The sequence below is a fragment of the Nomascus leucogenys genome, chromosome 21 (assembly GCF_006542625.1).
Source record: "Nomascus leucogenys isolate Asia chromosome 21, Asia_NLE_v1, whole genome shotgun sequence".
NCBI classification, from domain to species: domain Eukaryota; kingdom Metazoa; phylum Chordata; class Mammalia; order Primates; family Hylobatidae; genus Nomascus; species Nomascus leucogenys.
In genome coordinates, this window is record NC_044401.1 from 10,777,178 (window position 1) to 10,921,356 (window position 144,179).

The 144,179-nt window shown below is 35.8% G+C and overlaps 1 pseudogene; it reads left to right on the forward strand.

Moving 5' to 3' along the window:
* Positions 1-18,231: 18,231 nt before the first annotated feature.
* LOC115832206 lies at positions 18,232-18,341 on the forward strand (annotated as a pseudogene).
* Positions 18,342-144,179: the final 125,838 nt, after the last annotated feature.

Here is a 144,179-nt window from a genome sequence, read left to right on the forward strand (position 1 = left end):
GCTTGAATGATAGTATTTACATACTAAGAAGTTCTTGGACGTCAAATTTTAGTATTAAAACATACATTTTTGAAGGAAAATGTCCTCATCGTGCTCTGGAGAATTCCCTTCCAGTTTTAGCATGGTACCCACAGATTCACCTCCTGGTGGTGATGCTTGTCAGCTACAAAGGCAGGTGTGGTTTGGGCAGGGAGTAGGCTCTGAGCCCTTCTTCCTGGACTTTAATGAATTATGAAGATCCAGTTGCCTTAGATTTTCTTTCAACTACATAGCCTTAAATCTGGGCAGTCACTTCAGAGGTGTTTTTGTTGGTTTTAATTCTGTAGTATCGTGTGGACTTGCAAGCTCCCAAGATTTCCAGTGCCCATAAATATAAGCCATAGAAAATTTTTCATCCATGGAGCTTAATTTTAATTTCAAGTCATCTTAATCCTCACAACAATAAGTGGTTTAATTTTAATGAAGTAATTCATGACAGACAAGACATCACCACAAGGAACCAGCTGAAAAGTGATTCCTTTTTCCCTCAGACTGTGTTTTTGTCAGGATTCTGGAGAAATTAGGTAAATGGAATCAGAGCTGGCCAATCGTTGCTTATGTAGCATTGTAAAACTCTTAGGCATCCTATCTAACATATTTATCTTAAACTTTGTATCCCAGTGCTTAATGAAAGTACATCTTTTCCAGAGCACTCTTATATTTTGATATCAGAAATCTCATGTTTAAGAAACTTGCTGCTTGGAATATTAAAATTCAGTACCCAATTGTGAAGTGTGATATAGCAAATCATCTTTAAGTATAGATTTTTGTCTACCTTTATATAAAATAAGGCACAAAAATTGAATGGTGAAAAGTCAAATTATATATACTAAAGAGGACAATTATAAAATGTTAAAAAATCAAAAGGTTACCTTCTTCTTTAGTAAAATTTTCTCCATCTAAGGAGAGGTCATCACCACTTATCTATTTGCTCAAGTGATTTGTATTGGTATCATCCTTTTTTTCATTCTTTTCCTTTACCGCTAGTCCAGCAAATCTTGTAGATCTGTTTCCAAAATATAGCTCTTCACCTATTTATTTACAGGGCTACCATCCTATTCCAAACATCTCTCATGTACACTGTGATAATATTCTCCTCCTACCCTTTCTTCCTGTGTCCATTTTGTCCCCATTTATATACATAATTTACCCAGCTGCCAGAATAATCTTAAAACATAAATGAGAAAACATCACTCTACATTTATATTATAGTCTAAATAAAATCCAAATGCTTTCACAAATCAAGTACTCTTTTTTTTCAGAGACCTGGGAACTTGAAACAAATTGTCCATCCTGAACTTTGTCTCCTCTTTTGATCATGGCTTAACTCTCTCTATTCTTTTCCTTTTCCTATCTTTCCTCTATAAATATTTCTGAAGTTTTTACATCGATTAGATGCTGTGCTAAGTAGTGCAGTCACTACAATGGGTGTAGGGGCCAAAGGGGACACAAAACTTTTTTTTTTTTCCCTTCTGAGGTTTATTGAAAAATCAGCTCACAAAAGGAGATTAACTGAAAAAAAAAAAGCATAAATATGTGAGAATGTGTACATGGAGGAGAGCCACAGAATAATTCCCTCAACCTTCCCATGGGGTTCAGAAGCTTATTTATCATCTTGAGGTTATAGAAAGAATAGGGGCTTGGACTGTGACCAAATAGGTTCTGCTGGTAGACAGGTTATGGGAGTTGGGGAAAGATGAGGCCTGGCAGGCAAAGACAGCCTTGTCCTGTAGATGAAACCTCACAGGTAGCAGCCCTCAGAGAGAATAGATGGTAAATATTTCTTTTTATTGTATTTTATTTTTTAAATTATACACTATGTTCTGGGCTACATGTGCAGAACTTGCAGTTTTGTTACACAGGCATACATGCGCCATGGTGGTTTTTGCACCCATCAACCCGCCGCCTACATTAGGTATTTCTCCTAAAGCTATCCCTCCCCTAGTCCCCCACCCCCCACAGGCCCTGGTGTGTGATGTTCCCCTCCCTGTGTGCATGTATTCTGATTGTTCAACTCCCACTTATGAGTGAGAACATGCAGTGTTTGGTTTTCTGATCTTGTGTTAGTTTGCTGAGAATGATGGTTTCCAGCGTCATCCATGTCCCTGCAAAGGACATGAACTCATCTTTTTTTATGGCTGCATAGTATTCCGTGGTGTACATGTGCCACATTTTCTTAATCCAGTCTATCATTGATGGACATTTGGGTTGGTTCCAAGTCTTTGCTATTGTGAATATTTCTTTCAGACTTTTAAAGGTGTCAAACTCTCTGTTAATTTTCCCTAGATTCAGGCAAGGGAAGGTCTCAGAGAAATCCTGGCTGCCTCAATGCCGATTTGTGCTAGAGATGCAAATCTCACCCACAAAAGACAGCTTTCCAGGTTACTTCTGTTTGCAGGCCCTCTGAACCGCAATCGCAAAATATGCCAAAGAAGTATATTTTGGTGTGAAATATTTTGATTTTCTTTCTTGGAATTTCTTTTACCTATGAGAGCACAATAAAAATTTTATCCATCATTGAAGCCTTATCTTCTACATCAACTGTGAATGAAAACTCTCTTGACCCTCTGAGCAAGGTGTAATCTCTCATATTCTTTTAAAAATACTGCCTACATATAATAAAATTCATACATTTTAAGGCTATGCTTATATTTTTTCTCAATTAATTACTTTGGACCTTTGTCAAAAATCAGTTTACTACATATGTGTGGTTTATTCCTGGTTTCTCCAATCTGTCACATTGATCAATTAATCCACTCTTATACCAAGACCATATTGCTTGATTATTTTTAGAATAAGTTTTTAAATTAGTTGATGTAAGTGCTCAACATTTGCTCTTATTTTCTAAAATTATTTTGAATGATCTTGGTCTTTTGCATTTTCATATGAAGTTTAAAATAAGCTTATAAGTTTCTTCACAAAGTCCAGTAGTGTTCTGATTGTGATTGCATTGTACCTACAATTTAATTTGAAGAAGATTGTCATGTTACCATTACAGAATCTTCCATTCATAAATATAGTACATATCTTTGTATATTAAGGTCTTCTTTAACTTCATTTTTTTTTTGAAATTTTACACTTTCAACTTATGTTCTTGCATATTTTGGTCAAATTTAGCCCTAATTATTTTATATTTTCAGCTGCTATTGTAAATAATGTTGCTTTTTAAAAATTTTGTTTTCTAATCATTTTTACTATTATATAAAAAAACTAATTTTGTATATTGATCTCGCATCCCAAAACAGTGTAACATTCACTTATTTATATTAGTAAAGTTTTTATGCATTTCTTAGCTTATTTCTACATATACAATCATGTCATGTGAAAATGAGAAAAGTTTTATAATTCCTTTATAATCCCTATATATGGTTTTTATTTCTTTTCCTTCCTTTAATGTGTTAGTTGAACATTCAGTAAAATATTAAATAGAAGTGTTGAGAATTAACCTTCTTTGTTTTAACCTTGAGTAGGAATCACTCATCTTTTCAGCTTTGAGGATAATGTTGTTGATATTTCAGATTTTCTTAATCAGGTTGAGAAAGTTTTCTTTTATTCTCAGTTTTCTGAGAATTGTTATCAATGAAAAGGTTTAAATATTTTTCAAATAATTTTCTTGCATGCATTGAAGGGGTCATATGGTTTTATCCTTTATTTTATTAAAATGTTGAATTAAGTTGATTGATTTTTCACATATAAACCAACCTTAAATTCCAAGGATAAACTTCCACATAGCCATAATGTATTATTCTTTTTATATTTCATTGGATTTTATTTGCTAATATATTATTAGTTTTTGTGTCTATGTTCATGAGGACTATTAGTCTGTCATTCTCATTTCCTGTTATATCTCAACAAAATAAGTTGAGAATTTTTCAGACCTCTATTTTCTGAAAGTGTAGAATTGGAATTGTTTCTTTCTTAAATGTTTGAAAAAAGAATAATCAATGGAGCCTTATGAGCTGGAAGAAATATTTTAAAATAATGAGGAGGAAGTAGATTAATTATGAATTCAATTTCTTTAATTTGTGTACATCAATATACATTTTCTATTTTTTCCTACATTAGTTTTGGTAGTTTATTTCTTTCAAGAAATGTGTTAATCTCATATAGATTGTCAAATGTATTGCCATAAAGTTGTTCATAATATTTCATTACTATCCTTTTGAACTCTTAAGTCTCTGTAATGATGTTACTTCTTTCATTTGTTATTAATAATTTGTGCCTTAACTCTGCTTCTCTCCTTCCTTCCTTCCTTTCATCCTTCCTTCTTTCCTTTTTTCTTTTGTTCCTCATTCCCTCTGGCTAAACATTTCTTCATTATATTGACTGTTTTTCAAAAAGAAGTTTTAATCTCATTGGTTTTTGTTGGTTTTTTTTGTATTTCATTGATGATTGCTCTAATTTTTTGCCTGCTTTGGACTTAATTTGCTCTTTTTTAAAATTTTTTTTTAGTTTCTTAGAGTAGAAAATTAGATCATACATTTCAGACACCCTTATATTCTAATATAAACTTTTAGTGCTATACATTTTCCTTTAATCATTGTTCTAGTAAAACCCCAGAAATTTTGATACTTTATATATATATTTTTATTTTTTTATTTTTTTTTGAGACGGAGTCTCACTCTGTCGCCCAGGCTGGAGTGCAGTGGCGCAATCTTGGCTCACTGCAAGCTCCGCCTCCCGGGTTCACGCCATTTTCCTGCCTCAGCCTCTCCGAGTAGCTGGGACTACAGGCGCCCGCCACCACGCCCAGCTAATTTTTTGTATTTTTAGTAGAGACGGGGTTTCACCGTGGTCTTGATCTCCTGACCTCGTGATCCGCCCACCTCAGCCCCCCAAAGTGCTGGGATTACAAGCGTGAGCCACCGCGCCCAGCCCGATACTTTATATTTTTATTATCACCAATTTTATAATTTCTTCTTAGCCAAATATTTATTGAGAAATATATTGTGTAATTTCCAAACACCAGAGATTTTCCTGGCAATATTGTTATGAAATTTTAATTTAATTCCATTGGGATTAGAGAACATACTGTATGATTTCAAACTTTTTACATTTATTAAGGCATTTTTAATTCCTCAAAATATAATTTACTCTGAAAAATGAACAATATACATTTTAAAAATATGTATTCTTCTATTTTGAGGTGTAGTGTTTTATATCAATCAGGTAAAGATATTTGATAGTGCTGTTCAGATCCATGTCTGCTAATTTTTGTCTAGATATTTAATAAATTACTTAGAGAAATGTGTATAAGTCTTCACATAAAATCATTGAAGTGTATGAGTATCTGTACATCTGCTATTATTGTTTTCTGATGAACTGACACTTTTACAGTTATGAATTTTTTTGTTTTAATATCTGGTTTCTCTCATAGTTGTATAGTCATTCTAGCCTCTATGCTCAGTGTTCACATTTATTCATTTATTTCTAACTAATCTTTATATATTAAAGCACATCTCTTGTAAGAGGTCTGTAAATGTTTGGCTTAAAATTTTTTTTGGCAAACTCTGTTTTTTATCAGAATATTTAATTAAGTAACTTTTAATGAACAATTGATATATTTACATTTGAGCCTACTATTTAGCTTTTTATTTTTTGCTTATCTTTTTTTGTTTTCTGTTCCTCTGTTCTTCCTTTTCTGCTTTTAAAAAATAATTTGGGCTGGGCGCAGTGGCTCACACCTGTAATCCCAGCACTTTGGGAGGCCGAGGCAGGCGGATCATGAGGTCAAGAGTTGGAGACCAGCCTGACCAACATAGTGAAACCCTGTCTCTACTAAAAATATAAAAATTAGCTGGGCGTAGTGGCACGCACCTGTAATCCCAGTTACTTGGGAGGCTGTGGCAGGAAAATCTCTTGAGCCTGGGAGGTGGAGGTTGCAGTGAGTTGAGATCACACCACCGCATTCCAGCCTGGGTAACAGGGCGAGACTCCATCTCAAAAAAAAAAAATAAATAAAAAATAAAAAATAATTTGGATGATTCTTTGAATTTTATTTAAAATTTTTGATAAACAGTTTTGTGGCACTTTTGCGTTTTTAAGTGGTTGTTTTTTATACAACATACATCATTAACTTTTCACAGTGCACTTACGGTTAATACCATACTACTTAAAATCAATTATAGAAATCTTGAAAACATGTAGATCCATTTTAGCTTCCTTTTGATTATAAGAGGTAATTGTTATATATAATATATAAGTACATCTTAAAGTACTGCAAGAAAATGTTTTAAGTTTGTTTTAAACATTGACATGGTATATGAAGAACCAAAGGAAAAAAGTAAAATAAAAAAAACCTTGCCGTTTTCCAGGTATTTACTATTTTCTGTGTTCTTTAATGTTTTCTTGGAATCTGAGTTTCTATCTGGTATCACTTCTCTTCAGTTTGCACAATTTGCTTTAGTGTATCTTATAGTGCAGGTTTGCTGGTGTTGAGTTTCTGAAAATATCTTTATTTTGCCCTCATTCTTAAATAATATTTTTACTGGTTATAGAATTCTGGGTTAGCAGGTTTTCCTCCCTTCTTTTATTTTCTTTTTTTTTTTTTGAAACATTCATCACAAAGGTGTTGTTTCAGTCTTTTGTAGTCACCTCTATTTATGGTGAGAAGTCATCTATTAATGGGTTTGTTGTCACCCTGTATATAATATGTCATATTCTATTAGCTGCTTTCAAGTTTTGTTCTTTATATTTGTCCTTCAACAGTTTCACTCTGATGTACCTCAGCATAGACTTTTTTGTTTGGTTGTTTTTTTTCTATTTGGGGTACCTTTAGCACCTTATATCTCCAAATTCCTGTCACTTTTAGAAAAATTTTCACTATTATTTTTTTAAATACTAGTTTTCTGATTTGTTTCCTTTCTATTATTTTGGTATTATAATAACATGTATGTTTGACAGTTTTGTATAATCTAACAAGTCCCTGTGGCTTTATTATTTTCTCTATATTCTTCACCTTTGATGATTTTCATCATCTGTCTGAAAGTCCCCTTAATCTTTCTTTTGTCTTGTCCTTTTAGCTCCTAAGTTAATCCAGTAAATTTTTATTTCAGAATTTTATTCTGGAATTTCCATTTTGTTTATTTTCATTGTTTTTATTTTTTGGCTGATGTTTTATACCACTTTGCTTATATTTTTATTTATAAAAACATCATGTTTTGTTTTATTTCACTGAGAATAGATATAACAGGTAGCTTAAAATTCATGCCAGTTAGTTTCAATATTTTCTTTTCTCTTGAGAAAGTGTTCCATTTTCTTAGTTTTTATTTTACATCATCTTGGATCGCATATTAGACACTCTGAATGTTAAGTCGTGGAGGATCTGTATGTGTTATTTTCTCCAATGAGTGTTTCCTTTGTTGTATAAAGTAACTTTTTTTCAGTTGGGATCGAGTTGCAAACTGCTTCTTGGACAGCTCTCTGGTCTCAATTTAGGCCTGTGGTCTTTAAGCGAGTTGTTTTTAGTCTGTTCTGTAAATGCATGATTCAGGAATTAGTCAGAGACGAGAGAAAACTTTAGGGATTCCCTCTATGACTCTTTCCTTTCAGCTATTCCCCCACTCTCTGCAGCATTTATAGTTTCTCTGCTTCCGTATTCTAGTTCCCCAGGCCAGAAAGACTGTGGGCTTTTGGTACATGTGTCTTTGTTACCACTGTGTGAGAGGTGTGGACTGAAATTAGTTCAAGGTTAAAAGTTGTGGAGACTGTTACTTCCCTGTCCAGCTTCTGCCTTTCTTCCTCAGGTTAGTCTGTGCGGAATCTGCTTCTGCTCAATCTCCAGCACCTTCAGGGAGTTGCTGTTTGCAGTATGTCCAGATCTTACAGTAGTTTTCTTCAGCATGTTTATCCAGTAAGGTCTTAGATTTTTGTACCTACAAGAGGAAGAGGCTTCCTCTTGATGAATTGCCATAGTTTTTGAATCTGATTTGAAGTATCCCTTGAATATATAATATTTAATGGCCTGCTAAATATTAAGTATTTTTGAAGCAAAGGCAATGTCATGTTCATCTTTGTGGCTGTAGCACACAGTGATTATTCAATATGCTTCTATAGGATTTAGCTGAAATTAAACCACACTGACATAAAAGTATGCAATACCCACTAGAGGGGTGACAAACAGAGAAAGCTTCAAAGATGCTAATTGAGGCATAAAACTTATGCTGTACTCATTTAATAGCATAAAGCTATATACAAGTCACATAAGTACAAAACCATTTCAGATGACCAGCTTGTAAATTTTAAATCCCTTAGTGGCTGCCCTTTTTGTTTAACATGATTAAACTATTTTGTTTATCATGTTGCCCATTTTGTTCATCATGATTAAACTATACTAGTAGAGAATGAAGCATAGTGTATAATTTTTTTCAGGAATTCCAGAGCCTTTACACATAAGAGTAGATCGGAGAGGATAAAGGTAGCAGAGAAAAGGTAAAGAAGGAAAGACAGTACATCCAAGATCACCACAAATTTTGACAGAAAAATGCTCTCTTCATTAACATATTCCATCTTAATCACTGTGGATGCAAAGGAAACATAAAATTTGAGGTCATTATGAAAGGCAGTAGCTTTCTATATCAAGAGAATCAATACACTGTAGCAGAGTTTAAATATTCTGCACTCTGGATTATAGGACTTCATTTTAAATAAAAATGTTATGTATGCTGAGACAGTTAAAAACATTTTATTGCTCTTAGTATTGTGATATCCAGACATACATTCTGGCTTTCCATTTTCTCTTCACTGATTAACTTTGTAGAAAAGTCACAGGCCTTGAATATTTTATAAATTAAATTATTGATCTATCAATAAAATTTTAATATTTATTTTGTGATCAATGTAATGTTTCTACATTTTTAAGATGTTAGAAGGTTTTTCCAAAGTCAATTGGGGTTTAACTTTCAGTTTGAAATAAATTAAGGTGAAGTTTTAGTACCAGATTTTAAAAAAGAAAGGAAAAAAAACCTGTAAAGTGCTTTTGCCCACAGCAGTAGTAATCAAAAGGCTAAAATTATCCAGGTATTCAATCCTGATATGTGAGAATAAAAGTGCTTTCTGAGTACAGAAAAACTAAGTATGAAAATATTCCTTAAACTTTGGAGAAGATTAAGGAGTAAAGACCAGAGAGTTTGCTCTTAATCTGATGCCCAGAAATAATGGACAATTCTTTCTAAGTAGAAAGTTTTATTGACTATTTTATAAAATTGCCACATAGGCTAACTCTCAACTAAACTTCATTTATAATACTAACTTATGCCCAACACAGCTATTTCCTCTTCTCACACTACCTATGTAACTAAGTAAACATATGGTGCTGTCAATTTGAGTTACATTATGGAGATAATGCAAGCAAGAAGACAATGGTATTTGTATTCTCTATATCTGAGTATTCTGATTAATATAAAGTCTTAATGAATTATTTCACTTGTTGGAAAATTATAACAAAAAGATGTAAGTAAACAATTTACTTAACAAATAAGAATAATTATCTGATAATTGGAGAAGGGTATTTCTGTCTTGTTTAGAATTTTCAGAATAATACTTTTGATTATCTTGAATACAGACAAACAGCAATGTTATATTTTAATATTTTATTGGAGATTATTTCTTGTGAACACTAACTACTACTGGAATTTAATTATTCAGTTTTAAATTAAAAGATGGCTTTCCAATTTAAGTTACATAATGACCTTTCCTATGATCTTTAAGAAAAAAAGTCACCATTAAACTTACACTTTAGAAGAAGGTTCACCATAACTATATCAAATCAAAGAGGATTAAAGTATTAAAGAAGGAAAATATGAGTATATTTTTCCAAATAATGGTCAACCTTTTTGCTTCTCAATAAATAAATAAATAAATATTTTCTTGTTTATAAATATATTTGATCTTGAGAAAATCATTTAAAATGCATCTTAAATTTTTTATACACTGCTTTCATGATACCGTAGTGAAATCTTAAAGATGGATATCAATTTTATTTGATAATATAATGTACTTTATTTAAAATTCTGAAATTAGATTGTATAGTAGCATTTAGTTCTGCTATACAAAGAGAAGTTGAGATTAATTAATCAGAAAAAATATATTTATTGATCTTCCTCGGTGTTCAAATTAACACTTGTCTAAGGATTGTTAAATAATGAAAAAATAAATTTTATTTTGCTCTTATGTAGGCTAAAATAATACAAAGCTTGAGCTAAGCAATTTTACTCACATGTATCGCAGCAACGTGTGAATATATTACATTTAAGAGATTTCAACTTAGATTTTCTGAATATTCACTTCAGTTATGAATGGAATAGGTAGTTTTATATAGATAAAAACAATGAACTTATGTTAAGTAGCAGATTTATAAATTCACAAATGAACATCAAGGTGTCTTACTTTTGAATATTGTGTAGAAGAATATGAAAGGCGTTTATTCTGGCTGAAAGAGCAAAAAAAGTAAAAGGATTAACCAAAAAATCATACAGTTAAAAATTTCCCTGAAGACCTATGTACACAAATAAATCTAAAATATCTAAACTCCACAGGGACAAACTTTTCCAGTTGAACAAGTAACAGAAGATGCTTTCATAGTTGAACCCACCTGTTGGTGTTGGGGAAAGGGGAACTACAGCTTACAGATCAGGACTGTCTTTGTCCAGAGAAGAAGAAACCAGCCAAACTTTTGATGAACTTTTGTGCTGGAATGTTGAATTTGAGTCTATAACATTGCCCAGCACCAAAAGAATTCTATTCCTGAAGTAATTGTTTCATATGAGAATTTTGCTGAGTAAGTAGAAGCTGAAAGCAGCACTAGAAATTGGAAAGAGATCTCATGATCTCTGAATCTCACAATTTCCAAGTCTCATGGCCCTGCAGTCCTAAGGTTTTCAGCCCCATGGTCTCATGGTATCAATGTCTGCCATTTTCAAACTCTCCACAATTTGGAGGTCTGGAAGTCTAATGGTGTTTGGTTCCAAGGTCCTATCTTAGGAAGAGACTTGAACTCACCTTCAAAATGTTTGAATCCAGAGGCAAAATAATGAAAGCTACAACTCATTTTAATCTCTGGTGAGATCAAATGTATCAGCACCTTGTGACCATGTAGAAAGTTGGAAGCCAGGTGGAAAAACAAAGAGATATTTCTTTAATCTCCTGGTACTTAAATTCTTCTGCCCTGCTAGAAAGACTAAAGTTTCAGTCTCTCTCTGAACTTTTTCAAAATCTTATTGAAATAAACTAATCATAATTTTACTGTAGCTTCCTCACAAAGTAAAGACCTCTCATTAGTTATTTATTGCTGCACAACAAATTGCCACAAAAACATAATTGCACAGGTTCTGTGGCTTAGCTTCTCCCTTTGCTTTACAATTTCCCCCAGTTTATAACCAAGGCCCAGGATCTTCCTATCTTATCTAAAGTGTCATCTGGTAAGGATCTTTTCCAAGCTTATTCAATGATTGTTGACAACTTAGTTTTTTTTTAATGTTGTTGACCTGAGGAACACAGTTCCTCATTGCCTGTTGGCCAGAGGCCACTTTTAGTTCCTTGTCACATGGGCCTTTCTCAAATGGTGGCTTGCTTCATCAAAGTGTGCAAGACAAGAAGGTAATAGGGAGAGTCAGCTATCAAGATGGAAGTCACACTCCTTTGTCAACTAATCATGGAAGTGCTATCTCATCACCTTCACATATTTTGTTGGTTAGAAACAAGTCACTAAGTCTAGCTCACACTCAAGGGGAGGCCATTACAGAAGGTCAGCGACGCCAAAAATTAGAGTTAATTAGGGGCCATCTCAGAAGTCTCCTTATCATAGCCCTCTGTTGTTTTTTCAAACACACTTCTCAGAATTCAATAAAAAATACAAAAACTGCAAAAATTAAAAAAAGTCAATGGAAGCAGGGACAGATAATCAAGATGTTGAAAATATCAGTGAAGAGATTTAAACTAACTGTGATCAATATGTTAATGAAACTACAGGAAAATAATCAAGTAAAGTTAGGGGAAATTCCAGGAAGGATTTAGAAAAAAAAAATCACATATAATCAACAATATTAATATCTGATTGAACACAGCCAATAAAATATCAATAAATTTAAAGACAGGATAGTGTAGTTATTTAATTATTTCTAAACATGCTTGATACAGACATGCTAAAAACTAAATATAAAACTCAAAAAAGCATGAGCACAATCTCTGCCAAATGGGAGTAGGGATTTACATAAATGTAAAGTGATTCCCACTGTGTCAGTAGTCATGTCAATTGAAACAACAAGTGCTTCTTTGTGGACCTTCTTTTTGTTAATCTCTTCCAATGGGGGAGCAAGTGAATATGGATCTAAATCTTTGCTATTTATGATCGTAGAAATCTGGAGTATCAAAAGCACAAATGTTAACCTCCTGTATTATCTGAATGGGAATCTCTCCAGGCATTATCTCCTATTCTTCTTGCCTACTCTCTTGTGCTCAGGTCTAGTAGACCTATCTGTTTTTTTTTTTTTTTTTTGAGATAGAGTCTTGCTCTGTCGCCCAGGCTGGAGTGCAGTGGCACAATCTCGGCTCACTGCAAGCTCCGCCTCCCGGGTTCACACCATTCTCCTGCCTCAGCCTCACAAGTAGCTGGGACTACAGGCACCTGCCACCACGCCCCACTAATTTTTTGTATTTTTAGTAGAGACGGGGTTTCACTGTGTTAGCCAGGATGGTCTCGATCTCCTGACCTCGTGATCCTCCTGCCTTAGCCTCCCAAAGTGCTGGGATTACAGGCGTGGGCCACCATGCCCAGCCCCCTATCATTTACAATGTATTAAAATTGGATTTTTGGAGGCAAAGCATGATGACTGAATAGAAGCCTCCACTGATCATCTCCTCTCCTAAGATCACCAAATTGAACACAAAAACGGTACCTTAAAGGAACCAAAAATTAGGTTTTAAACAGATATTTAAAAAGAGACACTGCAAAGAGTAGGAAAAATGGTCTTGAATTGCTGACACCACTCCTCCCCCATTCCCTGGCACTGGCTGCCTGGCATGGAAAAGCTGTACACTTGGGGGAAGGAGAATGCAGTGATTGTGGGACTTTGCTTTGGAATTCAGTACTGCTGTGTCACAGCAGAAAACAACACCAAGCACGACTCAGCCAGTGCCCACAGAAGGAGCACTTAGACCAGCCCTAGTCAGAGGGGAAGCGTCTATCCCACCAGTTGGAAACTGAGTTTTGGTAAGCCTTGCCACCATGGACTAAAGGGCTCTGAGATCCTAAATAAACATGAAAGGCAGTCAAGGCCATAATAATTGCAATTCCTGGACACGTCTTGGTGCTGTTCTGGGCCCAGAGTCAGTAGACTTGCGGGGCATGCAACTTATTGTTGTTTTATATTTTACCTACACAACACTTTCATCAGGTAATGTTGTTAGTTTGTTTATGCAATAAATGTTTATGCATAAATAAAACAGTGGGTTTTAAGATAGTATTTGCAAATTTCATAGTAACTGCAAATTTTTTAAAAACCTACAAAAGATACACAAAAAACAAAAGGCAAGAAATGAAAATATACCACCAGAGAAAATATTCTTTACTAAAAGGAAGAGAAGAAGGGAGAGAGCACAAAACAATCAGAAAACACATAACAAAATGACAGGAGTAAGTCCTTACTTATCAATAATATTACTGAGTGTAAATGGGTTAAACTCTCCAATTAAAACACAAAGAGTGGCTGAGTCAATAAGAAAACAAGGCCTAAAGCTCTGTTACCCAAACAGAAACATACCTCACCTATAAAGACACACAGAGACTGAAAAAATGAAGGGTTGGAAGACATTCCATGCAAATGGAAATTTTAAAAAAGCAAGAGAATCTATACTTATATCAGACAAAATAGATTTCAAGACAAAAACTATGAAAAGAGACAAAGAAGGTCATTATATAATAATAAAGGGTTGAATTCAGCAAGAAGATACAACAACTTTAAAGATATATGGAACCAACACTGGAGCACCCAGGCATATAAAGCAGATATTAGAGCTAAGAAGAGAGGTAGGTCCCAATACAATAATAACTGGAGACATAAACACCTTACTTTCAGCATTGGACAAATTACATAGACATAAATTCAATAAATGTTGGATGTAAGCTGCACTATAGAACAAATCAACTTAATATTTATTTACAGAACCTTTTATCCAATTATAGAAGAATGCATATTCTTCTCCTCAGCATGTAGATTCTCAAGCATAGATCATATGTTAGCCTGCAGAACAAGTTTTAAAAAATTCAAAAAAACTCAAATTATTTCAAGTATCTTCTTTGACCACAATGGAATAAAACTACAAATCAATAACAAGAAAAATGTTGGAAACTATACAAACACTTGAAAACTAAAGAATATGTTTCCAAATAACCAGTGGGTTAATGAAGAAATTAAGAAGGAAATTGAAAATTTTCGTGAAGCAAATGCTAATGGAACACAACACGCAAAAACCTATGGGACACAGGGAAAGCTCTACTAAGAGGAAAGTTCATGGCAATAAGTGTCTACATCAAAAAAGTAGAAAAATTCCAAATCAACAGCCTAATGATGAATTTTAAAGGTTAGAAAAGCAAGAATAAACTATACCCAAAATCAGTAGGAGAAAAAATAATAAAAGAAAAAATAAAATTTTATTTATCAGAAATAAATGAAATTTAAATGAAGAAAACAACACAAAAGATCAACAGAATGAAAAATTGGATTTTTAAAGTGATAAACAAACTCTACAAACCTTTAGCCAGACTAAGAAAATAAGAGAGAAGATCCAAATAAATAAAATCAGAGATGAAAAAGGAGACAATATGACTGATAATGCACAAATTCAAAGGATCCTTAGAGATAGCTAGGAACAACCATATGCCAGTAAATTGGGAAGTATAGAAGAAATGAATAAATTTCTAGACACATACAGCCCACCTAGATTGAACCATGAAGAAATCCGAAACCTAAACACTAGTAACAAGTAATGAAACTGGAGCTGTAAAGAAACATCTGCCAGCAAAGAAAAACCCAGAACCCCATGACTTTACTGTTAATTTTTACAAACATTTTAAGAAGAACTAATATCAATGCTACTGAAACTATTCTCCCCACCCCACCCCCCGAAAAAAAAGTGGAGGAGAAAATACTTCCAAACTCATTCTATGAGGCCAGTATTATCATGATACCAAAAGCAGACCAAAAAAAAAAAAAAAAAAAAAAAACCAAAAACAAAACAAAAGCTACTGGCCAATATCCCTGAAGAACATTGATGCAAAATCCTCCACAAATTTCTAGCAAGCCACGTTCAACAACACATTACATTAACCATAATTATTACCAAGCAGAATTTATCTAGGGATGCAAGGATACTTCAATATATGCAAAAAAATCAATGTGATACATCATGTCAATGGAATGAAGGACAAAAACCATATGGTCATTTCAATTGATGCTGAAAACCTAATTAATGGAATTCAACATCCCATCATGATACAAAACCATAAAAAAACTGGGTATAGAAGGAACATACCTAAACACAATAAAAACCATATATGACAGACCCATATCTTGTATCAGTGAATGGGGAAATACTGAAAGCCTTCCCCTTAAGATCTGGAATAAGAGAAGAATGCCCACTTTTACCAATGTTATTCAACATAGTACTGGAAATCCTAGCTACAGTAATCAGACAAGAAATAAAGGGCATCCAAATAGGAAGAAAAGAAGTCATATTATTCTTCTCTCCGGATGAGACAATCTTATGTTTGGAAAAACCTAAAGACTCCACCAAAAAAAATGTTAGAACTCTAAAAAAATTCAGTAAAATTGCAGGACACAAAATCAACATACAAAAATCAGTAGCATTTCCATATGCCAACAGCAAACAATCTGAAAAAGAAATTAAGGAATGTGGGAGTCCGAGACCAGCAGATCACCTGAGGCCAGGAGTTCAAGACCAGCCTTGTCAACATAGTGAAGCCCCATCTCTACCAAAAATACAAAAAAAAAAAAAAAAATTAGCCGGGCATGGTGGTGCTTGCCTGTAATCACAGCTCCTCAGGAGACTGAAGCAGGAGAATCCCTGGAACTGGTATCACCACGTGACATAAAATAGTCTGCTCGAAACATTTCAACGTCTCCCCTCTCTCCCACAGAAGAATCCCAAGCTCTTAAGAAGGCCTTCAGAGCCCTCATGATAGGCTCCAGCTCCATTTCCTCTCTAATTCCATCTCTTTCCCTTATTCCAGAGTGATTTTAATCTAGGAAAGATGAGAAGAGGTTTGGAAAGAGTTTCGTGCCATGACTTGGGCTTAAAAGAATCTCTCTGGTCACTGGGTTGAGAACAAATTTGTAAGGGGTGGAAGGACTGTGGCCAAGATTGGAGCAGGGGAACTAGTAACAAGGCTACAGATTTAATCCAGGTGAAAGATGACGATGCTTTGGAACTGGGCAGTATCAGCACCTGGGAAGTGAAGAAAAGAGTCAGTTCTGGACCTATTTTGAAAATAGAATCAACAGGATTTGATGAGATTGAATTTGGGACTTGAGAGGACAAGAAGAACCATCACTGATTCTAGTGGTCCTGTCTCAGCAACCAGAAAGATAGCATCACACTTACCAAATGGAGAAGATTGTAGAATGTAGGTTGGGACTGAGATACAGGAGTACAGTTTGGGACATGTTGCATTTGAGTTACCTATTTGATATTAAAGTGAAGATCCTGAAGAGAGAGTTGGAAATAGAAGATTACAGTTTGAGAGAAAAGTGGGCAGGAGGTCTAAATTTCGAGTGTTTGGCATAGTTAGTATTTACATTTTTAGACTGAATAAGATCACCAAGAGAGGGAGTGTAGATAAAGCAAAGATCAGTGGACTCATCCTTGGTGCTCTTTGATGGTTGGAGGTCAAAGGGATGAAAAATAGCTGGGAAAAGGCAAAGGAGAATTCAGTGATGTGGAGGGGGAAATGATAAGTGTGGTGTCCTGGAAGCCAAGACAGAAGCGTTTCAATGAATAAGAAGTGATTAAGTGTGTCAAATACTCCTGATAAGTCAAGTGAGATACATTAGCTAGAATATATTACCTAGCTCACTAGAAATATGTTTGAGAAAATGTCAGGGGGATGAATTAAACTGCTGCTATCTTTTAGCCGCATGAAAAGGCAGGGAGAAAAGTGTAGGTCAATTTTCAGTGGACACAAAATTTAGTCACAGTTTCATCCCAAATAGATAAACAATCACCCACACATAAATATGCACTCATACTTTCTTTTATATCATGATTACTGTTGATAGATACCCAGCTCTCTTATAGGTTCACAGTACAATTGAAGGTGATATTTCTGTGGACACAATTCAGGGTATTTCATAGGACCTATCATGAGGAGGGACAAGGCATGGCAAAAAGATGTTTTATATTTTACCTACACAACACTTTCATCAGGTAATTTCCAAGTTATGATCTACTCATTGCTGCATCACATTGCCCCACACTGAATACCATTGTAGGATTATAGGATATTTTGTCATATGGTATATTTTGTATTACATTGAGAAGTGCATCTCATGAAAATTTGTAATTCTCAGAATGACTTGTGTGAGAACTCCTAAATAAAAATCTTGATAAGGGAATGTCCTTGGACTAAAAGTTCTACTGAGTTTCTTTCTTGATTAGCTTAACCACTGATAACCACTTGTGAACACATTTTCTCACACTCTGGAAGATTCTATTACTGTTACTCTAATACTGTATTAACTTATAATTTTTTTCCAACCCACTACTTCCTAAGCTATTTTTATAGTACTTATTAAAATCACTGCCTATTTATTTGTTCACAGTGAACACAATTTATTATTAACTTTGCTACATTTAACAAGACATTATTGCACCTGTTTGACATATAAAATATGAACCTAAAATCAAGCACAGGTGTAACTTGTCTAAACATTTTTATTGTTATTGAATTTTGGAAATTTAAATAATTTTAACAGGTCCTTTTTTTTCCTTTGTCATTCTGTTTCTTTCAAGAGTCATCAAATGACTCTATCCTTAAGCATTTCTTCCTGCCGATAACTATACGTTTTCCAATTTGACTTAGTTATCAAGAATTTAATAGTATTGGATATTCCTCAAATATAGAAAATACTCTCTCTCTTTTCTTGGTGAGAATTATCTCTTCCCAAGGACATTTTTTTTGTGTTCTATGAAAGGAGAGAAGGGTAGCACTCCCCTTGACAAGAATGGAGGGGACCCTTGGGCCTGGCAACTATTAACGCATTGCCACCTACTTCCAAGGACATTTTATTAAGTACCTTCTAATGCGTTTGTTTGTATTCTTTAATTATTTTGTCTATTGTGGATCCCCAACTAGGCTTTAAACTCTTGAGAATAGGGATTATAAAACAAAATAGTAAAACAATAGCAACAAGAATCAATTTTCCAAACATGCAGAGAATTTCATACTTCACAAGAAAATTGTCACCTTGAGAGTGTCTTAAATTTATTTCAATGACAGAGCTTTAAAAAAAAAGTCTTTGCAACTATTTTTGGAATTCTCTGTACAGCTCTTTGGAGTAAAATGAGTAAATAAATCTTTTATTTCGGAGTTACATTTTTTTCTGAAATACACCCCTAAAATGATATTATCCAAGTGAACTCCCTTTTTCCCATCACATTGGCCTCTGGAAGACATTTGAGAATCTCCTTAAAATAAATATATCCTCAAATAATATTTTTGCTAAAGTTGAACCTAAATCTGCTGGAACCTGTAAAACTATCAATTTGGAGAAAACCAAAGGGACAGAGAAACATATCAAATGTGGCCATGGAAATGCAATCTATAAAATCAAGGCTGAAAAAAAAAATATCAGGATAAAAAAATCTAAATTTTTCAAAAAATAATCTCTTGTTCTAACTTCTCTGTTTGGCCATTGTCTTTCATAAAGTTGTGTTACTACAAGTGTTAAGATTTATCAGAGTATAAGCCAAGTGCAAATAGCTAACTAAAATTAGAGAATTGTAAAGAGCTCAATTACGTTCGAGTGGGAGGTGGAATTATTTAATCCAGGCCCCTTTGCTGTCATTCACTTCAAGTCTATCTATACCAGGGTCTCCTCGTGTGCTCCATGTTTGCTGCTTTGAACTGAATTGACTTTGTGGTCTTAGTCCCAGGGGCATATTGAGCTCACTTCCTCCATCTATTTTCTTGTCCTTTTGCAGGGATGTAAATAACAGCTGACTGTTCTAAACTTTATAATTGTTCTTCTTTAGTATCATAGATTGCTCTCCTTAACTTTTTGGTTTTTCATTTTACAAACTTTCCTTCTTATTTCTATGCAAAATATTGGAGTGCATACCATGTGATTGGAGCTAGAGATAGAGAGTTGAATGAAGTTACATGGTTTCTACCTTCAAAGGGCCCTCTATCTGTTATACTGTCCATTGCAGATTCTGAGAAATTTACTACTGCTTATCTTCATTCACTTGTCACTTTACTCTCTGGAAGAGTTGCGTGCTTCTGAACTGTGAAATTTTACTCTGCGCTTCTGCTTCAGATCATTTATAAGATGTTAGATAAAAATGACCCCAGAATTATTCATGAAAAATCCCACTCTTTGCCCTTTGCCATAAATAGAAGTAATCGATTCTCTCTACCAGCAATTTGCTTTTTAAAAGACACTTATTATCTGATCAAATGACTTTTTCTTTTCCCCAGTCTCTTTTTGACTCATTGTTTAAAACAACCTTTAATGCAATTTAGCCCAAACATTTTCAATCTACCTTTATTCATATGTACCTGAGCTTAGATATGCCACTCCACTCTCGACAGCCATAGCAAAATATTTAATTTTCTTTACAATGGCAAACATAATACATAAAAATTGTGAAAAGTTAGGAAAATAAAGATTTAAAATAGAGAACTATAGTAACCCATAACCCCAGATGTTTATTCTTTTATCCACAATCCCTCAAAGGACTAAGTGGATCATCCCATTGTGATCCTACCAAACTCCTATTTGTTTGGTTGCTTCAAGACTGTTTTTCTTTGTGATTGATCTTACCAGCTTGCTTAGTGTGGAAGTGTAGGCGAGACCTACAGTTCTACGGTTCATAAAAATCCTTCAGGAATTGTTTTCATATACAACACGAGAAAATATTCACTCTTCAAGTCAGGGAAGTGAGGGAATTTTCCACATTTGTGCTTCAGAATTAACTGGGCTATATATTTAAATTATAAAGATGTTTATAATTGATTTGTGAGCTGGATTTGGGGATATGAAATTCCAAATAGGCAGAGTAGTAAACAACATGCCTTTGGAAGTAAACTGCTTTCGTCTCTGTTAAAAGACCATTTTTAAATTTTTAAATCTTTTTTTCCTTTTGCTTTTGCTATTGCTTCAGAAAGTCGTGAGTGTGACCTCGTATTCACCTCTGCATTGCATACTCCTTTCTAATATCTCTCTATGCTGATTATCTTCTTGGGAAAATGTCTTTGGAATTGTGAGGGCAAATGCAAGCTAATGTCAAACAAGCCCCTTTATAACCTCTGGGCAATAAAACAGTTGATACTTACTAGACAATGGTGACATGTTAAATAAACTATTGGAGAATAGCTGGTGTTTGTGAACCAAAAAAATGCTCATAATAAAATCCCAGTTTTGGGTGTCTGATTTCTTTCCTACATACCATGAATCAGGGGCAGGTCTTTAAAATTCTTTCTAAATTAGGAATTGGTCACAAGCGCTATTAATGATCACGTTCTGCTGGGAAACAATTGTAATTTCACAGTTTATAATGGATTTTACTATTGAGAGTATTTAAATATGAGATAAGACACCAGACCTGGTTGCTTTTGTGATTCTGATTATTACTATTATCATTTAATTCTTTCTGGTCAACATTTATCAGGGGTTAGTTGATAGATTTTTTTTTTTCACAAAATTTCCTTTGTTTTCCCAAATGCTAATATTCAAAGACTGTGTCTATTAATTCAGAAAATATACTTTGCTTTAGAATGTTAAAATCAATAACTTATTTTGTAGGAGTTTAAATTCTGATAATAACTTTCATGATTTTAATTAATTAAATATGAATTAAAAATAGGATTTCTGCAGAATAAAAAGCATCTGGACAAATATTGGTAACAGGAAACTGAAGTACAGGAAAAATAAGAGAGGCTTTGAGACCTTTGAGTAAATTCAAGGTTGTAAACTTAGCTGAATTACATACTGGGGGCTCAGAAGTCTCACATGTTAATTCTAAATGCCTGTCTAAAAATTTGGAAACGCTCTTTAGAGGATGGAAATATTCCAGAAGGTTGCAAACAGGCAGATGAAATTACCCAATCCATAAACTCCAGGCTACTGGTGACTTTGATGTTCACTATGGACAATATATTGATTGATTAATTTTTTTATTCAGCCATTTAGTCATTCAGTAATCATTTGTACCATTTATACCAATGTGCCAGATATGGTATTAGGTGTTAGGAATGCAGTAGTAAACAGAAAACTAACCTGAACTTTAATAAGTTTATGATCCAGAGATTACATACAAGTAAATAGTCAGTTTAGGTGTTAGGAATGCAATAGTAAACAGAAAACTAACCTGAACTTTAATGAGTTTATGATCCAGAGATTACATACAAGTAGTCAGTTAATGCAGAAGCAAATAGTACAAAATGGGATTCCAAAGAGTATAAAGTAAAAGATTTTAATTTCTTACCAGAAGGTCCACTAAAAAATGAAAATTAAGATGTCAAGGTATATGTGTGGGGGAAGGCAGGACAGAAGTGTGGAGGGGACAGGGAGCTGAGAGAGCTTTTCAGAAGAAAAAGATGGCATAGGTCCAGATCTGAAGGCAAAAAAGAGCATGACGTAGTTGGGAGGCATATTTGGGATTCAGAAAAGATTGTAGAACAGCTTATTGAAGGGGATCAGCATGAGTTTACAAAAAATATATCAAATCAAATTATCACATTTTTTTCCTTCTTTACTTTCTCACTTTCCTCTCTTCCTACCCTCCTACCTTCCTTCTTTCCTTCCTTTCTCTCTCTCTTGATCTTCCTTTCTTTCTTTATTTTTTAAAAATATTTTATAACTACTACTCTAAATGGATAAGGACAAGGCAATTGATATATCATTTGGGGAACTCAATAAGGCAATTTACACTAAATCTTTATTGACACTCGTGTGAATCATATAGTTGATTAACTTTACTAAAAGGGTATTGGCTAGTAAAGGGATTTTCTAGTGACTTAGCTTAAGGTTCTTTCTTTAGTCCTGTATAGTTGAGTCTATTCAAAATTTGAGTCAAGATTTTCAGACTCTTTTTCAGGTTTAGGAATGATGCAAAAATACATCAAATGATTGAACTGGGATGTAGAAGATCTTAGGGTGGAATTATGAATCAAACATGACAGGATAAATTATGAGATTTTTTTGTGATTATAACAGTAATAAGTATTTATTGTAAAAAACTAGGAGCCATATTTAAAAAAGTTATATGCCAGGCCTAATACACATACATTAAAAACCTAACTTATTGTTTTCTAGTACCTTGAAACAATAAATTTTAAAACTATATATATATTTTTTGTGTATTGTTATACACACACTTTGTAACGTATTAGAATATTATTTTATTGCACTGTTTTCTTAATTATTATCTTTGCAGGTTAATAAATTTATGTGTCATTCAACATCATGGTGGCTACAAAGTATTCCACTAGGTAGATACACTATAATTAACAATGGACTCTGGACAAACATTTAGTAGTTTGATACATGTTATCATGATCAAGAATGTTTTGATAATACCTGCGTGTATTCATCTCTATACACTTGCCTGTATATATATTCAGTTTCTAGAAATGGACATGCAGGGTCAAATGGCAAACTTTTTCAAAATCTGGTATACATTGCTAAATCAGCAAGATAAAATTTAACAACCATGCCTACAAAACTCTGAGAACAAGCAAAGCAGGTTGAGAAACACAACTTTTGAAAAATCTTAAAGGAATTTAGGTGATATTATTATAATGCAATGTGACTGCATTGGTATCTTTTTGCACTTCATAACTGTAGCAGAACCTACCTCAAGAGACATTTGGAAACATGAAGGGACATTTTTGGTCGTCAAAATGACTGGGGGATATTGCAAACATTTAGGAGTAGGCAGTGTAGAGTATTGACAACGTAGCAGTAGCCAATGCAGAGTCCAGCACAATGAATTTGTCCACATAAATGCCAATAATACATACTATTTTTGACAAACACTGAGCACTTGTGCTTATAGGCTGTATTAATACAATAGTGTTTAGATATGGAGGAATAACACGAATATATTAATTTATTTACAATATATGTTTTTAATTTTATGTCCTCCAGTTTAAGATATGAATCAGCCATGCAAATAAGTTTCTTTTTTATGTACCAATTCTTATCAATTATTAGCAACAGCCAAGAAGGCAGGAGTGCAAAGCACTCAGAAACCATGTCCAGGCTTGGAATGTACTAATCAGTTAATGCCAGTCAGATTTGTTAAACAGGGGACACATAATATTTCTGCTAAATATTTGTTGTTACCAATTTGTTTAACTATATTCTGTAAGAAAGAATGACCAGAATTTAAAACTATGTCATGATTCCATGCATATACTCTGTTTTGTCAAAATTCCTTTTAAAGCGAAGCATTCAAAATGGAGTGCGAGATTTTCAGGTTGCTTATGGGCTGAATTGTGTTCCTCCTAAATTCATCTAGTGAAGCTCTAGCCCCTAGTATCACAGAATGTGAATGCATTTGAAGATAAAGCCTTAAAGTGGTGATTAAGTTCAAACGAGGTGATTAGGTTAGGCTCAAATCTAATCTCATTGGTATCCTTATAAGAGGAAATTTGTATACACAAAGACCAGGGATTTATGTACACAAAGGAAAGGTCATGGGAGGACATGGTGAGGAAGGGGCCATCTGCAAGCCAAGAAGAGAGGCCTCAGGAGACACCAAACTTACCACATCTTGATCATGGACTTCCAGCCTCCAGAACTGTGGGAATATAAGTTTCTGTTATTTAAGCCACCAAGTCTGTGGTATTTTGTTATGGTAGCCCTAGCAAACCAGCACAATGTCTTTATTAATACTTCACTAGATGAACTTAATTACACATTTTTATTATGATACAATAAAGGGATAATGCATTTTGAATTATATCATTATTGGGATCATCATTACATATGCTATAGTAAAAGAAATTAAAGAAATAACACTTAGAGTGTCTTCAAAATGCCACTTTTTTTTTTTTTGTACTACCGACCCACTCTTTCACTGTTTTTCTCTTCCTTCTAGCTTGAACTTTCCAATTAAAATCATCTTTGTTGGACAACAGGAAAGAAATAAGCAAAGAAACCTCTAAAATGTATGTCATTAGTGATTATCTCCTTTCCTATGGCATAGAAGCATCGATGAGCTTATCAAGTGAGTGAATTGCTGCTCTGGGAGGTTCACAGGACATGAGATCCAGGAAGGAGCATGTACAAGTAGACTAGTGGTAGATATATAGGGAAGAAATAAGGGATAGAAAAATAACTTTTTAAAGGAAAACCAGCTATACATTGTCATTTATTGAGAGATCAAATGAAGTCCCAAACCTAAGGAGAAAAACACAAATTATTAATCAAACCCTGAGCCTTATACTTGAGTAGGGTGAGATCCAAGAGAGGTAAAGGAATCAAACTTTTTTCCTGATGATTAAGATTAGAATATGTCCTTATACGAATTGCTTAGACATCTCATACAATATTTTTAAAGAGTTAGTTTCATAATTATGCTTTTGAAACCCATATTATCCTAGAATTGCCATTACACATTGTAGTCAAATTGGCTATTTATTTTCTCATCAGTGCCTTTCTGTAATGCTGCTAGTGGGAGAAGCTTCACAAAGCATCACTTTGGAATGCCCTGGGATATTCAATGTTTGCTGCTCTGTCATGAGAGGCTGTAAAAACCAAAAGCCACCTGCTGGGAAGTATGGCCCCCGTGTGTGGAGAGTAAGGTGTTTGTGTTGGTACTTCAACAAACAAATGTACAACGAAGCTATTGAGAATTTCCTAGTATTTTGACTTGAACACAGTGGCTATGCATTTTCATTTCTAACTCAGTAATCTGGCAAGCAAAGGGGTCATGGTCTGTTTGACTTTGTAAGTCTTTCTCCAAGATATGGCGTATATTTGGGAGCACTGCAAGGTTGAGTAGACAAAGAAAACATATTTAAAATTGCAGATGTTATTTCTAAATTGTTCATAAGTAACAGGAAACTACAGGATGATATTTAACTACTCGGTAGGTAGCAGGCAATTTGCATTTGTAATATCAGCATAATGAGTTTAAGATGTGCACTGATCCAATTTCAGTTTATATGGAATGCAACAAAGCATGTTAATGGGTAACCTAAAAGCATATAAATCAGGGAAAAATATAAAATGTCAAAAAATGCAGAGCTGCCATAGTAATTGCTCTTGCTTGAAACATTTCATCCTATATATCCACAATGTCTATGGCATTTAATACCAAAGGTAATGACAGTGAATGGAGAAAATAAGATTTTCTATTTTTAAATTTCCGTGAGATACAATAGTGGATGACTTGCTCTAAAAAGATGCCCCACAGTAAAATCTTATATGATTGATAGTTCTTTAATTAAAAATAAAAAGGTATTCCATAGTCATGTTAGTTTTTCTCTGTCAGAAATAGCTGATAGACTTTGGCCATGCTGGCCTTTCTTTGTATTTTAGTTGTTGCTCATTAATTAAATTTATCATATCTTCCTAACTCACTTAAATATTCAAAGGGTCATTTTATCCCAGAGAGGCATGTGAGAGTTTTCTTATTCATCACAATTTTGAGAGAAATATACTTCATTATTTCAAATTATTTTTATGTTTTTGTTTTTCTCTTTGGTTGACAATTATTTTAATAAGTACATAAGAATTGTGATGATGAATGCTGTAATACAAAGGCAACAGAGTCAATGTAAGCTATTACACACATATTTATATGTGTTTATAACAGAAATATATATTTATATTATTTATATATAATTATACATGTATATTATATATAATCATATATAATATACATGTATATAATATATAATTATATATAATTACATATAAAATTATATACAATTATATACGTATATATAATATATAAATATATATTTATAACATTTATAATATTTTATATTTACATTATAAATGCAATATCCAGGCAACCATTAGGCAGGAGCCACTTGTTTTTGTAACTTACTGGTTGGACTCTTGTGTTTGTTCTCCATCTCGCTCACTTCCTAGGCCCTTAATAAGACCAACAAAAAGATGTAAAGGTAATAATAAGGGAACTATTAAAAGATGCTTTATTCTTTTAGTAATTAGAGCAAAACAAATTAAAAATACATAATTATATACCATTTTATACACTATCAATTTGTAAAATTTAAGAGTGTGATACTATGGTAAAGATAAGAGAAACAGCCTTTTGTAAGAGTATGAATTGCTACCAAAACTTTGGAAAGCACTTTGTCAGAATCTTGTAGGGCTAAAGATACCCATTGATTCTACTATGTATCTAAAACAGTAGACCTCTGGATATCTACTTATAAAATTTTTCCAAAACTTGCAGAAGAAGGGTAATTATTGTATTTTTAAAATAGAAGAAAAATGACAACAACCTACCTAACCATCTCTTAATAGAATAATAAGTGTATGTCTTTAATTAGTAAAGTGGAATGCTGCATAACAGTTAAAATGAATTAGTCAGAGCTTCATGTATCACAATGCATATAACTAAAAAGATCAATAGATTGAGTGATAAAATGATATTTGAGTGTGATAATATGTGTGTAAATTAGAAAATATACAAATGATAGTATATGCATTTTTAAAAATGTGCTTGAAACTGATAAATATTAACATCAGAGTGGTGGTTACCTCTGGAAAAGAAGGAAGAAGAAATAAGGAGTGGGGTCTTAGCTGTATTTATAATGTTTTCTTTCTTTTACAAAGCATGATCTAGAACAAATGTAGCAATATGTTAACATTTAATAAATCTGAGTTTTCTACACATAATATCTTAGTCTGTTTTCTGTTGCTATAATGGAATACCACAAACTGGGTAATTTATAATAAAAATAAGCTTATTTCTTACAGTTCTGGAGACTGGGAAGCATGACACTGGCATCTGGTAAATGCCTTCTGGCTGCATGCATAGCATTTGCGAGTCTTGCTTCCCTGTGTTCAACAGAACTCATGATTTCTGGCCTGAAGATAAGACACAAAGTCCAGCTCCCTCTGAGCACAGTCAGCATGGCTCTCAGAAAGCACAGTACACAATATCCGTCTCTTTTCTGTGAATGAAGTTCGGAATTAACCAGGAGTCAATTATTCTGGTATTAAATTGAAGTTGAAGTCACTGGGAATTGCAGGGCAATTTAAAGAAAATGTGTTAGTGAGATTGGGTAATAGCAGATTTGAGTCTCTCACACACACACAAGCTCCATGTGGTATTCCATATGAATACAAAATGGGCAAAACCTTATAAAAATGTGGTAGGATAACTACATTGAAATAACTGAGGTATGGAGTCACTGCCAGGATTTTTAACATTCTGCTATCAATTGTTCTTTTAATTTTTAGCCTCTATCCTACAAGTGACCTTAAACTTTCACTTTTTTAATGTAATTTTTACTTCTTTAACTTCTTCTGTCCCTTTGTCTTATTTCCTGCATCTTTACTAAGGTATTAAAATGGCAAATTCTAAAATACTGATTCTTTAGTTTTCATTTGGAGTTTTCAAAACCCTATGGTGATATTTGCCACACAATAGTTTTCAAAATTTAAAGCCCGTCCATTTTTTGTAGAAACTACCTCATCTTACAAATCAAGCGTGGTTATCCCTGTTTAACAGGGTTCATGATGTAAAACAGAAATGTAGGAGAGTAACTCTCATAATGCCAGAGGAAATCATGACCCTGAGGCAAGGTAGCTGAAATGTGAATCTATTACAGTAGCACCTACTTGGTAAATAAGAACTACAAAAGGATGTAAATAAAGTTACGGTTATTAGGAAAGATAATTATATAATACTATATATAAATATAATATATATAAATATAAATATTGCATATCTATAATATTATAATTAGAGGTAAACCTGGGATGTGGTCATTGAGATTGAGATAAAAGTGGATAAAATTTTATTATAGCAGATAAAATTTGAGCCACAGTTCAAGGGACTTTGAGGAGGTCAATTTGCACATGGAGTCCAGGGGATAAGGTAGTGTTTCAAACAGAAGAGTGCCTTGCTTTCTCTGGATGTCTGGAGGGACAGTTCAGCCTGAGACTAAGAAAATAAGTCTTAAGCATAGAGGTGGGTCTAGAAGAGAGAAAAGTGCTAACTTTTTGTCAACTACAATACACATAATTGTGTATTTACATCTTAGAAAAAATGCATGTAGTTCTTCTCCTAAACTGATCTAATAAAAATTACTATTCATCTTCGAATGCATTATAGCATATTCTAGACTCTGAAATAATTTTTGAGTATTTGTTTCTGGTGATATTCCATGTAAAAAATCTGAACTGCATACCTGCTTATGCATATTCTGTAGTGCAGAGATATTCCAAACTGATTACTAGTATTACCCCAGGAGTTAACAAAAATAGATAGACAGGAGGATGGTTGGATGGATGGATGGATGGATAAATAGATACATTTTTGTTCTCTTACCAGATTTACCATTGGAAGCCTTAGGAGTGAGACAAAGCAGGAATGCCCTCTTGAGGACCTGTGTCCTCTGTACCAAAAGCATGGAAATAACGTAAAATTTTGAATTCCTTCAAGGGACATTCCTGGCACCTAGATAACCCGAGAAGTAAATAATCAACTTGAGAAACAAGAAAGTAATAGTAGCTTAAAACAATAGTCAAGGAACCTAGAACCACGGGATGTTTGGTGCCCCTATAGAAACTAAAGAAATCATCTTAACATACGTTTCAAAGCTGTTTTTCAGAAACCTGCATCCCAGTGAATGGATCCACTGGCACATAGAACTCAGATAAGGAGGAAGTGGAGATTCAACTCTGACCGCTCTTCTTTGCTCTCAATTTCTCCCTGAGGGGCCTGAAAGGAGTGACACCCACAAGCCAGAGCTAACATTTTTTCTGCTGACCCCAAATTCTAAAACAAATCTTCTCCTCCTTAACCTATTGCAATTCAGCACATCTTTGAATCTACATATAACCTGTAAGCTCCTGCTTCAAGACATCCTGCCCTTTTAGGTTAAAATCAATATGTAGCCACCATTTATTAATTTATAATTTTGTCTTTCCAAAAATGTACCACTGCCTTTAAAATCCCTTATCTTCAAGCCTCTGGAGAGGTCAGGATTTAAGTATTAGCTCCTTACTCCTCTTTGCTTGGTGCCCTGCAAATAAATGCCCTCCTTTCTCCCACTGCAAACTTCAGTATGGGTATCTGGTCTTCCTGCGCCAGGCAGGCAGACCCCAGTTCGGCTCTATAACAGCAGTGGAAGTCTGGCATTGCAGTGGAGACTATGAGAGAAACATATACAACAACGGCAAGGTGAGAACTGGGATTTCCAAGGGCTTAGTCCCTGGAGAAACGACCCTCTCTTTATCCAGTGATGGCAGCATCCAATTCTCAGGAGAAGCTCCCGTGGGAACTGCTCTGGTGGAGCCTTCTGTTAGCAGTTGTTATAAGGGTATTGGTTCCTTTCTTTAGCAGTCAGGTGAGCTGAAAGGAAACAATGGCCCAGAGAGCTAAGGTGTTTTGGTTTCACTAACAGGCTATTACTAATGACCCCTGAAAGGTGTTAAGGACACTATTTGGGAGTTCATTAAAGAAGGTGAGAGTAGGAATTACGGGATTGGGCCAATAAAGGAATAATAGGGTTGTGCCCGAGAATTCTGGGACTGAACCACGCAAGTCACAGGAGGTGGTTTTTTCCAAATGTGGGGAGGCTCCAGTCCTGCTGCAGTGCTTACATATCTGAAAACAGGTGACATTTTTGACCCTACTCTATCTTTCATGGTAGTCCCACATTTCCTTCTGGTGGAAATGCTTGTATCTCCTTCTTGCTTCTGATATCATAAATTTTCTAGCATCTTTCCTAATTGGCTTATCTGTGATGTGCTTCCCTGAGCCTGGCTTATCCTTAGTCTGTTCTGTTTACCTCGTTGTATCCTCACAATACAAACAATTCCCCACATGTAAAGCAACACCATTACCTCTTTAGGACCATTAATGCTCCTCACCTCTTGTTAAGAACTTTAAGGATGTAGTTATGCAAATATGGTCACCTAAATTTTTGAGCCCAATTTTTACAAGGGCAGTCGAAACAAAAGTGCTAATTTTCTTTTCCTGAACAACGTGTCTACATGTTAGCAGTATGGTGTAGTGGAAAGAATATATCCTATCATATCAGAGACACCTAATTTTAAATTCCTTCTATTGCTTTCTAATTGTGTGACAAGTTACTAGATCTCTCTGGGATTCAACTGTAAATTGAAAATGATTCCTACTTTATAGGGCTATTGTTAGAATTAAATGAGATAAGGAAGGAAAATATTTAACATGTAGGCATTACTCAACAAATATTAAAAATATTTTCTGCTACCTAAATTCATAGACAATAGGGAAAAATTCTTTTTTCTTTTTCCTTTGCTGAGTTCCCAAAATGAGCAACATTCTAGACTTAAAATCAGGGGTAAATAGTGAGAGGTATATGGGCTTCTAGGGTGTAATCGTCTGTTTTCACACTTCTACAAAGACATACCCGAGACTGGGTAATTTATAAAGAAAAGAGCTTTAATTGACTCACAGTTCCACAGGGATGGGGAGGCCTCAGGAAACTTACAATCATGGCAGAAGGAGAAGAGGCACATCTTACATGGTGGCAGGTGAGAGAGAGAAGAGCAAGCAAGAGCAGAGAAAACTGTCTTATAAAACCATCAGATCTAGTTGAGAATTCACTCATAATCACAAGAACAGCATAGGGAAATTGCTTATGATCCAATTACCTCCACCTGGTCTCTCCCTTGACACATGGGAATTATGGGGATTATAATTCAAGATAAGATTTGGGTGGGTACACAAAGCCTAACCATATCATAGGGGTTCCCTATATTAAATTTAACTTTTAATGGTTGTCGGCATATGTATTTTTGGGGTGAGGGTTCATGGCTTTCTTCAGATTTTTAAATGATCTATGACGTACACACCCACTTAAAATGTTGGGAATCCCTGTTTTACCTGCCTTATGAATCAAACTAATTTTCTCCATTAAGTTGGATGTTCTCATTCAGTAAACTTCCATGATTCTGTCTTCAAATATTCTCGATTTCTGTGAGTATATTTAATTAAGGAGCATTTCATAGAGTAGGTGTGAGATCAAATGAGATAATGTATATAAAATGTTTTCTTAAGCTGTAAAACTCTATGTAAATAAAGGCGTGTTTAATATCAGCAACAACCTGTATTATACTGTTGCCTTTGTAGCTGTAGAAGATCTCCTCCTGATTTGTTATGATAAAAATTATCATAATGATGACAACATTAACCACAATTATATTGCAATCTTATCACAATGCTCAGCTTAGTAAGTTAATTGAAACCCTGGAGAAACCTAATGGTGACTATAATTTTTCTTAGGCACCATTTGTAATCTATCAATTTAGAGCTACAATTATTCTAATACTTGAAGAAATCTTTGATGGCATCTAATTTAACCTCTTTGTTTTTAGTTGGGGATAGAGTCCTGATGAAAGAAAGTGATGGCCCACAGCCATACAGCTAGTTTGTTGAAAGTTAGGACAAGTGGATGTAATCAAGCTATTTTCCTGCACCCTTTACTTGGTTGAAATAGTAATGTAAATGATCTTTCCAATTTTTTAAAGGGAATGGCACTTAAGGAAAGTCCTGTTTAAAGTGTTCGTAGTGGTAGATTTAAACAAAAAAGATATATTATTGTGAAGAACAAAAAAAAATCTATCTTCCATTTAGTATCTCCCATCAAAGTATATTTTAATTTGTGTGGCCCAGAAATTTACTTCAATTATATAAAGTGTTTGCTTCAGCAGTTAGCAACTTGTTTCTCAGATTCTGGTGTTTTAGTCAAGGCAGTTTGGCAATAATGAACCATTTAGGCAAGCCTAAATGGAAAGATATATTGAAGAATAAAGAAGCAAATCTCAGCCAGGCACTGTGGAAGATGTATGACCTTTGAGGACCTGGGGGCCTTCAGGGCCAAGGCTTTTCTTTGTATGTCTGTTTTGTTCTCCTATCCAAGAGAAGAGACCATCTTTGTCTGCATCTCATCTTTGAACATGTGGTCAAAAATGAAGGAGTCAAATTTGATCCTGTGTGAACTTGCAGGTCAAGTAACTAAACTGTTGTGCTAAGGTCTCTGTATCTCTTTATTCATGTTAGAGAGAGAGAGATAATCTGATCCTTGAGCAGCTAAAGATTGTCCCCTAGGCTGCAGGGCTCACCTCTGGTCCATCCAATGGCTAGAGGTGAAGTATTACTAATATTTTGTTCCATTGATCAGCTAATGCCACATTTTTAGTGGAACTGATATAATGCTCAGTTACTTGAGAAGAGGAAATTGCAGCTAACTGGCAATTTAAAACTGACTTAAAATAGGATAAAATAATGGTTCTGAAATTTCTAGGGTTCCATTTTTTGTTGTTGGCAGAATTATATTTTGAGACATATATGTTGGTATGTGGTCTAGCAATGAGACTGGCTATCTTAAATAGGTACGGTCCTGTGTAAAGCCAGATATATGATTGCTATATTTTCAGTATCAGGAAACTATAGAGGACTGTTTTCCACTGGAAAAGCAAGGATCTAGGAAATCTATGGGTGATTCTAATGAGCTGTGAAGGAGTCTAGTACTATTTTTTTTCTGGTTTAATATAGAATTACATGAACCCATTGGTATAAACAACTGCCATGAAGGTTATTTCTGTCTATGTTCTAGTTGCTGTTGTCACCTCTCACCCTCAATGCTACTCTTGAGTTGAGGGCATAGTATTTAAATGACTACCAAATTACACAAGAAATGTGGGGTTATTCACAGTGAAATACCTGCTGAGAGGTTGCACATCATTTTCAGTTTTATCAGTTTAATAAGTTATGTTTTTAAAAAATTAATATTTATTTTAAAGTGTATGTAGTAAGTATACATATTTATGGGTTAAATGAAATATTTTGATACAGGCATACAAAGAGTAATAATCAGATCAGGGCAAATGTGGTATATATCACCTCAAGCATGATCATTTCTTCATGTTATAGTTTCAATGATATTCTTTTAGATATTTTAAATGTGTAATATATTATTATTAAGTATAATCATCCTGTTACACTATCAAATTTTAGCTCTTATTCATTCTAATTATTTTTTGTACACATTTATCATCCCCACTTTCCCTGCATTGCCCCACTACCTTCCCCAGTGTCTGGTAACCATTCTACTCTCTATCTCCATGAGTTCAATTGTTTTAATATTTAGGTCCCACAAATGAGTGAGAACATGCAAAGTTTTTCTTTCTGTAATTGGGCTGGCTTATTTCACTTAACATAATGACCTACACTTCCATCCATGTTGTTGCAAATGATATGATACGATCATATTTTATGGCTGAATAGTACTCCATTTTGTATAATACCACGTTGTCTTTATCCATTCATTGCTGATGGACACAAAGATTACTTCCAAATCTTGGCTACTGTGAATAGTGCTGCAAGGAACATGAGAGTGCAGATATATCTTTGACATATTGATGTCATTTTCTTTGGAAAAATACCCAATAGTGGGGTTGCTGGCACATATGATTGTTCTATCTTTAGTTTTTTGAGGAATCTTCACACTGTTCTCCATAGTGGCTGTACTAATTTGCATTCCAAACAACAGTGCACCTCCTCGACCAGTATTTGTTTTTCTTGTCGTTTGGACAAAAGCAATTTTAAATAAGGTGAGATATCTCATGGTAATTGGGATTGGCCATTTCTCTGATGATTAGTGATGTGGAGAACCTTATCATATGCCTATTTTCCATTTGTATGTCTTCTTTTGAGAGAAGTTTATTTAGATATTTTGCTTAATTTTAAATAAAATTATTAGATTTGTTCCTTTAGAATTGTTTGAGCTCTTTATATATTCTCATTAGTAATCTTTTGTCAAATGGATAGTTTGCAAATATTTTTCCCACACTGTGCATTGTCTCTTGACTTTATTGATTGTTTTCTTTGCTGGGTAGAAGCTTTTTAACTTGATGTAACTCCATCTGTCCATTTTTCCTTTGGTTGCCTATGCTTGTGGGGTATTACTCAATAAATCTTTGCCCAGTCCAATGTCTTGGAGAGCTTCTCTAAAGTTTTCTTTCAATAATTTCATAGTTAGAGATCTTGGATTTAAGTCTTTAATTCATTATAATTTGACTTTGTATATGGTGAGAGATAGAGGTGTAGTTTTATTCTTTTGTGTATAGATATCCAGTTTTCCCAGCATGATTTATTGAAAAGGCTATATTTCCCCAGTGTATGTTCTTGGCACCTTTGTCAAAAATGAGTTCACTCTAGATGTATGGGTTAATTTCTGGTTCTTTATTGTATTTCATTGGTCTGTGTGTCTCTTTTTTTTTTTTTTTTTTTTTTTTTTTGAGATGGAGTCTTGCTCTGTTGCCCAGGCTGGAGTGCAGTGGCGCAATCTCAGCTCACTGCAAGCTCCACCTCCCGGGTTCACACCATTCTCCTGCCTCAGCCTCCCAAGTAGCTGGGACTACAGGTGCCCATGACCACGCCTGGCCAAAGTTTGTATTGTTTAGTAGAGATGGGGTTTCAACTTGTTTGCCACGATGGTCTCGATCTCCTGACCTCGTGATCCACCCGCCTTGGCTTCCCAAAGTGCTGGGATTACAGGCATGAGCCGCCACGCCCAGCCTGTGTGTCTCTTTTTATGCAAGTACCATACCATGCTGTTTTGATTATGACATCTCCATGTATAATTTGATGCCAGGTCATGTGATTCCTCCAGGTTTGTTCTTTTTTGGTCAACATGGCTTTGGTTATTCTGGGTATTTTGTGGTTTTATATACATTTTAGGATTGTGCTTTCTATTTCTGTGAAGAATATAATTGGGATATTGATAGGAATTGCACTGAATCTGTGAGTTGCTTCGATTTGTGTGGAAATATTATCAATATTGATTCTTACAATACATGAACATGAAGTATTCTTCCATGTGTTTTATGTCCTCTTCAGTTTCTTTCATCAGTGTTTCACAGTTTTCACTATAGACATATTTCACTTCTTTGGTTAATTCTTAGGTATTTTATTTTATTTGTAGCCATTTCAAATGAGATTACTTTCTTGATTTCTTTTTCAGATTGTTTGCTGTTGGCATATATAAATGCTACTGATACCTGTATATTGATTTGTATCCTGCAATTTTACTAATTTCTTTTCTTAGTGCTAATAGTTTTTTGGTGGAGTCTTCAGGTTTTTCCAAATATAAGATGATAGTATATGCAAACAAAGATAATTGACTTCTTCCTTTCCAGTTTGGATGCCTTTTATTTCTTTCTTTTGTCTGATTGCTCTAGTTAGGACTTTCAGTTCAATGTTGAGTAACAGTGGTGAAAGTGGGCATCCTTGTTGTGTTTCAGATCTTAGGAGAAAGGCTTTCAGTATTTCTCCATAAAACATGATATACAATGTGAGTCTGACAAGTATGTCTTTTATTGTGTTGAGGTTTGTCCTTTCTACACCAAGTTTGTTGGGTTTTTTTATCACAATGAGATGTTAAATTTTATCAAATATATTTTCAGCATTAACTGAAATGATCATATGGTTTTTTTCTTCATTCGGTTAATAGGTTAATATGATGTATCATATTGATTGATTCATGTATGGTGAACCATCCTTGCATCACGGGGATAAATCCCACTTGGTAGTGACAGATGATTTTTGCAATGTGTTTCTGAATTTGGTTTGCTGTTATTTTGTTGAAGATTTTTGCATCAATATTCATCCGGGATATTGGTCTGGTTTTTTGTGTGTTTGTTTGTTTTTAATATGTCTTTGCCTGGTTTGGTATCAGGGTAACACTGGTCTCGTAGAATGAGTTTGGAAGGATTCTATCCTTCTCTATTTTTCAGAAAAGTTTGAGTAAGATTATGTATTAGGCTGTTCTTTCATTGCTGCAAAGAAATACCTGAGACTGGGTAACTTACAAGAAAAAAGAAGTTTAGTTGGATCACAGTTCTGCAGGCTGTACAGAAAGCATAATGCTGGCATCTTCTTGGCTTCTGAGGAAGTCTGAGAAAACTTACAATCATGGAAAAAGGTGACGTGGGAGAAGAAATTTTACATCTCAAAAGCAGGAACAAGAAAAAGGGGGGAGGTGCCATACACTTTAAAACAATCAGATCTTGTGAAAACTCACTCATTATTGTGAGGCCAGTACTAAGGGGATGGTGCTAAGCCATTCATTAATAACCCTTGTCCAGGATACAATCACCTTCCACCAGGACCCCTCCAACATTGGGGATTACATTTCAATATGATATTTGGTCAGGAACACACATCCAAACTATATCATTCTGCCCCAGCCCCTCCCAAATCTCATATCTTTCTCATATTTCAAAATACAATTAGACCTTCACAATAATCCCCCCAAAAGTCTTAACTCATTCTAGTATTAACTCAAAAGTCCAAAGTCCAAAGTCTCATCTAAGACAAGGGAAGTCCTTTCCACCTTTGAACCTGTAAAATAACAAACAAATTAGTTACTTCCAAAATACCATGTGAGTATGAGCATTAGGAAAACATTCCCATTCCAAAAGGGATAAATCAGCCAAAAGAAAGGAGCTACAAGCCCCACACAAGTCTGAAATCCAGCATGGCATTCATTAAAACTTTAAGCTTCACAATAATCTCCTTTTGACTCCATGTCCCACATCCAGGGCACACTCATGCAAGGGTGAGCTTTCAAGGCCTTGAGCAGCTCCACCCCCATGGCTTTGCAGTGTTCAGCACTGAGGCTTTGCTAAATAGGTAGCAAGGCCAAGGAAGGTGAAGCAATTTGACCAATAGCACAGAAATGAAACAAAAATTAAATTACTTTTATTTGCTAAACATGTATGTACATTGTAGGGAAAAGCATTTATATTTAAAAAGACAGCTAACTGTAATATAATAGCTTTTTATCTCTGAGGGATGATGTAAACCATCTCAGTGGGGACAAATATCTTTATTCTTTTTACTATAGAGTGTTGTGGGGAGAGAAAAAAGACAGAACAGAATGCCTAGTTTCTGCCTGTTTTTCTGGGCTACTTAAATTTAGGATCCAGAGTAGATAGGTAGACTTCTGTTTGGAAAAGCACATACGTATATACTTGGAGAAAAAGATAGGCTAGCTGGGAGGAGAGTATGAGGAACAGACAACCAGGTGACACATTTTGAGTTGGTACTTGAAAAACATGCTACCGAACAAGTCCATAGATGGGGCCCCTACAGGACTTATCAGTAGAGAGGTCTAATATTCAGTTTTAATTATGTATGTTATTAGATTGTAATCATTTTCCTGATCCAAAATTTCAGTACAGTCTTCAACACACATAATTTCCTTTCTTGGGTGAGAGAATTTGGTAAAAATCTAGAAAATGACATTGTGTGTTCACACCTGGGTCAGAAAGAAGACAGAGAAGAGAACAACTTTGGAGTAAAGAAGATACTGAAACAAGGAAGTGAGGAGAGATGGTGACTCAGAATCAGTTGTAATTATGGGGAACTAAATCCCTAGGAATTCACAAAATCACAAAATTGTGAGTTAGTGATCTTGAGCAATTTCATTTACATTTCAAAGGAGAGTGTGATCTCAGTTCCATATACTTATCTCATTTAACACATGTGATTATGTGGCAAAGATAGAGTCGCAACTCCCGGGTTTCTTGAGTCTGTCTCTGTTTAGCATTCTTTCCATTATGCAAATGGAGGAAGGTGAAGCAAAACAATCTGGAATTGTTAAGAATTTGGGAGACTATGGTGGGTAAGTAAAGAAGAGTGTCCTATCTTTAAACTCTTTTAACAAATGGAGATTTCAATGCTATACTAAGGAACAAATGGTAAGAAATCAGCCCTGGTGCAGACAATAATGGGTGTACTTTTCTTCATTCTTGGCAAAGAATATAAAAGCAAAAATAAAACTGACTGAAAGTCAATCTACTGTTGTTATTATCATGCAAAGGTAAATCTAAACAGTGTCTATGCCAAAGTCATTCTGTGCTGGGTCTAACCTTCCCACAAGTCCCAGGTTTGGTATGCACTGAAGACATCCGTTTGGGAAAGGCATATAATCAACTTCCTTGCCCACAAGACTAAGCTTAAGGTGTGGCAAAAAATTTACATGAACCTGGGTATCTGCAAAACTTGGTAAAGCATCTCACTCACCAGAGCCAGGCAGTATCACATAGTGGCAAACTCCTTGTTAAGTATTTCAATTGTTCTTTTGAGGTTCACTGTATCTGTTTGCATACACCCCACTAGATTTTATTATGCATCTACCCTTTGCCAACTTAAAAAATAATCACAGTGTGTAAATTTGGGAAGGAGAGAAGATTTTATTTCTTATAAAGGGTTATAGCCTGTAAGGTGGCCATCCTGCAGGTTGGGAAGTACAGCCACCAGCCAAGTGCCACCAGGCACTTTAAAGGAAGAGGGATTGTGGTACAGCTTTATGCTGAATAGTTTCGCTAAACATATGTATTCAACAGCCTACAAGAAGAGCTACGAATATGCATGAAAGTGGTCCTGAAACATGTGTATCGCAAAAACATGCATATAACATAAGACCTATATTCAATTTGAGATGGAAACTTAATATTCAGATGTCTTACAGTTAGGCCTTATACATCAAAGGGTCCTTTCAGAACACAAAGGCGTGTAAGTGTGCAATCTCTGTAACCAGCTGGAACCAATCCATGGTCAGTGGTTTTATCTGAAAGAGTTACTAAAATCAGTCTCTTGTTCAATGAAAGCTGTAGTTATAGCTGGTGGAACAGGAGCTGGGGTCAGTTAGTCAGCATCTGGTGAAGTTACAAGTTGTTTTAATATTGCTTATCTCATGAACAATGCTTGTTTATCTGGTAGAGAAAAAGAAAAATCTTACGGCAGTTAGAGCATAGCTTATTCTTTAAACGTATTAATAGAGGTGCATGATGTAGCCCTTGCCTGGCATGGCCTTAGGTCCTGTTTATAAATTGGTATCTTTTACAAAGAGCCTGTTCTGTCAGTCTTATGATCTGTATTTTGACATTAATGCTGATCAGTTACTGTATCTAAATCATAAAAGGGAGTGCGGTGTAGTGAGGCATGTCTGATCCCCCATGCTGTCATTCCTAGGAATTCAGTCTTAAGGTTGTCCTGGGGTCCCCTTGGCCACAAGGGTGTTTATTCAGTTGATGTTGGCCTTAGGATTTTATATTGAGTTTATACATTATTATTCTGATCATTCTCATTTTGAAATCTAACTCCTCAAGTTATTAGTTAACCATTTAAAAATAAAATATTAGTCTAAAATGTGATTTCCATGTGAATAAGAATGGTGTATGCTTTGCTTTTGTTCTCTTCTTTAAAATTTTGTATGAAAAAATACATACAGTGAAACATGCATGTAAAATATGATGTTTTGAGTGTCGAATTATTTTGCCCATTTTCTAAAATTGAGCAGTTTTCCTTTCCTACAAAGTTTTAGGAATCATTTGTGTATTCTCAATACATCTACTTTGTGACTCCCTCCCTTCCAGGACCACCTCTTCTCTCGAAAGTTGAAATGACTTTGGCAGCCTAAAATCCATCCTTCCATCATTAAACCAGTGAGATCTCAGCTTTCTTTTTAAGTTCTAGCTGCTCTATATCCCTCTGCTGACTGAGGGATTTCCTGGGGGAAAAACTTAGAAACATGAATCTCTTACTTTCTTTCAAGCCTTCAGTTTCTGTCTGCTTTCGGTCACTCTCCTGTGCTTTCAGATAGCTTCAGATATTTTTTTTCCCCCAGATTTATCATTGTTAACAGTATGATGGCTAGTTCAATACATGCTATTTCACCATTAACTGGAACTGAATCATATTCCTGCTTTTGTCATTGTTGTATTCCCAGATGCTGTAATAATCCTTTCTATATTATAGATACTTAATATATATATTTTTAATTATTTTTATTTTATTTTTTTTTTTTGAGACAGAGTCTCACTCTGTCACCCAGGCTGGAGTGCAGTGGCACAATCTTGGCTCGCAGCAACCTCCACCTCCTGGGTTCAAGCAATTCTCCTGCCTCAGCCTCCCAAGTAGCTGGGATTACCGGCGTGCACCACCATGCCTGGCTAATTTTTTGTATTTTTAGTAGAGATGGGATTTCACTACATTGCCCAGGTTGGTCTTGAATTCCTGACCCAAAGTGATCCGCCTGCCTGGCCTCCCAAAGTGTTAGGATTACAAGCATGAGTCCCTGCACATGGCCAAATTATTTTTGAAGGATTGCTTTTCTTTCTCTCCTGTCCTGAAGATTGTGCTTCTTTCTCTCCTGAAATTGCAATCTTTCTTTCTGCTTTACAAAGCAGAGTAAAACCTAAACTATTGTTGTTACAATACCAAACTCATGGCACAACACTGTGTAATTTAGAGTTTTATTATTTAATGTAACTCTTTGCTCCCTCTATTAATTATCTCTTGTAGTGTAACAGATTGCCCACAATTTGGACACTTACTACAACATGATCACAGTGTGAGTGGATCAGGAATACTGGCCCAGCTTAGCTGGGTGCCTCTGACTCAAGGTCTCTCAGGGCATTGCAGTCTCCTTTGAAGTAGAAATTGGGGAACAATTTGCTTTTAAATTCATTCACATTATGGTTGTTGGCAGAATTTCAGTTCTTCTCAGTATACTGGGCTGAGGACCTTATTTCCTCTCTGACTGCTGACCAGAATCCTCTTTCAGACTAAATGTAGACCTTTTCATCATGTACTCTTAACATGGCAGCTGCCTTCCTCAAAGAAGAAGAGGAGAGAGAGAACAAGAGAGAGTGACCAAGATGGCCATCACAGACTTTTTGTAACCTAATCTTGGAAGTGACACCCCATTCCCTCTGCTGCATTATCTTCGCTAGAAGTTAGTCATGAAATCCAACTGAAGGGGAGGGAATTTTACAAAAGCATGAATACCGGAGGCAGAGGTTTTTGGAGACCATCTTAGAAACCACCTACAACACTTCTCTTACATGGAGAGATGAATCATTTTAAAAAATGCATTTCAAAAATGCATGGATCTCCTATTTTATTTCAGGAACTGCTGTGCTCTAAGGGGTGGAAAGATAAGGGATGAAACTATAAAATGGCTCACTTCTTATCCTCCAGGAACTTATGTTCTGGTTCAGGAGGCAGAACTATTGAAATGTGATCAGTGCTATAAAAGCTGTAGGAGTTGTGGGAGCAGAAAAACTTTTTAAGATGTAAGAAATGTTACCTTTGTAAACTAAAAATAAAATTCTAAGCCCTCTAACCATCTGAATGAACCCCTCTTCTAGGCCAAGGCCATTTCAAAGTTAACCTGAAAACCCAGTTCAGGCCTTGAAGGGAAGTGGAGGTCATACATACCTCCTTTATGCCCTCCTCCCTTTGGAATCAGGCACAACTAACGAACATTAATATTAAAACAGAGCTTTTAAGACATTTTGTAGCAAAAAGACACTGAATTCCAGCCTGACTCTGGTATTGTGTCACACGACAGATAGCAGGCTCTGAAAGAAATTGAAGTATTTTATCCTAAAATATATTTCTTTGAAATATTTTGAAATGTCCCTGCAAAGCTGTCTCTTGTGGGGAAAATCTAAATTCTGTAGAGAATTTCTTTCCTTTTCCAGTTCTTTTCCTTGATCCAGGAGAGAATTAAAGGAGTCTGGTACCTTTTTTAAGTCTGATAAGAAACATTTACAATCTTTTCTTTCTCAAGCCTGTTACCTGTAAGCTTCATCTGCATAAGAACTTTGGTCTCCACAACCCCTTGTCTTAACCCAGACACTCCCTTCTATGGATTCCAGATCTTTAGATAAACTTTTTCAACCAACTGCCAGTTGGAAAATCTCTGAATCCACCTATGACCTGGAAGCCCACACTCTGAGTTGTTTTGTCTTTTCAGACAGAACCAATGTACATCTTACATGTACTGATTGATGTCTTATATCTCCCTAAAATATATAAAACTAAGCTATAGCTCGACCACCTTGGCACATACCATCAGGACCTCCTGAGGGTGTGTCATGGGCATGTCCTTAAGCTTGGCAAAATAAACTAAACTGATTGAGACTTGTCTCAGATAATTTTTGGTTTATACCTTCATAAAGGAAGTGAAGCTTGGGCTTGTGTTGAAGAAAAGAACAGGAGAGAAAGCATCTTCAGACATGTACCTGTGAGAACCTTGCGATAATTACGGACAGTTTTAATGACAAAACCAGGCATCTGCATTGGGAGGAGTGGTGAGGAAGAAGGAGGCTGGATAAAGGAGCCAGAAGCCATGCTGGGAGGGGCCTATTAGGCCACACTCAGGCCTTTGGAATCTGCAGTACGTGAAGTGGAAACACTGAAGGATATAATCAGTTATGTACAGAATAAAGAATGTTCTGAGCCAAGCTTCGTATGCACTGTTTTACCAATAAACAGATCAAAAAGAAGAGGAATATGTGTCATCTCCCTTTTCACAACCCCTAAGACTACTCTATCAAATGACTAGGTTATAGTCTAGGTGGAAAGCTTTGTGCGAGCTCCTTTACTTCAGGTCAAATCATACATCTCAATGACTGAATACCGCATCTCAATCACATGTAATTTCTCACAAGCACCACATTTTGTGAAGTAACTGGAAGAATATGATTCAAGATTATTTCCAGAGAAGAATGAAATAGTAGTGTTCCTTTGTAATGTTAACCATGGGACAGCTCAACCCATAGCTCCTTTATTTAGCTTGGTAAATTAAATGAATCTCTAAATACTTTAATTACTTCCCCCATTGCCTTTCTTCCTCCACAGTGCAAACTCTGTGCCATTCACTTGTTAAAGCCTCTTTTGAAACTCATTTCTCACATTTCCCCAAAGATCCATAAGCTTTCTATATGGAAGTGAAAAGAAGCAGTGAGGCATATAGTCAGTGATACTTAAAACTGGATGAGTCACCCCCAGGGAATGTCTGGGAGGTGTTTGAGGGCTTAAACATGTGCCAGAGCCCACAGTCTTACAAGTATTCAAGCAGACCAGATTCTGACTGAATAATGCCATAATTTCTAAGATTCTAAATTCTAAGATTCTTTCCAGTGTCATATTGTCAGATACCTGAGAACCCAATTGACTTACTAATATTTATAAACATACACCATCATGAAAGGGAGAATATCTGGCTAAATCTGGGAGATGACGTTGTGCTTGCAGAATTGTATGACCTATAACCACATAGTGCTCTTCTGAGCAATGAAGGATTAAACAATTTGCAGGTGCTATGTCTCCATGTATACTAAGTCTTGCTCTAATATTCTTCAGAAAAACCAGGACCACTCAGTCAAGACTATAAGTGATAGCTGGGTTACCTATATAGAGAGACATTATGTCTCCTTTCAAAAAAGTACAATTTTCTATATGAAATTTTAACTTCAGAAACAAGTAGGAAAACTGTAATTATCATCAAAAACTTTATTTCATACATTTATCTACAAAAAGATACTTTCTTTTCCTTCTTAAGTTAATTTATATCCAGTCCAGCAGGAAATTCAGGTATCAGAAGCAAAATAACATTCATTTTATTACCCACATCTTCTTATCTGGGATCATGTAGGGCTTTAAAATGATCATTTAATTATGACTGAGGAAAGGCACACTTTTGGGAAGATTAAAGGACCTGGCATGGCACTTTAGAGAAGGTGATTATCAGGGAAACTTAGCAAGTATATATTAGAGACAAATTTGATTGATGACAGATATAGAAAATGAATGACACAGGATGAAATGAAAGACCACTAAATTAGAGAAGGCATTCCCTAGTCCATGGTGTTATATATTGTCAGGCTGAGAGATGTTTTTAAGATGAAACATGAGCACTTTGTCATCAAATATAAGTTATATTAGTCTGTTTTCGCTCTGCTGATAAAGACATACCCAAGACTGGGGAATTTACAAAAGAAAGAGGTTTAATTGGACTTACAGTTCCACATGGCTGGGGAGGCCTCACGATCATGGCAGAAGGCAAGGAGCAAGTCACATCTTACATGGATGGCAGCAAGCAAAAAATTAGAGCTTGTGCAGAGAAACTCCCATTTTTTAAAACCATCAGATCTTGTGAGACCCATTTACTATCATGAGAACAGCACAGGAAAGACCAGACGCCATGATTCAATGATCTCCTACCAGGTCCCTCCCACAACACATGGGAATTATGGGAGCTAAAAGATGAGATTTGGGAGGGGACACAGAGCCAGGCCATATCATTCTGCTCTTCACCCCTCCCAAATCTCATATTTTTACATTTCAAAATTAATCATGCTTTCCCAACAGTCCCCCAAAGTCTCAACTGATTTCAGCATTAACTCAAAATTTCACAGTTCAAAGTCTCATCTGAGACAAGGCAAGTCTCATCTGAGACAAGGCAAGTCTCTTCTGCCTATGAGCCTGTAAAATCAAAAGCAAGTTGGTTACTTCCTAGATACAATGGGGGTACAGGCACTGGGCAAATACAACCATTCCAAATGTGAGAAAATGGCCAAAACGAAGGAGTTACAGGCCCCATGCAAGTCCAAAATGTAGCAGTGCAGTCAAATCTTAAAGCTCCAAAATGATCTCCTTTGACTCCAGGTATCACATCCAGGTCATGCTGATGCAAGAGGTGGGTTCCCATGATCTTGGGCAGCTCTGTCCCTGTGGCTTTGCAGGGTACAGTCTCCCACCCAGTTGCCTTCATGGCTGGCATTGAGTATCTGTGACTTTTCCAGGTGCACAGTGCAAGCTGTCAGTGGATCTACCATTCTGGGGTCTGGAGGATGGTGGCCCTTATCTCACAGCTCTACTAAGCAGTCCCCCAGCAGGAACTCTGTGTGTGGGCTCCCACCCCACAATTCCCTTATGCACTGCTCTAGCAGAGGTTCTTCATGAGGGCTCCACCCCTGCAGCAAACACTGCGTGGGCATCCAGGTATTTCCATACATCTTCTGAAATCTAGGCAGAGGTTCCCAAACCTCAACTCTTGACTTCTGTGCACTTGCAGGCTCAACACCATATGAAAGCTGCCAAGGCTTGAGGGTTACACCCTCTGAAGCAACAGTCCAAGCTCTATGTTGGCCCCTTTGAACCATGGCTGGAGTGGCTGGGATGCAGGGCACCAAGTCCCTAGGCTGCACACAGCATGGGATCCTGGGCCCAGCTCATGGAACCACTTTTCTCTCCTAGGCCTCTGGGCCTGTGATGGGAGGGGCTGCCATGCAAACCTCTGACATGCCCTGGAAACATTTTCCTCATTGTCTTGATGACTAACATTTGGCTCTTCGTTACTTATGCAAATTTCTGCAGGCGGCTCGAATTTCTCCTCAGAAAATGGGATTTTCTTTTCTATTGCATTTTCAGGTTGCAAATTTTCTGAACTTTTATGCTCCAATAAAACTGAATGCCTTTAACAGCATCTAAGTCACATCTTGAATGCCTTGCTGCTTAGAAATTTCTTCTGCCAGATACCCTAAATCATCTCTCTCAAGTTCAAAGTTTCACAAATCTCTAGGCCAGGGGCAAAATGCCACCAGTCTCTTTGCCTAAACATAACAAGAGTCACTTTTGCTCCAGTTCCCAGCAAGTTCCTCATCTCTATCTAAGACCACTTCAGCCTGGACCTTATTGTTCATATCACTATCAGCATTTTTGTCAAAGCCATTCAACAAGTCTCTAGAAAGTTCTGAACTTTTCCCACATTTTTCTGTCTTCTTCTGAACCCTCCAAACTGTTCCAACCTCTGCCTGTTACCCAGTTCCAAAATTGCTTCCACATTTTCAGGTATCTTTTTAGCAATGCCCCACTCTACTGGTACTAATTTGCTGTGTTAGTTCATTTCCACACTCCTGATATGATAAAGACATACCCGAGACTGGGCAATTTGCAAAAGAAAGAGGTTTAATGGACTTACAGTTCCATATGGCTGGGGAGGCCTCACAATCATGGCGGAAGGCAAGGAGGAGCAAGTCACATCTTATGTGGATGGCAAAAAAAAAAAAAAAAAAAAAAAAAAACTTGTGCAGAGAAACTTCTGTTTTTTAAAACCATCAGATCTTGTGAGACCCGTTCACTATCATGAGACCAGCACGGGAAAGACCCGCCCCCATGATTCAATCATCTCCCGTCAGATGCCTCCCACAACACATGGGATTTATAGGAGCAACAAGTTGATATTTGCGTGGAGACACAGAGCCAAACCATGCCATAAGTTAATACAGGAACTATCAGAGTTCTAAAATTATAAACCTAGATTTTCCAAAGAAAACAGAGTGAATTATAAGACTTATAAAATATCAATAAGATATTTTTCTATTTTGGAAAATTATTAACACCTCAAATTCATGTGGCCATATCATAGTGACAAGTAGAAGTATATTTGGAAACAGGAATAGCCAATTAAAGCCAATTTTCATTATAAGGACTTCATCAATTTAACAATATTAACATTGCTGAATATTTTACTCTCAAGACTTTTTTCACATGGAAATTAACTGGATTTTGTCCTCAGATTCTTACATCATGAGTATATCATTAATACCTTAAAATAGGTGTAGAGTACATATGACTAGCTGGAATATAATATTAAATTCATCTTAAACCAGATTTTAGAGTATAATACTTTTTGCTCCCAAACAAAATTAGGAAGTAGAAACAAGGACCAATGAGGTATATATTTTTTTCTTACTCATGTATTTCAATATTTACCAGAAATCTGCTACATTCAAGGTACTGTGCCAGCCTTTGTATTCACAAAGGAAAAAAAAAAGAAAACTGATCTATAAACATATATAATAAGATGTAGTAGAATAAGGACAAACAAATCCCAAGTTGAGTCTCCTTTCCTCCAATGATGGGGTAACTCTGAATGCCACCACTAAAGGAAGTAGAAATAAGCTAATTCTTCCAAGTCAAAAGTTGTGAGACTTTGGATGCTCCACTTTCACATTCCTCTTGTTCTCTCTAGCTATAGGGTTTCTTAGCCCCACACATGCTCAGTCATTCAATTAGTTATTACCAACAGTGCTAAAAATATTACTTCTCATTAAATGAACCTGTCACTTCATTTAAACTCCTTTGTGCATTTAGATTTAAATAATGATATCCTGTATTACTTCCTTATTTACCACTTTATTTCTCTGCCCTGACTTTGGCCCAAATAAGCACTTCTTAGCTCTTCAAAGCTGGAAGGGCAAATATTTCCAAATATTTCCATTAAAATAGGAATATAATTTAGATAATTTAAGAGGTTCTCTATTTCTCCCTTACTAGTCCCCTCCCAGGACTCTCCTTTGCACCCAGTCTATCCCGTATCCCATAGGTGATCATGCTGTGTATTCATGCTGTGTATTCCCTCCCATCCTGGGCAATTCTTGTTTGGGGTTTCCCATGTAATTGCAGTCAAATGGATAGTAGCTGGGGCTGGAGTCATCTGAAGTTTCTTCATGTACATGTCTGACACATGGCCTGAGAGCCTAGAGTTCTGAAAGTTGGTTTGCTTTCTCTCTCCGTGTGACCCCATGGCTAGCTTAGGCTTCCTGACAGTATGGCAGTCCTAGACTAAGTGTGACTTTTTCACATGCGACTGAATTTCCCAGAAGAAGCATTCCAAGAGTCCCAGATAAAAGATGCAATTCTTTTTGTGACCTAACTTCAGAAGCTCCAGAACATCATTTCTGCATTCTACTACTTGAGTAATTCCTAGGGCAAGCTGACATTCAACTAGAAGAGTGACTTGATCTCTCAATAGAAGCAATAGCCAAGATTCCATGACTGCCTTTAATCTACCCTATGCTATTTGTTTAACTAAGGCCCCATATTTGTAGGGCTTATTGATGTTTTTAAAATAATGAAGACACAGAGGCTTGGAGCAAATGACTTACTACCAAGGTTTTTTGGTAAATTGGTGTCACAGCAGTGAAAACAATTGTATATAGAGCTCTTCATTCTTTAAGTATCCAACTCTCTACTTGCTGAAGGGTTTTTAAATGAATAATCTATCCTGTATGTTAAAATCCACCAGAATGACATCTTAAAGATTCTTGTTTATGTGCATTAGCAGCTTTTGTGCAAATAAAATCTTTTCTCAATTTAATGCTTTTTTTTCGGTTACCATATTTCCTAATGTTTTAGTCTCTGATGTTCTAGACCCATGCTACAAAAAGCTACTTGGCTCATCATTTTTTCCACGATGATTTTATCCTACTGATTCTACAGATTGAAATAGCTATTTTCCCTTATCCTTTGAAAATTAAACTCTCATGTCAAGTAGATACTATAAAGTTTTGGCTAGTTAATATATTTCACTCATGAAAATCTACTTAATTCCCAATAAGCACAAGTTGAAATTTTAGAACTTTTGGCTCCATACATTTATTTTAAACAAGTGGTTTTGGGGAAAACAAAGAGAAGAAGGGTATTTTTCTGCAATCTTATTTATGTGAACATCTTGGGGAATTAAGCTCTTTTCTTTGGGCCTCCTCCTAGTTTTCTATTCAGTTTCTCTTCTCATCCAAATCTATTCTTTTACTTTAAGTTTTTTCTGAGTGTGTTCTGCCACTTTAGTTCTCTGTGAGGTTTCTTATTTTGTTTATAGATAAAAAGTTGGTGCTTTTTTTCAGTTGCCAGTAAATGTTTGTGTAGAATTGCCTAGTTAGCCTCTGATGATGATGGTGTGAGTCAGCCCTTTTTCTATATTTCTGTAGTTTCCCCTGCAATGTGTAAAGGCACCCTGTTTCATCTTATCTAGGTTTGGCATGAGTACATAGTGTGTGCATGTGCATATGCACATGAAATGCCTTCGCCTGCCAAGTGAAAATGCACAGTACCTTTCCCAGAAACTGCAATCCAATAGAAACAAAATACCAAACTCTGCGGCAAAGTTAGAACTTGTTTGTTGAAAATAACTTTACAGTAATAAAAATAATTAAACATATATTATATGATATCAATTTCTTGTTTGGGTTTACAAAACAATTCAAATAGGCCATTTATTGTCACTCCAATTTCAGGGTCAGAGAGGTTAAAGACCTGTCTGTTTATGGCAATAATTACGAAATGTATGACCAAAACTATTTTGAGGCAGTTAAAAGTATTCTTAGGAATTGGGAATGAATGTATGAAATGATAATTAAATTATGAAGGAAGTTTTTTTAAAGTAACCAGAACTGTATATATTTGCCTCACTTGAAAAAGTGATTAGTAAGTCCAATAAAGATGATTAGAATGTCAATGTTAAAGTAGCGTGTCCTTAAGAAGAATGTACTTCTGAGGGACGATGCCTGCATGGCGTATGGAAAGTGGGCATTCTGAAGGCAAACATTTGCTAGTACATTCTAGCTTACTGACTAACACTATATGGGCTGCTGGGCAGGTAGACTTCTAAGTGGAGACCAGAGCATCCACCTTTCTGTGTCAGAAGACACAAGTCCAACATCACCCACAGAACTGGCCTGGCTCACAAAACAATTTTCTAATTAAAATTTTATAATATTTTATGTTAATTTTCATATAGGTGAGAATTAACTGACTCACTGATTAGTCTTTCTACAGTTTCGTTTCTCATTTAAAATTAATATATTGCCAAGTGTGGTGGCTCATGGCTCTAATCCTAGAAGCCTGGGAGGCTGAAGTGGGAGGATCACTTGAGACTAGGAGTTTGAAACCAGCCTGGGCAACATAGTGAGACACAATCTCTAAAGTGAAAATAAATAAATAAATAAATAAAAATAGCTGGGTGTGGTGGCATGTGCCTGTAGTTCCAGCTAGTTTAGCAGCTAAGGTGGAAAGATTATTTGAGCCCAGGAGTTGGAGGCTGTAGTGAGCTATGATCCTGGCACTGAACTCTAGCCTGGAAAACAGAACCAGACCCTGAGTATAAAAAAATAACTATATTACCAATATAGTCAAGTGTATTGTGAGATAGTTGCTCTGATTCTGATCACCTTTGTGTTTACTGGCAAAATCAAGTTTCTGAACCTGTGAAAGTGTAGACTAGACTCTAGACTCCTGTTTTTTCAACTGTTCTAATGGCCATCGTTATTAAAATCACTGGATGGTTTTTGAAAAGACAGATTACTTAAGTCCTTCTGTAATGTACTGAATACAATTCTCTTCTGGAAGAGGCTGACATCTACTTTTTAAGGAATTTCCCGTGGTAATTATTATATAAAGAAAAGAGGGAGAGTGATTATACCCTGTTATGTTAACTTCTCAATGGAAAATGGAAAAATGCACAGTAAACTTTTGCTATGTGCCAGGCACTGGAATAGATGCTGGAGACACATGGTTGGATGAGGCAGAGATCCATTTTCAAGGAAGACCTCATGAAGATAACAATAGGCCAATAGTCAACTATCTAAAATACATCTGAGTGCCTTTTAAAATAAAGTTCTATCAAAAGATAGAAAAAAAGAGCAAGTAACTTTAAAGACTTTCTAAGGACAATAATATAGAAAGTTCAGAGTCATGGTCTTAAGAAATAGCCAGATTTGAAGCATCACAGGTAATGAGAAGACAATTTTGCCACTAATGTGGGAAGAAAAATCTGAAGAAGGCAAACTATACAGAGGTTTAATGAGTTTCATTAACACAATTAGGGGCAGAGTGGAAGAAGAGGATTTAGCTGAGTTTTAAATCAGAGGAATGAAACATTGGCTGCTGACCATGGGGAGTTGCCAGAATTAACCAGAAATTTTCCACTTGCTCATGTCCAACATCCCTGCCTACCCCAGTGTGGGAATGGTTTTAGCATATAAAATGGTGTAAAGCTGTAAAAGTGATATTGTAGTTTAGTAAAACGTTCTTGTGATTTTTATACGTACCCAGTTTCCCCTTTGTGATCTACTGATGAAGAAAATAGTAGGTTTGCTTCATATTTAGGCTACCAATACTGTAAACTGTTAGACTCAGTTTCCAGATACATATAGTATATGAAGAATGGCATAATCACATGGTAGAAAATCCACACTATGAGTAGCAAAATCAGACTATACTTTGTATTTTTTGGTTCGGAATGAGAAAATCTAGGAAATAGTCTTTTTAGTCTTGTATTCTGCATCAACCATGCTTAGAAAGGTTTATCTACCTATGCAAGAACCATGGTCATCATCTGTTATTAATGTGATGGTAGTCAACTGAACTGTGGATCAGTGCCTAGCAGTAAATTAATTTTTCCTTAAAGTAGCATTGTAGTTGCACAAATTCATAAGGTGAAAATAAATCCTACAGCAACACAGTGCAAAAAAAAGAAAAAAAGAAGGAAGAACAAGATTTTAAAAATCTGAATAATTCCTGATGGAATAATGGAATAAAAATACAATATCTTTTAAAAATGTAAATTTGGCCAATAAAACTTAGGCATGGACATGCTGATGATACTAGTACTATATAGTACTTATATACCAGCAGTTGTCCTAAATTTTTTACATGTATTAATCTAGTTAATTCTCACAATAACCTTATTATTACCACTATTACTATCTTAATTATAAATATTGGGACAACTAAGGCATCAAGGTTAAGTCATTTGTGTAAGATCACTTGGTGCCAAACATATTATTCACTGTCTCAGCTGTATAATAGCATCCTAAACTTCCAAATATTGATTTTTCATCTTTGCCTGTTGATGTCTTGGCACAAGGAGTCTGAAGTTAACTGGCAGGCACCTGTAGCCTGAGGCTTAATAGGACCATAAGGACATCCCATAGAATATCACACTTATTCACTACTTACTACATCAATGACATCATGTTAATTGAAGTGAATGAGCTAAAAGTGGCAAGTATGCAGTTTTCACATCCTGTGAATGCTGCATTTTTTATCCCCTTTTGGTTAAAAAAAATCTACATATAACAGAACCATAGAGTTCCAATACATGTTGTTCAAGGGTCAACTGTATGCTGAAGCTCTCTAGCTGCAACGAATGAGTCATTAAGATCACCTGTCTTTCACATTTAATCCTTAACTGGTGATTAATCACCTTTTAGTCTTCCATTGTCTTTTTTCAAATCATCAATTGCCCCAACAACAGTCATCAAAAGACATAATCCTTATCATAATAATTCCCGTATATTTCTCAATTGCTTTATATATTGCATCTACCAGTGCATTTCTTTTTACCAGTACCATCTCAATTCACCACAAGTAGAAATTGTAACAATAGTACTATTATCACCTGCAAAGGATTGTATATGTACATTTACTACTAGTGATGGGATTCTCCTTGCCAGCTAGCCAGAAGGTGATACAGTTTTAAAATTCCATTTTTGAGTTGCTTTCTCAGACCACTTTTAGCAACAACTGTTTCAGATTGGGTTTCCCAGAAAGCAGCTTCTGGAGATTAAAAATGTCCATGGAAAATGTTTACTAGGAATTTCTCCCAGAATCAATATCTAGGAATGGTGGAAGTGAAGAAAGCAGGATCTGGCAGAGGTAGAGATTTAACTACAAGTTATGTAAGAGGCCCCAACCAATCTGACAGGGAGCGCTGGTGTTGGGATGACCCTTAAAAATGGTCTGAGATTGATACAAGCATCTTTATATTCTCATATAAACCAGTCATTGGATACGCATGGCTTTAGGAAACAGGGCATGACTTTGAGTAAGTACTGGAAATGTACTCACCCGAGAACACTTAGCTGCCAACACGCTGAGAAAATGGGGGATTAAGTGTCTCAGATCTGGATGAGAGATCTAGGTGGTACATAGCAGTATCCATTGCAATTATTTTGGCTATAGACTAGAGCATCAGTTGAGTGATTCATGGAGAACTTTCCACAGTAAATAGAGATAGTCCTCTTGGTTATGGATTGAGACAATAATAGAAAATAGAAATGTCTCCTTATTAAGCCAACATTGTGTTTTTTTTATGATGGTTCAGTAAGAACACATGAGTAGGATGTTTATAGAGCAGGAGGCTTATAGAGCAGGAGAAAAAATCATTAGTGAGTTCATTAAGTAAAGGCATTGTGGTGAGAAGGAGCAGTTGAAGAACAGGGATATATTATGACTTAGGAATTCCAAATTGTGTGACTTTGAGCAAATGACTTAAGCAATCTAAACCTCAGTTTGATAAACTATAAAATGGGGATAATAAGCTGGGCATGGCAGCTCAGGCCTGGAATGCCAGCACTTTGGGAAGTCAATGTGGGTGGGTGGATTGCTTGAGCTCAGGGGTTCAAGACCAGGCTGGGCAACATGGGGAATCCCTGTGTATACCCAGAATTCAAAAATTAGCTGGGTATGGTGGTGAACGCCTGAAGTCCCAGCTACTCAGAAGGCTGATGTGGGAGGATCGCTTGAGCCTGGGAGGCAGAGTGTGCAGTGAGTCAATATCATGCCACTGCACTGCAGCCTGGGAGACAGAGTGAAACGCTGTCTCAAAAAAAAAAAAAAAAAAAAAAAAAAAAAAAAAAAAAAAAAAAAAGAAGAAGAAGAAAAAGAAAAACAGGGGGATAATAACCTCTTTGCTGTGTGGTTGTTCCAGAGCACCTAGTTATGGCCATCATATATTATAAGTTCAACAAATGTGCTTTTCTCAGAAGAGGGTGATAATTTATTCTCACCAATATCCTTGTAGACTTGGGGATAAATATATTTGTTAATACTTAAGTCATTAAAAATAACTAGTTCAAGAGAAGGTAATGGGATATGATAACAGTAGTATTCTTCTCTGGGTTTGATATAGTGTTTATTCAAAAGCCTGAAATGTCTATTAATAGTTCTAGGAGTGACAGAAAGCTTAAATACAGTATTGTTATAATTTTATATAACCATTAGAGAATTAAAATTTCATTTTATTTTCCCAGTGGGATTGTGCCAAGCCCTTCTTAGACAGAAATTCTGGAGCTCCTTCTGAGCATATCCAACGTTTGGTTTCCCCATCTTGTCCTTTTTCTCTTTCTTCCCCTTTCTTCACTCCTCTTTCTCTCTCCTTTCATTTCTGTTTCTCTTTCTTTTCCTTTCGTTTATTATCAAATTGATTGTTTTTTTCCATCTTTATCTACATCATTTTGACTGCTTTCAAAATGAACCTTTTCTTGTACACTGTTACCGGGAATGTAAAGTAATATAGTCATTATGAAAAACAGTATAGAGATCCCTCAAAAAACTAAAACTAGAGATACCATATGATATAGCAATCTCACTGCTGGGAATATATCAAAAAGAAAGAAAATCAGTACATCGAAGAGACATCTGCATTCCCATGTTTACTGCATAATCATCCCATGTAATTATTCACAATAGCCAAGATATGGAATAAACCTAAATATCCATCAGAGGATGAATGGATAAAGAATATGTGGTACACATACACAATGGAATACTACTTAGCTATAAAAAAGAATGAAATGTCATTTGCAGCGGCATAGATGGAACTGGAGGAAACTGTGTTAAGGGAAGTAAGCCAGGCACAGAAAGACAAAGCTTGTATGTTCTCACTCATATGTGGGAGTTAAAATAATGGGTCTTATGGAGGTAGAGACTAGTATGGTGATTACTAGAGTCTGGGAAGGGAAAGGACGAAGGGGGATGGAGAGAAGTAGATTAATGGGCACTAGAATACAGTTAGATAGAATGAGTTCTAGTATTTTACAGTACACTAGAAAAATTATAATTAATAATTTACTGTGTGATTCAAAATAGCTAGAAGAATTGTAATGTACCCAACACACAAAAGAAGATAAATGTTAAAGATGATGGATATCCCAATTTACTCTGATTTGTTTGTTACATTTTGTACATGTAGCAAAATATCACAGGTATCCTCAAAATTTGTACAACTATGATATATCAATTAAAAATATAATAAGAAACTCCCAACTATAACAAATAAAATGATCCTTTCTTCTTTTCTGATCATAAAAGTAATATATGCTTATTGAAGTATATAAACAAAAATTACATCTATCACCAGGAAATGACCACTATTAAACATTTACAGTATTTTTTCCAATGCTTGTTCTCTTCCATTTCCATATTGCTTTATCCATACATTTTTAAATATTTACATACTTATATATAAGGACATATATAAGAACACTTTAAAAACAATTTTATACCAGGTTTCCTTCTCTTCTGAGTATTCTAAATATCAATTATTCCTTGAAAACATGATTTGTGAGACAGGGCATCCCTGTCTTGTGCCAGTTTTCAAAGGGAATGCTTCCAGTTTTTGTTCATTCACTATGATATTTATTAGCTGTGGGTTTGTCATAGATGGCTCTTATTATTTTGAGATATGTCCCATCAATACCTAATTTATTGAGAGTTTTTAGCATGAAGGGTTGTTGAATTTTGTCAAAGGCATTTTCTGCATCTATTGAGATAATCATGTGGTTTTTGTCTTTGGTTCTGTTTATATGCTGGATTACATTTATTGATTTGCGTATGTTGAACCAGCCTTGCATCCCAGGGATGAAGCCCACTTGATCATGGCGGATAAGCTTTTTGATGTGCTGCTGGATTTGGTTTGCCAGTATTTTATTGAGGATTTTTGCATCAATGTTTATCAAGGACATTGGTCTGAAATTCTGTTTTTTGGTTGTGTCTCTGCCAGGCTTTGGTATCAGGATGATGCTGGCCTCATAAAATGTGTTAGGGAGGATTCCCTCTTTTTCTATCGATTGGAATAGTTTCAGAAGGAATGGTACCAGTTCCTCCTTGTACCTCTGGTAGAATTCAGCTGTGAATCCATCAGGTCCTGGACTCTTTTTGGTTGGTAAGCTATTGATTATTGCCACAATTTCAGAAGCTGTTATTGGTCTATTCAGAGATTCAACTTCTTCCTGGTTTAGCCTCAGCGGGGTGTATTTGTCGAGGAATTTATCCATTTCTTCTAGATTTTCTAGTTTATTTGCATAGAGGTGTTTGTAATATTCTCTGATGGTAGATTGTATTTCTGTGGGATTGGTGGTGATATCCCCTCTATCATTTTTTATTGCATCTATTCGATTCTTCTCTCTTTTCTTCTTTATTAGTCTTGCTAGCGGTCTATCAATTTTGTTGATCTTTTCAAAAAACCAGCTCCTGGATTCATTAATTTTTTGAAGGGTTTTTTGTGTCTCTATTTCTTTCAGTTCTGCTCTGATTTTAGTTATTTCTTGCCTTCTGCTAGCATTTGAATGTGTTTGCTCTTGCTTTTCAAGTTCTTTTAATTGTGATGTTAGGGTGTCAATTTTGGATCTTTCCTGCTTTCTCTTGTGGGCATATAGTGCTATAAATTTCCCTCTATACACTGCTTTGAATGTGTTCCAGAGATTCTGGTATGTTGTGTCTTTGTTCTCATTGGTTTCAAAGAACACCTTTGTTTCTGCCTTCATTTCATTATGCACCCAGTAGTCATTCAGGAGCAGGTTGTTCAGTTTCCGTGTAGTTGAGCGGTTTTGAGTGAGTTTCTTAATCCTGAGTTCTAGTTTGATTGTACTGTGGTCTGAGAGACAGTTTTTTATAATTTCTGTTCTTTTACATTTGCTGAGGAGAGCTTTACTTCCAACTATGTGGTCAATTTTGGAATAGGTGTGGTGTGGTGCTGAAAAAATTGTATACTCTGTTGATTTGGTGTGGAGAGTTCTGTAGATGTCTATTAGGTCCACTTGGTGCAGAGCTGAGTTCAATTCCTGGATATCCTTGTTAACTTTCTCTCTCGTTGATCTGTCTAATGTTGACAGTGGGGTGTTAAAATCTCCCATTATTAATGTGTGGGAGTCTAAGTCTCTTTGTAGGTCACTCAGGACTTGCTTTATGAATCTGGGTGCTCCTGTATTGGGTGCATGTATATTTAGGATAGTTACCTCTTCTTGTTGAATTGATCCCTTTACCATTATGTAATAGCCTTCTTTGTCTCTTTTGATCTTTGTTGGTTTAAAGTCTATTTTATCAGAGACTAGGATTTCAACCCCTGTCTTTTTTTGTTTTCCATTTGCTTGGTAGATCTTCCTCCATCCCTTTATTTTGAGCCTATGTGTGTCTCTGCACGTGAGATGGGTTTCCTGAATACAGCACAGTGATGGGTCTTGACTCCTTATCCAATTTGCCAGTCTGTGTCTTTTAATTGGAGCATTTAGTCCATTTACATTTAAAGTTAATATTGTTATGTGTGAATTTGATCCTGTCATTATGATGTTAGCTGGTTAATTTTGCTCATTAGTTGCAGTTTCTTCCTAGCCTTGATGGTCTTTACAATTTGGCATGTTTTTACACTGGCTGGTACTGGTTGTTCCTTTCCATGTTTAGTGCTTTCTTCAGGAGCTCTTTTAGGGCAGGCCTAGTGGTGACAAAATCACTCAGCATTTGCTTGTGTATAAAGTATTTTATTTCTCCTTCACTTATGAAGCTTAGTTTGGCTGGATATGAAATTCTGGGTTGAAAATTCTTTTCTTTAAGAATGTTGAATATCGGCCCCCACTCTCTTCTGGCTTGTAGGGTTTCTGCCGAGAGATCAGCTGTTAGTCTGATGGGCTTCCCTTTGTGGGTAACCCGACCTTTCTCTCTGGCCGCCCTTAACATTTTTTCCTTCATTTCAACTTTGGTGAATCTGACAATTATGTGCCTTGGAGTTGCTCTTCTTGAGGAGTATCTTTGTGGCGTTCTCTGTATTTCCTGAATCTGAATGTTGGCCTGCCTTGCTAGATTGGGGAAGTTCTCCTGGATAATATCTTGCAGAGTGTTTTCCAACTTGGTTCCATTCTCCCCGTCACTTTCAGGTACACCAATCAGAAGTAGGTTTGGTCTTTTCACATAGTCCCATATTTCTTGGAGGCTTTGTTCATTTCTTTTTATTCTTTTTTCCTCTAAACTTCCCTTCTCGCTTCATTTCACTCATTTCATCTTCCATCACTGATACCCTTTCTTCCAGTTGATCGCATCAGCTACCGGGGCTTCTACATTCTTCATGTAGTTCTCAAAACTTGGCTTTCAGCTCCATCAGCTCCTTTAAGCACTTCTTTCATTGGTTATTTTAGTTATATATTCGTCTAATTTTTTTTCAAAGTTTTTAACTTCTTTTCCATTGGTTTGAATTTCCTCCTGTAGCTCGGAGTAGTTTGATCGTCTGAAGTCTTCTTCTCTCAACTCGTCAAAGTCATTCTCCGTCCAGCTTTGTTCCGTTGCTGGTGAGGAACTGCGTTCCTTTGGAGGAGGAGAGGCACTCTGCTTTTTAGTGTTTCCAGTTTTTCTGCTCTGTTTTCTCCCCATCTTTGTAGTTTTTTCTACTTTTGGTCTTTGATGATGGTGATGTACAGATGGGTTTTTGGTGTGGGTGTCCTTTCTGTTTGATAGTTTTCCTTCTAACAGACAGGACCCTCAGCAGCAGGTCTGTTGGAGTTTGCTAGAGGTCCACTCCAGACCCTGTTTTGCTGGGTGTCAGCAGCGGTAGCTGCAGAACAGCAGATTTTCATGAACTGCAAATTCAGCTGTCTGATAGTTCCTCTGGAAGTTTTGTCTCAGAGGAGTACCTGGCCGAGTGAGGTGTCAGTCTGTCCCTACTGGGGGGTGCCTCCCAGTTAGGCTGCTCGGGGGTCAGGGACCCACTTTAGGAGGCAGTCTGCCCATTCTCAGATCTCCAGATGCGTGCTGGGAGAACCACTACTCTCTTCAAAGCTGTCAGACAGGGACATTTAAGTCTGCAGAGGTTACTGCTGACTTATTGTTTGTCTGTGCCCTGCCCCCAGAGGTGGAGACTACAGAGGCAGGCAGGCCTCCTTGAGCTGTGGTGGGCTCCACCCAGTTCGAGCTTCCTGGCTGCTTTGTTTACTAAGCAAGCCTGGTGTTGTAAGTTCTGGCCAGGGCAATCAGGCAGGAGAAGGAAATAAAGGGTATTCAATTAGGAAAAGAGGAAGTCAAATTGTCCCTGTTTGCAGATGACATGATTGTATATCTAGAAAACCCCATTGTCTCAGCCCCAAATCTCCTTAAGCTGATAAGCAACTTCAGAAAAGTCTCAGGATACAAAATCAATGTACAAAAATCACAAGCATTCTTGTACACCAATCACAGACAAACAGAGAGCCAAATCATGAGTGAACTCCCATTCACAATTGCTTCAAAGAGAATAAAATACCTAGGAATCCAACTTACAAGGGACGTGAAGGACCTCTTCAAGGAGAACTACAAACCACTGCTCAATGAAATAAAAGAGGATACAAACAAATGGAAGAACATTCCATGCTCATGGGTTGGAAGAATCAATATTGTGAAAATGGCCATACTTCCCAAGGTAATTTATATATTCAATGCCATCCCCATCAAGCTACCAATGACTTCACAGAATTGGAAAAAACTACTTTAAAGTTCATATGGAACCAAAAAAGAGCCCGCATCGCCAAGTCAATCCTAAGCCAAAAGAACAAAGCTGAAGGCATCACGTTACCTGACTTCAAACTATACTACAAGGCTAGAGTAACCAAAACAGCATGGTACTGGTACCAAAACAGAGACATAGATCAATGGAACAGAACAGAGCCATTAGAAATAATGCCACATATCTACAACTATCTGATCTTTGACAAACCTGACAAAAACAAGCAATGGGAAAAGGATTCCCTGTTTAATAAATGGTGCTGGGAAAACTGGCTAGCCATATGTAGAAAGCTGAAACTGGATCCCTTCCTTACACCTTATACAAAAATTAATTTAAGATGGATTAAAGACTTACATGTTAGACCTAAAACCATAAAAACCTTAGAAGAAAACCTAGGCAATACCATTCGGGACATAGGCATGGGCAAGAACTTCAAGTCTAAAACACCAAAAGCAATGGCAACAAAAGCGGAAATTGACAAATGGGATCTAATTAAACTGAAGAGCTTCTGCACAGCAAAAGAAACTACCATCAGAGTGAACAGGCAACCTACAAAATGGGAGAAAATTTTCGCAACCTACTTATCTGACAAAGGGCTAATAACCAGAATCTACAATGAACTCAAACAAATTTACAAGAAAAAGCAAACAACCCCATCAAAAAGTGGGCAAAGGATATGAACAGACACTTCTCAAAAGAAGACATTTATGCAGCCAAAAAACACGTGAAAAAATGCTCATCATCACTGGCCATCAGAGAAATGCAAATCAAAACCACAGTGAGATACCATCTCACACCAGTTAGAATGGCCATCATTAAAAAGTAAGGAAACAACAGGTGCTGGAGAGGATGTGGAGAAATAGGAACACTTTTACACTGCTGGTGGGACTGTAAACTAGTTCAACCATTGTGGAAGTCAGTGTGGCGATTCTTCAGGGATCTAGAACTAGAAATACCATGTGACCCAGCCATCCCATTACTGAGTATATACCCAAAGGACTATAAATCATGCTGCTATAAAGACACATGCACACGTATGTTTATTGCGGCACTATTCACAATAGCAAAGACTTGGAACCAACCCAAATGTCCAACAACGATAGCCTGGATTAAGAAAATGTGGCACATATACACCATGGAATACTATGCAGCCATAAAAAATGATGAGTTCATGTCCTTTGTGGGGACATGGCTGAAACTGGAAACCATCATTCTTAGTAAACTATCGCAAGGACAAAAAAACCAAACACCGCATGTTCTCACTCATAGGTGGGAATTGAACAATGAGAACACATGGACACAAAAAGGGGAACATCACACTCCGGGGACTGTTGTGGGGTGGGGGGAGGGGGGCGGGACAGCATTAGGACATATACCTAATGCTAAATGATGAGTTAATGGGTGCAGCACACCAACATGGCACAGGGATACATATGTAACAAACGTGCACATTGTGCACATGTACCCTAAAACTTAGAGTACAATAATAATAAAAAAAAGAAAATGTGATTTGTGAAATGTGTATAATATTTTAAGTGTACAATGCAAATTATTTAGCCTAATTTTGGATATAGGCATTATTTCTAGTTTTTTTTCTTTTTTTTTTTTTTTTTGTGAGACAGAGTCTTGCTTTGTCACCCAGGCTGGTGTATAGTGGCATGATCTCAGCTTACTGCAACCTCCGCCTCCTAGGTTCAAGCAATTCTCCTGCCTCAGCCTCCTGAGTAGCTGAGATTACAGGTGCCCACCATCACACCCAGCTAATTTTTGTATTCTTGGTAGAGACATGGTTTCACCATGTTGACCAGGCTTGTCTCGAACTCTTGACGTTATGATCTGCCCGCCTCGGACTCCCAAAGTGCTGGGATTACAGGTGTCAGCCACCGCACCCAGCCTTTGTTTTCTATTATAAATAAAGCCTTGAACATCCTCAACTGTAAGTAATTTATGCATCTTTTTAAGTCTTGAAACTGGGTTAAAGTATAGAAAGATTTTTAATAGTTTTGAAACATTTAAAATAGCTTTGTAAATGTGTGCAGCAATTTGTGCCTTAAAAAAATTAACAGCTGTAACACAAAGGGTAAATGCTTGAGAGGATGGATACTCTGTCCTCCATGATGTGATCATTACGCATTGCATGTCTGTGTCTGAACATCTCATGTACTCCATAAATATATACACCTATGATGTACCCACACAAATTAAAAATTAAAAAAATTAAAAAGATTAACAATTTCTTACTGATAATGTGTGTTTCCAATTTATTTATAAGGAGACTGTATATTTATTAGTTTTTTTCTATTTGTTTTTGATGAGAATGAAATTCACTATTTATATCTTTTCTATTAGGAGGAATTCTATTTACATTTTTATTTCTATTTTATATTTAGTGCGATTATTCAATCTTAGCATATAAAGTAATCTATTTTTAAGCTTGTGTTCTCATTGCTATTATAAAAATTAAATTATTATTGCATTTCTTTTTTTTTGTGAACTCTCACAAAGTAGTGTTTCGTGAATATGAGTAACGCTGAGCTAAGCCTGATGAGAGATGAATAAAATTTAATTTTAGATAGATCAATATAGTCATTTTAAAACTAATGACAGGTTGAAGTATCAAAGATGGATTTTTATCAGATATCTTCACTACAGATAACTTACCAAACTCAAGCATAGCTTGAATATTTGTATGCTTCCCACAAATGGTGCCCAGTATAAAATTATTTTTCTAATGCAATGTATAAGCTGATGGGGTATAAACTTTGTCAGACAATATAAAATAATCAATTTGCCTGACACCATCAGAAATAAAAAGAAATGTATGTTTCTTCCCTTTCTCTTTACATAAAGAGCAGGAATTAGTTTGTCATACTGAGAATAATCTCCTGGTGAGGCTTTGTGAGGTGCCAATGTTCTAGCCTCTGCCCAACTTACAAGTCTGAAACCTCAAAGGACATTTGGTTTTATTAAAGAAAGAAAGGAGTAAGAATGGATCACAAAGATTATATGCAGGGCTCAATTTGGAAAAAAATCTGAAAATTGCCAGGAGGTAAACTGAAAGATGAAAGTGCATGAGAAGAGAGATATTAAAAAAAAAAAAAAAAAAAAAAAGGAGAGAAAGAAAGGAGGAATAGAGTCTTTGTGTGTTCGGTGGGGAGCATTTATAAAAACAAGGTTTAAGGAGTTTAAACATAGCTCCTGAGGCAAATAAGCATCATGGCAAATGGGAGGCAGGACCAGATTGCAGCTCTGACTCAGACAGACAGAGCATCATGTGGAGGCTTGCATTGTGAATTTTAACACCAGAACGACTACAGGAATAAATCAGGAAATCTGAGAGGACCCACAGATCCTCTGAAGGAAGTGGATTGCTCCTGCAGGACCTGGGAGACACCCCAAATACTGTGACTGCCCAAACTGTGAAAGTGGGAAAAGGAGGGCCTCCGCCTTGCTGAACACAAACGCACACTGGAGAAACTGAAGGTCTAGCTTACAAGAGAAGATTCCAACCTTACCTGAAACTGAGTCAATTTAGAGAGCTGAGAAAAATACAGGGGTAGAGGAAGCAGTGGGAAAGGTCCTGTGAATTAGCTGGGTCCCCAAGCAGGCCATTTCTGCCTGACATCACAGGGATCCTTCGGGGGTGGGGGGTGGCCAGAGGCGTGGGGGAAGATGCCACAGAGAGAAGGAAATCTCTAGCTGAACTTTGTAACAATTTAAACTGGTCAAGAAACCTCCTGGCCAGAAATCAGGGGAGGGCGCAAATCTGGCATGCAGACTCCACAGGCAGAGGAAGAACTAAACCCTACTTTCTTTCACAGCCTGGGGTAAGTTCTCAGCCTTGCTTGTCCACTTCCTGAAAACAGAAGGGAGGGCATGGTGGGAGTGAGACTGGCCCTTCGGATTGCGTGGGAGCATGTGACTGTTGGGTTTCCCCCACTTCCCTGACAACCTGCCTGACTCAACAAAGCCAGCCATAATTCTAGTTACATAATTCCATTGACCTGGGAACCGCAACCCCATTTCCAACAGCAGCCACAGTAAGACCTGCCCAAGAAGAGTCTGAGCTCAGGCACACCTAGCCCTGCCCCCACCTGATGGTCCTTCTCTACCCACCCTAGTAACTGAATACAAAGGGCCTATACTCCTGGGAGTTCTAGGGTCCTGCCCACCGTCCGTTCCTCTCCATACTACCATAGCTTATGCTCTCTGAAAAGTGCCACCTCCCAGCAGGAGGCCAAAATAGAGCATTAAACCACCAATAGAGCACAAAAATAGAGCATTAAACCACCAAAGCTAAGAACCCTACGGAGTCTATTTCATCCCTCTGCTACTTCCACCAGAACAAGCGCTGGTATCCATGGCTGAGAGACCCCACAGATGGTTCACGTCACAGGACTCTGTGCAGACAACCTCCAGTACCAGCCCTGAGCCATGTAGACTTTCTGGGTGGCTAGACCAAGAGGAGATACAACAATCACTGCAGTTCAGCACACAGAAAGCCACATCCATAGGAAAAAGGGAGAGTCTACATCATGGGACAAAAGAACCTGAACAACAGCCTTCAGCCCTAGACCTTCCCTCTGACAGAGCCTACCCAAATGAGAAGGAACCAGAAAACCAACCCCGGTAATATGACAGAACAAGGCTCTTCACCACCCCTTAAAAATCACACTAGTTCAATAGCAATGGATCAAAACCAAGAAGAAATCCCTGATTTGCCTGAAAAAGGATTTAGGAGGGTAGTTATTATGCTAATCAGGGAGGCACCAGAGAAAGGCAAAGCCCAATGCAAGGAAATCCAAAAAAATAATACAAGAAGTGAAGAGAGAAATATTCATGGAAATAGATAGCTTAAAGAAAAAACAGTCAAAAATTCAGGAAACTTTGGAAATACTTTTAGAAATGCTAAATGCTCTGAAAAATCTTAGTAATAGAATTGAACAAGTAGAAGCAAGAAATTCAGAGCTCTAAGACAAAGTCTTAGAATTAGCCCAATCCAACAAAGACAAAGAAAAAGAATAAGAAAATATGAACAAAGCCTTCAAGAAGTCTGGGATATGAATAATCGGTGTACCTGAGGAAGAAAATTCTGAAAGCCTGGAAAACATATTTGGGGGAATAATCGAGGAAAACTTCCTCAGCCTTGAGAGAGCCCTAGACCTGCAAATATAAGAAGCAAAAAGAACACATGGGAAATTCGTCACAAAACGATCTTCACCTAGGCACATTGTCATCGGGTTATCCAAAGTTAAGACAAAGGAAAGAATCTTAAGAGCTGTGAGACAGAAGCACCAGGGAACTTATTAAAAAAACTTCTCAGATTAACGCAGATTTCTCAGCAGAAACCCTATAAGCTAGAAGGTATTGTGGCCCTGTCTTCAGCTTCCTCAAACAAAAAAATTATCGCCAAGAATTCTGTATCCAGAGAAACTAAGCATAATATATGAAGGAAAGATACAGTCTTTTTCAGACAAACAAATGCTGAGAGAATTTGCCACTACCAAGCCACCACTACAAGAACTGCTAAAAAGGGCTATAAGTCTTGAAACAAATCCTGGAAATACAACAAAGCACTACCTCGTTAAAGCATAAATCTCACAGGATCTATAAAACAAAAATACTAGTTAAAAAGCAAAAAAAAAAAAAAAAAAAAAAAAAAAACCCAAAGTATGCAGGAAAGAGGATGATGAATTCAATGGTACCCCACATTTCAATATTAACATTGAATGTAAATGACCTAAATGCTCCACTTAAAAGATACAGAACTGAAGAATGGATAAGAACTCACCAACTACTTACCTGCTAGCATTTCATGCAAATGGACATCAAAAGCGAGCAGGAGTAGCTATTCTTATATTAGACAAAATGAATTTTAAAGCAACAGCAGTTAAGAAAGACAAAGAGGGACATTTTATAATGGTAAAAGGACTTGTCCAACAGGAAAATATCACAATCCTAAACATATATGCACCTAACATTGGAGCTACCAAATTTATAAAACAATTACTAATAGACTTAAGAAGTGAGGTAGAGAGCAACACTTCAATACTCCACTGAGAGCACTACGCAGGTTATCAAGACAGAAAGTCAACAAAGAAATAAAGGATTTAAACTATACCTAGGAACAAATAGACTTAATAGATACATGCAGAACATTCCATCCAACAACCACAGAATACACATTCTATTCAACAGTGCATAGAACTTTCTCCAAGATAGACCATACGATTGGCCACAAAATGAGCCTCAATAAATTTAAGAAATTTGAAATTATATCAAGCACTCTCTCAGACCATGGTGGAATAAAACTGGAAATCAATTCCAAAAGGCAACTTCAAAACCATGCAAATATATGAAAATTAAATAACCTGCTCCTGAATGATCATTGGGTCAAAAATGAAATCAAGATAAAAATTAAAAAATTATTTGAGCTAGACGACAATAGGGACACAGCCTACCAAAATCTCTGGGATACAGCTAAGAGGTAAGTTCATAGCCCTAAGTGCTTACATGAGAAAGACTGAAAGAGCACAAACTGACAATCTAAGGTCATGCCTAGAGAAACTAGAAACAAGGAACTAGAGAAACAAGAATAAACCAAACCCAAACCCAGCAGAAGAAAGGAAATAACCAAGATCAGAGAAGAACTAAATAAAAGTGAAACAATAAAAAACACAAAAGATAAATTAAACAAAAAGCTGTTTTGTTTTGAAAAGATAAATAAAATTGATAGACCATTGGCAAGATTAACCAAGAAAAGGAGAGAAAATCCAAATAACCTCAATAAGAAACAAAACGGGTGATAGTACAACTGACGCTACAGAAATACAAAAGATCATTCAAGGTTACTATGAACACCTTTACATGAATAAACCAGAAGACCTAGAAGAGATGGATAAATTCCTAGAAAGATACAACTCTCCTAGCTTAAATCAAGAAGAATTAAATATCCTGAACAGGCTAATAACAAGCAGTAAGATTGAAACATTAATTAAAAAATTACCAGCAAAAAAGAAGTCCAGGACTGGGTGGATTCACAACAGAATTCTACCAGACATTCAAAGAAGAATTGGTACCAATCCTACTGACACTATTCTACAAGATAGAGAAATAGGGAACCCTCCCTAACTCATTCTATGAAGCCAGCATTACTCTAATACCAAAACCAGGAATGGACACAACCAAAATGAAAACTACACACTGATATCCCTGATGAACATAGATGCTTAAACTGTTAACTACATACTAGCTAACTGAATCCACCAACTTATCAAAAAGATAATCCACCAATATCAACTGAGTTTCATACCAGGGATGCAGGGATGGTTTAACATACACAAGTCAATAAATGTGATACACCACATAAACAGCTGAAAACAAAAATCACGTGATCATCTCAATAGATGCAGAAAAAACATTCGGCAAAATCCAGCATCGCTTTTTGATTAAAACTCTCAGCAAAATCAGCATACAAAGGACATACCTCAATGTAATAAAAGCCGTCTATGGCAAACCCAAAGTCAACACAATACCGAATGGGGAATAGTTGAAAGCATTCCCTTTGAGAATTGGAACAAGGCAAGGATGCCCATTCTCACCACTCATCTTCAACATAGAACTGGAAGTCCTACCTAAAGCAATCAGACAAGAGAAAGAAATAAAGGGCATCCAAATTGGTAAAGAGGATGTCAAACTGTCACTGTTTGCTGCTGATATGATCATTTACTTTGAAAACCCTAAAGACTCCTGCAGAGAGCTATTAGAACTGAGAAAATAATTTAGCATAATATACACAAATCAGTATCTCTTCTATACACCAACAGTGACCAAGCTGAAAATCAGATCAATAACTCAATCCCTTTTACAATGGCTACAAAAAATAAAATAAAATATTTAGGAGTATACCTAACCAAGGAGGTGAAAGACCTCTACAAGGAAAACTACAAAACACTGCTGAAAGAAATCATAGATGACACAAACAAATGGAAACACATCCCATGCTCATGGATGGGTAAAATCAATATTATAAAAATAACAATACTGCCAAAAGGAATCTACAAATTCAATGCAATTCCCACCAAAATACCACCATCTTCACAGAATTAGAAAAAACAATTCTAAAATTCAAATGGAACCAAAAAAGAACTCACATAGCCAAAGGAAGACTAAGCAAAAAGAACATAACTGGAGGCATCACACTACCTGATTTCAAACAGTGGTATAAAACCATAGTCACTAAAACAGTGTAGTCCTGGTACAGAAATAGGCACATAGACCAATGGAACAGAATAGAGATCCCAGAAATAAACCTAAATACTTACAGCCAACTGATCTTAGACAAAGCAAATGAAAATATGAAGTGGGGAAAGGACACCCTTTTCAGCAAATGGTGCTGGCTTCATAACTGGCTAGCCACATGTAGGAGAATGAAACTGGATCCTCATCTTTCACCTTATACAAAAATCAACTCAAGATAGATTAAGGACTTAAACCTAAAACCTGAAACTATAAAAATTCTAGAAGGTAACATTGGAAAAATCCTTCTAGGCACTGGCATAGGCAAAGACTTCATGACCAAGAACCCAAAAGCAAATGCAATAAAAACAAAGGTAAATATCTGGGACCTAATTAAACTAAAGAGCTTTTGCATGGCAAAAGGAACAGTCAGCAGAGTAAACAGACAACCAGCAGAGTGGGAGAAAATCTTCACAATCTATATATCTGACAAAGGACTAATATCTAGAATCTACAACAAACTCAAAGAAATCAGTAAGAAAAAAACAAACCCATCAAAAAGTGGGCTAAAAACATGAATAGACAATTCTGAAAAGAAGACATTCAGATGGCCAACAGACATATGAAAAAATGCTCAACGTCACTAATGATCAGGGAAATGCAAATCAAAACCACAATGTGATACCACCTTACTCCAGCAAGAATGGCCATAATCAAAAAAATTAAAAAAAAAACAACAGTAGGTGTTGGTGTGGATGGGGTGATCAGGGAACACTTCTACACTCCTGATGGGTATGTAAACTAGTACAACCATGATGGAAAACAGTGTAGAGATTTCTTAAAGAACTAAAAGTAGAACTAATATTTGATCCAGGAATCCCAGGAAAAAGTTATTATATGAAAAAGATACTTGCAAACACATGTTTATAGCAGCACAATTTGCAATTGCAAAATCGTGGAACCAACCCAAATGCCCATCAATCAACAAGTGGATAAAGAAACTGTGGTATATAAATATGATGGAATACTATGAAGCCATAAAAAGGAATGCATTAACAGCATTTGCAGTAATCTGAATGAGACTGTGAAGTGAAGTAACTCAGAAAAGGAGAAACAAACCTAGTACGTTCTCACTGATATGTGGGAGCTAAGCTATGATAATGCAAAGGCATAGGAATGAAACAGTGGACTTTGGGGAATTGGGCAGAAGGGTGGGAGGTGGACGAGGGATAAAAGACTACAAATAACGTACAGTGTATACTGCTCGGGTGATGGGTGCACCAAAATCTCACAAATCACCACTAAAGAACTTACTCATGCAAACAAATACCAACTGTACTCCAATAACCTATGGGATAAATAAATAAATAAATGAATTTTCTAATCCGTAGTGGGAAACAAATACATAAATGGAGAGAAACCAATATTCCTTGCATGGTGAACAACATTAGTGTGGCTAAAAGAAGAAACAATTGCTCAGTAAAGCAGATGGCAGCTTAAGCATGGGTGACGCACAGGTTGAGGCTTAATAATTTTGTCTCTTTTTTCCTTTTGTTGGTTTCTTCCCTATTGGTCCTCTGTACACGTGTTTATCTTATTTTGAATTTAAATCTTATGAAAAAATGTGGAAAGCAAAAATTAAATACACATACAGTTTTGAGTCATCTCTTGCTAATAATTGATCTCCTAGTCATTATAGGCATAGGGTTGTGAAGAAATCTTTGCAAAACTTGGAAGACCTCCTTTTAAATAATGCTTTCAACTGATATTTGAAAAAGCTACAATTATTTACTTCAGATTGTGTTAATCACTATCCTTTCCATAGCCTTGTTATTTAAAAAGCATAGTTTCCTGAAGTTCAATGAAATCTCAATTTCCGTGGGATTTTTCTGAACAATTTGGCCAGTAAGGTGTTTGAGTCTCATGTATCAAAAATGAAGTCTCCTTTTACTACTTACGCAGTATTTTATGCATTCTTAATATTATTTTGAAATCAAACTATTTTAGGCTGGGTGCAGTGGCTCACACCTGTAATCCCGGCACTCTGGGGGGCCAAAGTAGGCAGATTGCTTGAGTCCAGGAGTTCGAGACCACCCTGGGCAACATAGCAAAACCTCACCTCTACCAGAAACACAAATTAATTAGTCTGGCGTGGTGGCATGTGCTGGTAGTCCCTGCTACTGAGGAGGCTAAAATGGAAGAATCACTTGAGCCCAGGAGATTGAGGCTGCAGTGAGCTGAAATTGTGCTACCGCACTCCAGCCTGGGCTACCAGAGTGAGACCTTGTTGCAGAAAGAAAAAAAAAAAAAAAGAAAGAAAAAGTAAAAACACATGAACAAAAACTATTTTAATCTCAGCTTTGTTGGAACCCCTGAAATATTTCAAAATTTGGTGAGGGACCATCATGCAAGTGTTGCCCAGGAGGTAGCCAATTCGAGTTTATGAATTAACTCCTTATCAACCCCCTATCAATATCTAAGTATTTTTATTATTTATTAGTATTATTTATTGATACTTATCAATATCTAAGTATTTCTAAATGTCAAGATGGATGTTAAAAAGGTTTTTAGAAAGAACTATCAATATGCTTTATATTATCTTCCTCCCAAAGTGCTCTAGTCATGGAGGAGGAATGAAGAACCCTTGTCTCCCAAGTCAAGTATTACATATATATCCCCTGGAGCTTGGTGGATTAGAGTCTGACTCTCATCTGATCTCATCTGAGAAATCTTTTTTTTTTTTTTTTCCAGAAACAGGGTCTTGCTCTGTTGCTCAGACTGGGGTGCAGCTGCTAACTGCCTTAGCCTCTGTATTAGTTATTTCTCACGCTGCTGATAAAGACATACCTGAGACTGAGCAAATTAAAAAAGGAAGAGGTTTAATGGACTTACAGTTCCCTGTGCCTGGGGAAGCCTCATAATAATGGCGAAAAGCAAGGAGAAGCAAGTCACCTTACATGGATGGCAGCAGGCAAAAAAACAGAGCTTGTGGAGGGAAACTTGCCCTTATAAAAGTGACAGATCTCATGAGACTTGCTCACTATCACAAGAACACCACAGGAAAAACCTGCCCCCATGACTCAATTATCTCCTACTGGGTCCCTCCCACAACACGTGGGAATTGAAGATGAGATTTGGGTGGGGCCCAGAACCAAACCATATCAGCCTCCCAAGTAACTGAGACTACAGGCATGCATTACTACACCTGGCCACTTTATTATTATTATTTGAGAAGACAGGTTTTACTATGCTTTTCAGGCTGGTCTCAAACTTCTGGCCTCAAGCTATCCTCTCACCTTCGCCTCCCAAAGTGCTGGGATTATAGGCATGAGCCATCATACCTGGCCAGATAAATCTATTCATAAAAGATGAGAGGCCTTATAACTTCTCTGATGGTAGTCTGTAGAGGGTTGAAAGAACTAGAAAATCTGCATCTCCAGAGTTTGTTGGGACAAAGGCTTTCAGAACACTGTCTGTGTGCCAGATGTGGGCACTGCATGCAGGAAAACTGACCTCAAACACGTTTAACAAGATTGCCAGGGCTGGACAACTTCAACAGCTTGGCAACTTAAGATACAGTTTCTATTATTAATGGCAGTAGTGAAGAATGAATAGGTATTGTCAAAGACCAGGAGAGACCTGGCTGCCCATAGAATCAGTGGCTAAATGAGTAACACAGGGCAGGTTCCACGGGGCAAGCATCTGTGCTAGTGGACACGTGAGGTCTGTCCTGGGAGCATGCACAGCCTGTGGGTGTATGGAATCCTTGACTTAGAGCTGAAGACCAGAGCAGACAACATTGTAGATGTATAAAGACAGATAAAGAACTTGCCCATTTAGCGAAACAGCACTTACCTGGTACTAAAGACATACTTTGCCCACTTCACAGGTAGCTTAAAACCAGCTCTTTTTTCCTCTTATAAATACTTCAGGGGGCAGAGTTAAAGACAGGCTAAGTTGAAGAACTTATGACTGCCTTTTTCCTGCTGAGGATAGAAAAGTATATTTTGAGGAAAAAGTTTTATAAAAAAGCCTGAAAATGTCACCTTCTGCCTCAAATTTAATCTATTAGTAAAGATGAAATCATTTAGAATTAAAAATATAAAACTTAAATGTGAATGTTCTCTTGTAGTATTTTGACACAATCTATGCCACATTCCTTTTTACAAATTTTTTATTTTTAATTTTTGTAATTACGAAGTAGGTATATATATTTGTGGGTACATGAGATTTTGATAGACACATGTAATGCATAATAATCACATCAGTGTAAATGGGGTATTCATCACCTCAAGCATTTATTCTTTGTGTTACATCAATTCAATTATATTCTTTTAGCTATATTAAAATGTATAATTAAATTATTTTGACTCTAGTCACCCTGTTGTACTAGCAAACACTAGGTTTATTCATTTTTTCTCTTTTTTGTAACTATTTATCTGCCCCACTTCTTTCTCACTCCTTCACTACCCGCCACAGCCTCTGGTAACCATTCTTCTACTCTCTATCTCCATGAGTTCGTTTTCACTTTTAGCTCCCACAAATAAGTGAGAACAGGCATAATTGTGTGTCAAATTATAAAAAGAAAGGATACAAAGTTGGGCATACTTCCTACATCCAGGATACATTTGGCCCTACATAATCACACACAAAAAAATCACTCTGATAAATCTTAAAATATTAGGAGTCATATCTGAGAATGCTGTAAAGAAAATGTTGAAAGTTAATAATAACTACCCGATCTGGGTGACACAGATAGCCAGCATTGTTAGATTTTTATTCACCTGCCTAGAAAAAAGGTCTTTTTAAAATAACACCTTTCAGATAGAAATGTTGTATGTATTCTTTTTTCAACTTGGGTTTAAAATCAAAATCCACTGTGTAAACTCTTTATATAGACATCATCGAAAAGTCTATGTTTGTAAAGTCAATGCTATTTCTCTAGGACATAATAATATTAACAAGAGTACTAATGCTACAAAACAATAACAGCTATTTCTATGTCAGACACTCTTCTAATAAACCTTTATATATTAACTTCTTTGGTCTTCAGACAAACTTATGAGTTCAATACTATTATTATACATTTTTTTTTTTTTTTTTTTTTTTGTCTCACTCTGTCACCCGGGCTGGAGTGCAGTGGCACGATCTTGGCTCACTGCAACCTCCCCCTCCAGGTTCAAGTGATTCTCCTGCCTCAGCCTCCCGAGTAGCTGGGACTACAGGTGTGCACCACTATGCCCAGGTAATATTTGTATTTTTAGTAGATACGAGGTTTCACCATGTTGGTTGGCCAGGATGGTCTCGATCTCTTGACCTCGTGATCCACCCGCCTTGGCCTCCCAAAGTGCTGGGATTTTAGGCATGAGCCACTGCTCCCAGCCTATTATAAGTCTTTTACGGAAAAGAAAACACAAGTTTAGAGAGCTTAAATAACTTTCTTGGAATGACAAGTTTAAAAATACTTCATAATTTTTATGTGTAAGTTCTGCTGAGCGTAGATTTTTGTATATACATATATATATATAAAAGAAAATAATCAGGCTGGGTGCAGTGGCTCACGCCTGTAATCCCAGTGCTTTGGGAGGTCGAGGCAGGCAGATCACAAGGTCAGGAGTTCAAGACCAGCCTGACCAACATGATGAAACCCTGTCTCTACTAAAAATACAAAAATGAGCCGGGTGTGGCGGCACACACCTGTAATCCCAGGTACTCAGTAGGCTGAAGCAGGACAATCGCTTAAACCCAGGAGGCAGAGGTTGCAGTGAGCTGAGATCGCGCCACTGCACTCCAGCCTGGGTGACAGAGTGAAGCTCCATCTCAATAAATAAATAAATAAAAAGAAAAAGAAAAGAAAACAATTCAACAATATCAATTTATATGATGTTAAGTTCAAATAAGGTAACATGCAAGACAAACTCTGTTACTTTAGGCTAAATCCACATACCCAAGTAATACATGCAGTGGTTCTGATGAATCCCTGTAAGAGGGTGAGCCTGACCATGACTTCACATAAGTAGATGTTAATTATGTACTGCTTTCCAGGATTGGCCTGCACAGTGTCCCTCTCACCTGTCCTAGCCCATGATCTTGGCCATCCTGAAACCTCTTGCAGCCTGAAAGACAGAGGAAAGAGCATTGCAGAAACTAACAGTAGTGTCCTGAAAATAGGAGGATCAGACAAGCTGTGTTTGAAATTGGGAGTGGAGTGGAGAGTAATCATAAGGTTATATATATATATATATATAGAGAGAGAGAGAGAGAGAGAGAGAAGCAGAGTTGAGAAATGTTGGTTTTTCATTTGTTTACTGAGTACATATTAGCATATTAGGTGCCAAACTGTGTAATGTGCTGGAAATTATTAAGAAAAAAAAAGAAAGATTGTATTCTTTTTTTTTTACATGTGCAGAAAGAATGTGCAGGTTTGTTACATCAGTATGCATGTGCCATGGTGGTTTGCTGCACCCATCAACCAGTCATCTACATTAGGTATTTCTCCTAATGCTATCCCTCCCCTTTATCCCCTCCCCAGACGGGCCCTGGTGTGTGATGTTTCTTTCCCTGTGTCCATATGTTCTCATTGTTCAACTCCCACTTATGAGTGAGAACATGTGGTGTTTGGGTTTCTGTTCCTGTGTTAATTTGCCAAAAATGATGGTTTTCAGCTTCGTCCATGTCCCTGCAAAGGACATGAACTTATTATTTTTTATGGTTGCATAGTATTCCATGGTGTATATGTGCCACATTTTCTTTATCCAGTCTATCATTGATGGGACTTTCAGTTGGTTTCAAATCTTTCCTATTGTGAATAGTCCTGCAATAAACATACATGTGTATGTGTCTTTAGAGTAGAATAATTTATAATCCTTTGGGTATATACCCTGTAATGGGATTGCTGGCTCAAATGGTGTTTCTAGTTCTAGATCCTTGAGGAATCACCACATTGTCTTCTGCAATGGTTGAACTAATTTACACTCCCACCACCAATGTAAAAGCATTCTTATTGGCTGGGCACTGTGGCTCACACCTGTAATCCCAGCACTTTGGGAGGCAGAGGCAGGTGGATCACGAGGTCAAGAGATCGAGACCATCCTGGCTGACACAGTGAAACCCCGTCTCTACTAAATATACAAAAAATTAGCTGGGCGTTGTGGTGGGCGCCTGTAGTCCCAGCTACTCAGGAGGCTGAGGCAGGAGGATGGTGTGAACCTGGGAGGTGGAGCTTGCAGTGAGCCGAGATCACGCCACTGCACTCCAGCCTGGGTGACAGAGCGAGACTCTGTCTCAAAAGAAAAAAAAACAAAAGCATTCCTATTTCTCCACATCATCTCCAGCATCTGTTGATTCCTGACTTTTTAATGACCGCCATTCAAGCTGGCATGAGAATGTATCTCATTGTGGTTTTGATTTGCATTTCTCTAACCATTGGTGATGATGAGCTTTTTTTTATGTTTCTTGGCTGCATAAATGTCTTCTTTGGAAAATGTCTGTTCATATCCTTTGCCCACTTTTTGATGGGGTTGTTTGTTTATTTCTTGTACATTTGTTTAAGTTCCTTGTAGATTCTGGATATTAGCCCTTTGTCAGAGGGATAGACTGCAAAAATGTTCTCCCATTATGTAGGTTGCCTGTTCACTCTGATGATAGTTTCTTTTGCTGTGCAGAAGCTCTTTAGTTTAATTAGATCCCATTTGTCAATTTTGGCTTTTGTTGCCATTGCTTTTGGTGTTTTAGTCATGAAGTCTTTTCCCATGCATATGTCCTGAATTACCATTCAGGTGGCCTAAGTTTTCTTCTAGGGTTTTTAGGGTTTTAGGTCTTAGGTTTAAATCTTTAATCCATCTTGAGTTAATTTTTGTATAAGGTGTAAGGAAAGGGTCCAGTTTCAGTTTTCTGCATATGACTAGTCAGTTTTCCCAAAACAATTTATTAAATAGGGAATTTTTTCCCCATTCCTTGTTTTTGTCAGATTCCAGCAAGATCAGATGGTGGTAGATGTGTGGTGTTATTTCTGAGGCCTCTGTTCTGTTCCATTGGTCCATATACCCATCATGGTACTAGTACCATGCTCTTTTGGTTACTGTAGCCTTGTAGAATAGTTTGAAGTCAGGTAGCGTGATGCCTCCAGCTTTATTCTTTTTGCTTAGAATTGTCTTGGCTATAAGGGCTCTTTTTTTGGTTCCATATGAAATTTAAATTAAGTTTTTCCTAATTCTCTGAAGAAAGTCAATGATATCTTGATGGGAATAGCATTGAATCTATAAGTTACTTTGGGCAGCATGGCCTTTTTCACAATATTGATTCTTCCTATCCATGAGCATGGAATGCTTTTCCATTTGTTTGTGTCCTCTCTTGTTTCCTTTAGCAGTGTTTGTAGTTCTCCTTGAAGAGGTCCTTCACATCCCTCGTAACTTGCATTTCTAGGTATTTTATTCTCTTTGTAGCAATGGTGAATGGGAGTTTACTCATGATTTGGCTCTTTGTCTATTATTTGTGTATAGGAATGCTCATGATTTTGGCACTTTGATTTTGTATCCTGAGACTTTGCTGAAATTGCTTATCGGCTTAAGACGTTTTGGGGCTAAGACATATTTTATATTTTATAAATATACAATCATGTCATCTGCAAACAGAGATAATTTGACTTCCTTTCTTCCTATTTGAATACTCTATTTCTTTCTCTTGCCTGATTGCACTGGCCAGAATTTTCAATACTATGTTGAATAGGAGTGGTGAGAGAGGGCATCCTTGTCTTGTGCTGGTTTTCAAAGGGAATGTTTCCAGTTTTTGCCCATTCAGCATGATATTGGCTGTGGGTTTGTCATAAATAACTCTTATTATTTTGAGATATGTTCCATCAATACCTAGTTTATTGAGAGTTTTTAGCATAAAGGGTGTTGAATTTTATCGAAGGCCTTTTCTGCATCTATTGAGATAATCATGTGGCTTTTGTCATTGAATCTGTTTATGTGACAATGTAAATTACATTTATTGATTTGCATATGTTGTACTAGCCTTGCATCCCAGGGATGAACCCGACTTAATCATGGTGGATAAGCTTTTTGATGTGCTGCTGGATTCGATTTGCCACTATTTTATTGAGGATTTTCACATCGACGTTCATCAGGAATATTGGCCTGAAATTTTCTTTTTTTGTTGTGTCTCTGCCAGGTTTTAATATCAGGATGATGCTGTCCTCATAAAATGAGTTAGAGAAGTGTCTCTCTTTTTCTATTGTTTGGAATAGTTTTAGGAGGAATGGTACCAGCCGTACCTGAACGTCTGGTAAAATTCAGTTGCGAATCCATCTGTTCCTAGGCTTTTTTTGGTTGTTAGGCTATTAATTACTGCCTCAATTTCAGAAATTTTATTGGTCTATTCAGGGATTTGACTTCTTCCTGATTTAGTCTTGGGAGGGTGTATGTGTTCAGGAATTTATCCATTTCTTCTAGATTTTCTAGGTTATTTTCATAGAGGTGTTTATAGTATTCTCTGATGATAGTCTCTATTTCTCTGGTATCAGTGGTGATCTCCTCTTTATCATTTTTTATTGTGTCTAATTGATTCTTCTCTCTTTTCTTCTTTATTGTCTGGCTAGCTGTCTATCTATTTTGTTAATCTTTTCAAAAAACCAGCTCCTGGATTCACTGAATATTTTTTAAGCATTTTTCATGTCTCTATCTCCTTCAGTTCTGCTCTTTGTTATTTATTGTCTTCTGCTAGCTTTTGAATTTGTTTGCTCTTGCTTCTCTAGTTGTTTTAATGGTGATGTTAGACTGTCAGTTTTAGATCTTTCCCACTTTCTCCTGTGGGCATTTGGTGCTATACGTTTTTCTCTAAACGCTGCTTTATCTCTGTCCCAGAGATTCTGGTATATTGTGTTTTTGTTCTCATTGGTTTCAAAGAACTTATTTATTTCTGCCTGAATTTCGTTATTTACCCAGTAGTAATTCAGGAGCAGGTTGTTCAGTTTCCATGTAGTTGTGTGGTTTTGAGTGAGTTTCTTAATCCCGAGTTCTAATTTAATTGCACTGTGGTCTGAGAGACTGTTTGTTATTATTCTCATTCTTTTGCATTTGCTGAGGAGTGTTTTACTTCCAATTATGTGGTCGATTTTAGAATAAGTACAATGTGGTACTGAGAAGAATGTATATTCTGTTGATTTGGGATGGAGAGTTCTGTAGATGTCTATTAGGTCGGCTTGGTCCAGAGCTGAGTTCAGGTCCTGAATATCCTTGTTAATTTTCCGTCTCGTTGATCTGTCTAATATTGACAGTGGTGTGTTAAAGTCTCCCACTATTATTGTGTGGGGGTCTAAGTCTCTTTATAGGTCTCTAAGAACTTGCTTTATGAATCTGGGTGCCCCTGTATTGGGTGCATATGCATTTAGGATAGTTAGCTTTTCTTGTTGCATTGATCCCTTTACCATTCTGTAATGCCCTTGTTTATCTTTTTTGGTCATTGTTGGTTTAAAGTCTGTTTTGTCAGAGACTAGGATTGCAACCCCTGCTTTTTTTGTTTTCCATTTGCTTGGTAAATCTTCCTCTATCTCTTTATTTTGAGCCTATGTGTGTCTTTGCACATGAGATGGGTTTCCTGAATACAGCACACCGATGGGTCTTGACTCTTTATCCATTTTGCCAGTTTGTGTCTTTTAATTGCGGCATTTAACCTGTTTACATTTAAGGCTAATATTGTTATATGTAAATCTGTCATTATGATGCTAGCAGGTTATTTTGCCCATTAGTTGATGGAGTTTCTTCATAGTGTCGATGGTATTTACATTTTGATATGTTTTTGCAGTGGCTGGTACCAGTTGTTCCTTTCCATATTTAGTGCTTCTTTCAGGAGCTCTTGTAAGGCAGGCCTGGTGGTGACAAAATCCCTCAGCATTTGTTTGACTGTAAAGGATTTTATTTCTCCTTCACTTATGAAGCTTAATTGGCTGGATATGAAATTCTGGCTTGAAAATTCTTTTTTTAAGAATGTTGAATATTGGCCCCCACTCTCTTCTGGCTTTCAGGGTTTCTGCCGAGAAATCCGCTGTTAGTCTGATGAGCTTCTCACTGCGGGTAACCCAGCCTTTCTCTCTGGCTGCCCTTAACATTTTTTTCTTCATTTCAACCTTGGTGAATCTGAAGATTATGTGTCTTGTGGTTGCTCTTCTCAAGGAGTATCTTTGTGGTGTTCTCTGAATTTCCTGAATTTGAATGTTGGCCTGCCTTGCTAGGTTGGGGATGTTCTCCTGGATAATATCCTGATGTGTGTTTTCCAACTTGGTTCCATTCTCCTGTCATTTTCAGGTACACAAATCAAATGTAGGTTTGGTCTTTTCACATAGGCCCATATTTCCTGGAGGCTTTGTTTGTTCCTTTCCATTCTTTTTTCTCTAATCTTGTCTTATGCTTTATTTCATTAAGTTGATCTTCGATCTCTGATATCCTTTCTTCCACTCGATCGATTCCATTATTGATACTTGTATGTGCTTCACAAAGTTTTCGTGCTGTGTTTTTCAGCTCCATCAGGTCATTTATGTTCTTCTCTAAACTGGTTATTCTAGTTAGCGGTTCCTGTAACCTTTTATCAAGATTCTTAACTTCCTTGCTTTGGGTTAGAACGTGCTCCTTTAGCTCGGAGGACTTTGTTATTATTCTGAAGCCTATTTCTGTCAGTTTGTCAAACTCATTATCTGTCCAGTTTTATTCCCTTGCTGGTGAGGAGTTGTGATCCTTTGAAGGAGAAGAGCCATTCTGTTTTTTGGAATTTACAGCCTTTTTGTGCTGATTTTTCCTCATCTTCGAGGATTTATCTACCTTTGGTCTTTGCCATTGGTGACCTTCAGATGGAGTTTTTACGTGGTCGCCGTTTTTGTTGATGTTGATGCTATTTCTTTCTGTTTGTTGGTTTTCCTTCTAACAGTCAGGCCCGTCTTCTGCAGGTCTGCTGGAGTTTGCTGGAGGTCCACTCTAGACCCTGTTTGCCTGAGTATCACCAGCAGAGGCTGCAGAACAGCAAAGATTACTGCTGGCTCCTTCCTTTGGAAGCTTTTGTCCCAGAGGAGCACCTGCCAGATGCCAGCTGGAGCTCTCCTGTATGAAGTGTCTGTCGACCTCTGCTGGGAGGTGTCTCCCTGTCAGGAGGCATGGGGGTCAGGGACCCACCCAGGAAAGAGGAGGCAGTCTTTCCTCTAGCAGAGCTCAAGTGCTGTGCTGAGAGATCCACTGCTCTCTTCAGAGTTGGCAGGCAGGAACTTTTAAGTCAGTTGAAGCTGCACCCACAGCTGCCCCTTCCCCCAGGTGCTCTTCGCAGGGAGACGGGAGTTTTATCTATAAGCCCCTGACTGGGGCTGCTGCCTTTCTTTCAGAGATGCCCTACCCAGACAGGAGGAATCTAGAGAGGAGGTCAGGCTACCACAGCTTGTGGTGCTGCAGTAGGATCCGCCCAGTCCGAGCTTCCTGGTGGCTTTGTTTACTCTGTGAGGGGAAAACCTCCTACTCAAACCTCAGTAATGGCGAATGCCACTCCCTCCACCAAGTTCGAGTGTCCCAGGTCGACTTCAGACTGCTAAGCTGGCAGCAAGAATTTCAAGCCAGTAGATTTTAGCTTGCTGGGTTCCATAGGGGTGGGATCCGCTGAGCAAGACTACTTGGCTCCCTGGCTTCATCCCCCTTTCCAGGGGAGTGAACAGTACTGTCTCGCTGGGGTTCCAGGCTCCACTGGGGTACGAAAAAAAATTCCTGCAGCTAGCCCAGTAGGTCTGTGTCTGCCCAAACAACCACCCAGTTTTGTGCTTGAAACCCAGGGCCCTGGTGGTATAGGCATCCGAGGGAATCTCCTGGTCTGTGGGTTGCGAAGACTGTGGGAAAAGCGTAGTATCTGGGCTGGCAAGCACTGTCTATCATGGCACAGTCCTTCATGGCTTCCTTTGGCTAGGGGAGGAAGTTCCCCAACCCTTTGCACTTCCTGGTTGAGGCGACGCCCTACCCTGCTACTGCTTGCCCTCTGTGGGCTGCACCCACTCTCTAACTAGTCCCAGTGAGATGAACCGGGTACCTCTGTTGGAAATGAAGAAATCACCTGCCTTCTGTGTTGGTCTCTCTGGGAGCTGCAGGTTGGAGCTGTTCCTATTTGGCCATCTTGCCCAGGAATCCTGTATTCTTTTTTTTTTTTTTTAATAGAAAGAAAATGGCATACAAATCTTTATTGTTGTGCATATGAACAAAAGATCCATATACAAAGTCTTACATACATGAGAGTTTAAGGAGGGGACAGATGGTTGATGATTAAATATTCTTACCTTTCAGAGATTCTGATTAACTATTTTAGTTCTTATAGAAAACTCATAGCAATGAATATTTATTCATTCACAAAGGACTGCATGGGTGAAGACCATACATTCTATCAAGAGCCCAAAGTCGGTAGGGGCTTTATTCCAATTTAGAACCTCTGCTACAGTTTGTGTAGCCTGGGATATTTGCTCAGAGTTCAATTTCACAAAAATCCATGTCTTACAGTGCTGGCATGAATAATACAGTCTTGTTTGTATCTGTTCACACATCTCTCTCCTGCCAACTGTAGGACAGCCTCTTTTATATATAATGCTTTATATACATATTTTCTGCTGCTTCCGAGTAGTGACAGATTGTTTTGTGACAGCACAAACACAAAAACTCTCCTTAGTTCAACTCCCAGATGCTGTAAGAAACTTAGAAGAGGAGATGGCTAAGGAAAGGTAGCTAGCTGCCATCATCAAAGGAAAGAAAGAAATGATCTTGAAACTAGTCAAAAAGCACTCCAATAGCTGGCCCACTATTTTTGTGATTTTTAAAGAAGATACTCCCTTCGTACTACTGGTTAAAGGTACCTAAACCTCCTGAGTATGTCATCACTATTTATATGTGCCATCATGGCCTTGAGGGACCTATTCTGCAGTGTAAATTTGCAATTTTGAAATCTGCAGCATATGCAGACCTGATTTATTTGACTCAGTTTGGGAAGACAGACTGTTACTGGGCAATATCACTAGGTAACCAAAGAGGAGGCAATAGAGTTCAAAACCCCATTTCTTATTTAAGTAAAAGCACAATTAATTATTCTGCAGCATGTTATTTGGGTTGTATGATATCTTTCAATATCAGGGTTTTATTTTTAGTTGCTTAGTTACTGAGGTCACTATTCTAAGTAAACAATATCATACACTATAACATGAACAAGAAAAAAAAGCCCCAAAGCATTGAACAAGGAAGAAAAATAGTCCTGTAAATGGGTTTGCCTAGTAAGTAGTAAGGCAAATCCAGGAAAAACCAGATAGCTGCTGATGTTACATTTTGCAGCTCTCCTTTATATGCTGCATGGCTTACAAGTCAATAAAACACTATTGAAGACAAGGAGATAAAATTTAAATGCCTAATATATGTATATTATTAAGATGTGGTTCTCTAATTAGGGTAAAGTAATGGTTGTATGTTCAGACTTTCCTTTCAGAGAAAAGACAGAAAATCCAGAACATGTTGGGAGATATCCATGTCTCCTTTTCCCTGTCAAATGCTTCTAATTATTTATCTGTGCTTACAGTTTCATTTATCTTGTCTACACTTACTCTTTTCACCCTAGTCTGTTTCTGCCTTCAACACTTGCTGAGATTATTTTCTAAACTACCATAAAAGGCTAGCTAATTGCCAAATTCTGCTTGACCTCTCTGCAATGTCTGACATTACTGTCTATTTTATTGCTGTGAAATGCTCTTTTTCCTTGCATTGCATTCTCCTAATGGTCCTTCTTCTTTACTGGAAACAATTGCCTATGTGAAACTGGACTTTGTTCAATACAGCATGTGCAGCTAATAGCTATGTTAGGCAAATGACTTTAAAAATTTATGCCTTAGATTCTTCATCTGTAAAATGGATGCAATAATAGTAACACTCCCTACTTACACAGTTCTTGTGAGAATAAAATGTGTTGACCAACGTAAAGGATTTACAACAGTGCCTGTCAAAAATCCTACTCTTGCTTGTGCCATTACTGTCTATCTGGTTCTAAAAAGACGTTGTTCTTGAAAGTTGTGATTTTTTTCTTGAGCTTTGTATCTACTTCCTGGCTTACACTTTTATCTAATTGATATTGAATGTGACCTCTTTCCTCCTGAGCTCTACTCTCATATCACTAAGTTTGCTAATACCCTCCTGTGGATTTCTAATAGGGAATGAAATTAATTAACACATGCTATCAAAAAGTTCATTCATTTATTGATCCATTTACTATTTTCCAGACACTATATTTGGCCCAAGAGCACTGTTGGCCTGAGACCAATAGTTTGTTGGATATAGTAATATTGTATCTCAATGTTTTTTTCCATCTTGAAACCTTTGGGTATTGCCCCACTGTATCCTGGTGTTGAATGATGTTGCTGACAGTGTGTCTGAGGATAATCTAAGTTTTTTGTTGTTGTTGTTGTTGTTTGCTTTTTTAATGGATGACACAATTCTTTTTTATTTTTTTTAAGTCTAGTAATTTTATTGGGATACTTGGTGCTTATAATTCTACATAATTTTTTTCTGGCATCAAGTATACTCTTTCAATTTGTAAATTCAACTTTTTACTTTTAGAAACATTTTTAATTTATATATTATTTAAATATATTTTTTCTTGGGAGTAGTTATATTCATGTGATATCTCCTTTGACTGTCTTCCCTATCTCATATTTTCTCTATACACCTTTACATTTTTACTTCATTATTCTCTGTTCTATGTTTTTTATCCATGTCTATGTAAATATTGCCTTTATTATGTTATGATTTTTCTTTTCTCTCTCTCTCTTTTTTTCTACTGAGGATTGTTAGCTCATGTTTTGTGTCCTCCTGTCTCACCATTGCTACCTTGAGTTATTGTATCTTTGCTGTGACAATTTTTCTTGATTTCTTAAGTTATTTGAATTTAAGGATGCGTGCTGTTTTTTGATAACATTTTTCTCCATCTGTGGTTCATTTATTCTGTTCTTTATCTTATGTTTTTTCTTAATCATTTTAAATTTATTTTTTATTATTCCTCACCTCTGAATAGGATGAGTCTTAATGAGATGATTTAATTACAGAATATTCGTGGGAAAAGTAAGTGGAACAAGTTCTCAAGTAGCAGATATTCCTCCCAATTCACACAAAAATTCCTTATGACCCCGAGCTGTATGGCCGTATGCATTTGGTCAACCATTTCTCTGTTTTCCTCAACCAGCACGATTTGCAGCTACTGAGATCCTTGTGATTCAGAATCTCTTTCCCTAACAGAAGGTTTCCTATGGAAACAAAAGAGAAGACTCTAACATCAGTTTCCACGCTTCATTTTTATTATTTCTGATATTGAATTCTGTTTTTTCTTCCCCTCAAGGTGTGCTATGCCCTGTGGACAGCTATGCACTGATGAGATTTGTAGCTTCTCTTACCCTGGTTATCTTTTTATACCCATTTTACCTTCACTACATTTGAGATAGTTTCTCACACATTGTTATTTTAGTTATGAATATTTTCTATTTCTCTTAAGATGGAAGTTTTATTTCTGTTTCTTGTCCTTCTCTTTTTTTCACATGCTTTTCAAGATGATAAAAGGACAAGACCATTTTATCCACCATTTAAAAATTAAAAGTGAAGTATATAATTTAGATCTAAGCATGCTATGACATACTCTCTCAGAAGGCAGAATAGCACTTCTCTTCCTCTCCCCCTATTTATTAAGATTAGATTTCCAGTCCAATTCAAATCGATGTATTTTTATCCAATTAGAAAATGCTCCTGCCACCCTAAAAATTGTTATTGTAACAGATGAGTGCCAAAAGCCAATCTGGACAATAAAAATCCTGGCATTGAACATTTGTGAAGATACCATGCGTTTAACACTTAAGTGAATTTTAGACTGTAGATACTTTAAGGAATTAGATCTGCTTTGCTAAAGTGATTGTTTAAACAAATTAAATTGTAAATAAATAAGTGAATTAATACTCAAAGGTTTATATGTGGTCATATTGTTATATATTGTCAGTTAGTGTGCTAAAATGGTGGCAAAGCAGATGCATGATTTTCTGCAGAGATGAATGGCTTTGTTCTTTTGTTAGACCTATATGTGTGTATATATATATGTATATGAATATATATATGTACATATATAGGCATTTATAATATGAACGTTGCATATGTAACAATTGTCTAACGCTATTCTGAGACTGATAGGAATTTACCTTAGAATTTCAATGTCAGTTATGACACAGGAAATTTTTCTTTGTCCTGACTTCAGTTAGGTACTATTTCATATGCCTGTGATGGGAAAAATTAGACAAATGGTAAATTTAAGGCAAATGTTATGTGTTTTTGTTTTTTCTATGTATGCATAGGCTTGGAATAAGTTACTCTTCAGCTATGTCATGACTAGGTCAGATACTCTGTGCAAGAGCTATAAGAGAGAATGAAGGAAACAAAACACTTTTGAAATTTATGTTTACAAAAATGGAACATGATAATTGGAAAAAATAGATTTGTGTTTTGGAAATCTATGGTTTGGTGAGCTCCTTCTGTGTTTGAATTTCACATAGTTATCTTAACAAACTCTTCTTACCTAAAATATTCCTTTTTATCAGCAGCAGAAGGAAATTTTCTTGATAGGACAGTTTATACCTACTATGAAATTTCTACAGGAAGATCAAAGTTTAATGGGCATCTCAAGGAACACAGTATGGTTTTTAAAGGTTCAGCTTTCAACATTCTCAGATTAATAAGTTCTTAGTGGGTTATTGTGAAAATGGACTTAGTCAAAACATGCCCAAAACAAACACTGTCTGGGGACAAGCTGTCTCAGGAGATTAGTAACAGGTGACATGGAAACTTAAACCTCAAGGTCAATAGCTCCAATCTATCCTCAGTCAATAGTGGCTAGGAAGTCATTAGTATACAAATGCTGGCCAGTTTTCTAGGAGAAAGAAGAAAGGTTTTCTAATCTTGCTCTTTGAAAGTATTTGTATCACAAGTTCTGATTTGAAAACAAGAGAGGATGTATACACATATGCAAGCATACATAAACATACAAACGTAAACATACCTATTAGGATAAAACAAAGATATACAGGTGTATGTTCCTAATCAGCAGGATTATAGAGATTTTAAATTTCATCTTTTTGCCAATTCTTGTTTTCTAAACATTTTTTACAATGAAATACATTGCTTTATACTACAAGAAAAAAATTAAAACCTCTTTTTTTCCCAGACTGATTTCTAAAGAACTAAAAGACAATCTCAACATTATCTTCACTTGTTTATCTCTTTAGATCCTGTCTTTAATTACTTTCACCAGTAACTCTTCTGTGAAGCATTCAATATTGTCTTAAGTGGCAGGCCTAACAGCTAATCTTCCCCACTTCCTCATTATTTAGTACTTATTTCTCCATTTCAGGCATCAAAATAGGTTAAATTCTCATGCCTCCAGAAACCACCAAGGGATTACCCAAATGTTTTTCAGACTCAATATCATATTAGAACAATTTTTTTTAGTATTTGACTTAGCTATGTACTTTTCAATCTGAGTGAGTGAATGCTCACTTAAAAAAATGTCGTATGACAAGACTTATAATGACAAAAACAGCAAGCCTCTATTCTGCCTCTTCACAGCTCTCATTTTGCTTCTCAGAGATAACATTTAACATGTATTATTTATTCACCTAATATCTAATGAAGGCCTACTATGTTCCAGACACTGTTTAAGTGATATGAACTAGCAGTGAACAAACCCATAGAGGTCCTTGCTAATATGGAGTGTACATTCTTATGGAGGAGAAAACAACAAACAAATGCATAAACAGTGTACATATAACGTACAATCCATTGGATGGTGGTAAGAGTTAACTAAAAATAATTCAGTATGAAAGGAAAGATGAAATATTGGGAGGGGTAAAATAGTAAATAGATTTTATAGGACAAGCTTAATTGAAGGGTGACTTTTGTCACCTGAGGGAAGTGCAGCAGTTACTTAAGAGGATATCTAGAATCAGAGGTTTCTAGGCAACAAATGCAAAGGCGATGAGATAGGAATATGCCTATTGATTTCAAGAGCACTTCAAATATTCACAGTCCTCTTGGTATTTTGATATTTTTCTACGTAACTAATCAGTATGATTTATTAATATTAAACATGTTATCTTGAATTCCACCAATATAGAAATCAATTGCCCTCTGTTATGCTACTGTCCCATCTTGCTTATCCTCCCTTGACCTCCAGCTCAGTAATATTAGAATATTTTATTAAGTTGATGATCAGTTTTTACATTATTTTGGCTATGTAAATTATATTCATAAGTAGTAGATCACAACCACACTTTTTTTGCATGAGTTAAATTTCTAAAGTCAATACCTACTTAATTCTTCATTTGCTCATTGTGCTGTACAATTTTATTAATATTCACCTAAACACTTCAATATTTCTTTTAAAGGTTTTTGTTTGTCTTTGATTTTTGTTGTGTTTTGCTATACTCCTCGGGTTAAATTTGATCTGAGACATCTATGCTTTCTGTACTGGGTATTGGCAATTTCCTAGATTAGGGAAATTTCCAGCCATTATTTATTTAAATATGATTTCTGGTCTTTTTTCTTTCTTTCTCTTCCTTCTGCAATTCTTATGATGTGAAGGTTTGATCTCTTGATAATATCCCATAATTCCTATAGGCTTTCTTTTTGTTTTTTTTTACTCTTTTGTCTTTTTGCTCCTCTCATTCAATACTTAAATTGTCTTTAAGCTCATTGATCCTTTATTTTGCTTCGTTGAGTGTGCTGTTGAAGCTTTCCTTTGAATTTTCAATTCAGTCCTTGCATTTTTTATCTCTAGGATTTCCAGTGAGCTCTTTGCTATTATTTCTATTTCTTTGCTGATCTCATGTTTTCATGCAAATTGTATTACATTTAATATTAGTATATTGTAGTTTACTAAACTTCTTCATGAATCTTCTTCTGAATTCTTTGTCGGTCATTTCATACACTTCATTTCTTTGGTGTCCATTACTGGAGCTTTATTAATGTACTTCGAAGGTTTCATGATTCCCTGATTTTTTGGTAATTCTTATATTCTTGCATTGTTGTCTGTGTATTCTAAGGAAGAGCCATCTCCTCTAGCCTTTACAGTTTTTCTTTGGGAGGGATGAAACTTCTCTATTTAGTCTACCCTGTTATTTTGGAAGGGCCAACTGATAATAACCCAGGGCAGGCAGAACTTGTTGTGAGTTTTCTAGTTGACAGGACCACTGGTTTTGCCCTGATATTGAATGGTGCTACTGGCTGGGCCCCACTGACTGGTGACACCACTGGCTGGGTCCTTTTATCAGGCAGAGCTGCTGGCTGGGTACTTCAGTGGACTCTGGTAAGTCTGGTTACAGGAGATATTCTTTGGCCAGACATTTCCACTATTTGGGATTTGCAGTTGGGCAGGGCTGCAGATTGAGCTCCAAGGTTAAGTAGAGTTGCTTCTCAGGACAGGCAGGATGTAAAGCTAGGCTTCTGAGAGATACCCAGTTGAGTATTACTCTCTGGGTGGAGCCATAGTGTGGGCTTTTGGCTGAAATGAGTAGCTGTTTGACCTCCTAGATCAAGCAGGACTACCCCCGACATTTCTCCAAAATGCACAAAGGTAGAGTAATTGAGTGGGCTGTTGGGCTATGTGGAACCACTGCCTGCATTCCTGGGTCAAGCTGGTCTAATTCTGTTGCTTCTCTGAAATCATGGATGTAGGAGTTTCTGTTTGGATGGGGCCATTCGGTGGCTTTTATGGCTATGTGGAATTACTGCTTGCCTCCCTGGATATAGCAGGTTAAATCCCTTCACTTCTCTGAAATGAGTGGAGCTGCATTTCTCCCTGCCTGGGTAGGGTTGTCAAGGTGGGTTCCAAGGTTGGATAGGGAGACTAGAAGTATTGAGGCTCAATGTAGCTTGTACTTCCCAGCATGCTTCTGAAGGCAACCTACTCAGTTTTGCAGATGTGCTATGAGGCTGGCTGATATAGCTTATTGAGTGCCACAGCTGGCAGGAACAAAGAGGTAGCACCAAGACCTGTGCATTGGTTGCTGTTTTTGTGTCTACTTGACCTCCAGGTTGTCAAGCTTTGCCATTTTGCCTAGTCTTCCCTGTGAGATGAGTACAGAGTTTTTCTTGGTGTTGAGAGTCTAAAAAAAATACTCTAATCTACAGATAATTGCTAGTTGAAATTTCTGTGGGAAGCAGTGGATCTGGAGACTTCCTATTGCACCATTTTGCTGACATCAGTCTCCTAAACACTTCAATGTTTCTACATAATGCCTATCAGTAGTGTTTATCATTTGCTGCCCCTAGTCTTTTCTGTCTGTCTTATTCAGTGGGACTCTTGCCTTTTAGGCCTGCTGCCATTAAGGACTTTGTGCTATTCTTGGACTTCCCTTTGCTAATTGCCCATGTTGAATCTCTTGTTACATGAATTTCATTTCTTCTTTCATGGAATTTTTTGTTTCTTTCTGGACTAATCAAATCAATTTTAAGTGTTTCTTCATGGGTGTCTTATCTTGCATTTGTTTGTGCAATTATATTTTATTATTTCTTTCTTTCTTTTGAATTACGTTTTCTGTTTTTTTGAAACCTAAAGCATCCTAGGAAATATAGAATTTAAAATACTATATAAAATGTCTAGTAACAAGAAGTCTTGAAGTAGTTTGACTTCATGTCTAGTTAATCCAATGGCTCAGAAACTCATTATAGACCTAGAGTTTTGGCAGTCTTGAAACTTGCAAATTTTGGTATATTCCATTATGGTCACAGTAGATTCTAATAGCACTAGGTATTACCAACATCTAGAGGAGGAGAAATACACATTTCTTGTGTCAATATGCAGAAACTCTAGATAATTTTTTTCTTTAGGATTAATTAGTTTTTCCAAAGATGAGCCTTCTAATCCTCACCTGTGATGTGAAGTGGCCAGATTGTGGGGTGGTAAGGTGATGTATGTGTTACAATCTTCTTCTAGTAGAGAAAGGAGTTTGAGAATAACACAGTTTAATATGTAGACTTTTAACTAATTTCTCTTGTCTTCCAATACTTCACCCCAGCTCTTCACTATGCCTAGAATTCCCCATTCTAAGTCCTTTTAGAGTGATGCTTTGTAAAGAAGAGGGTCCTGATCTCCGGCCTGAAGAAGGATGCATTATGTATCTAACTGTTTAGTCATCAGGATTGGATTGTTAGAGCCTATAATTATGTGTAAATGTTTTGTGTAATGTAATATTTTATTTCTCTGGGATATATTTCCAGGAGTGTAATTTCTGAGTCATATTATATTTTAGTCTTTAAAAAACTGCCAAACTATCTCCCAGAATAGGCATATCATTTACATTCACACCAACAATGTATGCGAGATCCAGTTTCTCTGCATTCTCACCAACTTTTGGTATTGTCACTTTTTAATTGTGCTCTTCTAATACATGAAGAGTAATCTTTTAACATGGCTTAAATTTTAATTTCCAAATTAGCCAACGACAAAAAGTATAAAATCTTAATCACATTTTCATTCCTTTACCCTCTCCCCTTTTATTACAAATGTCTTTAATATTTTGTCTGTAGATTTTTGTTTCACCCACCTGACGTAATTTAGAAGACCCAAGATGAGAAAGATAGTATACTATATTTACCCATATTTCTACTTTTTCCATTTTTCTCTCTTCATTCTTGAAGTTCCAAGTTTCCTTTCTTTATTATTTTATTTCTGTTTGAAAAAATTTGCTTCTGACCTTATTTTAGGAAGGCCTGTTGATATCAAATTCTCTTAGATTTTCTTCATCTGAAAGTGTCTTCATTTAACCTTTGTTTCTGAAGGATATTTTTGCTGGATATAGAATTCCAAGTTCACATGGTTTTTTTGTTGTTTGTTTGTTGTTTTTTTGTCAGCAATGAAAAATATGCCATTTGCTTTTGACCTCCATAGTTTCTGATGACAAATTTGCTCTCATTTACAGTGTTGTTTCTCTACAGATAATGAAATATGTCTTTCTGGCTGCTTCAAAGATATTTTTGTTTTTAATTTTCAGAAGTTTCACTATGTTGAGTGTTGGCATCGATTTCTTTGCGTTTATTCTGTTTGGAATTTTTCTCAGCTTTTTGGATCTGTAAGTTTATGTCTTTTTGCTAAAGTTTGAATTCATCAGTCATAGGTTTGTTTTTTTTTAATTCTTTTTAAGACCCACCACATTTCTTTCTTCTTTTTTATGGCTCTGATAACATGAAAGTAACATCTTTTGTTTTAGGTCTTCAGATCTCAGAAGTCCTGTTCTCTCTCTTTTTATTTCTTTTCTTTCTTTCTTTCTTTCTTTCTTTCTTTCTTTCTTTCTTTCTTTCTTTCTTTCTTTCTTTTCTTTCTTTCTCTCTCTCTCTTCCTTCCTTCCTTCTATTATTTTTCCATTGTTTAGATTGGGTAATATCTCCTATTCTATATTTGAGTTTATAAATATATTTTTTTGTGCCTTCCATTCTGCTGTAAAACACATCATCGACCACTTTATTTGATTAATTTATATTTTATTTTAAAATTTTCATTTGCTTCTTCTTTGTATTTTCTTATTTGCTGAGACTTTCTATTGTTTGTTTCAAGTGTTTCTGAGATTGCTTACTGAAAATATCAGTGATAGCTTCTTTAATATTTTTGTCAGATATTTTCATAATCTGTATCATCTTGGTGCTGGTATCTGTTTATTGCCTTTCGTCATGTAAGTTCAGATTTTTCTTATTCTTAGAAAGGATAGATTTTTTTTTAATTCTTTCCTTGGCATTGTGGAAAGTATGTTGTTAGACCTTAGGTCTTATTTAATATCCCTTTCTTTCTGCTAGGGAGTCACACTATGTAGGTGTAGAGTAAAGCCCTGGTTGGGGCAAAAGCTCAGTTTACCATACTAGGCCCCATTGATAGTATCACTATAACAGTGAAGAAATCAGAATGCCAATTAACATCACATTTGTACCACCTAATTTCACCTCATTGTTTATCTATATGCATAAAAGTTATACTTTCTTTTTTCCTATTGACATAAGTCAGGCAAAGGGAAGTAGAAGACTGACATGACCTACCTTCTGTCATTGGAAGGAATGAAAACTTTAACTCTTTAACACCCCCACTGATTCTTCAGGAAAAAGACATTTTTTTTCCTTTTATATTTGTCTGGATTAGGGTGGGTATTATTAAAAATATCTTTTATACTTCTACACAACCTTTTTCTGGTCCTTTTGTTAGAGCGTACAAGCATACCTCAAAGATACTGTGGGTTTGGTCCCAGACTATTGCAATAATGTAACTATCACAATAAAGTGAATCACATAAACTTTTTAATTATACAGTGCACATAAAAGTTATATTTATACTATACTACAGTCTATTAAGTGTACCACAGGATTGTGTCTAAAAATATACATATCTAAATTAAAAAACACTTTATTGATAAAAATGCTAATAATTATCTGATCCTTCAGTGACTCATAATCTTTTTGCTGGTAGAAGATGTTGCCTCAATATTCATGGCTATTACTGATCAGGGTGGCAGTTCCTGAAGGTTGAGATGACTATGGCAATTTCTTAAAATGAGACAACACAAAGTTTGCTGCATCAATTGACTCTTTCTTTTATGAAAGATTTTTCTGTAGTAAATGATGTTGATAGCATTTTATCCATAGTAGACCTTCAAACCCTGCTGCTGCTGCTTTATCAACTGAATTTATGTAATATTCTAAATCCTTGGTCGTCACTTCAACAATGTTCATAGCATTTTTACCAGAAATGGATTCCGTCTCAAAAAAAGCACTTTCTTTGCTCATCCATAAGAAGCAACTCCTCATCTGTTCAAGTTTTATTATGAGATTGCAGCAATTCAGTTACAGCTTCAGGGTCTGCTTCTAATTCTAGTTATGTTGCTAGTTCTATTATATCTGTACTTCGTTCCTTCCCTGAATCCTTTAACTCCTTCAAGTCGTTTATGAGGATTTAAATAAACTTCTTCCAAACTCCTGTTTATTTTGACCTTCCATGAATCATGAATGTCCTGAATCCTGAATCATGGATCCTATCCAGAAGGTTTTCAACTTGCTTTGCCCAAGTCCATTAGAGGAATAACTATCCATGGCCTCTATAGCCTTATTAACTGTGTTATTTAAATGAGAAGGCTTGAAAGTTGAAATTCCTCTCTGATCCATGCACTACAGAATGGATGTTGTGTTAGCATGTAGAAAAAAATTATTAATATCCTTGTAAATCTCCATCACTGCTCTAGGGTGACTAGGTGCATTGTCAATGAGCAGTAATATTTTTAAAGGACTCTCTTTTTCTGAGCAGTAGATCTGAACAGTGGTCTTATTCAGTAAACCATATTCTAAACAGATGTGCTGTCATCCAGGCTTTATTGTTTCATTTATAGAACATAGGCAGGCTAGGTGTAGTATAAAATTCTTAAGGATTTTTAGAGTTGTAAATAAGCATTAGCTCTAACTTAAAATTATTAGCTGCATTAGCCCCCACAAAAGAGTCAGCCTTCCCTTTGAAGCTTTGAAGCCAGATGTTGACTTCTCCTCTCTAGCTATGAAAGTGCTAGATGGCATCTTATTCTAATAGAAGGCTGTTTCATCTACATCAGCAATTTGTTGTTTAGTGCAGGCACTTTCATCAATGATCTCAGCTAGATCTTATGGATCACTTGCTTCAGCTTCTACATGAGCACTTATTACTTCACCTTGCAATTTTGCTATGAAGACAGCCTCTTTGTTTAATCCTCATGAAGCAACGTCTTCTAGCTTCAAATTATTTTTCTGCAGCTTCCTTACTTCCGTCAGCCTTCATAGAATTTTTTTTAAAAAGTTAGGGCCTTGGTTTATATTAGGCTTTGCTTAAGGGAATGTTATGACTGGGTTTGACCTTCTATTCAGACCACTCAAAGTTTGTCCATATCATCAATACAGCTAGTTCCCTTTGTTGTCATTCATGTGTTCACTGGAGTCGCACTTTTAATTTTCTTCAAGAACTTTCTTTTTTTTTTTTTTCATTCACGATTTGACTAACTGGCACAATAGGCCTAGATTTTGGCCTGTCTCAGCTTTCAACATGCCTTCCTTACTAAGCTTAGATATTTCTAGGTTTTGATTTAACGTGAGAGATATGTAACTTTTTCTTTCACTTAATCACTTGGAGCCCGTTGTAGGGTTATTAATTGGTCTAATTGCAATATTGTTGTGTCTCAGGGAATAGAGAGGCATAGGAGAGGGAAAGAGATGGGTGAATGCTGGTCAGTGGAGCAGTCACACAACGTAAGTTCACTGTGGGCACAGTTCATGGCACCCCAAAACAGTTACAATAGTAACAGCAAAGATAACTGATTATAGATCATAATATTAATGCTAGATATAATAATAATGTAAAAGTTTGAAATACTGTGAGAATCACCAAAACGTGACACAGAGACACAACGTGAGCATATGCTGTTGGAAGTTTGCTGTCGACAGACTTGCTCAAAGTAGGGTTGCCACAAACCTTCAATTTGTAAAAAATGCAATTTCTCTGAAGCAGAATAATAGGAAACACAAAAGCATGAAGTATGCCTATATAGGCTTTTAATTGGGGCTTTTTAAATTGTCTGTGTCTGTTAGTAGTTCTGGGTTCCAGTTTTCTCCAGTGCTTTAACTAAGATATATGAAAGGAAAAATAAAACCCAAGGAACTAATGTCCAATCTCTTCTTCAAGTACTGAGGTTCCTAGCCAGTCTACCTTCTTTTTTGGCCTTTTGTTCTTTCTGTGTTTTCTTATTGTAATTATGCCCAGAATTTTTAGTTGTATAAGAGAAGACTAGCAAGAAATGGGGCTGTTCCATCTTAGGAAAGCCAAAAGCCCTGACATTTGTCTTTGGGTTTATTTTATATTATTCTACCCAGTTGACATATAATGTTGAACCAGGTCATCCGTCCATTTATCTAGCTACTTCTTTTCCCATGCATTTATTTATTCTTTTTTTAAATCCACAATTTGTTTGTATTGAATAGGTGTGAGGTTCTATTCTGGTGGCTACTGGCCATGAGATTGGAAACATGACTATCAAGACCAATAAAGCCCTGGATATGTCCATACTTCATTGCAGAAGACATCATTTAAAAAATGAATTTTGTTTCATGTAGGAGAACAGAAGATAAATCATTACTGGTTTTGCTTATGTGCATAATATTTGTTTATGGTGAGCAAATTAACATTTTTCTTGAAAGAGAAGAGTATCTGCAAAATGTAAATATCTGGCACAAAGGCTTGAGGTGAAAGGTTCAAAGCCCTCCTCATCCACTAGTGTTGGTAATGGTGGTTATATAAATTATCTCTTAGCATCAGAGTCTCTACCTGAGTCACTCCTGCCCAATGCCCTGCCTTCAGCCCTGGAAGAATACTTCGTGGTTCTCTGAAAGTTTTTAAACACCTGGGCACTATAACAGTGAGGATTACACTCTATAAACATTATTCACAAGGTGACCTGTTTACAGTTGATCCTGACTAATAATATTTCATTTCCTTCACTACCACATTTTCTGTTGTAGCTTTGGTGTCTCCCAAAGCATGGAGCACAGAGGGATCACCTTGCTCACTGTACTCCAGCGACAGCTGTCACCAGTCACAGATAATTACAAACTCTCGGGTCAGATATACTAGGCCAACCAGAGTGTCATAAATTGTATGTGTGAATTGCCTAGGGGCCCCTGACTATGTCTGAAACAGAGCCAAAAATAAAACTCCTGACTCTTCTCATACAACTGGCTTGCTTCTTTAAATCAAAGTCTCAATTGCCTGTGCTTTTACTGTCCTGTGTATCTCGCTTTGTTATTCTTTCCAGTTGTCTCCTCTAATCTCTGCAGGCTCAGTAACAATTCTTATTTCCTTTCTGACCTTATAAACAGGTGGTACCAAAGATATGATATGTGTCATTATACCATGGAAATAGATGTCTTTTTAGTTTGGTCTTACTTCTATCATTCTGCTATTATCTTACATGCACATACACATATGATTTTTCTATGTACTTTTTTGTAATCATTACGTGTCTTACCCCTATGTTGTGTTCTAAGGAAGCTTAATCTCTACAGGTGTTCCTTAATATGTTCTATTCCAAAAAGTTTACTTATTACAGCTTCTTTGGAGATTAACTCTGTCAGTACAATGTAGTCTATTAGTACTATTAATCCATTAGTGCTATTTAATGCCAAATATACTACCATTAGTACTATCATAGAGAATCTACTTTAACTGTTTTTTTCAGACTTATATAAAATTGTTTTTTAAATCAAAGTATTATTTATATATATTGTAGTGCACCGATCTCAAGATTACAGCTTGTCTAGCTTTGACAGATGCAAACACCTAGGTGATCCATACCCCCCATCTAGATGTAAAACATTATATTCCTGAAAAATTTCCCTCGTGTCCCTTCCCAGTCAGTCTTTGTGAGTTCTGATGCATCTGTGAATCTGTGTTCTGCCATTATAGATTATTTTTGCCTTTTTTCTTACAAACAAAATCATACGTATGTGCTCTTCTGTGTCTAGTTGTTTTTGGTCAGTATACCATTTTTAAGATTGTCATGTTGTTGCATGTTTCACTAGTTTAATTTTACTTTTCAGTGGTATTTCATTGTATATTTGTTTATTAATTTTTTTTCTCTTGACTGGTACAATATTATTTCTACATTTTTACTACTGTGAATAAATTTGTTAGGAGTGTTCTCGTACAAGCTTTCTGTGGACATAGGTGTTTCTTTCTTTCGTATGTATTCCTAGAAGTGGATTTGATGACTCATAGGGTAAATATATGTCTAACTTTTTACAAAACCGCTAACATTTTATCCAAATTGATTGTACCATTTTACAGTCCCACAGAAATGTATGAGAATTCTGGACTCTCAATAATTTTTGGCAAACGCATGGTAATAGACTGAGATATACAGTGTGAAATGTTGATATAGATATTATAGAAAGGGGTATAGACAAAAGAGGTGAGAAAAATTGGAGCCTGTTCTTTCAAGGTCTGATTCAGTAAATTTAAATTTAGCCGTATGTCTTGTTTGTTCTGCTCATGACTCAAAGTATTCTTAAGGTGTAATTGATCTCTGGTTGCTGAGAGATTTTAGATATTTCTTCATGTTTCTATGGTGTGTCCGGATAATTTCACTGCAAAATATTTTCCAGTTAAATCTCAAAATTTGATGCAGAATTTCTAGTCCAGTTTATTCCTGTATAGAAGAATTAGTAGTTCTCCTTGAAATTCATAATTTACTTCGATATTAAAATAACAAGTATTGAATGACAATAAGAGACTGAATATTGAAAATAAAGACATTTTTTCACATCTATGGATTGAAACTTCATGGTATTCTTAAAATAAAGCTTGAGTTTTGTAAACATTATTTAAATCTGGACTCTTTGAAGTAAGTTTGGCTAATAATATTTCAGATAGTTCTATTGAAGCATTTTAAAAATGTGTGATTTGGAGGCTCATTCAATCACATTAAATAATCACGTTTGTGTTTTGAATGAGAGAATGACTATCTAGTGTGTAAGATGAGGTAAATTAAAGAAGGACCCACTGACTTTTGGGTTGGGGATTTGCAGACAGAATAATATGATAACTCTTCACTACTGAGTGGTTCATATCCACTTTGCTTGACTCCTGGGATCTTCTAAACATTTTATTATGTTTTCTATTCATAGGTGTGTATAATAATAGGGTAGGGAAGAACCCTAGTATCTAGTCAAAACTTTCATTTGATGCTTACATTTCCTCCAAACCATTTTCTCCAGTTGTTATTTACCTTCAATAACTGAAGGATTTGCTTCAATGACATGGAGAAGGTCAAAGAAACGTATATTTATGGACTGAAAATGAGTTTTATCACTCTTTTTTTAGTAATATTCATCAGGTTCCCTTTTTTAGTCCACGACAAAAGACAATAAGGAGAGTGTGAGTGATGACAAAAGGCATATCTACCTGGCACTAAGGTTCATAAAAAATGGGAGGCTGTTTGGTGCCTGTCAAAATGGGAAACACAGATTAGTACAGCTAGAAAACACTATGGTGTCTATACCTAAAAATACCATAGTAACCCAAAATGTCTCCTTTTATTACATTAGATTTATATTCTTCAGTGTCCTTTATATCAACACAGTTGATCTGAGCCCTCTTCAATTCTCTGATCCTGCATCAGATAATTTTTTCTATTATTCTAGTTTATTATTATTTGAATTTTTTGATTGTGAAGTATTTTCATTTTGAAGAGAACAAATGATTATTTTAGGAATCACTATTTTATCTACTCTCACCAACCTCAACTAATAATATCAAATAAATGCATTTTCTTTTTTTAGCTAAGTCTTGTTTTAAAGAAAAATGATGTGGGTGTCAGAGAGTAGGAGGTTGTCTGACTGAAATCAACTGAGAATTATTCTCAAAGTGTTTTTGTTAATTAAAATCAGAATTTCTTTTTATTTTAATACAGCAACCACTCATTGCTAATATTATCAGGAGCCTGTTATTATCCTGTAAATATTTAAATTGCTTTGGAAGGGACAGAAGAGTGACAAAAGAAAGGACAAGAGCAAAACCGAGAGATTACAGGAAGCTGGTTGGTTCCAGTTGAATTTTGCTGATGTCATGTGGACTATGGTATACTAGAGTCTCATGCATCAACCTTTCACATGATCGTGGTAGGCAGAATTCTAAGTTGCCCCCTAAGAGTCTGAGATTCCCTGATGTACACGTCCTATATAATCGCAGGAACTGTGAATATAATTTATTTCAGTCTGGTGTTTAGGTTATACAATATGACAGACTTTACTTTAAAAGAAGGAGATGATCATGACTATAATCAAGGTAAGCGGGGTTGTTTATATTCAAAATCATCAAATATACACATTAAATGTGTACAGTTCTTTGTATATCAATTATACCTCAATAAAGCTGTTTAAAAAGAGACAGAGGGAGATTACCTGTGTGCACCAAATCACATGAAGCCTTTAAAAGCAGAACATTTTTCTCTAGCTGATTCCAAAAGAGAACATCAAGGGGAGACTCTCTGGCTGGCAGGGAAAAAGGAAGCAAACGTGCATGCTGTGAATAGCCTTTGGAGTCTATATGGCAAGGAAGTCTCTAGGACCTGAGAGTGGTTCCCAGCTAACAGCCAGCATGAAAATGGGGACCTCAGTACTACAACTGTGAGGAAATGAAGTCTGCCAACAACCAGTGAGCTTGGAAGAGGACTGTAAGCCCCAGATGGCAGCCCCACATGACTCTTTGATTTCAGCTCCCTGAGACCCTAAGCAGAGAATCCAGTCATACCATGTCCAGACTTCTGACCAAAGAAACTGGAAAATAAATTTGTGTTATTTTAAGCTATTAATAGAAAACTAATACAGTGAGGCAATCATTGAGTAAGTTTTTTGAAGCAGGGAATCACAAGTAATACAGTTATCTGTAAATTTTGTAAAACTCAGTACATAAATATTTATTAATTTCTTGATTGTTGTGGTAGGACAAATGGATTATTCAATTGAAATTACAATTACCTTTTTATGTAAATCACACTTACAATACTTCTATATTTTCCAGTTTTGTGTTCTTTAAAGTGTAACAAGATCTTAAAGTTAGTTGCAAAATAATCTGATTTCAGAATCATTTGAAATGTTGTGATCCACCCCCTCCATCTTTTCCGTTGTTTGGCTAATACTTAGTTCCACAGAAATAATTTAAAGATTAACCTTTACAAGTCTTTTAAAAGCATTAGATTTAATTTTCATCAACTCAACATTTTTCTCTACTACTATTTTAGTATTTATAGAATATCCAATTAAATTATTTATTTTTAGTAACATACAAACCTGGCATATAAGCAAGTTTGGGAGCAAACACAAATGATTCAGTAAGAGCTATTTATGCATTTAACTTACAGAACATATGTACAGGCATACTGGAATATTGGCCATAGTGTTTAACATGCTGTGGCTCTCAGTAAGAAGATACCACAGAGAGATTGGTGGGTGTCTTTCAGTAGTAAATGAAGTGGAGGTAGGTTATGAGACTTTCTATTAAACACATACACACCTAAACATATATATACAATTATCAATAATATTGGTATTGCTTTATGAAGATTCATCACAATTAGAGTACAATAATATTAGCTCCCCAAAACACAGCTGCCAGGGGCTCTAAATCATTTAAGTGTGGATGCAAAACTACTTTGTTAATATAAAACTTACTAACTTTTTAGGTTCAAGTGAGTATTCATTTACACATGCTCCTATCTGAAGCACAGATAGAAATGAGATTGAATCAGATTCTCTGGTTCTGTGGTTTTAAACAAGTTAATTATTTCAAAGCTCCACTTGTTCCTCTCTAACATGAACTCATAGAATCCCCCAGGACTGATGTGAGGTGAAGGAGATAACATGAAAAGTGTGCCAGTAAATGTTATTTCCTCTCCTGTTTGAGCTTCTGTGCTATGGTGGAATTATCCTTAGCATTTGGTTTGGATGGTGTGGGTAGACACCTCTAACTCTAATTTTTCCCTACTTTCAAGTATAGCAATTTGCTAGGTGTATATGAAAAACTAATATGAATATCATTAGACTTTTTTTTGTAAGAATTGAGATATAATCCCTAGAGTTAATGTCAATAAATTCACAGCACTAGAGCCACTTTGTGCTTAAATCTTAACACTTATTAAAACATCTTTCTAATATTACAACATAATATTGAGAAATATTTACCCCCACCTCCCTACCATAGTACAATCATTGTTTTTTATATTCCCTGTTACATGATTTCTTGTTCCCCTACAAAATGATAATGTTAGTCTTTTAAAAAATACATGCTTTTCTTCCTCCCTTTTCATTTACATTATGAGACCATCTTAATGGTACCTACAGTTAGAAAAGCTATAGATGAGCTGAGCATTATTCCTGTCACCATTGCCAGTCAGTACGGTGCTTCTAACACCTCTGCTTCCAAGCCTCCTCCATTACTCTGCCTGCCAGGTTTAGAGCACACACATCTAGAGTAAATTTCTATGTGAGATGCTGAACAGAGCTGGTATCAACAGAAAAGCTTGCTCCCTGCTGAAAATTATTTGAAATTTCTGACAGACCATTTGTTTCTTCTTGAGAGTAGTGCCTACATGGTGGTGTTGGATACAGCTAGTTTCAGGAACAGTGAGGCAAGGTAAAGGCTCTTTCCTCACCAAATGGCATGCTGGGAGAAAATGAAACAATGGTGGAGATATTGTAGAACTGGGAAAACTGGCACTTTTCAGAAGAAAGAAAAAATGTTATGTGTGGAAAAAAATTGGGACATCAAGAAAGAAAGGGGGAATGGATTAAAATATGTAATTAAAATTAGCAGAATCTCAAAATCAGTTTTGAACTCTTACTGCTTATCAGCATGTGGTAATTCAGTTGGCCTCTTGAAACTCCAACTGGAGTTCAAGCTTCCCAGGTCACACACGCTGCCTTGGGTGAGGTCCGTGATTTATGTCTGTGTAACCTCTAGGGCCTACTGCAGAGCCACTGGGTCTCTGGAAAGGAAACATAAATATACCCCCTGCCCCTGTGACACACACATACCACCCCAAAACCTTTTATCTGTGAGCTTCAAACATTTGTGTTGGCACCTGTTAGGCCAGCTGTAATATCTTTACAGTAATGTCTTCACTAATAAAAGACAAACAAAATTGAACACAAATTCAGATGTTTCACCTTTGTTTTGCTATATTATTATGTCTATTCTTTTATTTATTAAATATGTTTTGAACATCAAATACATGCTGTTCTCCCTTCTTGGAAAAAGAGTAGGGAACAAAGCAAATAAGACCTATGGAGCTCAAAGTTTAGTTGAGAGAAATAGGCAATAAACACTTCAAAAGGGACTATATAGTATCTATAAAGTCTAGGGAGCACCAAGGTAGAAAGAAGTGACTATTTTATAGAGTGTACTCAAGAAAGGGCGTCCCTGATAAAATAGCATTTGAATAGATAACAGAAGGAAGTAAGGGAGCGAGTTGCCCAAATGGCTCTGGAAGGCGCATTTCAGTCTGTCTCAGGGAGTGCAAAGGCTCTAGGCTGAGTGTATGTTTAGTGAGTTTAAGAAACTCTAAGAGATCCAACATTATGAAGGAAAATAAAGAAAAAAAAAAGAAAAAACGAAGAACACGCAAGAGAAGTGTAGGAGGTGAAGTTAGGGAGATAGCAAATAATTTACAATTGTTTAGACCAATGTAAGAAATTTTGATTTTTTTAGATTTTGGATTTTTTTTTTTTTTTCTGAGTGACTTAGGCATTGAAAGGTTTTGGCAAGATCATATGCGCTGGCACTTGGTTTCTCAAGTTGCCTACTTGGCCCTCTTCCAAGTAATATGTTCCTTCTTTTCTTTCCTACCCTTCCTTTCCTTACTGTTCTAAAACTTTTTAACAAGTTTTTTAACTCCTGCTCTGAACCTTGCCTCGGTCTCTTCTGCTTTATGCTCCTCAGTCAAATTCTTCCTTCTGAGGAGGCAAGGACTGAAGCTGCTGTGGACCCATATGGATTCACCACCGATAACTTGGGGTAACTCGGATCTCTTCCACTGGTAACGTATTTGGAACATGTGACTTGAATAAGTTCTAAGTGGTAAGAGGTATTTATGCCTTGTCTTCTTCGACTAGAGGCATCCGACCCCTGTGCATGGCTTTTTCTCTCTGTCTTAGATTTCTCCAAAAAAGGAAAAAAAGAAAAAAAAAACAACAGATCATAAGCAGTAACATAGATTTTCACAGACAAATGGGGCAGTATGTTGGGAATACATGTTGAATTATACTTTGATGGCCCATGTTATGTAGCAGGAGTCTCTTCTATCCATAAGGGAAACAAGAATCCAGATGTCTTTTACAATGTTTGAGAAAAATAAATGGATGTTAACTTGATGAAAGGAGACAATTTTTTATCACCTTTATAATAAAAATATTAATGATGATTTTACCCCATAATGAAAGGCAAAGTTGCTCTAGAAATTAGCCTTCAGAAGTAAATTCTTAAACAAAGGCACATTGTACCTGTTTTCACATGTGATTTCCTCACATTAGTAATGTTGAGCCAGAAAATTCATTGAAGGTTGTGCAAGAATCTTCAGAAATTAGCTACTTTCTTTCTAAGATAAACTTGTGAAAAAATAATTACAAGTAGCGATCTAGTAGTAAGGTTTATAGCCAGCTTCTTGATTCACTAAGATAAATCAATTATTTCTTCTTGCCTCTATTGCTTAATTTTTCAAAAGTAAACACTATTCTGACTTGCCTTATGAAAGTCTCAAAAGCTTTTTAAATTCTTGAGTATGCACTATTTTGAGAATATTAAATACTGAAAATTTTCAACCCTCAAAAGTCATTATATAAATCACCATAGATGGTTGAAAAACCAAAGAGATACTCAACAAATTGGCTGTTTATACTGTAGTAGAATAATTTTTAAATAAGGGGCAAATAAATTTTACAAGTTATTCCATGCAAAGTATGTAAAACACTGGAGACATCACTAAAGTAAACATATTTTTCATAAATATTGGGTAGTTTTGGAAGTAATTTCAGGATATGCTAGACATTCAGCTTTTGACTGAATTTTGACAATATGGATTTATTAGAATTGAGAATTTATTGAATTTATTGATTTGTTGGCATAGCTTACAAACCTGAGCTATTAGGTTTAAATATCACAAGGAGTGCAAGTCCAATAGCACATTCCAGAGAACTTCTTTAGAAACAATCTCTGTGTGATAATGTGTGTGATGATTCACATACACATATACATGCATACACATACACACACGTATACACATGCATGTAGACATATGTATATATAGATAATTTTATACTAAAGTCTACAAAAAGATTTAGATTGTTGCTGTAATTCTGACTTATTCACTGACTCCTGGTTCATTTTCTAATAGAATATTCAGGAACATAACAAGACAATTCCAAAGTCAAATTAAAGGTTTATTCAGTAATTTCTCAATTACATTACGTATGAAATATGACTACTGTTCAACAAATAAATTTAAATATGGTTTTAATTGCAGACCAAGAACGTTCTACCCTCTAAGTTAGTATGTTTACTGGCACTATACCAAATAAAGAGTAAAGCTTGGGGGTCTTATTTATAAACCATCATTGGAACTTTCTGGCAAAGATAAAGCGAATGCTGGTTGAATGAGATACCCATCACCATTGCATGCAATTACATTTGTAGATAAGTTGTTTAAAAAGATGATTAATTTAAAATAAGGCTGGACTTAAAACTCCTGACCTCAGGTGATCCACCCGCCTCGGCCTCCTAAAGTGCTGGGATTATAGGTGTGAGCCATCTTGCCTGACCCTCTGATGAATATTGATACAAAAATCCTCAATAAAATGTTAGCAACCTGAATTTAACAATACATTAGAAAGATTATTCATTATGATCCAGTGGGATTTATCCCTGGGATTCATGGATGGTTCAACATACACAAACCAATTAACATGATACATCATATTATATCAGCAGAATTAAGAATAAAAACTATGTGATCATTTCAATTGATGCTGAAAAGCATTTGATTCAACATTCCTTTAAAATTAAAAAAACTAAAAAAACTGAGTACAGAAGGAATACAACTTAACATAATAAAAGCAAGCCATATATGACAGACCCACAAAGTCTATATAATACAGGTAGTATTATACTGAATGGGGAAAAACTGAAAGCCTTTTATCTGCAATCTGGAGTATGACAAGGATATCCACGGCCACCACTGTTATTCAATATAGTACTGGAAGTCCTAGCTAGAGCAATCAGACAAGAGAGAGAGCAAATTAGAAAGAAAGAAGTCAAATTATCCTTGTTTGCTAATAATATGATCTATATTTGGAAAAAACCTAATGACTATTCAAGAAACCTATTAAAACTTATAAACAAATTCAGTAAAGTTGCAGGATACAAAATCAGCATACTGAAATCAGTAGCATTTTTATATGCCAACAGTGAACAATTTGAAAAAGAAATCAAAAAAGAAATCTTATTTACAATAGCCACACATGAAGCTAAATACCTAGGAAATATCCAAAGAAGTGAAAGAGCTCTATAACGAAAACTATAAAACACTGATGAAAATTGATGAGGGCACCAAAACATGAATAAAAAATTCCATGCTCATGAATTGGAAGAATCAATATTGTTAAAATGTTCATACTACTCAAAGCAATCTATAGTTTCAATGCAATCCTTATCAAAATACTAATAACATTCTTCACAGAAATAGAAAAAACAATCCTAAAATCTATATAGAACCACAAAAGGCCCAGAGTAGCCAAACACATCCTAAGCGGAAAGAACAAAACTGGAGGAATCACTTTACCTGACTTCAAGTCATGCCACAGAGGTATAGTAACCACAGCAGCATGGTACTGATATAAAAAGAGACACATAGACCAATGGAACAGAATAGAGAACACAGAAACAAATCTACATAACTACAGATAGCTTATTTTAACAAAGGTGCCCAGAACATACACTGAGGAAAATACAGTCTTTTCAATAAATGGTGCTGGAAAAACTGGATATCCACATGCAAAAGAATGAAACTAGACCCCTATCTCTTGCCATATGCAAAAATAAAATCAAAATAGATTAAAGACTTGCATCTAACATCTCAAACTATGCAATTACTACAAGAAAGCATTGGGGAAAACCTCCAGGACATTGTTTTGGCCAAAAATTTCTTGAAGTGACAACCCACAGAATGAGAGAAAATATTTACAAACTGTCCCTCTGACAAGAGATTAATAATCAGAATATATAAGGAGCTCAAACAACTCCATAGGAAAAAAATCTAATAATCTGATCCAAAAAAAAGGCAAAATATTTGAATAAACATTTCTCAAAAGAAGACATACAAATGGCAAATCAGGCACACGAAAATGTGCTCAACATCACTGATCATCAGAGAAATGCAAATAAAAACAACAATGAGATATTATCTCACCCCATTTAAATGGCTTATATCGAAAAGACAGGCAATAACAAATGCTGGAGAAGATGTGGAGAAGAGGGAAAGTTGTACACTGATGGCAGGAATGTAAATTAGTACAACCACTATGGAAAACAGTTTGGAGGTTCCTCAAAAAACTAAAAATTGAGCTACCATATGATCTAGCAATCCCACTACTGGGTATATACCCCAAAGAAAAGAGTCAGTATATGGAAAAAATATCTGCACTCCTGTTTGTTGCAGCACTGTTTACAACAGCTAAGATTTGGAAACACCCTAAGTGTCCATCAACAAATCAATGGATAAAGGTAATGATGGTCCCATAAGGAAAGTATGTGAATATGGTTCTTGCAAAGGATTAACTATTGTAATTTTAGCTTATACTCTGTATTCTGTTTTCTATGGAATTATTTAAGCCCTTTTAGTAAACTTTGTCCTGGCCCATTTAAAAACTAAAACATAGTATATATTGTATAAAATGGAAATATCATTATTGCTTCCCTAGGGAAAACTGTACATAGGCATCGAAAGAAGGATAAAAGCAAGCAGTTTTATCAGGCAATTGTAAAACACCAAAAATATAGATTCATCTTTGATATGTAACACACTAAATGTATTTTGTACAGCATCTGGTTTAAAAGGTGGCTTAGTAAGTTTACCATTACTTGCTTTGTTCTATATACAGATTATGCCCAATGTGTCATTTTGAAGTAAATAACCTTATTTTAGTAAAAAAAGAAAAAGAAAAAGAAAATGTGGTACATACACCCAACGTGGTACTAGTCAGCCATAAAAAAGAATGAGATCCCATCATTTGCAACAACATGAATGGCACTGGAGATCATTATGTTAAGTGAAATAAACCAGACACAGAAAGACAAACATCACATGTTCTTACTTATTTGTGGAATCTAAAAATCAAATCAATTGAACTCATGGACATAGAGAGTAAAAGGATAGTTACCAGAGGCTGAGAAATATGGTGGCGGGGATGAGAGAGGAGGTGGGGATGGTTAATGGGTCCAAAAAATTACAAAGAATGAATAAGACCTACTATTTGATAGCACGATAGGATGACGATAGTCAATAATAACTTAATTGTATATTTTTAAATAAAGAATGTAATTGGATTTTTTGTAACTCAAAAGATAAATGCCTGAGGAGACGGATACCCTGTTCTCCATGATGTTTACTTCACATTACATGCCTGTACTAAAACATCTCATGTACCCCATAAATATGTATATCTACTATATACCCACAAAAATTAAAAAAATATTCAGTAGGAAAAGAATGGACTATTCAATATATGATTCTAGGACAGCTGGTTATCCACATGGACATGGAATTAAATGAAGTTGGATCACTTGCTCATAAACTATTTAAATGTTAAATCTGTGAAAATTAAAGACCTAAATCTAAGAAGCAAAATTTAAAGCTTTTAAAAGAGAATTAGGAGCATGTTTTAGTAAACTCAGAGAATAAAAGGATTTCTTAAATAAGTTACAGAAAGCACCCACGGCAAAGGAAAAGACTGATAAAGAATATTAGGATAAAGACTCATTAAGAAAATTCTGTGCGAAACACACACACACATGATAAAGACAGCATTAAAAGTGAAAAGGTAGGCCACAAACTGGAAGAAGATATTTGTAACTTGTATAACAAAGTATTAATATAAGAATATATGTAAAACTTCTATAAACCAATTTTTTAAAAAAGACAAGCAAAACAATTTTAAAAAATGGCAAAATATACAAATAAGCAACTCACAGATGAGGAAACCGAAACGTCCAGAAAATACAATAAAATATGACTAGCTTCATCAGAAAAATGCCACTGTAAACTACATTTTCAAATATTTCATCTACATTAGACTGGCATAAATAACAATAACTGTGATAACAAATTTTAGGCAATTATGTGGCACAAATAAGGTCTTTATTTACAATTCAAAACTCAAAAACAATCTAATAACTTTTTCATTATTCACTTTGCAGTAAGATCTAACTTGACTTAACCTTATTTATAAGCAAAATCCGATCCTAACTGATGTTAAGATATTTATATTTTTAATCCTACTTGTGATTATTTGTACCTTTCACTGCAAAAACACTAACATTGTATTGGATGCTGCCGCAGTGCCTGTTGGATTGTTACATGATATATGGGGATAACTATCATATTACTTTCCTAAAATCTACACATTATAAATTCTAAAAAATAGCTGGTGCAAGAGTTCTGCATCAGAGATTGAAGACTTGTTCAACAATTTGGCACCATTTAGGAAAGACTAATAAAGTGTGTATCTATTGAAGCAATTCCATTCTTAGAAATTCTAGTATATGCGTGTTAAGATACATGAACAAGGATGTTCATAGCAGCACTGTTTATAACCACAATCAACTGGAGACAACCCACTGTTCATCACCAGGAGAATGCCCAAAAATACATAAAAATTTTATACTGCATTAAAAATGATCAAATGCTTGCCACAAATTGTCACATGAATGGGTTTTATAAATAAATACAAAAGAGAAAAAGCAAGTAGCAAATCAACATTTAATGTTTTATACCACTTGTATAAAGCTTAAAAATATGCAAAATAATATTTAAAATTCTTATTTTTAAGGATGCAAGCTATGATGGTTAATTTTATGTGTCAAATTGACTAGATTATGGACACCAGTTTTCTGGTCAAACACTAGTCTAGATGTTGTTGTAAAGGTATTTTTAAGATGTGATCAACATTTAAAATCCATTGACTTTAAATAAACCAGATTTCCCTCAGTAATGTGGCTGGGTCTTTTCTAGTCATTTGAGGCCTTAAGAGCAAAGACTTAGGTTTCCCAAAGAGAAAGGATTTCTGCCTCCAGGCTGCAACATAGAAATTCTGTCTGAGTTTTCAGCCTTTAGACTCAAGGCTGAAATACCAACTTTTATCTGAATCCCCAGCCTGTCAGCCTATCCTATGTATTTTGGACTTGCTAGCTCCCATAATCATGCAAGACAATTCCTCATTTCCTTAAAATCTCTCTCTTTCTTTTCATGTGTGTGTGTGTGTATATATGTGTGTGTGTGTGTGTGTACATATATATATATAAAACCAATAGGGGACACATGTATATAACCAACAGAGGACTATATATATATATATATATATATATATATATATATATATATATCCTATTGGTTCTGTTTTTTATCTATGAACTTGAATGCAAGCGTATATGTAATAAAATTAGAAAGAGATTTATGGAAATGATAAGAAACAAGATCATGATTTCATCTGTTAGGAAAGGAGGTGCATATGTTCTGGAAGGGATATACTATGGGTTTAAAATCTATTGGTAATTTATTTCTTAAGCCATATGGTAACATTATAGTATTCATTTTTCCTATCTGTGTGTCTAAGCATTTTATTATAAATTTTTTAAAAATGTAAAAGTTAAAGCCAGGCAAAAGACATTTGAAGATAATAATTATGGGGAAAAAAAACTTAATTGTGTATCTGAAGGAAAAACTTCCCAAGTGAATTTTAAGAATACTGACTCACAGTAGAGACTTAATGAAAGCATTTAGTACCAATAGTTTATAACCTAGATTTTTCAAATTATTTCTATTACCATGATGAGGAAAGGTGACTCAGTAAGATAATTTTCTGATGCTTGTTCTGTCACTTATATTTACTCAGATAATGATACTAATATCAGTACAGCAGCCTAAACTGCTAATGGCCAACAACCTGTAGTTCTGCTCATCAAACAGTGCTCAAAAGATCAAAGTAGTGCTTTGCTGGCGTGGCTAAAATCTAGACTAGCTTTAGCCAAATAGCGAGCCAGAACTAGTGCTATTACCTTTTTAACCCTTGATTATCTGGTTGATGTCAATGCCAATCTCTATACACTTCTGAAAGGTATGGAGACTTTGAATATCTATCTGGTTGTTTAGAGAATGCTCAGTACATGAAAAGGATTCGTAATGAAGATTCAAGTTGATAGTTCACAATTTTTTAAATATTTGTCATGTCTTTCCACTGTCTCTTTTACTCCCTAAGAAAAGATTGAATGGAAATTAATACAAGTGGGATGAAAGAGTGGCATCTGTTTACATTTGGATAGCCACATCATAATTTCTTGAATAATATTTCTAGGGTTAAAAAAAGTTTATAAACTATTCCTTTAGGTTCTCAATTACTTATACTCAAATGGAAGTATATGCTTTTCTGTTGAACATTCCCAAATGTTGAGTTTACCTATGATAAATTTTTATATTTGAGGTTTCATTTTGACACTAAACTTAAAATATTAATATCAGTATATATTTATTAAACACTGTATATCCAAGTACCACAATTTCTCTGCCCATATTTGGGATTGCTTTTAAAAAGTAATCATCACCACACGAAATATTGTCACCACATGAAAAGTGCATGAGCTCACAGCACACCATAAAAATCAAGTATTTTACAGGTAGTCTGAAGAGAGAAAAATGTGGTAGGAAGACTGTGTTTTAATGCAAGACAGGATCACATCAATACAGCAAACCGAAAAGTTAAATCTCTACTAGAGAAAAACGTCCTACTTTTTTGCAGCTAGTGGAAATGTTAATATGAAACAATAACATTTTGTTTTCCAAATTGCATAAGTAATCAAAATTGATGTATTTTTAATGCACATTTTAATAATGTAGCAGTGCTAACTTTACTTTCATGTGAACAAGTTTAAAGATTTATCAATTGATATTACATTTATTTATTTATTTATTTTTTAATTATACTTTAGGTTTTAGGGTACATGTGCACAATGTGCAGGTTTGTTACATATGTATCCATGTGCCATGTTGATTTCCTGCACCCATTAACTCGTCATTTAGCATTAGGTATATCTCCTAATGCTGTCCCTCCCCCCTCCCCCCACCCCACAACAGTCCCTGGAATGTGATGTTCCCCTTCCTGTGTCCATGAGTTCTCATTGTTCAATTCCCACCTATGAGTGAGAACATGCGGTGTTTGGTTTTTTGTCCTTGCGATAGTTTACTGAGAATGATGTTTTCCAGTTTCATCCATGTCCCTACAAAGGACACGAACTCATCATTTTTTATGGCTGCATAGTATTCCATGGTGTATATGTGCCACATTTTCTTAATCCAGTCTATCGTTGTTGGACATTTGGGTTGGTTCCAACTCTGCTATTGTGAATAGTGCCGCAATAAACATACGTGTGCATGTGTCTTTATAGCAGCATGATTTATAGTCCTTTGGGTATATACCCAGTAATGGGATGGCTGGGTCAAATGGTATTTCTAGTTCGAGATCCCTGAGGAATCGCCACACTGACTTCCACAATGGTTGAACTAGTATACAGTCCCACCAACAGTGTAAAAGTGTTCCTATTTCTCCACATCCTCTCCAGCACCTGTTGTTTCCTGTTTTTTTAATGATGGCCATTCTAACTGGTGTGAGATGGTATCTCACTGTGGTTTTGATTTGCATTTCTCTGATGGCCAGTGATGATGAGCATTTTTTCATGGGTTTTTTGGCTGCATAAATGTCTTCTTTTGAGAAGTGTCTGTTCATGTCCTTTGCCCACCTTTTGATGGGGTTGTTTGTTTTTTTCTTGTAAATTTGTTTGAGTTCATTGTAGATTCTGGATATTAGCCCTTTGTCAGATGAGTAGGTTGCAAAAATTTTCTCCCATTCTGTAGGTTGCCTGTTCACTCTGATGGTAGTTTCTTTTGCTGTGCAGAAGCTCTTTAGTTTAATTAGATCCCATTTGTCAATTTTGGCTTTTGTTGCCATTGCTTTTGGTGTTTTAGACATGAAGTCCTTGCCCATGCCTATGTCCTGAATGGTATTGCCTAGGTTTTCTTGTAGGATTTTAATGGTTTTAGGTCTAACATTTAAGTCTTTAATCCATCTAGAATTAATTTTTGTATAAGGTGTAAGGAAGGGATCCAGTTTCAGCTTTCTACATATGGCTAGCCAGTTTTCCCAGCACCATTTATTAAATAGGGAATCCTTTCCCCATTTCTTGTTTTTGTCAGGTTTGTCAAAGATCAGATAGTTGTAGATATGCGGCATCATTTCTGAGGGCTCTGTTCTGTTCCATTGATCTATATCTCTGTTGTGGTACCAGTACCATGCTGTTTTGGTTACTGTAGCCTTGTAGTATAGTTTGAAGTCAGGTAGTGTGATGCCTCCAGCTTTGTTCTTTTGGCTTAGGATTGACTTGGCGATGCGGGCTCTTTTTTGGTTCCATATGAACTTTAAAGTAGTTTTTTCCAATTCTGTGAAGAAAGTCATTGGTAGCTTGATGGGGATGGCATTGAATCTATAAATTACTTGGGCAGTATGGCCATTTTCACGATATTGATTCTTCCAACCCATGAGCATGGAATGTTCTTCCATTTGTTTGTATCCTCTTTTATTTCATCGAGCAGTGGTTTGTAGTTCTCCTTGAAGAGGTCCTTCACATCCCTTGTAAGTTGGATTCCTAGGTATTTTATTCTCTTTGAAGCAATTGTGAATGGGAGTTCACTCATGATTTGGCTCTCTGTTTGTCTGTGATTGGTGTACAAGAATGCTTGTGATTTTTGTACATTGATTTTGTATCCTGAGACTTTGCTGAAGTTGCTAATCAGCTTAAGGAGATTTTGGGCTGAGACAATGGGATTTTCTAGATATACAATCATGTCATCTGCAAACAGGGACAGTTTGACTTCCTCTTTTCCTAATTGAATACCCTTTATTTCCTTCTCCTGCCTGATTGCTCTGGCCAGAACTTCCAGCACTATGTTGAATAGGAGCGGTGAGAGAGGGCATCCCTGTCTTGTGCCAGTTTTCAGAGGGAATGCTTCCAGTTTTTGCCCATTCAGTATGATATTGGCTGTGGGTTTGTCGTATATAGCTCTTATTATTTTGAGATATGTCCCATCAATACCTAACTTATTGAGAGTTTTTAGCATGAAGGGTTGTTGAATTTTATCAAAGGCCTTTTCTGCATCTATTGAGATAATCATGTGGTTTTTGTCTTTGGTTCTATTTATATGCTGGATTACATTTATTGATTTGCGTATGTTGAACCAGCCTTGCATCCCAGGGATGAAGCCCACTTGATCATGGTGTATAAGCTTTTTGATGTGCTGCTGGATTCGGTTTGCCAGTATTTTATTGAGGATTTTTGCATCAATGTTCATCAAGGATATTGGTCTAAAATTCTCTTTTTTGGTTGTGTCTCTGCCTGGCTTTGGTATCAGGATGATGCTGGCTTCATAAAATGTGTTAGGGAGGATTCCCTCTTTTTCTATCGATTGGAATAGTTTCAGAAGGAATGGTACCAGTTCCTCCTTGTACCTCTGGTAGAATTCAGCTGTGAATCCATCAGGTCCTGGACTCTTTTTGGTTGGTAAGCTATTGATTATTGCCACAATTTCAGAACCTGTTATTGGTCTATTCAGAGATTTGACTTCTTCCTGATTTAGTCTTGGGAGGGTGTATTTGTCGAGGAATTTATCCATCTCTTCTAGATTTTCTAGTTTATTTGCATAGAGGTGTTTGTAGTATTCTCTGATGGTAGATTGTATTTCTGTGGGATTGGTGGTGATATCCCCTTTTTCATTTTTTATTGCATCTATTTGATTCTTCTCTCTTTTCTTCTTTATTAGTCTTACTAGCGGTCTATCAATTTTGTTGATCTTCTCAAAAAACCAGCTCCTGGATTCATTAATTTTTTGAAGGGTTTTTTGTGTCTCTATTTCCTTCAGTTCTGCTCTGATTTTAGTTATTTCTAGCCTTCTGCTAGCTTTTGAATGTGTTTGCTCTTGCTTTTCAAGTTCTTTTAATTGTGATGTTAGGGTGTCAATTTTGGATCTTTCCTGCTTTCTCTTGTGGGCATTTAGTGCTACAAATTTCCCTCTACACACTGCTTTGAATGTGTCCCAGAGATTCTGGTATGTTGTGTCTTTGTTCTCGTTGGTTTCAAAGAACATCTTTATTTCTGCCTTCATTTCATTATGTACCCAATAGTCATTCAGGAGCAGGTTGTTCAGTTTCCATGTTGTTGAGCGGTTTTGAGTGAGTTTTTTAATCCTGAGTTCTAGTTTGATTGCACTGTGGTCTGACAGACAGTTTGTTATAATTTCTGTTCTTTTACATTTGCTGAGGAGAGCTTTACTTCCAACTATGTGGTCAATTTTGGAATAGGTGTGGTGTGGTGCTGAAAAAAATGTATATGCTGTTGATTTGGGGTGGAGAGTTCTGTAGATGTCTATTAGGTCCACTTTGTTTAGAGCTGAGTTCAATTCCTGGATATCCTTGTTAACTTTCTGTCTCGATGATCTGTCTAATGTTGGCAGTGGGGTGTTAAAATCTCCCATTATTATTGTGTGGGAGTTTAAGTCCCTTTGTAGGTCACTCAGGACTTGCTTTATGAATCTGGGTGCTCCTGTGTTGGGTGCATATATATTTAGGATAGTTAGCTCTTCTTGTTGAATTGATCCCTTTACCATTATGTAATGGCCTTCTTTGTCTCTTTTGATCTTTGTTGGTTTAAAGTCTATTTTATCAGAGACTAGGATTGCAACCCCTGCCTTTTTTTGTTTTCCATTTGCTTGATAGATCTTCCTCCATCCCTTTATTTTGAGTCTATGTGTGTCTCTGCACGTGAGATGGGTTTCCTGAATACAGCACACTGATGGGTCCTGACTCCTTATCCAGTTTGCCAGTCTGTGTCTTTTAATTGGAGCATTTAGCCCATTTACATTTAACGTTAATATTGTTATGTGTGAATCTGATCCTGTCATTATGATGTTAGTTGGTTATTTTGCTCATTAGTTGATGCAGTTTCCTCCTAGCCTCGATGGTCTTTACAATTTGGCATGTTTTTGCAGTGGCTGGTACCAGTTGTTCCTTTCCATGTTTAGTGCTTCCTTCAGGAGCTCTTTTAGGGCAGGCCTGGTGGTGACAAAATCCCTCAGCGTTTGCTTGTCTGTAAAGTATTTTATTTCTCCTTCACTTATGAAGCTTAGTTTGGCTGGATAGGAAATTCTGGGTTGAAAATTCTTTTCTTTAAGAATGTTGAATATCGGCCCCCACTCTCTTCTGGCTTGTAGAGTTTCTGCTGAGAGATCAGCTGTTAGTCTGATGGGCTTCCCTTTGTGGGTAACCCGACCTTTCTCTCTGGCTGCCCTTAACATTTTTTCCTTCATTTCAACTTTGGTGAATCTGACAATTATGTGTCTTGGAGTTGCTCTTCTCGAGGAGTATCTTTGTGGCGTTCTCTGTATTTCCTGAATCTGAATGCTGGCCTGCCTTGCTAGATTGGGGAAGTTCTCCTGGATAATATCTTGCAGAGTGTTTTCCAACCTGGTTCCATTCTCCCCGTCATTTTCAGGTACACCAATCAGACGTAGGTTTGGTCGTTTCACGTAGTCCCAAATTTCTTGGAGGCTTTGTTCATTTCTTTTTATTCTTTTTTCTCTAGACTTCCCTTCTCGCTTCATTTCATTCATTTCATCTTCCATCAGCGCTACCCTTTCTTCCAGTTGATCGCATCTGCTACTGAGGCTTCTGCAATCTTCACGTAGTTCTCGAAACTTGGCTTTCAGCTCCATCATCTCCTTTAAGCCCTTCTCTACATTGCTTATTCTAGTTATCCATTCTTCTAATTTTTTTTCAAAGTTTTTAACTTCTTTGCTATTGTTTTGAATTTCCTCCCGTAGCTCAGAGTAGTTTGATCGTCTGACACCTTCTTCTCTCAACTCGTCAAAGTCATCCTCCATCCAGCTTTGTTCCATTGCTGGTGAGGAACTGCGTTCCTTTGGAGGAGGAGAGGTGCTCTGCTTTTTAGAGTTTCCAGTTTTTCTGCTCTGTTTTTTCCCCATCTTTGCGGTTTTATCTACTTTTGGTCTTTGATGATGGTGATGTACAGATGGGTTTTTGGTGTGGATGTCCTTTCTGTTTGTTAGTTTTCCTTCTACCAGACAGGACCCTCAGCTGCAGGTCTGTTGGAGTTTACTAGAGGTGCACTCCAGATCCTGTTTGGCTGGGTGTCAGCAGCGGTGGCTGCAGAACAGCAGATTTTCGTGAGACCACAAATTCAGCTGTCTGATAGTTCCTCTGGAAGTTTTGTCTCAGAGGAGTACCCGGCCAAGTGAGGTGTCAGTCTGTCCCTACTGGCGGGGGGTGCCTCCCAGTTAGGCTGCTCAGGGGTGAGGGACCCACTTTAGGAGGCAGTCTGTCCGTTCTCAGATCTCCAGCTGCGTGCTGGGAGAACCACTACTCTCTTCAAAGCTGTCAGTCAGACAGGGACATTTAAGTCTCTGGAGGATCCTGCTGACTTTTTGTCTGTGCCCTGCCCCCAGAGGTGGAGCCTACTGAGGCAGACAGGCCTCCTTGAGCTGTGGTGGGCTCCACCCAGTTGGAGCTTCCTGGCTGCTTTGTTTACCTAAGCAAGCCTGGGCAATGGCGGGCGCCCCTCCCCCAGCCTCGCTGCTGCTTGCAGCTTGATCTCAGACTGCTGTGCTAGCAATCAGCGAGACTCCGTGGGCATAGGACCCTCCGAGCCAGGTGCGGGACACAATCTCCTAGTGTGCCGTTTTCCAGGCCCATTGGGAAAGCGCAGTATGAGGGTGGGACTGACCCGATTATCCAGGTGCCGTCTGTTACCCCTTTCTTTGACTAGGAAAGGGAACTCCCTGACCCCTTCCACTTCCCGAGTGAGGCAGTGCCTCGCCCTGCTTCTGCTCGTGCATGGTGCGCTTCACCGACTGTCCTGCACCCACTGTTTGGCACTCCCTAGTGAGATGAAACCGGTACCTCAAGCAGAAATGCAGAAATCACCCGTCTTCTGTGTCGCTCGGGCTGGGAGCTGGAGACCGGAGCTGTTCCTATTCGGCCATCTTGGCTCCACCCCCCGATATTACATTTAAATTAGCACCTGTAGCTCACTGGTAAATTCTGATTAAGGATGTGTGCTGATTGAAGTAATTGCTATCACCACATTAGTATTAGTAAAGTCAAATTGCAGATATTGCTTAAGCATGGAACTGAACCTGAGGTACTATTTCCCTACCGTTGAAACCAACGTCAGCTATTAACTTTAAACCGGAGAAGAACAACCATTCCAATATATTGATGTTGGTTTTAATTTTATTAGCTTTGTAATCTTCTTTATTTTTATAATTTGATGAGATCTATGTGTCCATGCATTAAATTAAGCACACATAGTTTTAAGATTGCATCAACTGAACTGTATTCTAATGTGCACAGAGTTAAAGTCATAATACTATTTACATGCAATGGATAAGTTTATGACTGTCACTGAATATAAAATATTTAATATCTACGGTGTGTGGCACTGAACCAGGTGACTTAAATTCTGTGCCCAACACACCAATAACTTTTTCTGCTTCTACTTTTCTTGATACTCTCTTAACATTGATACTTTTAGTTTTCCAGTCAGTCACTAGATTATCGTCTAGAATTCCATTCAAGAAAAAAGGAATGCTGGCTTTAGAAAAAATGATTAATCATTTTTCACTTCAAAGAGTTTAACTGACTTTTTTAAGAGGCAGACTTCTTCAGCAAATGTATTTATCAATAATGCTGGACTATATTTACATACTACTTACAGTTTGCAAAGCAAGTACACGTGGTTTTGAATGTCTACGCGCACTGACTCCATTCTAAGAAGGACTCCAGAATACCCCAACCCAGATTCACACTCCTCATAAGTACCCCATAGGACTAGTACCCCAACGTCTAGCTTGTAGCACCTGTATGCCTTTCAGTGACTTTTGATAAATGTTGTGTCTGAACCAAAAATCTGTAAGCCTCTTCAGTTTAGGTACCATGCCGTATTAGTCTTTGAGTTCCCAGGGTTTAATGTAACACTCAGAGTTTTTTTAAAAAAAAAAGTTTAATGAATATTTAGTGAATAACTTAAATGGCCAAATCTACTAAACTCTGTGAGAATTTCATAATCTTAAATGTACTGGCAGGGTTCCAATTACACTAAGCATTTTAAATAATCCCACTGGCTATATGGATTGATAAATTATCCTTTATAGTAGAACTACATGTACCAACAAATTTTATTACATTTTTATTTTCCCTAGAAATGACATTAACCCCAAATTGTTTGTATCAGAAAGATAGACAGATGAAAAATGATAGACATATGATTAGGTAGATGATAGATACCATGTAACGTTAGTATTTTTGATTATTCAAGTCAATCCAATAAATATTTGCTGAACACTTACATTGTCTACTATGCTCTGTATGAGAAGCTATCAGCATGACAAAAACGCGTATAGTACGTCCTTACAAGCAGCTTAAAATTTAATGGAGAAATGTACAGTATGGCATAATGAAAAACAGAGTAAAAGTTAAACAAAATGTAATGGGAAAAACGGAGACAGAGAATAACCTCAATTGAGTGGTGAATGGAAATGGTAGTAAGGAATGTTTTCACAGAGGGGTGCCTTTAAAAAATGTTTTTGCATTAGTATAAAATAACTTTACATCAATTAATATAAGATATTTTACATTGCATAAAATGATTTTTTATAAACATAAAATTTTACCACTGTAAAAAAAAATTAACCTGAGCTATGACTTGCTATAAAACATTGTTTTTGTTTGTTTGTTTGTTTGTTTGTTTGTTTGTTTTTTGAGATGGAGTCTTGCTCTGTCGCCCAGGCTGGACTGCAGTGGAGCAATCTGAGCTCACTGCAAGCTCCGCCTCCCAGGTTCACGCCATTCTCCTGCCTCAGCCTCTCCGAGTAGCTGGGACTACAGGCGCCCGCCACCATGCCCGGCTAATTTTTTGTATTTTTAGTAGTGACGGGGTTTCACCGTGGTCTCGATCTCCTGACCTCGTGATCCGCCCGCCTCGGCCTCCCAAAGTGCTGGGATTACAAGCGTGAGCCACCGCGCCCGGCTAAAACATTGTTTATGTTGTTCTTTTCAATTATAATAGTCTCTAGTTTGCACAATGTTTGAATGTGTTTCTGCACTTTGGAATGCACATTTGGAATAGAGACACATTTAACATTGGTTATATAGGCAAGTTACATGCTGAAGCTTGTAGTTATTTTTCAAGTAAGAATAGACTGAAAAATTTCTCTCGAAGTCTCAGAAAAAAGATTTAGGTTTTGGATTTCAGAGTCATGGGCTACTGATCTAACTATAACATCTTCAAAAAACAGATTTTACCCTTATTTTCATCCAAAAGTTAATCAGGACTACAAATTATAAACATTATCTTAAGCAAACAAAAGGTAATCCTTCTCAATGATTAAAATAGCTTTGTAAAAATATGTAAACACAGTATGTAATCATTATATAAGAGTCAGACAATATGGAAAGGAAATGAAAACTACATATAATTCCACTGCCCGGAGATAGTAATTGCTAACATTTCGCTGAATAGACTTCAAGCCATTTCTTCTATAGAAGTGTAAGTCGCAGTGAGATTGACTCACACTGAGGCACATACACACATACAAATAGAATACTATTATACCCACTGCTCTGTTAAATGACTTTTTCACTTGGAACATAGAATGGTCACCTTTTAGAGTCAAATTTCTCAACAGAGCATTTTTTTCTTAATATATTTTACTTTAGCAGTCGTTTCCTTGATAAGTTATAGCTTTCGAGAAACCTTAAAAAAAACATTTCCTGCTACAATATTGCAGAAATAATTAATTAAATTTTCCCTCAGTAGTTATGTACTTATATTTTTGTATCTAATTAGTTAATTCCATCTGGAGATTTATAACAGTTCAACTTTTGTTAAATTTTTGCCCCAATATTTGTTACAAAATAATATAATGAATAACCACTTTCTCAAAATACTAAATGGTAAAACATATTAATTAATAATTAATAATAATGACAGATATCAATAAATTAATGAATAATACATTTTAATAAATATTATATTTTATTTTATATATTATACATTCCCTATTTTATTTTCTTGATATGTTTGTTTCTTTAACAGTATCATGATATTTTATGTACTGCAAATTTATAATAAATCTTGTAATGATTTGAATTTTTCAGCCTTTTATTAACTTATTAAAAGGTTATACTTTTAGGTAATCTTAGGATTATTTTGAGGAAAAAGATTTCAATAATTGTAAATAACTGATAATTTTTAAATTCTATTATTAAGTTGATTTTTTTTCAGAATATATTTGCACCTATTGAAATGGCCTTCAACTTGTTAGTGTTAACACACTAATACGTGTTAATATGAAAAATTGTAAACAGGTTTTTTGAATTTTGAACTATGCATTCAAGAAAAAAGCTCTATTGAGTCATGGTATATTGTTATTTTTAATGTCACAATGTGTTCTGCTTACATTTTTCTTAGGATTTTTTCCTCTTATCTTCATAAATGAGATTGTTTTGCATTTCTTTTCCTTTATTATGAGGTTGGTTAGTGCTGTCTTGGTTAAAAGAATTGGGAAGTTCTTTATATTTGACTTCATACTTTCAAACTCACCATTATTTTTTAATCTTTCTTCAGACTTCCCATAGGTTCAATCTCAACTCTAAGGTATTCTAACACAATAAAATATAACAGTGTACTGGAGTGAGTTGATTGGCTTATCCAGTTCCAAACTTTATGTAACGTACCTTGTTTTGCTGCAGAGGCTAGAAAGCTAAAAATGAAATAGGCCAAATCCTCCTTGAAGATGGAAACAATAAAGCTTTCATTTCATCCTTTTAGAAAGAGGCTTTCAGAAAAGGGAAATTAATCTGTATTATTTGATTGGAGTTTATATTTTTGTAAAAGTTACATTAAATAAGCTGAAAAAAATAAGTCTGGGGTTTAAGTAGTGTTTAATGTAATCACCACTGTGTTGTAGTGTTCTAAATACTGCCTTTTTTTTTGCCGAATATTTTCATTTATATGAGATCCAGACTGAATGAGAAAATATGGTTCAAACTATGAGAGAAGTTTTAAAATTTAAATAGTGTTACATGGCAATAATGAAAGTTAAAAGTGTACTTCTGTAGGGCTTTAAACATGACCAGCCTCAGGGGTTTATAGCTCTTTCCAAAACATCATTTCTGAAGCACAAAGATACAATGCAATTAAAAAGAAAAGTGCACATTTTGCAGTCAGACCTGGATATGAATCCCAGTTTTGCCACTTATAGACTTTGTAACCTTCAGCATATTGCTTTATCTTTCTCAAACACAGTTCTCTATCTATATATACAAAAAGCGGAATATCTAACCGTGAGGTTACTATACAGATAAAAGCAGAGAATATACATGAAATCACCGTTATCAGCATGCGGTGCAGTGTACCTTCAATAAATAGGATTGTTCCCTCAAAATTTGGTTTTAAAATCTCAAATTCTACCTACTCAGAGACGCAGATTTAAATCATGTTTTTTCTTTGGGTTTGATTCACTACATTCCCTCAGTTATAGAAAGCTTATTTCTGTCTCTGGGACTCTATACTTTCTAATCATTCTGCTTTGAATGTCCTTCACACAGATCTTTGCTTGGTTGCTCTTTCTCATTCTCTCAATTTTGGCCCGAATGTTGGCCTCATAACTTCCTTTCTTAAATTGCTATTATACCTTACATAATGTTACTTTTTAAATAATTGATAAAATTTGTTTAATATATTTCCTGCCTTTTGTGATTATTTGTATCTCTTAAAATTACCCAATTTATTGTCAGCTTTGTTAAAATAGGGACTGTATTAACGTTTTTTAAATTTTCCCATAACGCCCAGCACACGATAAAATGTCATAATTAGTTGTTGCACTGAATTTGTCAGCTAAAAGACTATTTAATAATGTAGGCATTTTGTTCTGACCTTGTGGTAAAAAGGACATGAGAACGTGCACCCAATTAGGTGAAGTAGAAAAGGGAACTTGATAGTTTTAAATGAAGCAGCATTGCTTCTATTTGTTGGTCAGTTTTCCCGGCCTGTTCTCCTTTTCAAATTGCTGGATAAGCAGGAGACCATTATCCCAAGTGAATTAATGCAAGAACAGAGAACCAAATGCTACTTTCTCACTTATAAGCAGGAGCTAAACATTGGGTAAACATGGACATAAAGATGGCAACCATAGACATTTGGGACTTCTAGAGGGGAGAGGGAAGGACGGGGGCATGGGTTGAAAAACTACCTATCAGGTACTATGCTCACTACTTGGGTGATGGGATAATTAATATACCAAACCCCAGTGACATGCTCATTTACCTGTGTAACATACATGGTCACTGGAGAGACCAAGGAAGATAAGCAAGGGTATGAATGCCTTTTTGGAAAAGAGAACTTGTGGCTTCTCTGAAAATATCTAGTGAATGTGCGTACTTGTGTAAGAAAATGATTCTAACATGGAGTTTCATAGAAACAATGTCTTGGTAGAGAGAAGTTAAAAGGCAATCACAATATAGAGAAATATGTATATAAAGTATAAAATTTTAAAAATTAATCAAGTGATTGGTACCTGTGGATTAGCAGTTCATTAATTAATCCAGCATAGACTTGTACATTTATTTTCTTCAAAATCCCACTGATAATTGTGAACGCTTCCTTAATCTGTCTTCATGTAACCTATTCTGTGTAATCACAGCTCTATTCTATGTCTATATGCATAGTAAATTCTACCAGGTTATAGGCTAATTTCTGGAGTGTCAATGTACTTGAGTTGCATTTTACCAAGAATTGGTTCTAAACCTGTTCCATTAATAATTATATATACAGATTAAAAATGACTGCAAAAAAGAGTGCTTGTTTCCATGAAAACTTCTTAAATGCTTGGGACAGTTTAAGTAAGCTGACTTGCTTAAACATTGCTATCAAATAAGGCACAGAAAAATAACTGTCAGATTGATGAAAAATGGAAAATTACCATTTGAAAACAGTATAATGAGCAGATGTATGCAGCCCCATGTTAACTGAGCACTATTCACGACAGCCAAGTTATGGAATCAACCTAGGTGTCTACCAGCAGATGAATGGATAAATAAAATGTGATAAATGTACACAATGGAATGCTATTAAATAGCCTTAAAAAAAGAAAGAAGCCTTGTCATTTGGGAAAACGTGGATGGAATTGAAGAACATTATCCTAAGTGAAATAAGCCTGGCACAGAAATGACAAACACCTTGTGTTCTCCCTTATACGTAGAATCTAAAACAATTAAACTCATGGAAACAGGGAGTCAAATGGTGGTTACCAGAGGTTAGAGGGTAGTGAGACTGAGGAGATGATAGCCAAAAGGTACAAAGCCTCAGTTAGACAGAAGGATTAGACATTTTTTGAGATCTATTGTACATCATGGTGAATACAGTTAATAATAGTGTATAGCACATTAAAAATTACCAGAGAACACGTTGCGAATGTTCTCACCCTCCAAAATACTAAGCATTCGAGGTGATGAGCATGTTAATTAGCTTAATTTAATTATTCCACATTGCATTCATAAATCAAAACATCACTTTGTACCTTACAAATATATCCAACTATAATATTTTTATTTATAATAAAGTTAATTAATTAAAAAACCCTAGTTGGATTCTGTAATCACACTGCAAAAATAAAAAGTCATAACTCCAATTAGCAGATATAAATTCAAACGTATGGATCCTAGTTCAAAGGTTGTAATGACATGCACCTTGTTTAAATGTTCAAATTATGTGTGTGTGTGCATGTGTGTATGTGTGTGTATGACATAAATAAATCATTAAAATGTGTTTTCCCATTAAGTGATTTTTTTCCTAAATAACCAGTTCAATAGCTCTAGATAGGGGATTTTCAACTCTATTATTTTTATTTAACTTATTGAAAAAATAGAGCTTCACGGACCTATGTAACTTGACCCACTGATAACAAACAAAGGAAAATTCTCCTAAATTCTAGGGTGGTGTTCTTCCATTATATTAAAGTGTATCCCCCTAATCTATATGTTATTGTTCTTATATAACACAACAAAATGCCTAGAAATTCCATCCACTCTGGAGCAGGCACTGAAAAGCCAAAGTAGACCAAAGGACTGGGCCAATTGATGTCAGCCAGTCCTTGTCAATGTCCTTCTTATTCCTTCTTTCTAAAGGAGAAACAATATTTCTGGTGAGTGAGCCTGAAGAAAACACATTTAACTGTTTTGCTCAAGACCAGGCAGTAAGTTTTGCAGAACCAAACCATTTTGTGGGGTGAAGTGGTGGAAAGGGGGATATTACAGCTGCCAGTGATTGACTGGAGGAAATTCTTAGAAGGCCCAACTTGACTAATGAGCCCAACATACATACTTCAACAACTCTGACGGTAATGAACTGGGAGTTTATCTCTATCTGCCAGACTCCTATGCCTATTGCACCTTTGGCTTTTAGTGTGGAATGTACTCATTAGCTTCTCAAATTCAAATAACTCACAAAATAGAAAGTGAAGACTATTGAATAGTCGTCTATATATTTTTCATAAAGGTGATTTTATATCGAAAGAGTGATGTATGCGGAAAAGTAACCAATAGTTCACCTTGCTTCTCTTATTATTATCTTGTAGGTGGTTGAGTGTTTTTTTTTCCTTTCTCTTCTCTATGTAAAACTTTATTTTTAATAAGATAGAAATTTAAATTATTCAAAAATTATACTCTATGTCTACATTTATTAAGTTTTAAATTCTAGAATACTGGGATCTTACAGTCTTCTTAGAGCAAGCAAAGTCCAGTAGTTGGCAACAGGGGTAGAAAGAAGCTCCTGCATTCCACAGCACAGGCAGAGTCACCTTAATTATGCCAACAGGACCTGAGCTGAATGAAGAAGCTTCTTTCCTGGCCACCCCATGGGTACTCATGTACTGCCTTTAAAGGCCTCTTATATTCTTCATTCATTTGTTTTATTTTATAGCTAAATTGCAAGGTTTTTAAAGGCAGTAAACTATATGTGTATTCATATTACCAAGGGAGGGCATTTTTAAAACCTCTAGTTGGATAATACTTTTTTTTTTTTTCAAAATCAGTGAAATACGTTTTTTTTTTTTCACAAGAAAGTTGATAGGTTAAACAAATCAAAGAGGAGATATTCTGTTTAAAAATTAAGGGGATACCACAATAGCACATTTTTTCCCTAGAAGCAACCCTATTAAACTCACAGAATTGGTGAGAGTACAGTTTGAAGACCACTGATAGAACATCCCCTCCTTACGTTAAAGGTGAAGAAATTTAGAGGTGCTATGTATCCACCACAGTATGAGGCAGTCAGCAAAACTGTTGAGTAGACTAAATACAAACATTGTTTAGTATAGTACTTTTGTGTCTATAATGGCATGTGTCACCTTTGAAAATGGCATAAAGAACATATACTTTAGACTCCAATAGACCAGGGTCCTCCAAGTTTATTAACTTCTTCTGGTCTCAGTTTCTTTAATTGTAAAATGAGTGTTAACCCTATCTCATATCATTTGTTCTGATGATTAAGTTAGAAGAAACATAATGGCACCTATTGAGTGGCCTGGTTATATTAAAAACTTGAAAACTGTTAGCTTCTTTCTCTCAGTTAATTTTACTTTTGCCTTGGATAGCACATAATGTCATAGTAAAGTGGATAAAGAGCTCCGGACCATCCCAATACTCCTTTAATATTTGTCAGTTTCTTTATTAGTAGAATGGCAGGGGACTTGACATCAAGCACATTATGATAAGACACTTAACCAAAAATAAAGTTGGTGGCTTGTTAACCATTTGTTAAGATGGCAAAATACTGATTTTGCTTATTTCATAGATAGTCTTATAGTGGGGAAATATAGAAAGAATAGGAATGTGGCCCTGAAGAAAAAAAGTGAAGCATGTCTGTACACAACCCTTCAATAAAGAGTACTCATGAATATTTATTTTACTTTTTAAAAATATATTTGGATCCTTTTATAAATTTATGAAAAAAGAAACAAGGAAAAAGTGAAACAAACAAAACTCTAAGGTAATTGACCACCCTAACGTTTTTGTAAAGGCTTTTGAAGGCCATTAACACTTTTTCTTACACATCCTGTAGATGATTCACAAACACCAAGATTATTTTATTTACATTGATTCTGTTTTTCATTAATGAAAGGAGAAAATTTATCTATATGAAAAATATCAACATAAGTCAATACAAATAATTGATTTAGATTTGTTACTCCTAAGTGCTTTCCAACACTTAGTAAGAAATATCTAGACCAACAACAATGAACACACAGTCCATTACCTGATAGCCTTAAAAATACTTAATGGCTCCTGGCACAGTGTGAAGTTACCTCCTATTAAGAAAAAATAAAAGTTGCTATTCCAGTACTGCTTTTTTGTGTAAAAATAAAACAAAAAAAATAGAAGCAAGCATATATCTATATATTCTTTCAGGAATATGAAATATATTGTTTCAATATCATATTACAGTGTTTGCTGTTTTGAATATTATAATGTTCACTTTTTAACATTGTCTTTTTGTAATCTGGCTTTTTGCTAGGGGCTGCCATAACAAAATACCACAGAATTGGCTTAAAGAGGAAAAAGTTATTTTTCTCATGGTTCTGGAAGTGGGAAATCCAAGATCAAAGTTTGACAGGTCTGGTTTTTCCTCAGGTCTCTCTCCTTGTCTTGAAGATGGCAGTCTTCTCACTGTGTTCTCATGTGGCCTTTTCTCTGTGCTATTGCATCTTGTGTCCCATTCTCTTTTTTTTGAGGACACCAGTTAGATTAGGGTACGTGCTGTTTGCCTTATTTTAACTTAATCATCTTTTTAAACAACTTATCTACAAATATAATTGCATGGGTTGGAGGGCCTCATCTAACTTTAATTCCCATTTTAAAGGCCCTATTTCCAAATATGTTTACATTCAGAGGTTCTTGGGGTTGTGACTTCAATATCTGAATTTTGAGGAACACAATTCAACCCATAATACTTTTCAACTTTCAAACTTACAAAGTGACTAATATACTAATTGATGAGCTCCACAATTGCTATTGGATTTAAACAGTTGTTTACAATTTCAGAGACTTGGTTAGGCTACTAGATGGGTGGACTTCTGTCTATGTCCAAGGAAAGTTTTCACCTATGTTCTGTAAATGTATCAAGAGAGATGGCCAATTTGCTCATGGCCTAAGTATAAAGTATATTTATTTTCGTGTCCATATACTTATACTTAACTTATACTTATACTTAAATATACTAAGTATAAGTATATTTATTTTTGTGCCCATGTTTCTATGTGGTCCTGCATAATCCTGTCAGACACCTATGGGTAGCAATTTCCAAATTGTCTGACTTCTCCAGAAACAACTTGATAATTGTGAGTTGGAACATTCTTGTGCACGATCTCTTGGGTGCATGCACATGGGCACCTGTATGTGTAGATGCAGGAGGTATATACATACTTCTTTGTACAAGCTCTTTCATTTTTGTTTTCCCTTTTCATTTTTCTTCTGAAGTCCCTTTTTAAACCCTTCATATTATGTGCTCTTTTACTTTAGAACTTATCACTTTTGCAAAGTATAACAGAGTTTCTGTTCCACATCCAGTCCATCATGTTCTTGCAACTTCTACCACCGTGGACATCAGTTGATATTAATGCAATCTTACTCTGTTGCTTGGTCTTCTTTGGACACTAATACAGGTAATGTGTGAGTTTTATTTCCCCTCTTAGCATGATATTGTGTTAATAGAAATAATTGTTTCCTCAAATATAATTCTTTGATCACAAGCAATGCTAGTGCTAGCTTTTCTCCTAAAGCAGTGGCTTTGAAACTTTTTGGATCATGACCCACATTCAGATTCAGCATACAGATACCTACATATCAACAGTGCTCACTTGACTCCACTGGTAGTTGTTTTCTTGAGTTCAAATGAACAGTCAAAACCATGAGACACAATAGGTTTTACCCAGCATTGTCTACTTATCTTTAAGAAATAATACTGGACAGGACCAAACACAGCATGCACAGAAACAGCAAAGTGGAGGTTTTGTGAGCCCCAGGCCCAACTTCTAATGTCATAATTATTCTATGTTTGAAACATGCAAGGTCATGAGAGATGAAGCTGAGCATGAGCAGATGAACTTGACTCAGGGAAAGCTCTGAAATCCCTTCAGCTTGTATATTAACTAGTCACACAGCCCTCAGGTGCCTATTACTAGCTAATCTTGGGAATCCCTAAGGAATATATTACTAATGACCACTTTCTGGATCAGCTTTATCTCATCAGTGCCAGGTTTTAATTAATCAGTCCCACAAGGGACATGTGGTTGGTCTGTAACATAGTTCTTGGCCAATTTCTCACTGGTCTTGGCAAAGAAAATCTAACAAGTATAGAAGGTTGAAATGAAAATAGTAAATAATGTTATCTTAAATGGTGGAATTCAAGTTGGACTGTGATACTTTATGTTCAGTCTTGACTTAGAGATTATTCTCACGATTGCCCTTTTTACTTTCTTGTCATTTCCCCATTACCACCACTCTCACTATCTTCACAACTATCACTATCATCATTGTCATTAATAATTCTTACTGACTATTCTCAGGGTGCTGCTGCAAAAGCTCAGATAATCTCTTAGTCCGTTTTGTGCTGCTATAATAGAATATCTGAGACTGGGTAATTTGTAAGGAACATAAGTTTATTTCTCACATTCTGAAGGCTGGAAAGTCCAAGATCAAGATGCCAGCATCTTTCAAGGGTCTTCTGGCTACATAGCAGAAGAATGGGAGGGCAAAGAGAGGGCAAGGGAGAGACAAAAGAAGGCAAAAATGTCTTTTTACAAGAGACCTACTCTTGTGATAACGGCATTAATTTATTCATGAAGGTGAAGTCTTTATGGCCTAATCACCTCTCATTAGGCCCCACCTCCCAAAACTTCCACTGGAGATTAAGTTTTCAATGCCTGCTTTTGGGGAGACACTATCAAACCGTAACGAAATCAAAATGTAGAATGTATGAAAGAGCTGCTTTTCTACAACCATTGTCCTTTAAAATGGTTGGCTCCAATGATATACACATGACATTCAGTTAAAAAGTTTGAAATGCACTGTTTTTGAATTCTCACAAATTTAACAAAGAATAGATAATTTATGAAGAGATATGAATATAGAGAAGAAAGGCACTTAATATAATTGGTCACAAAATGCTTCATATTTAGACAGCAAGGCAATCCAGTCTAAGCAAGAAAATTGAAATAAAGAAGCAGAAAATATTCCTCCCTTAGGGGGTGGGAAATGGAAGATACTCTGTCTGCAGATAAGGACACTGATGACATGGTGATATGTAAGGATTTACAAATTCTAAAATATTATTCCATGTTGCTTAAAATTTCTATTAGAATAATACATCTGGGCTATGCATACATAAACACACACATGCATAATTTTCAGAAGAAACAGTTTTGGTAAAGGTGGGCTTTGTGCTCTTCTAAATATATTGCAGGCACATCTGAGCTGAGATAAAAGGGGCAATGGGTACCTGGCCTTGTAATAATGTTTCTCTCTCCTTGAGTTTTTCTTCTGTTGATAGAACTGGTTTTATATCTATGTTTGTGATGGTTAATTTTATTTGTCAACTCGACTGGGCATTGGTGCCCAGATATTTGATGAAGCATTATCATGGATGTTTTCTGCAAAGGTGTTTTTTAGATGAGATTAACATATAAGTCAGGGGACTTTTGAGTACAGAAAAGAGCCCTCTATAACTTAAGTGGCCTTCATCCAATAAATTGAAGGCCTAAATAGAAAAAAAGACTCAATCTCTACAACAAGAATGAATTCTGCCACAGACGGCCTTTGGATTCAAACTTCAACTCTTCCTTGAGTCTCCAGACTAGTGACCAACGTTACAAGATTTTGGATACACCAAGCCTCCATAATTGCATGAGCCGATTCTTTAAAATGAACCTCTGCTTATATATATATTTAGATATTAGTATATAAACACACACACTCATACCCTATGGATTTTGTTTCTCTGGAAAACTCTGGGTAATACAGATTTTGATGCTAGGAGTGGTTCTATCAGCAACTAAGTTTTTAGTGAGTATAGTTTTTTCTTTTTTTTAATAAGGAAAAGTACAGTTGACTCTTGAACAATGCAGTTGTTAGAGGCGCCAACCCTCATGCAATGAAAAACTCACATGTAGCATTTGACTCCCCTAACTTCTAACTAGTAATAGCCTACTGTTGACCAGACCCTTATTGACAGCATAGTCTATTAACACATATTTAATATATGTATTATATGCTTTTATATACGTATTATATACTTTCTTAGTAACACTGTTTTGCCTCCAGCTTATTTAATTGTACAATTGAATTTGTACAATTGAATTTGTACAATTAAATAAGCTAGAGGAAAAACAGTGTTACTAAGAAAATTATAGGGAAGAGAAAATATATTTGCTATTTATTATGTGGAAATGAATCATCATAAAGGTCTTCATCCTCATTGTGTTTACAGTGTAGGCTGAGGAGGAGTAAGAAGAGAAGAAATTGGTGTTGCTGTCTCAGATGTGGCAGACGCAGAAGAAAACTCATGTAAGTGGACTCATGCAATTCAAATGCATGTTGTTCAAAGGTCAACTGTATTTGCAATTGTGAGAAAAGCATAAACTCTGCTGTCAATTTTTGTATTTTGGAGGAAAACATGGTTTTGTTTTGCAAAAAAGTTAAGAGTTTTGTAATTTTCTTCCTTCCTCCCTCCCTTCCTTTCTTTCCTTTTTTAAAAATAATGATGCAATGATTACTCAGCTGGAATGCTGTGACTCAGAAAAATTAGCAGATCCAATAAATAAAGGCAAAAATGTTACTTGAAATTCACAACACATAGTAATTCACATGGGTGGTTAAATCTTAGAAAACCTAGTTAGGATAAAGTATCTAAGGTGCAGCTTTGAAAGTTTAGCTTACTGTCTTTATCACATTTGTGAATGGAGTCATAATGCTCTATTTGTCAAGATTTTATTAGTTCTATAAATCTTTTTTTCCAGATGTATTGTGCCTTGTTCTTAAATATCTAGCTTAAGAAAAAAAAAAGACATACATTTTTCTGTGGTTCTCAGGATTTCATACAATTTCTTTGTTAATTCATATATTTGAGAATGTTAGAGGCACAGTGTGAAATTGTTGTCTGTAGTGATAACGGGTGACCACCAAAGATCCAACCATAAAAACATAATAGTGATGACATTTCTCAAAATTAATACAAGCAAAATTTCTTTATCTTAGAAATTTCAAGGTCTTGTAAACCAAAAAATGCATTTCTCACAGGAAAAGCAATAAAGTACAAATTCACCAAGTGACCAATTATGAATTTCTCACAGGTCAATAAGCTTTCTTCGTATTTCCTAATAAGCAAGAGTCTGTTCTATGTATCAAAAGAAACTAAGAAATGTTTATTAATGTGACTAGTTATTACAGAGAAAAATTCTTATTCCTGACATATTACATATGGAGAACTAAGTGGGTAGGCCAACTTGTATTTCAAAAGAATGGAGTTAGATAAACCTAAATGTAATGTTGCTTTAAGGCAGATATTCTGCAGAATCAAACTAGGTTTAGTAGAGACATTAAAAAAAATCTCACCATAGTGGACTTGTGTATCGAACTCAAGGTATATTCCAACAATGCTCATCCCTTTACATGAGTAGCTCATTACGGAGATCTTGATTTTAATTTGCATGCTGGGTGACATTCCACCGGGTGGCAGGCTTAATTCTATGACCTGGTGATTCCCATGTCACTTTTGTTTTGTACATTTCGTGGTGACTTCCTTCTTTGACTTATCCTAGGCATGACAGCTCATGCCTGTTCAGTTCTACCCCATATATTTTTTCTAGGGTTTCTCAAAGTTTTTTTTTTTCTGTACTGAGTAATCTTTATGAAGGCAAATGTCATGTGAGGTGAAGCATTCAGGAAAATTTCTCTGTTTGTTATTTAACACTTATGAAAATGTCTCCTTCTCTGTCCACATACTTAAGCTTCCTGATATTCTCTGTTTTAGACTGGATGTTAAATTAGATGACTTTACGTAGACGCCACAAAATTTTTTTTCTACTAGGCAACAGGAAAAAAAACTTTGAAAGCCCAATTTTATTTTTGTGAGGTTAAAGAACAGGAGGACAGGTAACATGAATGATTGGCTGGAAAAAATATATTTTGCTGATACATATTTATTATATTAATTATACATAATATAATATATATAGTGATACATATATGTTGATAAAACTTTTATTTTATCTATAATTTCAACTCATTTTAGATTCGGGGTATATGTGCAGGTTTGTTACATGGATACCTTATGTAATGCTGAGGTTGGGGTACAAATGATCCCATCACCCAGGTAGTGAGCATAGTACCCAATAGGTGGCTTTTGGACTCTTGGCCCCCTCTTTGTCTCCCCATCTTAGTAGTTTCCAGTGTCTACTTTTGCTGTCTTTATGTCCATGAGTACCCAGTGTTTAGCTTCCACTTGTAAGTGAAAATCTGCAGTATTTGGTTTTCTACTCTTGTGTTAATTTGCTTAGAATAATGGCCTCTAGGTGCATTCACACTGTCACAAAGAACATAATTTCATTATTTTTTATGGATCCACCATTGATGGGTACCTAGGTTGATTCCATGTCTTTGCTATTGTGAATAGCCCTGTGATGAATATGAGTGTTTACGTCTTTTTGTTAGAGCAATTTATTTACTTTTGGATATATATCCAGTAATGGTATTACTGGATCCAGTGGTGGTTCTAAGTTTTTTGAGAAATCTCCAAACTGCTCTTCAGAGTGGATGAACTCATTTATATTCCCACCAAAAGTGTATAAGCATTTCCTTTTCTCTGAAGCCTCACCAGCATAATTTTGTTTGTTTGTTTGTTTGTTTGTTTTTGGTAATAGCCATTCTGACTGGTGTGAAATGGTATGTCATTGTGGTTTGGATTTAAATTTCTCTGATGATTAGTGATGTTGAACATTTTTTAATACCTTTGTTGGCTACTTATATGTTTTCTTTTGAGAAATGTCTGCCTATGTCTTTTGCCCACTTTTTAATAAAGTTATTTGTTTTCTGCTTGATGAATTGTTTAAGTACCTTATAGATTCTGGATATTAGACTTTTGTTGAATGCATAGTTTGCAAATATTTTCTCCTACTCTATAACTTGTCTGTTTATTGATAGTTTCTTTTGCTGTGCAGAAGCTCTTTAATTAGGTCCCGCTTGTCAATTTTTTTGTGTGATTACTTTTCAGGACTTTGTCATAAATTCTTTTACAAGGCCAATGTCCAGGATAGTTTCCTAAGTTGTTTTCTAGGATTTTTATGGTTTGATGTTGTACATTTAAATGCTTAATTAATTTTTGTATGTGATGAAAGGTAGGAGTCCACTTTCACTCTTGTGTATATAATTAGCCAGCTATCCAAGAACCATTTATTAATTTCTTTCTATAAGAATTTCTTTCCCCATTGCTTACTTTTTTTTTACTTCCTCAAAGATCAGATGGCTGTAGGTGTGCAACTATTTCTGGGTTCTCTATTCTGTTCCACTGGTCTATGTATCTTTTCTTTTTTTCCCAGTCCCAGACTGTTTTGGTTACTGTGGCCTTATATAGCATAGTTTGAAGTCAAGTAGTATGATGCTTCTAGCTTTTTATATGTGTTTGAAGGCTTGCTTTGGCTATTTGGGGGCTTTCTTGGTTCCATTTGAATTTTAGAAGAGTTTTTATCTAATTCTGTGAAAAAAATGACATTGGTAGTTTGGTAAGAAAAGCACTGAATGTGTAGATTGCTTTGGGCAGAATAGGTATTTTAATAATATTGGCTCTTTTAATATATGAGCATGAAATGTTTTTTCCATTTGTTTGTGTTATCTCTGACTTTTTTCATTAATGTTTGTAGTTTTTCTCAGAGAGATCTTTCACCTTCTTGGCTAGATATATTCTTAGGTACACATACACACACAGATGATATATATTCACAAATAGTATAATATATGAGATATTTTCCAGCATTCATTTTATGAACATATTCATACCTGATCAATGAGGTTAGCTTTGCATTGTGGATGTTTCAGAAATATCTCTGAAGAGGAATAACCACTGCACAACTACGCCACAATTAATTTTAGAGTTACTCATGAAGGTAGGTTATAAGAAAAATAATGAGAAAAAAATGTCCGTATGGTAGTGGAATGATCATTGGTTACATGATATTTATAATAGCTGAATGACATAGAATGTTTCTACAGCCAGAAACAAGGAAACTAAAATTAGAGGAAGCCATAGTTTTATGCATATGAAAAGTTCCTTATTCAAAGTTTTTCTCTTTCTACTTTCTTATTTATGTAGGCTCATCATTTCACAGGGAACTGCTAACTCAGTGGATACTATCTCCACTTTTAGTCTCAGTTAAGTGGCAATTTATTGATGACACAGTTGATTGAGATATTTAAAAATGAAGTTGTAATGAAGAGTAGAAGAACCAGCTTATTTTTTTTTTTTAGGTCTTTGGATTCTTTGGGGAAAAAAAGTAATATGTTGAAATGGATTCTAGCCTGGGATGGCATTAAGAAAGCTAAGCTGCACTAGCTATGTGACATCGGGCCTTTCCGTCACCGGCTATGTGACATTGTGTAAACCACTGTATTTCTCTGTCCACAAGTTTTCTCATATAAAATGAGTCTTGGACAAATTCATTGCTATGGTCTTTTCCAAGTCTAACATTTTATATTTAAAATACTTATGAAATTTACCTCTGAGCTCTTCTTCAATTATAGATAACTCAGAGCCTTTGTTTTCTTGATAACCCTATTGATTACTACATTTTTAAGAGGCTAGAGAGTGGTACAGCAAGGCAAAGTGACTTATTCAAGGACAGACTCTTCAAAAGGGCTAAAGCTAGAATCTATTCTGGTGCATTTACTTTTTTTTTTTAACAGATACTGATGCGTCTTTGGATCCTGCCTTGATTGTATAAACTAGAACACAAATGTTCACAAAATATTATCCACATTCCAGAGCTATAATTTTTTAAAAATAATAGGTTTTTTACAAATCTGCCAGTGCATATTAAAAGTATTATCTTTGTCAAGGTAATAGGAGAACAATGCGGTATACAGAGGAAAAAGCAATAATGTGAATAACTCTTTGACTTCCTAAAAGCCAAGGCCAATCTTTACGTAGCCAAACTTGTTGAGTTTTAATGAAGGCCTGGTCTGGGCTGAGGCTTCCCTGGCTCCTTGTAGCAGTTGTCATGAGATACTGAAGGTTTTTGATAAATTTAAGAAACAGTCTCTGTAAGATTTAATGTTGCTTTCAAAAAGGTCAAGGAGAAACTGATAATTCTTTGCTTTATAACTTCTACCCATATCCACAGAATCCTGGCCTTTGGGATGAGCAGAATTTTTAGGGTTAGAACATGTTAGGGCAACTGAATATAAATTGCTGACAATTCCCTATTATTATAATAATAATTATCAGTTCCTTATTATAATGAAGTACCACGTATTTCCTGACCTAATTCAACACATTTTTTTTTCTTACATTAATGGAGGTCAGAAGACCTAAAATCAAGATGCCTTCTGTAGGATTTAGGGTAGAATCCATTGCCTTGCCTTTTTCACCTTCTAGAGACTATCTGTATCCCTTGGTTTTGGCTCCTTTCCTCATCTTCAAAGCCATAAATGTGCATTTCAAATCTCTCTCTTTCTGACACTGACAATCCTGCCACCCTCTTATAAGGACTCTACTGATTATATTGCAGCCACTGAGATAACTAGAAATAGTCTCTCCTCAAAATCCTCGACTGAGTCACATCTGCAAAGTCTCTTTTGCTATGTAAGGCAACATATTCACAGGTTCTGGGCATGTGGATGTGAATATTTTTGGTGACCATTACATATAATAAACTGAATGGGTCCATCTGGATCTGTTCTTCTCTCAGAACAGTGTTTGGTAAGTTGCTCGTGGACCTTCAATTGAACAAAAGCACATTCTCAGTTGTCTCCCAGGAACAATAGCATCTGAGTCTTACAAAGAATGTCAGACTGCAAAAGCTCTAGGAAGCTAATGGACATAACACAGATGACTAACGTCAAACAGTCAGGGAAGCCACTCAGAAGAGTCAGTAAGCTTTGATAATGTTCAAATACTTTTTTACCTTTAAGCCAATTCAACCCAAAAACACATCAAGCCTCCTATGGTTAAGGCATGTTTCTGCTTCAGGGCATACACTAACTGTTACTCCTGTCTGGAATATTATTTTCTCAGATATTTACATGTAATCCCTTCACCTTCTTCACATCTTTGTTTAAATGCCAGTTTTTAAATGAAGTTTGCTCTGATCATGTTAAAATTGCAAACTATCCCTTTCTTCTTAAGTCTAATCCAAATTACTCTGTTCTAGTTTGCATTATTGTATTACTTATTACTTTCTTATAATTATATAATTTAACTTATTATGTCTACAGAGAGTGCATTATCTTCTCTTACCCTCTCAGTCTACAAGTTAAGGTCTAAGAAATAAGAGCTTATTATTTGATGTTTTTCACTGAAGTATCCTATGTGCTGAAAACAGTGCCTAGTGTATAACAGAGGCTCAATAAAGACTTTTAATGAATATAATAACTAAAGATAAATCCCAGGTACTTCACTAAAATGTACCCCAATTAGCTTGTTTCCAGCTATTCTCCTACTTTAATTGTTCAAATTTTATTTGAGTATTCCTGTTTTAATTGATTCCTAAACTTTAGTTTGTCAACTGTTTTTGCTCTTCCTGTATTTTTGACTTGTAGATCAATACTTGGCAGTCAGAAGGAAACAGGCTCAGATTTATCTCTCTAGCTCTTCCAACACTTGCTACACACAGAAGAAAAATTTACCCAAGCTTTGGCCCTGGGACACAACACTGGCACAAGTTTACTTGGCAGAGCTCTCAACTGGGCCTACATAGCCTGAGATTGGAATTAGACAGATGTTTCTGCAGCAAATGCTTCTTTAAAGTACATGCATATTGGTTCCACCAAACTTTTGGAGTCTAAAAGGAAAGGATTTACTACCCAAAATTAATAGAACCTGGCTTTGTGAATCTTATGAAAAATATAACTATTTTCCTCTTGACCATTTCCCGTGCCATTGCTTTGTTTTCTTCTTTGGAGTAGAAATGAACATGTTTTTCATTCTTCCAAAGTGATTCATTTCCTCTGAGAGATTTCTGCAGAGTAGAATCTCATAGATTTGCCAGCCTGGTTTGGAGCCCAGTGCTAGATTATCATGAAAAAACAAAAAACACAAAAAACCCTGTATGAGAGAGAATTGTTTTAAAGAAAACGTTGGAATGCCAATTTTTGAAATATGCTAGTAACAGATATTAATGTTTGCCAATTTGGTGACCTTCTAACCTAGACTAATAATTGGTCATATCTTTTGAACAAAACAATCTGTGTTACACATACAGTGCTTTCAAAATGTGATCAACATAAATGCATAGGTTTTTTGACATCTACCATGTCATAAGATAGTTGGAGTGGTAGAAAGATTCACTAAAATGTTAATAAGCAGGGAGATGAAAATATTTAATTTGGCATGTCATGTGGATCCTCAGGAAGTAAAAATCCTCATGCTGCCATAGCTATAAACCCTTTAACTCTCCCTCTGCTGGCTTCACCAGTCTGCACGCTGAGTTCACTTCTCGCATGTCATATTCTGCTGAGGAGAACAGAATGACAAGGCTCACTCCATGTCTGCAGCAGCACAGCAGGTGAGTTTTACTTGGATGAGCCAGAAACCATTCTCGGCCAAAGAGATGTCTTATTAGCAAGCATGAAAGGATGAAGCAAATTCAACTGAAACACAGACTACAGAAAGTATTTTGCAAGCAAATCAGAAGTCATCTATATTTATTCATCAATTTCTTTATATAGAAAATCATTTGGTAGCTAAAAAATACTTATGGAATAAGAATGAGCTATAGCTCTCCAGTCAATTTATATCATGAAAATGGCTAAAGTCTTCTTTTCAATGGGAACACATGTGGAGATAGCATATTTATATTCTAAGCCTTTATTATCCATGTATTGAATAAGTTAACCAATGCACAGTGCCAAATTTGAGACCAAGTTTTGCCCTAAGACTTTCTATGTTTCTCTCATGTCATAAAATTTATAATAGTTCCAATTTTCCCGATATCTATTGTGTAAATGGATTAATCTGAAAGGAAAATAGAACATTTCCATGATGGCAGAGAATGTCACAGGTGTTGACAGTAGATTGGAACATATCATATCCTCTTAAATACACTCTTTTTCCAAACACCCTCATTTCTTTCACTAAATCCTTAAATTTTCCAGGAAGCCAGATTAGAAGCTTTAAACACTTCTCTTTTTTCTCCTTTGCCCCATATATAATTTATCTTTTAACAAGCCACATTATCCAGCTTTCCCAACTCTTTTTTATTTGTTTGACCACCTTTTAGTTCCCATTCATAGATCTTCAGACCTAACTGAAGGTATCAGTTGAAGGGCCTGGTTTGGCTTCCTCACTAGTCTCTTGAATTTCAGTTACTGCCACTTACCTGCCTTTGCTCCAATCATCTGTCTCTCAACCTACCTTATACACTTCTTCCCCTCTGGGTAGATACCTAGTAATGGGATTTCTGGATCAAATGATAGATTCACTTTTAGTTCTTTAAGGATCCTCCACACTGTTTTCCATAGTGGTTGTATTAGTTTACGTTCCCACCAATAGTGTAAAAGTGTTCCCTTTTCACCACATTCATGCCAACATCTATTATTTTTTTATTTTTTGATTATGGCCATTCTTGCAGGAGTGAAGTGGTATTGCATTGTGGTTTTGATTTTCATTTCCCTGATAATTAGTGACATTGAGCATTTTTAAAATGCCTTCTTGTTGCTTGCTTTTCAACTTTTTATGTACCTCACAAGACTACATAGCCTGGGTGCCTATGTTTCATAATACCAGGACCCAATAACACCAGGTCTATTAATGTGTTCCAGGAGCAGAGTTTGAGAGAAGCTGTGAAATAAGTTTCATAGACATGATTGCTTCCAAAGATGCATTAACCCCTATTCTGAAAAAAGTATAATTTTCACAATTATGGAACTGAATGAAATGATAGCAAACAGAATATATGTAAGTGTGTTAGTACCATTCGAGTGAGCTCTGTAAGTGGAACTCAAACTTATTCTTGGTGAGTCTGGAACAAATGCCTGGGATTGGCCTCATGTGCTGTGAAGAGTAATGATGTGCGGTAATTGTATGGGAGCAGAACTTTAGATTATAATGACTATGGGCCAGATAATACAATGCCATGTAGAAATGGAATTGAATAAATATCAGTATTTTAAGCAAGAGAAGTTTGTAGGAAACAGAATATCTTCAGTAAAATAAAATAAGGTTAATTAGAGCTATTACCATTTATTTTATTTTAGTCATATCCTATCTCTTTACTCAATACTTTTGAAACAATCTATAATGAAGGACAACAAAGTTAATAAAATTAGAATTATTAACAGTAGTAGAAAGCAAGCAAATGGAAAGTTGAATCATTCAGAATTCTTGGTTACAACTAAGAGAAATAGATCCTAGATGATGTAAGCTGAAAAGAGGTCAAAGAAACTGTGAAACTCAGGTGGTTCAATCCCCTCAGTTTTTAATTGACACAATTAAGAATGGTTTAAGCTACTCTTTGAGGTCTCATAGATTAATTGTATTAATGCCATGCGTCATGAGTTTTCGTTATATTCTCTTACACTTTTTAATGTGCTTTATTTGATCCCTTGAATACTTTCTTGTGCCTCTTGGGTGTGAACACTTTTATAAATTTGCATTCATTTTTTTCCTATTCTTCTGACATATAAGAATAAATAATGAATAAGTGAAAACTGATTAGAAAAGAGTGTTACATTTCACAGTAAAATGTATAAATAAGTGCAAATTAATTGTTTGTTTTTTGAAGTAAAAAGATTTTAGAGGTCATTCTTCTAATCTTAGTTTTTGAGAAAGGGATGCAAACATTTTATTGGCATTTTCTAGGCATGATCTGTTGTATTTGCCAAAGCTTTGTCATTTGTGAGTAATACAGACAAAAGAAATTCCTGGCCAGGCGCAGTGGCTCACGCCTGTGATCCCAGCACTTTGGGAGGCCAAGGTGGGCGGATCACCTGAGGTCGGGAGTTCAAGACCAGCCTGACCAACATGGAGAAACCCCATCTCTACTAAAAATACAAAATTAGCTGGGCGTGGTGGCACATGTCTGTAATCCCAGCTACTCAGGAGGCTGAGGCAGGAGAATCGCTTGAACCTGGCAGGCAGAGGTTGCAGTGAGCCAAGATGGCGCCCTTGCACTCCAGCATGGGCAACAAGAGCAAAACTCTGTCTCGAAAAAAGAACGAAAGGATTTCCTGCCAATAAAACTTTGATATTACAGAAATGTATTTACATATCATATAATTAATGTTTACAGAGAAGTACTTTTAGTGCTATAATAGAAATATGCCCTTTTGACTTTGTATGAAAAAAATTACATTAAATGTTCTTATGTTTGTATGTGCAATGTAATTAATTCTCTTAGTTGTAGATTTAAGTAACACCAAATATAACTTTTGAAGTTTGTTTACAAAACAGATATTGTCCAAATAAATAGTTGTACTTTTACTACTCACTTAAGGGCCCTTTCTTGACTTTTAACCACAGTGTATTACAATTTCAGTAATTCAATATGAAGAATTAAGGTGTGGTAACCACGTGGATTACTTAACTGTTAGGCTAAATGGAGAATTTTTAAAACATAGTTAGAATCTACTACTTTTTAAAAGGCATATTAAGTCTTTCAGTAAATTAGGATCAAAGAAAAATTACAAGGGAAATTAGAAAATGCTTTGTAATGAATGAAAAAAAAAGACAAAACAAAAAACAAAATACAACATACCAAAACTTAAGAGACATGGAAAAACCAGTGCAAAGTAGAAATTTATAACTATAAATGCTTACATTAAAAGACAAGAAAAATCTCAAATCAATAACCTAACTTTACAACCTACAGAACTAGAAAAAGAACAAAATAAGCCCAAAGTAAGCAGGAAGAAGAAAATGATAAAGACTAGAGAAGAGATATATAAAATAAAGAATAGCAAAACAATAAAGACAATTAATAAAAATCAAAATCTATTTTTTGGAGAAATTAAAAAAATTGACAAACCTTTAATTAGATGAACTAAGAACAAAAAGAGAAGCTTTGAATTACTAAAATCAAAAAAGTAAGGGCATTACCACCACTTCAATTGTATGCCAATAAACTGGGTAAGCAAGAAGAAATGGATAAATTTTGAGAAACAAAATCCTACCAAGAGTAAATCACAAATAAATTGAAGATTTGAATAGACCTATAATAAGTAGGGAAATTGAATCCAAAAAAAAAAAAAAATCTTCCAACAAAGAAAAGCCTAAGACCTGATGGCTTTGCTAGTGAATTCTACCAAACACTCAAATAACTAAAACAAATCTTTCTCACACTTTTCTAAGAAGCTGAAGAAGAGATAACATCTTCTATGTCATTCAGTGAGGCCAGTGTTACCCTAATACCAAAGCCAGACAAAAACACTACAAAAAAAGAAAACTGCAAATCAATTCCTTTATAAATCTTAATGCAAAAATTTCAACAAAATACTAGCAAACTGAATTAAGCGGCATATTATAAGGATTATGCACCATGACCAAGTGGAATTTATTTTTGGGATGCAAAAGTAATTTAACATGCAAAAGCCAATCAATGCCACACACAACATTAAGAATGTGAAGGAAAAAACAAAACACATGATCTTATCAACTGAGGCAGAAAAAGCATTTGACAAAATTGCACATACTTCCATGATTAAAAGTCTGAACAAATTAGGAATAGAAGGAAACTACCACAATATAATAAAAGTCATATTTGAAAAACCCACAACAAATATACTAAATGGTAAAAGACTGAAAGCTTTCCTTCTAAAATCAGCAGCAGGGCAAAAATGCCTGCTTTCGCCACCTTTATTCAATGTTGTGCTGGAAGTTCTAGCCAGATAAATTATGCAAGAAAGGGAAATAAAAAATTATCCAAATCAGAAAGGAAGAAGTAAAATTATCTGTTTGCAGATGACATGTTCTTATATATAGAAAATTCTAAAAATTTTGTAGCAAAACTGTTATAATGAATAAACAAATTCAGCAAGGTAGTGACAAAGTCAACATGCAAAAATCAATTCTGTATCTGTACACTAACAATAAAACAATCTGAAAACAAAATTAAGAAAATTTGTAATTCCATTAGTAAAAGCATCAAAAAGAATAAAATACTTAGGCATTAACCAAGGAGGTGAAAGACTTATACAATAATTATAAAGTACTGATAAAGAAATAAAAGCAGTCATAAATAATAAAAATACATCCTATGTTCATGGATTGAAAGACTTAATATTATTAAGTTGTCAAAGGTCAATTAAAATGGCTAAAGGACTTGAACATATATTTCTCCAAGTAAGACATACAAATAACAAATGGCCAACAGGTATATGAAAAGGTACTTGACATCACTAATGATCACAGAAATGCAAACGAAAACCACAATGAGTTAATGTCTTACACCTGTTAAAATTGATATTATCAAAAAGCAAATGATAGCAAATGTTGGTGATGATAGAGAGAAAATGGAACTTTAGTATGCTGTTGGTGAATATATAAATTAGTGCAGCAACTCTAAAAATAGTATGGAAGTTCTTCAAAAAATAAAAAATAGAGCTATTATGTGATCCAGCAATCCAAGTTCTAGATATATATTCTAAAGAATTGAAGTTTAAAATTTGAAAAGATGTCTACACTCCCATGTTCATGACTTCATTGTTCACAATTGCCTAGACATTGAAGCACCACAAATGTTTATCAGTGGAAAATTGGATCAAAAATGTGAGATTACATATATATATATGACATATATATCACACAATATATATGTTATTGTGCATGTATGTGTGCATGTCTGCATACACAACAGAATATTATTCAGCCTTTTAAAAATAATGCCATTTACAATGACATGAACAAAACTAGAGGGTACTATTCTAAGCCATACACTGAAGAACAAATACTGCATCATAGTACTTATATGATGAATATAAAATAGTTAAACTCATAGAAACAGAATGAAATAGTGGTGGCTGAGGGTGGAGGGATGGAGATAGGAAGGTATTTGTTGAAGAGTATGTGCGAAGTTTCTGTTAGTCAAGATGAATAAATCCTAGAGATTTACTGCACAGCATGGTACCTATAGTTAACAATGTACTATATACTTAAAAATTTGCTCAGAGGGTAGATCTTGTGATAAATGTTCTTACACACACAAATAATAAGAAGAAAGTGGGAAGTGATGGACACGTTTGTGAATTGTGACAGTTTCACAAGTGTATACTTATCTATAAATTCATCAAGTTGTATGCATTAAAAAAAGTATGATAGAACAGTCAGCATAAAAGGAACAAATGTATGAATGTAAAAAATCACTATAAACAACTTGGAAGCCAGATGACATGCCAGGGAAAAATATTTTCAAGATATGTTACAAGTGGTAAATATCCATAAAATTTAAAAAGCTCTTAATGATCATATAAGGAAAACACATCCTCCACAAGAAAAGAATACCACAATATAAAGATGTATTTCTCAGAAGAAGAAACACAAATGGCAGGTAAATGTCATGTGGTAATACTATCAAATGCTTATTGAGTGCTTATAATTGTGTCAGGCATATCCGAAGTACTTTACAGTGTTAATTATTAGTCCTTACAATGAACTAATGAGTTAGCTGAGTAGACAATAATATAACTAATGAGTTAGGTAATAATGCAACCAGTATGTTATATTTTTATCTTACTTATCTTATAGATGAGAAAACTAAGTCACAGAGAAGCTAAGTGACCTATTCAAAATCAGGCAGCAGTGGTGAAGTCTGGATTCAAACCCAGACAACCTAGCTTATCCAAACTTTTTGGGGAGCAAATCTTAAATTGGTGCCTTTGCTTTGACTCACTCGTGACATCGTGGATGATTGGTTCAAAGATTTAACATCGATTATGTTCATTGTAAAATTGTTTATAAAAGAATAAAACAGTTACTTAAA